Here is a 121,896-nt window from a genome sequence, read left to right on the forward strand (position 1 = left end):
CCAGAAATACAGTAGATTTACCTGCAGGCAATAAAAATGGTCCACACCACTGAAATAAACCCAAAGTCAGAATGTCTCAAAGGAAATACAAGACCTGCCCATTGGACTCCTGAAAGTTGCACCTTTAACTTAGTTAAGACAGGAGCAGTACGAGATTTGCCAAACACCCAACATCATCTCCTCAATGCAAAGAACAAAGTTGCTCAGAGAATATAAGTTTCAATTCACATGTCTGTGCCCATTAAAATCACTGTATTCATTGACACAGGTCTTCTGAAAATTTCTCCAGTGAATGTCAACTCGTGCAAATAGGGAACACTAATCTGGTCTATGTAACAATTTTACACTAATTATGAGAAAGGTCTCTTCACAAGAGTCAGCACTGACAGTAACCCAGTTATCCACTTAGATTATCTGTTGATAGACACAGCCACCACTCCCTTCAACAAGATCCAAATAATTTTAACAAAGGTATCGATAAAAGTGGGGAAGTGAGAATAACATTTTCCTTAGTGTTCCTTTGCTACAAATTTGTACTAAAATCTTAGTGCATAATGGTGAAGTTTTTTGGGGGGGCAGGGGAAGGAGGATGGAAGGGGTGAAGAGGAATTGAATCTTATCCAAAATAAAACATCTTTCCAAACGTCAATGCCCACTCTGCCATTCACAATCTAGAAGTGTTGAAATAAAGCATGGCCATGACCTCTAGAGTTATGATGGTCAATAGTGATGGGAAGTAAATGGGGTTCATTAGAGGTACACAAGTGTAGCAAAGGCAATGTCAAAAGCAACATGCACTGCTTGTGTGATTGAGAATCCATTACAAGGTGAATTTCATTCACATTCAACAAAACCCCATAATAAGAGGACTAGAAATAAAGATTCAATCAGTTCTGAATCTCAGACACCAAAGTTTGTGAATTGCAGCTGAAGCCAGCTCCCAATGTGGCATAATTCCATTTGATGAACTAGCTCAGAGGTTCAAGTTTTTCAGTGTAATGGCACCTAGCGCATTCCTCCATGTCGCCCGTCGTTACCAATCCCTCCTTGCATTCCCTCCTGCTCTACAGACTTCAGGAGCTCCCCAACCCACTTCAATTCTGCAGTTAATGCATCATAACGATTTTCTAGTTTGGTATATTTCCGCTTTAAGATGTTGGTGGACAACATGGTTGACTTGACTTCATCCTGTGCCTGTTTCCTCAGGGTTTCTGTCTTGCGCAACTCATTTTTAATGTGCCCAAGATCTTGGCTGATGCTTTCATTCTCTTCCTTATACCAAGATTCCTTCTCATCGTAAATGGAAACGAGAGCATCAATGTCCTCCTTGAAGGATTTCTTGTTTCGCACCAGCTCCTGAATGCTTTCTTCGACGGCAGTGATTTCTTCAAGGACTTTGGAGAATCTTTCAAAGTTGACATAGGTATTGTTTGGAGGCATGCTGGAATGTGATTTGATTGTGTACTCCTTGAGTCGAGTCGTCTTCAGTCTACGGCGCTCTGGTTTCTTGCTATTATCCTCCCGCCTCACATTCCTTCTCTTGATCACCTTTAGCGGGATGAAGAGGAATAAGTTGTTAGGTTGTCCATTTCTGAATTAATTAAGCCCAGTCTGTGCTGTAGGCAAAGCAGCTGAATGCAGCTTGCATGCACTGGGTACACACACACATTTGTAAACTTGACAATGTTGGCCAACCCCCAATCTTGCATCCATTGTAAACAATCTCTATACCTACATCAATTTAGTTTGTTCTGCTAATCAACTCTGGCCTCAAGTTCCACAGTACCCATTTTAAACTTCTATCTATATTGTCAAATCCCTTTTGTCCCATTTCTAGGGCTTGTGCTAGGACTTCAAACGTTCAAGATTGCATTCCTACATTTTAAGTTTTTGTGACGCTCAGATACCTGGTCATTAAATTCTGGAATTCACCCTTCAGCAGTTAACGTTTGACACTGCTCCTTTAAAACAGAACATTTTGGCTAACTATCTTGATATCCGTGGCATCAGAAATCATATTTTCAAAAACAGTAGGAAGAAGATTTACCATATTAAATGGGTAAAATAGTACAAATGTTTGCTCTGTTATAGTACTTAACTGGCCCCAGTAGATGGAGATAATGGTGCTCCAGGGTGAATCTCACTGCTTGAACTCTTAACACATTTGCTATTTAGCAGCACTTTTCAATATCTACTTCGCAACAGCACAACCAAGTGCCTTTCTCACAAAATGCCAACAGAAGTTGATTTCTTCCGCGACTTCTGTAACTCAGCTGCATAAAAAGGATTACCTTAATCCATGGATGCTCAAGGCTATCACCAATGGTCATTCTTTTTCTGAAAGAAAAGTGAGAAATATGAAATCACATAAGCATTGCTGGATGGCAAGTCCCTGTATTCCATCACCGCTGACCTCACATCACTCACTGGCTGCCATCTTTCATGGTTTCTTCTACCAGTCAGATGGAGGTTATCAGACTATGAGGTTAGAAGTATCACCGTTTCTGATCATCTGATTGCCTACATCAGCCTGAACCTCAAACCACTAACCTATTTTACAAGCAATAAATGTCATGAAAATTAAGCATCTAGTAATTGCAAATATCAACTGCTTGTGCACCCGATTCATGAAATGAGCAGTTGATGGGTGGTGGCAATGTTTAATTTGGGTAGACACGCAGAATATAATTTTCAATAAAATAATTAACTAAAATCGTCAAGTGGGAAATAAAATATGAACGATAAATCAGTGTTCACTCTATTCAGTACAAGCAGGTTTTACTTTTCCAATTTCCTATCATTAATCACTAATTTGACAAAAAGCATTTCTTACTTGGGGTCTTTCACCAGAAGCCTGCGGATGAAATCCTTCGCCAGTTCACTGGTGTTACTGAAGTACTCTTCATCAAAGTCGTAGTTCACAGCAGAAATGTTTGTTAGGGTTTCTTGTTTAGTTTCACCAAGGAATGGAGAGGCACCACTCAAACTGGAAATTTGGGAGAAAAAATTACTTATTATCAGCACATCACTCCATCAAACATCTCTTTTGAAGACATATTTCTAAAGGAAAGTACACCTTTGAATCATAATAAATGCAACTAATTTAAACGTAGTGCAGAAATGTTTCGGATTAATTGCTAATTTTCAGGGAATTGAACTGGGAATTACATGTCTGGTAAAGTTGGCAGATATCTGAATCATATGTCAGCTTAAAGGTAAGCAGAACAAATACAAATTGACTGCATTAGTTTACCTCATTGACAGAAGACACAAGGAAATACTTTAACCACAATAATTCCCAGCAGTAAAAATAATACATTTACAAGCAGGACATTGATAAATTATTTGGAAATTACTTTGAGATTCAATTACATAGGGTGATGAGAGAATCCAAGATAGTTTATGAAAGGACAGATATGATTTAAGGAGAAATATACAGACACTCCCAATGGAAGGTCACATTCTGTAAATCCTAACACGTCAGATTTTTACATAATTCGGAATCACCTTAAAACTAGGTATAAACAAAAGACCTGATTAGTACATAAAATGACAAAGTTCTGGAGTATCTCAGCAGGTCAGGCAACATCTCTGGAGAGCATGGATAGGTGATGTTTTAGGTCGGGGCCTTTCTTCAGACATTGTTGAAGGGGGTGGGGGGGGGGGGGGGTGTGGTGGTGTGAGGTGAGAAAGCTAGAAGAGAAGAGGGGCAGGACAAAGCCTGGCCGGCAATAGGTGAGTACAGGTGAGGGCAGGTGGTGGGGGTTGACAGACAAATAGTTGGTTAAAGGCCAGAGATGAATAAGACCAAAGTTGTATGACAAAAATATTGAAGAGTTGAAAATTGTGAAGCTGGAGAAAGGAATGTAGGTGGTATACTTACAGAATATAAGTGATAACACCAATGCTCCTGCATCAAAGTAAAAAGATATTGGTTAGTTTTACAATATTCTGAATAAATCTCAATATATGTATAATCAACAATAGGTTGCATGACATGCAAGGTTAATTTAGTCAGAAAAATCATGGCAAATGTAAACGTGTACTCAGTAAAGATAGCATTAAAAAAAAAAGACTATCTATTTAGAAGCAGAGCAGCAAAATGAGACAAAAGGGTTAACTTATTGGGAGAAAGGATGTTTAAACTGGCACAGTTTAAACACCCAGTTTGAGAATATAGGTTATTACAGTGCCATGTAGAGCGTCTTCAGAAGTGCCCATTCTTCTTGTAAACTATTAGAGAATGGCACAGTTGAAAGTAAGCCAAGGTCATGGCTTGACCTAGTAATGAGGCTGTGGAGTTGGATACCCAGCTGAAACACTGCTCCCATCGCACGCACACTAGTTGCAAGAGCCATTACTTTTAATCAGTACCCAATAGAACTGTATTGCAGCATATATTGACACATTTAAGAGCAGAGGAGTAAACGATACATCTTTATTAATATAAACTAAGTTGCTGAACTTACCACATGTCTGCTTCCAAAGCCAATGGTTCATAATTAACTATTTCAGGGGCTAAAAAGAAAGATAATACTCAATAAGCTGTTATTTATCAACAAACTATCCATGTACTGCAATGACTGGAAAGGGAGAGGAAAAGGAGGAAATGTGAATCGTATGATGAATAATCACATGAATGCTTCTTTAGGGTCTCAAATACAGCCCCTCACACATGCCTGGACTGCTGTATCTTTGGAGGCCTGGTTCAGTCTCTCTTAACGTCCAGACCTCAATCATTACAGGCCGAGGCTGTTGACCTAGGCCAGATCTCAGAATCTGTTGCTTGCAGTGCACGAGAGGAGATCCATACTCCATACTCAGAGAAAAGATAACACCCAAAAGCCAACATAAAATTGTTATGAATTTGTAGCTAAAGGACCAGCTTACATAGACTGCACTGGACACAACTGGCTTATTACACAAGGTTCTCTACCCAGTCCATCCTCTGAACCCTCAAGAAAATACTCTCACTTTATTGTTTGCATTCTTAAGCCCCTGTCCCACTTAGGAGACCTAAACAGCAACCTCTGGTGACCTTGCCCGCCACCCAAAGTTTCCATGAGGTTACCGGAGGTTTTGGTCACTCTCCCTAATGGTTGAGGCTTCATCCAGGTTGCTGCTATCTTTTCATCATGTTTAAAACCGGCCTCGGCTAAAAATAGGTTTCAGTTTTAAAAATCAACAATTCTTTAGCCGCAGGTCTAGTCAAAGCCGGTTTTCTTCATAGTCGAGGAAGGTTTTCATCATATGCATGGGAGGTGGTAGGAGGTTGCAGGTCACCTCGACCTTGATTGTTTTTTTTGGATGGCGGGCAAGGTTACCAGAGGTTGCTTTTTAGGTCTAAGTGGGACAGGGGCTATAAAACAGCAGTCTCTAGTGGTCAGCGCTGAAATTACAGTTACACGTGGCTCTGGAAACCTTGCAAAATAAATGTGATTTTTATAAGACTTAAACACACTATTGAAATTATATAAATTACTTGTTTCAAATAGACAATGGGTTTTTTAGGAACCATATTAAAAAATAGTACCAAATTTTAAGTGGAAACATACAATTGTGCAAAATCGGGGAATTAAAAAATTTGGACAAAATATAAAAGAATTACTGAAAGGAAAATTAAGGGCACAAAATAGAAGTGCAACAGCAGTCAAAAGTTTCTGCAGCCATTTAGTGTTAACAAGAGGATTTTGGTCCTATAGAAAATGAATCTGAGAATTAATAATGGAAAGTAAAGAGATGGGAGATGAATCAAACAAGTTATTTGCATTAGAGAGCGGACTAGTAACCAGAAATTAGCTGTAAATTCAGAATCTGGAAGAACTAACTTAGGAAAATACAATTACAAATACTGAGCAAACTGTTTGCGCTACTGGCTGATAACTCCCTGGGACCTTACGACCTTCAAAGTAGCAACTCACCACCATCTCAATCAACCCCCCTGCCATCAGTGTCACTAACACCTGAATTATAAAGTTTTCTCCTCAGAAATAGTGTGGCTAAATTTGAGAATTTAAACTATGATTGCATTACAATCATTTCAATAGCTAAAGGACTCTCAGATAACAAATAAATGTACTGACCAACAAACTCAGGGGTTCCAAAGATGTTTTTAAATTCATTCCCATCCTCAATTTTATGGGCAATACCAAAATCGATCAGCTTGATACGGGGATTGGGAACGTTTTTATCCAGAAGCATAATATTTTCAGGCTGGAAAAGATATTAAAAGATCGATTAGGATAAAGATTTATGTTGTACATAGAGAATATAATGCCTTGAAAGCAAACTTTTACCTGATAACAAGTAAACTTGAAAGTTAATCTAAATACAATCCAGGTTAATGTATACATCAAAATAAAATTTCCTATTCATCTCTCTGAAACTCTCCTGGGAAATCCAGATTCTTCAGGTAATTCCAAAACCTTAAAAGCTCTTGTCTTAACAAATACAGTAGGACCAACACAATAACACAGTTAGGTTTAAGTAGGTTGCTAACCATACAGAAAATTTAAGATGTTTGAGTTCATTTGAAAGGTGTGTTCATTTGGCAATGTGTTCTTTATCCGAATTTAATGCTCCAATCTCATCATTAACAATTGTTTCATCATGTATCCCTCGTTTTCAATGCTCTTAAGCACAGAACCCTCATAATAAATTTGCATTTGGCACTGATTAATGTACAATTAATTTTCTTAGGGAATCCTCTTAAAGAAAGTGAATTATAAAAAATCATAGCTAGGCTAAACAGTCTCTTAAAGTGCAAGATCACAAATGATCAACCTTTGGTCTCATCTCTGTTTACGATAACCCCATTTGCCTCACCTCCAAACAAAGATCCTTCCCTACGACAGACCTACTGCTATCCTGTAGTTTTATAGCTACCTTCTCAACGACAAATTTCCCTCCCTGATTTCCCGTCAACATTTTCCCATTCTGCCCTTTATCAAATACTCAGTTTGCGGCCTTGAATTACCATCAAACTATTTCTGGAATGCCGTAGATTGAATCCATTATATATATTTGCACTCCAATTCACCATTCTTGTTGCAAATTTTATCGTGTTCAGTTACAAGCTTAATATTCTTTTGACCTAAACTCCTGTGGCTTATCATTTTGTGTACAGTCCCTTGTGTTTATCATTATTTATATTGCAGCTGTGCTGTTATCTTTTCCTTGCTGTATTTCAACATATTCCTCAAGCTGAAAGTGCACCACCCACCCCACTTTTATTTTTAAATCCTTACTTAGAGCTTGAAATTTTGTAATGTCAAATACTCAGTTTGCGGCCTTGAATTACCATCAAACTATTTCTGGAATGCTGTAGATTGAATCCATTATATATATTTGCACTCCAATTCACCATTCTTGTTGCAAATTTTATCGTGTTCAGTTACAAGCTTAATATTCTCTTTGACCTAAACTCCTGTGGCTTATCATTTTGTGTACAGTCCCTTGTGTTTATCATTATTTATATTGCAGCTGTGCTGTTATCTTTTCCTTGCTGTATTTCAACATATTCCTCAAGCTGAAAGTGCACCACCCACCCCACTTTTATTTTTAAATCCTTATTTAGAGCTTGAAATTTTGTAATGTCAGGATATTCTACTCGGACTGAACGGAAATCTGTGCTGCCATTCTTCAAGCCTGCTCCACCATTCAAGTTCATGGCTGATCTTCTACCTCAACCTCTTTTTTCTTGCCTCATGTCCCTTGATTCATGCTTTGAACGCAACCCATGCTCGATCATACAGAGTTTGAAGAATTTTAAATATTCACCACCTTATCTCCCTCATTTTGGTCCTACATGGCTTACCCCAGATTGAGAATAATTCTACACTCCTCAGCCAAGAGAAACCATCCTCCAATATTCACTTAGGTGAATCTCTAGTAAATGGCAAGTGATATTTAATCTCTCTAAACTCTAGGAAACAGAGGCGTAACCCAGTCCCCCCTCTTACAGCACGCTCATCACCCAGGAATTAGTCTGATGAAAGCATGGTGCCTTCCAGCAAGTGTAACCTTTGATAAGGAAGGTGAAAAACATATACAAAACTCCAGTAATGCTGCAAGGTCTTATATAATGATAGAAATAATCATTACTTGCACTCAAATTCTTACAGAAAAGGCAATATACAATCTTTCCTTGTTGCCCACAGTATCTGCCACCTTGACACTCCTTTACACTCGAATCATTTCCTACATCACGATGCTTTAATCAGTTCTCACATCCCCTTTACATGCTTTGCACACAGGCAGCCCACAATCAATTGCTGCATTCAGGATTCCCACACTTGCCCAACTCCAGCTATCCATTACAATTGCTCAAATTAAGGCTGCTATTAGAATTGGCTGCCTGTAATGTGGGTCTTGAACTTGGCTTTCTCATGATGCAAACACGATGCAGGGAATTTCAGCAAATTCCGTACATTGCAGATACAATACCACCAATTTATTTTTCCATACCATGTTAATTACACTCAATGTAAAAGCACAAACCCTTCCACTAAACGTTGTGCACTGCAGAACAAGGCCAGAAGGACAAATGGTGGAATCAATTTTGTGTAATTAACAATGCATTGACTAACACAATATTCTGCAATCTTATACCACTGACAGAACTGGAGACAGTGGGGACTGGGACTGGAAGACAACTAATTGCTTAAACGAGTAAGGGCAAGAGCAAACCACTGCAAGTCAGTGGGCATATGGAATATGTTGTCAGAGACAGGAAGGGAAGCACGAGAGGGCAAATCGGCTTAACTGCATTTATTGGAAGACCCTCAGGTAAAACACAGGAGCTTAGAGCATGGATTATGATATTGTTGCAACATTATTGAGAAAAGGCACAACTCAGTGTTCTGAGGTATAGAAGTTTCAGGCAAGACAGAGGGGTGTGCTAAAAATAGGGACATGTTGCATAGCTCAGAGAGTGTGTTTCAGCAGTACTTAAGATTTCCTAGAGGGATCAGCCAGAGGCAGCATGGGTTAAACACAGAAATAAGGGGTAGTCACTAATGGGTTATAATAAAGGCCGCATGATAAACGGGCAGAAATTTGAACAGATAAGTAGGCAGATTGCAGAAGGGTGTAAAGACAATAGGGCTGCAAAATCCTTCAGGAAAACAACTGATATTGCAAGTCTGAAATTCTAAACTAACCCCACCAATTGTTTTTATAATGCAATTTTCTATCACATGGTTCCTTATGAATGCAACTATCGCATTATAACAGAACTACCTGCATGCAGATCATAATTTCAAACGTGTTTAGATATCCATGTGTATCATCTATATTACATGGTGGGACAAACCAAAATGGAACAAAGGGTATGGTTAAAAGCAAAATACAACAGATGCTGGAAATCGAAAAACAAAATAGAAAATGCTTCAAATACATATTAGATTAAGGGGCATCAGTAGAGAGATAACATCCCTGGTTGATGACTATTCTGGGACATCTTAGAAATGAATAAAGTTTAAAAATAGCAGAGAAAGAGTGCAGTGGAAATAAAAAGAAAAGGTCAAGATGGGATGGACACTATAAGAGATTGAATGACACAAACTGGGGCTGCTACAATTTAAATAGGCAGTTAAAGTTAGCAAATAATCAGAGCTTGCATGAATAAATAAATGAAATTGAAATTAGAGAGAATAAACAATACAAGCTGGAAATTAGACACAAGACGAGATTGGTTGCTAATATAACATTGTAGAATTGGTGCCCTGAAGGCTATAACATGCCACGTCAGGAAATTTGGCTCATTGAGTTTGCCTTAAGCTTTGTTGGAAGGCAAGGCCAGATGTGGAGAGGTCTGGATCAGATTGAGATTTTGTCACAGGCAACTCAGGATCATCCTTGCAGAAATGGTCAGCGGAGAAGCAAATAGCAGATTGTAAGATGTTACCTTAAAATAACATTGATTATAGTTCAATTATTTATGTAGAACGATTCACGGAAACTGTACCTTCAGATCAAAATGAGCAATCTTCTTTGAGTGTAGATAGTGCACACCATCCAAAATCTGTTTGAGAAATTCAGTTGCCTCCTCCTCAGTCAATGATTCTTTCTCAGCCAAGAAATCAAAAAGCTCGCCTCCTGACACCAGCTCAAGGATCAGAATAACATCAGTCTTGTTCTCAAATATATCGTGCAAAGTGATGATGTTTGGGTGCTGGATTTCCCTCAGAATGTTCACTTCCCGCTCGATTTCCTCAAGGCTCACCCCTCGGCGACTGGAAGACAGGCGCCGCTTCTTGATGAACTTGGCCGCATACTCAATACCGGTGCTTTTCGCGCGGCATTTCCTCACAATGGCAAACTGGCCGCTATGGGAATAAACAGAATGGTGGTGATTAAGCTGCAAAGAACAGTGATATCACAGGGGATCACAGTATTCAACGAGCAGAAAATAGTAATAATTCACAACCTGCCTATCAACAGAGCCTTTAATTGTGTAAGAGCAAGATGGAGACAGGTATAACCTGTATCCAATTAACTAATTTCTAGGGTGTGGTTGTTACTGATATGTATGTATTGCCCATTCCTAGTTGTTCCTGAGTAGCCAGTGGTGAGTCACTTCAAAGATACAGCCTTATGGTAAAAATAACCCAGTGGTGATATGCAAAACATCTTAAACCTTGTAGACCCAGCAACACTGAAAGAATTGTGATCTTTCCAAGTCAGGATAGTTTGCTATTTGAAGGAGAAAATTGTCAGCAATGGTGCTCTTGAGTGCTAGCATCTCTTGTTCTTTTTGGTGGTGGAGTACCAACAGCACCACCAAAACCCGTGAACAGTGCAGGGGCAGGGTTGCAGCATATTTTGTAAGTAGCACACATTCCAGTCACAGAGCACCAGGAAGTAAGTGAGCATTAAGACTGCTAGACAAGGTGGCGATCACTAGATGCCTAGATGGGATTCAGCTTCCGAATATGATATGCCTAAACTCAAGTAGGCAAGTGCCCAGTATTCCATCATGGTCCTGACTAGAAGGACAGTGGTTTTGTAAGTGTCAGGACTCAAATAACTAATCACAGGGCAGTCAGCCTCCAACCTGTCTCAGTCTCAGTAATAACATGACTCATCCAATGGTAACATGCTGGCTGCTTCGTGGCAAGGCCCATGTCAAGTACATTTATCCCCACAATAGGATTTTATTATGTGCCACAAATACAACTTGACAGCATTACATCCATCAGAGCCTCACTCGCTTGGCCAGTAGGTATCGGTTTATGTCATGTGTCAGATGGTGTAAAAATTGTTTTATGTTCTATCTAGGCAAATCATTCTGCATACAAGTACATCAGATAGGATACAAGAAAAAGAAAAATTTAAACAGAGTGCAATATGGCATTTCCATTAAAGAGGGAGTGCAAATTTAAGAAAGTGCAAGACTGCGACAAGGTATATTGGAAGATCTGGAATTCATCCTTCACACAAGCGGTCTGTTTAAAAGTCTGATGACAGTAGGGGAAGAAGTAGTTCAATTTAAGATCTGAGGTTTAAAAATGCAATTTGGAAGTGTTTTGATATTCCAGAAAACATTCACCTTATGCCCTCCGCTGGACTGGAGGGCGGCAGCTTCGACCACCCCCGGGCCGCGGAGTTTGAACTGGCCCGTTCGCGGAGCTTGGTTAGTCGCGGGACTGACTTACCATCGCCTGGTGGGGTATCGCCTCAGCGCAGAGGGAAAAGAGGAGGGAAGAGACAGCAGCCCTAAGATTTTTGCCTCCATCACAGTGAGGAGGTGTTTGGTGGACTCACTGTGGTGGATGTTAATTTGTGTTTACTGTCTGTTCTGTTGTTTATTATTGTATGTATGGCTGCAGGTAACGACATTTCGTTCAGACCGTAAGGTCTGAATGACAAATAAAGGATCTAATTCTAATTCTAATTATGTAATGATCCCTTTATGCAGATCTGTAATGTAAATAAGGAATGAGAAACTAAGTGCAACAGAAAATATATCCTTATAAAGGCAAAGGTCTACACTTTAGCCTAAATTACAATGACTCGCTGACCAAGAATGATTCAAACACTTAAATAATCTTAGTCAGTTTGCATGTGAGATTCTTTGGTTGCATATAGTTGCACTTGATTTACTAATCATTTCTACTTTCTAAGACCTTCACAGGAATGTTAGACACCAACATTGAAACCAAACCACTGAGATTAGGACAAAAGGAATTGTGTCTTTATGTCACTTAAGTATTCACTTAATATTAATTTTAATACAAGTAAAAATAATTGCTGTGTTTATAAACACAGAACTCATCAACACTCAAGATGCACATGTACAATTTGAGGCCATGCAACCAGGTGTATTAAGACCAGTTGGCACACTTACAAAACAGGAAAAGTGGGAACAGATACAGAAATAGATCCTACTGATTTCATCAATTGCACAATTTCTCTCTTCATCTGGTTTGTTTGATGTTCAGTGAAAAATATGGGACTATTTCAGAAAAATGCATAATAGCTACAAAAGTTAAGGCCAGAAAAAACAAACAAACCTAGCACAATCAACAGACCACGATATCTCACCTCCCTAGCTCTTCGCCCATCTCATAGTACTTCTCCACATTGTCTTGTTTGAAAATTGCCATTGTGCATGTCAGACCCAATGTCATTATCCACGAGAATTATCAGTCGAAGGAGATGTCGCCTGAGTAAATCCTTCAAATTTCAAAAGTCTAGAATGCAAAAGTGTATTAAAAAATTAAAGTAAAATAAATATGCATCTTCATAGTTCTAATGTTGGCTTTTATTCAAAGTTAAATCCTTTCATCAATTGTACTCATTAGTCCGTCTTATAAACCTTTTCAATTATCTATCTTTCTCCCATTCTTTCCTCTGAGATTACCCTTAAATATATTATTCCAGTCAGTGAAGTTTGAATGTTCTATTGGCTCAGTATGAAACTTTTTAAATGCACCCATCAGGTAACCCAAGGCTCTTATATAACACAAACATGAATGAAATCCAGAGAAGACTATTATACATTATTTCACTCTATAATGCATCAGCAGCAAAAATCGGACCATAGAGATTAATACAATGTTAGTAAACCACAATTTAACTATAGCAAAGCAAGAACCAAGAAAAAACAGAAGAACATTAATCAAATATAAATGGTTGGGATAATTTGCTTGGAATCGTGAAAGAAAAAAATGATAATGCAATTGGATGATGTGTTGGTCAAGGTCAAATGCTCTTCTATAGACTGAATTGGAATGTTCTAAAGAAAATCCTATACAGCACACCCTTGACACCCTATCAATTAAGATTGTTCACCCTCTATATAATAGGGTTGCCACAACAATCAGTGAGGCAACTCAATGATCAGATACTTCTCTAAGTAGGTACACTTCACTCATATTTGTAAAAGAGTAAATGTTATTTGCAAAGGCAAGCCATTTCAGTCAGTCCCTTTATTAACTAACAACATCAAATATCCCTGCATTTGTGGAGTGTGTCAAGTACCACTGCAGGTTTCACTTCCCACTGCTTTGTGTCGGAAAGGTAAATACAAATTTAATTATATTCCTGAACCACTAAACTATTTCTAGTCTCTTATCAAACTTACTGTTGTTCCAGCAGCTTTGAAAGGAAGTTAAAGCTGTTTACATTAACCACGCCAAGTGATAAGTTTTAGCAATGCCATTTGCTGCTTTCACCCACTCTAGCATCTGGAAGAAATTCTGCAGTTTATATCATCCTAACTGAATCTAAGCTTACCATCCTAATATGCAGTGAAACATGTAAAGAACTGTAGGAGATGTGCTATTTATAGATTATGGCCACTTCTCTGATCTGACATCACATTCCAACTAATTCTGGAACCAATTTTCCTCCAACAACTCATTTGTAGAGAATGTTCAAAGTAAACACATTCCACAGTAGAATCACAATACCACAGTCCATTAACAAGCCAATACCAGGAAGGAAGACCAACTTCTAACCCCATTATCCTTTACATTTTAAGCTGAATATGTACTCAACAGTACACTGCCAATTTTCAGTTCCAATATCTTCGAAACCAGAGATTACAACCTTATTTATACAAAAGTTTTTGAACTACATATTTGCTACATATGTAGAGGCAGACCAGGAAATGTTATGCTCCATAGTGCTGAACCAGAATGCCCATGAAAATGGTGTGTGCAAGTGTATCATCTTTAAGCCAATTATCAACTAAATTTTGTATTAAAAATAGGTGTTTCAAATCCTAATCTATGTTGCACAGATTTATCTTGGCCAGGCAGCAGTGGAGGGCTAGTATAGGTGGATATCCCTACACCCAGGTAGGTGGATAAATTAGCCCAGAAAAAAAAATCTCCATCTTGAAACTCAAGCCACTACTGGAACCTTAGTAGTTATTAAGTGACGTCTCAAACTGTAATCTTCCCAGTAAGAAACTAGCAAAACATTTCTCTAGCACAGTGCTGTGGAGCTTCGGAAGGAAACATGCTAAATCGTGTTTTATTTTATTGTCAAGCTCCTGAGAAAAAAACATTCTTACTCAGAAGAGCTAATTTAACAATCTTTTCACCATTCTACTGGTTTACATTCAATTGTTCCATTTATTGTTAAGCTTATTGTTTACTTTCTGAGCTTCATTGCACTCTGGTGTACATTACAATAATTTAATCTGAATACATGCTGCATCGCCGTTTTTATAAAAAGCATTCAACGGATCCAACACCACCTGTGGCAAAAAAAGCCTATCATATTATGAACGGCAAGCATCACAGTAATTTAAAGCACTGCAAGATCTAACAGAAATGACCAACTGAGGGATGATTCCTGAGATAGATACCCATACAGCTGTAGAGGATGGGGCAAGAAGGGTGGTGGGGACAGAGGATGGGTTGGGGAGGGACGATGGTGGGGCGGGAGGTACAGATAAGGATGGTAGAAATAGATGAGGGGTGGAGAGGGTGGGCGGGGGACAGACGACGGGTGGGAGTGCTATTGAGGGTGTGCAGCGTAGGTTTACAAGGTTAACTCCCGGGATGGCGGGACTGTCATATGCTGAGAGAATGGAGCAGCTGGGCTTGTACACTCTGGAGTTTAGAAGGATGAGAGGGCTTCTCATTGAAACATATAAGATTGTTAAGGGTTTGGACATACTAGAGGCAGCAAACATGTTCCCGATGTTGGGGGAGTCCAGAACCAGGGTCCACAGTTTAAGAATAAGGAGTAAGCCATTTAGAACAGAGACGAGGAAACACTTTTTCCCCCACAGAGAGTGGTGAGTCTGTGGAATTCTCTGCCTCAGAGGGCGGTGGAGGCAGGTTCTTTGGATGCTTTCAAGAGAGAGCTAGATAGGGCTCTTAAAAATAGCGGGGATATGGGGAATAGGCAGGAACGGGGTACTGATTGGGAATGATCAGCCATTGAATGGCGGTGCTGGCTCGAAGGGCCGAATGGGCTACTGTCTATTGTAGGCACCTATTGTCTATTGGGAAGGGGACGGGGTGGGGAGGGAGGACAGAGTGGGAGGGAGGAGGAACGGAATGGGGAGGAAGAACGGGGGACAGACAATGAAATGGGGGACGAAGGACAGGGTAGGGAGCCGGCAACCCCAGTCCTCCCCGCCACCTTTTTCTTCGTCGTCTCCACTTTATTTGCTCGCCTAAAGAAGAAGCCTACTACTTTACCGGCGGTCGCCGTCGCTCAGAACTCCCGTCCCGTCCCCCGCAGCTTGTGCCAAGAGCGAGTTAAAGGCCGCACCGCTCACTCACCGTTGCCAGAGGCGGCCGCGCCGAGATAACCGGCCGGAACTGACGCCATGCCCGCTGGTCCCGCCTTCCCATTCAATCAGTGTTATTACTGACTGCCCAGTATGTCAATCAACCGAAACCGTCACGGTAGCATGACGTAATGCGGGGGAGGGGCTTACCCTCTTTTGATTGGTTTCGATTCCGCGTCATTCCTAGAGTGAGATCCATGATAGAGTTGAGGGTCTACCCTTCCTCCCTTCTAATTGGCCGCATTGGAGGATGATACCGCTCACTGATTGGCCGGCTATGATGTCACGCGTTTGCTCCGGGCCCGGGCCTGAGATGTCAATCAAACCTACCCCGCGGCTGCAGGAAGAGGCTTGTTTGAAGATAAGACACAAAATACTGGAGTAACTCTGCGGGACAGGCAGCATCTCTGGAGAGAAGGAATGGGTGACTTTTCGGGTCGAGACCATTCATTGGCTGAGAGTTAGGGGAGAGGGAAACTATAGATATGGAAGTGCAAGGTGTGATCATAGGAGATGTGGAATCAATCACAATAATACTTTATTAGCCAAGTATGTTTTGCAACATACGAGGAATTCAATTTGCTAAGTCAGTCATACAAATAAAAAGCAACGGAACACACAAAACATATTTTAACATAAGCATCCACCACAGTGACTCCTCCACATTCCTCACTGTGATGGGTGAAACTAGATCGGCAGCTGACCTACAGGCAACACCTTGAAGCTCTCTGTGCCAGTCTCGGCGCGGAACAACCCCCTGATTGTTCCGCACCCCCTGCGTTGCTTGGCTGGATCGTCATGGAGCGCCAGGGCATCTACTCTCCCAACCAGTGCTCCTGCACTCGTGTACAGCACCGCTGAGTACACTGCCCCAGGATGGGGGCGCAGCGCTCATACTAGCAAGCAAAGATTATAGCTCTGCTATAAGATCTTTGTTAGCAATCTAGACGCCATCCTCAACGACACCATGCGGATAATCACAAGCTGCCTACGTCCTACTCCGACGGATCACCTGCTGGTGCTCACAGGCGCCGGACCCCCCAAGCTTCGCAGAGTACTTCACCCACAGGCTGGTGTGCAAGGCCCCATGGGACGCCAAACATCATTTGCACCAAAGATCCGCTATAGGATCTTTGATTTGCACCACCTCGCCCAGGACTCACAGCAACTGGGACCTCTGCGCCTGTCATCTCGTCGCCCCTTCTCCCGTCACACAGCGACAGCGACCCTACGTGGCTTCGGTTTCAACACATTAGGAGCATGGAGAACCAGTTGGGAACAGACTTTGTGACATCCTCATTTCACTGTTGCACCGAACACCACAGCCCCACCCGGCTCGGACCTGCCCCGCAGAGTGGGTCACCCGGAACCGGCTCCGTACAGGGGTCGGCTGGTTCAACGCCAAAAGGCATCGCTGGGGGCTGCGTTTATCAGCCTACATGTGTGGAGCAGACCAGCAAACAGCGCAGCACGTCATTTTCGACTGCACTGTCCTCTGCTGCTGCCCCCCCCCCCCCAGTGGAGGGCTAGACCTCATGGCCCTCGACAACAGCACATTGAACTGGCTACAGCGCCTAGAGGACTTTACATAACCTCTACTGCCTCAAACGCAAGACTGTGATGGAAGGCAAGAAAAAGTTCAAATCTCTTCCCTTAGCTCTCCCAGTCGGGGGCCTCGAGCCCTCCGTTGATGGGGCGATCTTGACTCCCGTAGCCAGCGGAGTTTGGGCCTGCATCGGGGGGATGGCAGCTGCCCCGCGCCGGCAATCGGACCCCACTTCGGGGCTGATCGAACCTTCCGCGATGTTGGAGCTCCCGAATAGGCCTCTCCCGAGACTATGAGCTAGCGATGGTAGGCTGCGGTTGGAGCGATCCCAGGTAAGGGATCGACTCTGATATTAAGAGAAAATAGATACATGAAGTTTCGAGACGAGACCCTTCTTCAAACTAGTTCTTACCTCCACAGATGCTGCCCAACCCAGCGAGTGGTTTAAACTGCTTGATTTTCACTTAAGGTTTCAGCATCTGCAACCTCTTGGGGAGAAGCTGTTTTCACGATCAGGTCAAAGAGCGTTCAAAGTGACCCAATGATATATTGTGCAACATTTTCCATTTATTTTTAAGATTCTTATCAATATTTTGCTTTGTGTAGAGGTTGGCAACATGAAAATGCACACATTTTATATAGTAGTGCATCTGGCAGTTTTTTGTTCAAGCCTTTCGGAATGTTTGTTATGGTTTTGCTTTTCTAAAAAAAAAAATGGAGGTAAATGGATAGGGAATGTTTAAAGGGGCATGTGTCAAACATGGGCAGGTAGGACCAGCTTAGTTGGGCTGAAGGGCCTGCTTCTGTAGTGTAGGAAGAGGACTCTGACATCTTGTTGCATTACACCAAATTGGAAATCATTACAAAAGTGCCTCATCTGGAAGTTAAGAGTGGATGCCTGGATGACAGGAGAGATCTGAGGGAAGATGTTGCACCTCCTGATATTGCACAATAAAGTGCCACAAGAACAAGAATGGGTGAATGGCTTCCAACGGCTGAGACCACCAGTACATTTTATTTACTCTTGCCTTATTTTTTATTCTCTCCTCCACCAGCTCTGTAATTGAAAACATTTTATCTCTTTCACTTTTCCCCATTCTGATCCTCTTTCGTGTCCATCTTCCATGTTTCAAACGTTGACATCGCTGTCATCGTCCATCCTGAAAAGGACGCAAGCTTCCGGCGACAATTAGTGGGAGCCATTGCTTGTTGCAATAGATGATGGTCATTGATGTGCCTTTCCCTCTAAGGATCACAAACCTATCTTAATCGAATGGGCGGTGGTGAGTTAAACACTGAATTCCTGGTTGTGCATATCACTGAAAATCTAAACTGAACCTAGCACATTGATGCAATCACAAAGAAAGCCCATCAACACTTCTACTTCCTTCGAAGACGTTATCAAATACTCTATTGAACCTCTGGCAGGTGCACAGTAGAGTCCATATCAACTGGTTGTATCGTGGCCTCGTTTAGCAAATCCAATGCCCAGGAACAAAGATTGCAAAAAGTGATGAGCACTGCCCAGTCCATCACAGGTACTGGCCTCTTATCTATCAAGGGATCTAGTTTAAGTATGATGAGGGGGGGGGGGGGGGACCTCATTGAAACTTACCAAATATCAAAAGGCCTAGATGGAGTGGATGTGGAGATGATGCTTCCACAAGTGGGAGTGTCTAGGACCAGAGGTCATAGCCTCAAAATAAAACATTCCTTTAGTAATGAGGAGGAATTTCTAGAGTCAAAGGGTGATGGTACAGTGAATTCGAGTTTCACTACCTTAATTGGTACACATGAGAATAAACAGACCTTTGAACCTTTAGCGTATCCGTAGAATTAATTGCCACAGAAGGCTGGGAAGGCCAAGTCAATTAATGTTTTTCTTGACTAGTAGAGGTGTCAGGGGTCAGGGGTTATGGGGAGAAGGCAGGCAAATGGGGTTGAGAAGAGAGATCAGCCATAATTGAATGGCAGAATAGACTTGATGGGCCAAATGGCCTGATTCTGCTCCCATTACTTATGAACTCAAAAAGACAGCCAGCATCATGAGACCCACACTACCCTGGCCATTCTCATTTCACTCCTGCCACGAGGAAGATGGTATTGGAGCCCAAAACATCCATGTTCAGGAGCAGCTTCTTCCCAACATGTTCTGAACTACATGGACTCTGGGACATTGTTTTTGTACTATTTTTGATGTTTATCATAGTGTTTACAGAGTACTGTTTTTTATATATCTGTTGTGCTGCTGCCGGTGAGAATTTCATTGCATTGTTTCAGGACATATGACAATAAAGCACTTGACTCTTGTTCACATTACTTATTTCTCTATAGATGTTGCTGGAACTCCCGAGTATTTTAATCTCATTTCCAGCATCTGGATTTTTGTTTTGCTTTTAGGCTAACCAGACATGATTTGCCTCTGACAAATCCTTACTGACTGTCCTTTATTAGTGATTCATGGCATCGCAAACTTTGGCGATGTAATATGCACCCACTTGCCATGGCTTGCTGGAGGTTCCTGACAGTACGCCATCACTCTTGCACCTGCAGTACACAGTGGAAGCACTGTGCACATCTCCAAAATGGCACTGCAGTTACTGATCCAGGTTACCCCTCCAGCATCTCTGAAACCTGTGACATCTAGCACCAAGCACAAAGACAGCAGACACATGGGAACTGACATGGTCACCTTCTCAATGAAGATTTGACTGATAATGAGCTTTGGCCTAGCCAGTGGCAATTGCATCTTGAAAAATGTTAATTGCCGAATTATTGACTTTTTCCACCAACCATGCACCACCTCATTCATTCCTCTGTAAACTTGTCATCAGGCAAAACTCTACTGCCCATTTCCCACCATTCATTCAATATCCTTGTTTGTTGATCTAATAAAGTCATTCAGCTATTCTACAGAGATTATTATAATCTCATGGGTGTTATTAAAGAGAAACAGACGCAGGTAGGTGAGACTAGTGTCGATGTGGCATGTTAGTCAGCGTGGGAACGTAGGGCCTGTCACAACACTATATGGCTATATTAAGAACAGTGAGCAGAGGGCCAGAGTTACACTAATCAGACTATGAGAGCACCCATATTCCATTTGAGATATGTTTTAACAGATATCAAAATATTTTCTACTTAAGAACTGATCAACTTTAAACTTCATATGGCCGACTTCCAATAATAAGCAAATATCAGACATAATTAGAAACAGTATCTGAAGTTTAAGGCATGTCTGTTAAATAGAATTACATAGAAATCACCAAAATGAAATGAGCTGTTCATCCCAATCTTTATTCTCAAACATTATTTATCTTTGCAATACATTTAACCACCCAGCTATCTTAATGTTAATGTTAAACTTAATCTTAATGTTAAACATTGACATAATTTCTGTAACGTTGACATGATCCCCGCTTCATTCTGGTAAAATCTTTTGTGGGCTACAATTCATTCACTTCACCCCCAGCAGTCACCTCCACGTGAACACAATACAGCAAATGCACCTACCACTTCTTCCTATTTCAAGAAATTTCCCTCCAACTGTTCAGTTTTAAAACACCTTCCCATCCTACACTTAATTGCAAACCTCTTGAAACCTTTCCAAATCTCCATCTATTATCCTGTCAAAATTATTTCCTCAAAAATTGTAAGGTTGCTTTGTGTTAAAGTTCATCAGCATCTTGCTACCTTCAAATATTCACATCCTGTGGCTATTGGACATCATCCTCTTTAATCCTAGCACTTAATCTTGACTGGCCAAAACCATGCCGCTCTTAAAATGTAACAGAAAATTCTTCACTTGCCTCAACTCAATCAAGCACCAAGCCTCCTGCTTAATTGACACCCCCATCCTTCACCTTAAACAACCACTCCTAACATTTGAGCACCATGTACAGCATTCCAGTTTCAGTACCACCAACAAATCCCATGCTTAAAGCCAGCAGACAAAGGGAACCATCACCCTTGCAGGTCATCATTCTCAACATTGCCATGCAATGGAATCAAGCCCCAACACATTTTTATAATGCTTCTGCCACGAGAATGCAGTTCAAAACAATGCCTCACATCTTCCCTCAAGGTAATGAGTAATAATCAGTAAATGATGTATTTACTGATATACATTCATGAAAGAACAAACCCTCTCCCCCAAAAAAAGATCTAAAACAGGTTCATAATACCTCCAATTACCTTTGTTCAAGGCAAATTAAATCACAAAAAGATGGTCATGTGGAAGAGGGGAGGAGAGAAGAGGGGGTGCAAACATAAGAAACCAAATGCTACCACCAGGTAAGACAGAAATGTTGGACTTAATTGAGTTCAGCAAGTCTGTCTCTTAAGTCCAGACGTGTACATTGCAAACAGCAAATGCTGTTAATACTCAGTTGCTTCTGATGAAGGGAACCATCATCCTAGCAAGTACCGAATTGTGACTGGTAAATTATTAAAAACAGAACATACTTTTGCAGCACTTAGTTTAGTTTCACTTTTCAGGGTACAATGTGCCTAGAAGTTTATTAAGCTTTATCAGAAGGGTGCAAGAGATTAGAGAAACTATTGATATCAATAATCAGCAGTTACACATTGTTTTTCCCAGATAGTAACAGTGCTGCAATTATTGCCCAAAATTACAAATTTCTGTTTATGTGGAGCGGGTAATAGGGAAAAGGAAAGGCAAGACAATTCCTGCAAGGCAGCGATTGTGGAAGTGGGCGTTAGCAAGGATTGATAAGTAAACCAGAGCAAACAGGGAATAATCTCCTTGGAATGTCATAAAAGAATGCTTGTGTAATGATGTTGATAACACTGAGGGCTGAAGAGTGGACTCCATTCTGAAAGGCAAGAAGTTGGAAACAGCTGAATTTGCTTTGTCTAGTTTATATCTATGTTGTGAATTATCTAAATTAAGATTTGATTGGAATCGCACTGGTAATCCTCTTGCACTCCATCCACAAATGTTCTACATTCACACCCAGTAACAACATGTAATTTGAGAGTTTGAATGATTGCACACTCGTTAGAGACTGGGATCCGGATAGGAGCCCACCTGGTTAATTGCAAAAACCCAGCCTACTGACTTCAATACAAGTAAATCTTACTGAAAGAAAAATTAAGACTTTCCATAAATATAAATGCCATAAATGTTTTAATTTTCTTTAGAACTTCCATTTATATAATTTCTCATCTCCACATAGGTCAAAAGGATTTAGCCAATGAAACACTAATTTAGGAAACATGGTAGCCAATTTATACACAGCAAGTTCCCACTAACAGTGATAGACAATTCATTGAAGTAAAAGTCCCCCAATTTCCACAGCGTCACTCATTAATGCCTTGTCCAACAGTGCAGCAACCCTTGAATCACTTATGATTTGTTGTTAGGCACTTGAACTCATCTGGTTTAAAGATTGAACGTAGACAGTATTGCCAACTAAAAGAAAATCTATTGCCCTGGAGTTGAAAGCACCCCATTAAAATTAAACTCAAATTTCATACTTGGAAACTCGAGAATAACGCAAGCTTAAAGTGAAAAGAAAATTGCAACACATGCTGAGAACAGTAAAAGCAGGACTAGTAAACTAATCCAAAATATTAAACGTAGGGGTGAGTTTTGAGGAAGGAAACAAAACAGAAATGAACAGCAGTAGAATAAGTGTTACATCAAAATAAATTGTATAGATATTAGCAGCACATTTAAATGGTTCACAAGCTAAATGGGAAAACTAGATAGAACAGCTGGACAATGTAGATATGAAAGTTGGTCAAAGCTGACTATTAAGTAGGCCACTGAAATTATATCAAAGTTTATTGTTTACATACCACCAATACAATGTATTGCATCTTTATCTTCCACAATGTTAATGACAGTCAAACTCACTTCCATGGTGCTACAAACACTAGCCTCCAGCCTGTAAACTGATGAGAATGACCTTCAATTTTGTGTAGTCCACTGCTGTATAAACTTGCTGTGCATACCATACACACTGGCATAGTGTTTCGTGTTCAAAATGTAGACTGAATTGGAACACTCCAACTGAAAGCACTGAGTTTAATATTCCAAGCACTGAATAAATATCAGACCAGGCAACAAGCTGTTACCGTCTGAAAAGAAGAGTAATAAACAAGTATATAGCTAGCATGGCACAAGATGATTTTTGACACAGCAATGCAATGAAGAACCCAAATACGAGGTAAACATTCTTTTAATTTATACCATTATGATGTCCATTTTTTTTGTTTAAAGTGAATCTCATTGCAAGAGTACAATACAATACCATATCTAATCTGGCAATGTTAACTTCACTAATTAGTTCAAAAAGCCACCCAATGGCGTGTGTTGGTCAGATTTTCAATGATGTGTAGTTGAAATTTACAATTTATCCAAGAAGTTGTCCAGAGCTGGGATGCCTTCTTTCAAACCTTTGCGCTTACGTGTTTCAGCCACAACCTGGAATGGGCGGGTGGTGGCATCAAATGGATCACCAGGTAGGACTTGCCAGTGGTCAAAGACACATTGTGGAAATGCCTGCCCCCCTGTGTTGGATCTCAGGTCAGCGGTGAAACCTGTGCAGGAAACAAGCACAAGTTAATTTGTTTTAGAAACTCAGCATTCAAAATTTTATGCATCGTTAAAGCAGAAACCAGTACCGCCATACTCAGTTTAATTTCTTTTATCAGATCTAGTGCAGCATATTATACAATTATCCATTCGTCATTATTAGCAAACAGCTCCCAAAAATTGAGCAAACCTCAACAAGTGACACAGAAGGGGCCCAGAGGACAGTGATGCAGCTAGGAACAATGACAAATGACCATGGAAAAAGAAAAATGTTCAAGTAGATCACAAAATGTGAGGCTCCCACAGGCATCCCATTATCGATTTTACAATGCCTTCAGGTCGACAAAAAAACTTACCAAATGATTCATTTACAGGAAGGTAGGCCTTAACAATAAACATGGGTGTGCCAGCAACATGGGATTCTTCAAACACGTGACCACGTTTCCTGTTCAGTACACCATAGATACCACCGACCACCTGCTCAGGACACTGCAAAGAAAGGAATCAATACTTAGAATTTCACTATACTGTACAATAAATATTGAAAATACAAATGGAGATAATCTCAACAGCTAGACGAGGAACATGCAGTTTTCATGTAGGATGAGGGAGATGATGATATCAGTCTAGATGATATTAACAAATTTAACACTGTAATAGGCATAATTTCCTATTGAGTATCAAGCCCACCGTTGCAATTCCCAGGGAATCATGAATATTAAAAAAGTGATCTCCAAGTCACAATGATCTCCAATTGCACCGCACTTGATTCATCATCCTCAACACAAGATTGTCAAACCTACCTGAATCTCAACCAGATAGACAGGCTCCATGAGTCTTGGCTGGGCAGTCAGTACACAGGCATACAGACACCTCCTGGCAGTGGGGATGATCTGACCACCACCACGGTGGATAGCATCAGCATGTAGGGTCACATCGTGAATGTCAAATCGTACTCCTCGCATGTTTTCATCACAAAGTGCACCCTAAGAATGGAAAACGTTACTTTAGCTTGCTTGCACAAACCAAAAGCACAACTAGTTAAATAGGGTTAGAACTCATACCCTTACATTTTGTTAAAACCCATGAAGTTCAAAACATGCCATTCACATAACTCCCACCATTCATTTCCCCCCTCATCCCAAAGAAGAGCAAAGTTCTGCTTGCCCAATGTAAAGAAATTTACAACTTTGCACATACAAGTCTGAAATAAGCTCACCTCTTTGGTTGCCCACTGAAATCCAGCAACAACGCTGTCCTTTATTTCATTTAGATACTGGACTCCCTTAGTCACATCAACCAGCATATTTGGACCAGTGCCATCAGGTCCAAAACACCAGATCTTACGAGCCTCGGTGACATCCCATTCAAATTTCTCAACAAGATACCTGGCTCGCTGTTTGAGCTCTTGGCGGGAAGCGACATCACCCTTATCTATGTCTTCTGGTAGGCCCTCAGATAATGGCCGTGCCTTCATATACAGTCGATTGTGCTTGTTGGGAGACTTTGATAAACACGTCACGTGGGACTCCTCAGTAACTGTCTCACGGTAAGAAACAACGGGATCAGATTTCTATTGGAAAATGAAAGTATATTTTACAGGGAGGCCAGAATAAGCAAATCAGGATCACCTGCTACAACTTTAACCCACAAGTCTTACCTTAATGGGAATGCAAGCATGGTCTTCTTCAAGATCTTTTAGGCAGATTTCTAAATGAAGTTCACCAGCGCCAGCAATGATGTGTTCACCAGATTCTTCAATGATACACTGAAGAGACAGGGAAAGGCTTAGTATATTGAGATTATTTCTGAACAAAAACTAAATCATGCAAAGGACCTACCTGCACCATTGGATCAGACTTGGCAAGACGTTTCAAACCTTCAACCAATTTGGGCAGATCAGCTGGGTTCTTGGCTTCAACAGCAACACGCACAACAGGACTGACGCTGAATTTCATCACTCTCAAGTTGTGAGCTTGGTCGTAAGTGGTAATGGTACCAGTCTTCACTAGGTATTGATCAACACCAACAAGCCCAACAATGTTTCCACAAGGCACATCCTCAATAGGTTCCACATAACGACCCATCATCAGTATGGTTCTTTCAGAAATATGAAATAAAATTATTATACACTGGAATAGCTACATTTCCAGACTCAAATGTGTCTGTTACCCTAGTTAAACCCAACCTCTTACAGCAAGTTTTAAAGAGTCTTATCTAATGATAGGTTGCCTTTAACATCGGCAATTAATATAAGCCAGCTTTAGAAGCAAAAAAATAGTGAACCGTACAGTTTCATCACAAACAGGAGACCTGAAATCACCAACCTTTGGATTGGCTTCAAGTAAAGGTCTTCCTTCTTGCCTGGAGTGTAGTTAGGTCCCATGATTCTGACCTTCAGACCAGTAGAGACAACACCAGAGAAGACACGACCAAAGGCATAGAATCTACCCTTGTCAGTTGTGGGCACCATCTTGGAGATGTACATCATCAGGGGGGCCTTTGCATCACAGTTCTTGATACCTTCAAAGAGAAAGTTCAATTCCTCCATCATCTAAACAATCAAAAATGCCAACTTCAAACTTTCCTCCTTGACACCCACTGCAGAGAGCTTTTATAATATAGAACTGAATGATGACACCAGGTTATCTTTTACATACAAATTCACAGGTAACCCCCCCCCCCCCCCCCCAAGATAGATACCCAATAGACTAGGCTTCAACTCCTGGAAACCCATGGTCCTGGTGTAATTTGGATTCTTAGCATAGAGTTTCAGAATTGGACAGCACACCACTTAAAATATTAATTAGTTCCCATATGACCATAAAACCACACTCACAGGCAATTTACATATGACCACTTGGTAATGGACAACGCCGGGACAGCTTTGGCAACTATATTTGTCTTACCCATGGCAGCCTCATCATCAGGAGGTCCCTCATACAGAAGGTCGCAACGATATCTCTGTGCAGTGACAGGTGATGGAAGGTGAATGGTGATCATCTGCAGGAGAGCCTCTCCTGCGGGCAACCAGCGACGCATCACAGCCTGCACAAGATAACACTTTAAAATCCAGCAGGCAATAAACATGTTCCAATTTTTAAGAAGATGAAACCGATTTCATCACTAAACTAAATCCAAGCACCCAAAGATAGGAAGACACCGCCCAAAGTTAATAACTTTTGCTATGGGCACAAATTATAAGATCACACTAAAATTGAAACTAAATAAGAGTGCCATAAACTTCAGTCTGCCATCAAAAATCCCTTCACAGGAAGAGCTACTTGCCTTTAATAGAGGTTTCCCCTCTTTGGTCTTATCTTCATTGTCCAGCTTAATGTCAAGCTTCTGAATCAATTTTTCAGTTTCTTCCTTCTTGAAATTCATAATTGCATCGAAGACCTAGAAGAAAACACCCATTGTTACTTGAAATTGGTATTATGCTCTTAAAAAGAACCAGCGCAGTGTCAGCTTCAATACTTATAGATTCAATCTGCTTTATTGTGTTGGCTACAAAACTTCTGAAGAATAAAATTGAGCTTCAGACATTTGTTATCATCACTGAACAGTCAGGTCAAAGTGAAGAAAAAGCAAGTCATCACACACAGCTCAATGCAAGCTTCGTTTGTCCAATGCTCTGGTTTCCAATCTTACCTTGAAGATGGGATCCAAGATAAGCTGACAGAATGTTCTGGGCAACTTCTTGCCATCAGCATTGTTAGCAGATTTGCTAAATTTACCAGCAGCTGGATCAAAATATCTGGAATATAAAGAAAATGCAATCTGTAGTACAGCCCATCCAGAACAGATGCCCATACAGCTTTCAGAAATAATTCCCCTACCAAAGGAATGCATTCAGTTTTAAAAACCAATAAGTGTTTTTTTCCTTTAGTTTTATTGAGCTGACCAGATAACAGCCATAGCATTGAAGTCTCTCTAATGAATGACCTTGGCTAAAAGGTGGAAATGGAAAACAGAAACTGCGGCATCTCAGCCAAGGCTTTACATAGGTTTCTGTGAGACAAACAACCAAAAAAAATCCGGATGTAAAATGCAGACAAGAACCCAAAATGAACAGAGACAGCATCGGAAATACGAATAAGCGTGGCCCTTATGTATTATGAAATGTGTCTGTTTGTATGTATATCTACGTTACGAGTTGAATGTTTGATGAAATGTTGGAACCTGTATCGAGCTGTACTGAGAACAAATTCCACCAGCCTGGCTGTGTGGTCATTAAAAAAAAAAATACAATACAATCTAAAGTATTCAACTGGATAAGTAAGCAACAGGACCCTTCAGTTCCAACATCATGACACCATCAAGACACTAAGCTTTGCACTGTGCTTTTAACATTCAATAATAATTGCACAAGCTCACCTGTCACCCCACAGTTTTTTCATCATGTCTTCTACTTTCCTGGCATACTCATCTGGAGAGAGGACAGCCTCACCCTTGGCAGAAAATTTGACAACATACATTTCTGCAAACTGCTTTAGGGTGAAGGCCCATCCATGAAGACCAGAACCAAAACCAACTGTTCCACAAATTGGTTCCACCTAGAAAATATGGGATATGTCAGAATAATTTAGTGACAAATGAGGCACTGATAGGACAGTTATCATGTTGATGACAAAGTCATCAAAGGGCAAGAGAACATTGGTATGAAGAAGTTTTTTAAATGGATTTGAGAAGACAGATTTTATTTTTAACCAGAGTGGAACGCTGCCATAGACCAGAGACAATCATTGTGATAAATAGATATTTAGCTAACACTGAAATAGGCATGGGGTAGAAAGATATTGACCCAGTGCATGACAAATGTGATTAGTGCAGATGGGAAAAGATTACATGGACGTGCGCTGGAAGAATTGCAATACAAATTGCAGTGGTAGAATGTACTTGCCTATCACAAGTCAGATGATGAGAATGGTACTATGGTGTAGGAACTATGTACAACTCTGCAAAACTACAACAGGCACAAAAAAGTGCCAACTCCCAACCCAGAGCAATGCTACAATTTATTTTGCCCCCAGCTAGGAAGGAGAATGTAGACAAGACTACAATATTCAGCAGCTAAGCTCTTCAAAATTTTACATTTGTAGAACAAACAGCGAGAACAGGAGTGGAAGATTGATGTGAAAGGTTCAAACCAGCTCAATTGACTATCCATTACATAATAGCTTTTGTAAGAAAAATTCAGGGTAGAGCACCTACGCTGCTTTTCTGCAGAATACAGGAATACAAAATGTCCCCTGAACACCAATAATGGCAGTAGCAAGCTCACAGATGAAGCAATTGATATAGATACGATAGGGGAGTTTCAGAGGCTTTTGGAGAGACTTATTAATATGCAGGGATTAGAGGGACATGGATAAGAGATGGCCCTGCCATCATGGTTGGCACAAAGGTTGTAGGCCTGTTCTGGTATTGTACTCTTCGATAGATTTATTGGACAACAAGGGAATGATTAGGTAAAAACTACAATGAATTGGATGCTTTAAAGAGGAATGGATTAAAGGCCATCACATGTTAGCTGTTAATTATAGTCCTTTTATCCCATTTATGCATGCAGAACTGGAATAGTGCATGATTACATTTGTCTTTTATGAATGGCGATAACCACGAGGCAGTCATTATAGATGAGTAAAAATCTCACAATACCATCTAAATTACTCTTACCATGATGTTACCCATGGGACCACTCTCATCTTCACCATAGGTGGAGATGATGACATTGACATTTTCCACAATGCGCTGGAAGGTCTGGTAAAGCTCCTCAGGGATAAGCTGTAGCTCCAGCAAGGCACGGTCCATTTTGTTCATCATCAGCACAGGCCTGATACGTTCAGCGATTGCTTGACGGAGCACAGTTTCAGTCTGAACACAAACCCCTGGGGAACAAGAAGCAATGGCAACTTAATCACAGGCTTAAATTCTTACCCGCTGAAGGTTGGCTTTGAAATCAGCTACACTATCGCAAGTTTGAAATTATTCCATTGCAATTAACACTAAAGGATGAGTGCACCTACATTTCAAATTCAATTGTGGATTTCAGCTACCAGAGAATCATCAGAAGTCACGGTCATATTGCATCCCATGCTCACAGAAGATAAATGCTCAAACATAACCATAAACATACTTGAGAAAGAAGGGTTTCGGCCCAAAACGTTGCCTATTTCCTTCGCTCCATAGATGCTGCCTCACCCGCTGAGTTTCTCCAGCATTTTTGTCTATCTTTGATTTTCCAGCATCTGCAGTTCCTTCTTAAACATACTTGACAAGCTTACTTTTTACTTATTTCTTGTCTGAATGCCTCAACCCCACAGATGTTCAAAGTAACAAAATGTCACATGCAGCACTTACCAGAAACACAGTCCACCACAACCAAAGCACCATCAGTTACACGCAGAGCAGCCGTCACTTCAGAGGAGAAGTCAACATGTCCAGGAGAGTCAATCAGGTTGATAAGAAAGCCACTGCCATCCTTGCTCTGCTTAATGAAAGCCAAATCTTGTTCTTTGAGCTCGTAAAATAGGGAGATAGCACTGAACAAGACAAAATCACAATTGTTAGATTCTCTATTAACACAGCAATGTTGTCATCTATTTTGCAAAATGACAGCAGCAATTATGCAGCAAAATGGAGACAAAGAGGCCTGTGGCTTGATCCCCATCTGAATCAATTTTGATGATTACTACAAATTCTTTGTGGAGTAGAATTGGCAAGTGCACTGCCACAAGGATAAAACAGGAGAACAATGTTCCCCCAGAGATTGCAAGGTCATGACCTGATGATCCAGCTTCCAGGATCTGACGCACAAAAAACTGGAAAGGGGAATGCAACTGAAAAAGGGCTTCAGCTTCAGTTTTTGGTCATAAACTACGAGTTTAAGAAAAAACAAATAACCAAAATCCAAATTACTTACGTGGACTTAATGGTGATGCATCTTTCTTGTTCATCCTTGCGCGTGTCCGTGAATCTGGTTTCACCAGCACGCGAGGAGGCAATGATTCCAGCCTTTGATACCAGGGAGTCGGTGAGGGTAGACTTGCCATGATCAACGTGTGCAATCACAGACATGTTACGGATGTTGGACTTTTTGTCCATGATCGCACGGATCTGGTCTACTGTGAAGTTCACCTGAAGGATGAGAAAATAAACACTCAGAATTGTACTAGCTGCATTCCCAAAGACAGAGACCAAAATACAAATTCCGGCAAGATTATCAACCCTTCAGCAGATTGTGTCTAACCATACTCTAAGGATGGTTAGACACAATCCAAATCAGATTCCTAAACCCTTATTCATTTTCCCAATACGTCGTCCAATCGGAAATTTGCAATGGCTCTCGCGTACATTGTGTTTTATCCACAATCGGAATCAGAATTGCTGAAAGTTCATATTATAAAAAACATCAAACACAATATTCTGAGAGCCTCTCCGAAACAATCAATACAGGTCCATGGCAAAACGCACTATAATTTGTCCTTTTTGTGTTTTATCCACAATCGGAATCAGAATTGCTCAGACTTCACATCTTAAAAAGGTCAAACACAATATTCTGCGAGCCTCTCTGATAATAAACATTACAGGTTCATGGTAAAACGCACCATAATTGATCTTTAGGATTAAATCCGGGACTGCCGGTCAATATATATTTCACACGCGATCGACTGCAGGTTTACATAACCCGGCCCGGTTACTGGCATTAGATGCTGCAATCAATCCTACGAGCGGAAGGGAGGGAGGGTGACTCAGACTATAAGCAAAGTCAAAGTGGGTGTCGCAGCCGGAACCCGTGGGCAGCCTGAAGCATCAGGCGGCCGCAGTGCGGGGAGGGCGGGGAAACGCCGGTCGTTCCCCCCCCCCCACGTGTCACAAGGGAACAAACACTGCGAGATTTGCGCCGACTGCGGCACGGGGGCGCGCTCCACGTGGCGAGCGGCGCCGTTACCGACACCGAGCGCGCTCCCGCGACCCCCCCCCCCCACACAACCTGCGGCTGCGTCAGAGGAAGAGGCCTCCCAGTGACGCACGACCGCACCCACCGGCCCCGCTCCGCTCCTCCAGCCGGCACCGCAGCCGCAGCCGGCGACAACACGGAACGGGAAAGCGGGCCGGCGGCGCAGGGTAGGCCGCCAGCCCCGTCCTGGCGCCCATTGTCCCGCGCCGGTGGCCCGTGTCGGCGGGCGGGCGGACGTGGCAACCGCAAGTGCATCGACCGTCAATATCCCGGTGGAAAGACTGAAGGTGACGAGGCGAGTTCATCCCAAGTCTGGACGGCCGACATCAACTCACCATCTTGCCGGATGGAGGTGGATTGTTTCGCGCTGAGACTCCGGCTTCTATCCGCCTCGCAGGACGGGCGGATGAAGAAAGGACTTCTGACAGCAACTTCCGGCTTTTTACCAGCCGCAGCTGCGTCACGTGATCCGCCCTCAGCGCTGAACTCCCGGACATATCGCCAACTAGCGCCGGGGAGGGCATGCTGCGCCCCACCGACAACGGAACAATAACATTCTTACTGAAGATAGACACAAAATTCTGTATTAACTCAGCGGGACAGGCAGCATCTCTGGAGAATGTTGTGTCTATCTTCGGTTTAAACCAGCATTTGCAGTTCCTTCCTACACACAATGACATTCTTACTTGCCGCATCATAATAGGCCCTTGTATCACAATACACCTAGATAATATATAATAAATACATTAATAACTCCCAATATGACTCCAATACCAGGGCATTTAAACCCTCTAAGTTTAAAATGTTAAAAAATATTGAAAATTAGAAAAGATAGGGAGTTAGATGTGGCCCTTGTGGCTAAAGGGATCAGGGGGTATGGAGAGAAGGCAGGTACAGGATACTGATTTGGATGATCAGCCATGATCATATTGAATGGCGGTGCAGGCTCAAGGGCCGAATGGCCTACTCCTGCACCTATTTTCTATGTTTCTATAGGACATCTTAAATTAAACTTGAAAGACTTTTATTCACGACTTACGATTCATAAGAACATGTAAAAATAGAACAGCCTCTTTTACCATTCAATATGATGAATATCTGCATTGGTCCTAACTCCGCTTCTACGCAGTTCCCCACTTTTCCAATTTAAAAAAAAATGATCTACCCCCTCTTTAAATATGGCCAATAATTTTCAAAGCTAAGGCATGGTGGCACAATAGCATAGCTAGTAGAGCTGTGCCTCACGGTAACAGCGACCCAGGTTTGATCCTGACCGGGTGGTGTCTATTGCGGAGTCTGCACACTTCAGTTTCTTTCCATATACCAAATTGGCCCTTGTAAATTGCCTCTGGTCTCAATGGGTGGTAAAATTTAGAGGAAGTTGATAGGAGTACGAGGAGAAGAGTGCATGGAGAATAAAGAGAGATTAGAGTAAGATGAGTACAAGGGGTTGCTTGGAAATCCAGCATGGAGAGTGGGCCGACAGGGCCTATTTCCTTGCTATGTGACTCTGTCCCTCTGGAACTGAAAGTTTCCGTGATTCCCCACCCTCTGCAAGAAGAAATTCCTATGCACAGTTTAAATAACCACTTTTTATCTTGTAACTATTCAGTGTTTGGGAACTAACAATTCTTTCTTTCAGTGATAATCAAAACAAAGATGTAGAAATGTTTAACAGGTGAGAAAAATTAGTGGATAGGGAAATGGTGTTGAACTTTCATCAGAGCTGGAAAAAGTTTAGACATAATGATTCAAGAGTTGAGGAAGGGGAGAACAAAAGGGAAATCTATGGAGAAGTCTGTGGTGGATGTTGAAGAGATGATACAAGGCAAAATAAGACTTAAGATGGAGTTAGATAACCTAACGACCAGATTGTTGAAGTCTGAAAGGTGCAGAGCATGGATGTGCAATGGACTATTAAAATGCTCTTGGTCACGCTTGTAGAACAAACAGAGTTGATCCATGAGACTGTTATCTAAACTGCATTTGGCCTTCGAAATGCAGTGAATACAAGCAAATGACATTTGGAATGGATAAGAGGAAATCTTATCTTATTTCCTCTGAATAAGAGGTGGTTCGAAGTGGCAACTCATGGGAAATGCCAGAAATTCCCAGACATTCAGTGCAGTGAGGAGGGATACAAGGGAAATCCCCATGGATTATGTCATTAAGTACAGACTAGCCCCAGTATCATTACTCTATATATACTGTTTACTTTGTGAACTTCATGTGAACAAGGAATTTTGTTGCACCTTTGCATATATGACAATAAATAATATGTGATCTATATATTGACCCAAAATCTAGAATAGGATACTTGCAGATCAAGATTATGTGATGTCACATCAGGTGGCGAAAGAATTAAAAAATTCACCAGGAAAATGTACAGCCTCAGTGATCTGTCACAGTTATGGTCGCCAACTTTCTCATTCCCAAATAAGGGACACTAGGACAAAATAAGGGACAAATTCCCGACGGCAATTCGTTGACCAACTCAGCCGTGGCTGGGTGAATGATGAGTTGGCCCGGGTGCTGGACTGCACACAAAACCCAGCCAGCGGGCGAGCTGAGGAGTTTTGGCCCAGGCGCCGGACTTTGCACGCAACGTCATGCACAAAATCCGGCACTCCATCCAACTCATGAACCAATGATCGGCCATGAGAAGGAGGGGTGGTGCTTTCGGCGGTAAGCGAAGGTCCGAAGATCGGACAGCTTGCTGATCGACGGAGCCCCGGGCGAGGCACTGCTACTGCACTCCATGGGCTGCACTACATCGGGACGGGTGAGGCCAGGCCAGGTCAGGCCCGTTTAAAAAAAGACTTGGCCTCCATGGCCATGTGTGGCAAACTGCTACATTTTCTTTGAGCTGCGTCCTCTTTGATGTCTCGTTTTCACACCTTAACGTTCCTTATTTACGTGTGTTCCACTCCCGATTCAGTCTGAAGGGTGTCGACCCGAAACGTCGGCCATTCCTTCTCTCCAGAAATGCTGCCTGTCCCGCTGAGTTACTCCAGCATTTTGTGCCTATCTTCTGCGCAGCAAGAACTAGTCCCCATGATGCCCCCATCCTGACTACATTACTACATTACCCACAGTGCAGCGGGCACGAAGCACGGCTTCAGTTGCCGAGGCTGCGGTCGGGACAATGGCCCAGAGTAGGCCATGGCCATCAGTCAGCTGGAGCCGGCGCCATCGCCGAGCAGCCATTGCACGGCTCCCTGGTCACCTCTAACCTGAGTGTCCCTTCTGGCGGTCCCCGCGTCTGTAAGAATGGCGCCCTGATGGGCAACTTCAGCATTTTCAAATACGGGACAAGGGCGGTCCCGTATGGGACAAACCAATTTAGCCCAATATACTGAATGTCCCGGCTAATATGGGACAGTTGGCAACCCTAGTCACAGTGTAAGTTTGAAAAGAATATGTTTATTTCTGGCTTCCACTGCATCATTTTTTAGTGGCAACATTTCTGCCACACAACCATTGGTGATTCAAAAAGTGGCGAGTGATATTTGGGAAACAGCTTACTTCAGATCATAGAGTGATGTCAAATTTGGCCCACCCAAGTTTCCATGGAAATCTTTCCCGTTGAGTCTTCATGTGTAATTTACCAATTTCTTAATTTGAGTAAATTCAAGTAAACTCACAGTATCATTTCCTGGCTTTGTACTTTAATCAGTATTGATTAAACCCAGAAGTGTGTTTATCTTATTAAAACACTTTCTCCAAAGTTGTGCCCCTTTCAATTTGTGTATCCATATAGAACAATGACTATGATAACAAAACGCACTTGACGCTTGATGAAAAATATTTTATAAAAGTGGTCACATGCAATTTGCCCTTAATAGATCTGTGCTGGCTGGCCTTATTTAATACTTTCTTCCAGTTGACTATTTACCCTCCTCTTGATCAATACTTGGGGAGTCTAACACATCTGATGTTAAATTGACTGGACACCAACGAACATTAAAAGAATATGGTCAGTGTTACAACACTTTTCTTCTGAACTTCTTTCAGAATCCTACGCCAAATCTGAGTCCTCATGTTTTACCTACTTTTAACTTCAGACTCGTATTCCCCTTTATGCTGGCAGCTCATTTTTACTCATCTCTCGTTACCAATTTTATATTTAACTAGACCAAGTGCTCCCCCAACGGTGTGCTTCCCCAATGCAATATTCCACCACTCACCCGCTCCCCCAACGCAATTGAACTCGATCCCGAACATAAGATTCCAGCACTCCCCTGCCTCCCTCAGCACTGGACTTTAAAAAAAAATCAAATTGCACTTCCACTGCATGCTGCAGCACTTCCAATTGCAATACCAATTGGCCCTCCCCGTCCTGTTGAAGTACTTACTGTGATATCCCATTGAGGTGAAGAGTTCAGAGTGTTCCTGTCGTACAACTTTGTATCGAAGTGTGTTGGTAGTTGGCAGGAAGGATTTTAACAGTAAAAAATCTTGTTAAAGTTGGCATTGTTAAAGCTTTGAAATATAGCATCATCACTGGAAGCTGCTAGAAAAAGGCTCTCTGTGAGAAGCTGAGATTATCGTTGGCAACGTCCCATTGTGATGTCATTTGTAAATTATATCCATTGTGATTGGACATCTGCTTTTGCTTCCATTTGCAACCCAACACTTGTCATAGATCACCTTTATGTTCATCAGTATGTAATTTCTCATTCAGTTTAGTTTATTGTCACGAATACTGAGGTACAGTAATTAGTTTTTTGTTGCATGGTAACCAGTCAGCAGAAAGACAATACATGATTACAATCAATTCATTTAGTGTATGATAAGGGAATTACATTTTGTGTAAAGCCAGCAAAATCTGGTCAAGGATAGTCCGAGGGAAATCGGAGGTAGATAGTAGTTCAGCACTGCTCTCTGGTTGTGGTAGGGAGCATTCAGGGAGTTCAGCATATGTTTTTCCATTCTGTGTGCTTCAACCACTCCTTTCCTAAAGGCAAACATCATTCTACTGTGATTTATACTATGATTTTTGCCTGTTATCTTTTAGTTTCAGTGTACCTGGGCCACTTATTTGATATAATTTATTCAATGCTAACCGCACAGGGAGCAGTTTGGCCAGTGTTTCTTCTTTTATGTTGTACAACTGAGTTCATAGCCTGCTCACGACAGATCCGTTCAACAATCTTCACCCATAAATGATGGAATCTAGAGATCTTTACTCAACTTGAATGCAAGGTATATTTGTGTGATGCGCACATTAAACTGATTTATTGTGAGGTAGAAGCATTCAAATTTGAAGGTCATATTTGCTCAATCAACATTTTGCCTGCAATTTTCCAAAGACCTTCTAGAAATAAAGAAAACATCTTTACCATTCCCTTCCAATGCTTTCAGTTACAATTGTTCAAAATCACCTTTGTTATAATTTTCCTGGGACATAACGTCCTCTCTGGGACAGAGGCCTGGTTGAGTAAGGTGCGGGGTTGTCTGAAGGATAAATAGCAGGTTTGGGAGTTAGTTTAGTAAGGAGGTGCACAACAAGACAATGTTGTTCTGAGGTACACAAAAATACTGGAGAAACTCAGCGGGTGCAGCAGAATCTATGGAGCGAAGGAAATAGGTGACGTTTCGGGCCGAAACCCTTCTCCAATGTTGTTCTGAGAATGCTCAATTAAGGTTAAGCCTAATTTTCCTTGAACTGTATAGACAATAGTGTAATTTGATCCATGAATGATCACATTCCACTCATTTGCAAGTACATTGTCAAATGCATAGCACTAACCGGAATAGTTATGTAATCTAAACTCTAGGCCGCAGGAGAACAAGTTAGGGCTTGAATATAATGTCACAATGCAACCTAACCCCACTGTGTAGAATCACACAAAGTAATGAAAAGCCAGTTGTTCTTATAGATGTGTTTTTATTTGGTTGTAGATGCAAGTGTTGGCAGCAAATACAGGGAGATACAAGAAACTGCAGATGTTGGAATCTTGAGCAATAGAGTGGAATGTACTCACCTTTCGCAGTGGGTCACCATTACGGAAGTTAGGTATACAGTACATTGGACATTTGAAGCCATTTTTAAAAATCTCCTCTCTGCTGATGAACACTGCTCTGGGTCAGGTGCAGCTCAGATGTGTGGAGCTGAATGACCGGATAGGTAACATACAGTGCCCTCCATAATGTTTGGAACAAGACCCATAATTTGTTGATTTGCCTCTGTACTCCACAATTTGAGATTTGTGACAAATGTCCTTTTCATAAAATCTGACAATGTGCACTTTAACCACGTGATTTTTTCTATTACAAATCTCAAATTTGTAGGGGGCGCTGCTCTGTGCAGCAGCCATGTCAGCAGCGCGTCAGTTTTTTCAACCTTTTTTTATTTTTTTCGTGTTTTAAAGTGTGTATTTAATGTTTCTTTGTGCGTTTTGTGTGGGGGGTGGTGTGGGGGGGTGAGGGGGAAACCGCTTTGGTCGCCTCCTCCATGGAGAGGCGACGTTTTCCAGGTCGCCTCCCCCGTGGCCTAACATCAAGGATCGACGCGGCCTCTCCCGGAGACGCGCCCGGGGCTTCAGCAGCGGGCGCAGCGTGGACTCTCGTCGTGGAGCGGGTTAGCCCTCGTTGGGGCTCGCTGGAGGGGAGCGCTCCGTTTCGCTGACCCGGGGCAGCCGACAGCCTGAAGCCGCGGTCTGCAGAGCTCCATCTGGTGCGGCGTCTACAGCTCGCGGGGGAAGAAGAAGCCATCACCGCCGGCCCGCGGCCAACTTCTACCGCGGGCCCGGCATGGACTTACCATCACCCCTGGAGGGGAGCTTCGACCGCCGGCCCTGCAGTCTACGGTGCTTCTGGCTGCGGCGGGGACTTTAAATCTCGACCGCCGGCCTGCGGCCTACACCATCTTAAAGCCACGGTCTCCGGTGAGGAAGAGCCGATCCTGGACTGACTCTGGTCCTGTACACGGGGGGGGAAATGGAGGAGGACTGGCCAAATTTTTGTGCCTTCCACCACAGTGATGAATGCTGTGGTGGATGTTTGTGTTAGTTTTATTGTGTGTTCTTTATTATTGTACTGCTGCTGACAACCCAAATTTCCACCGACCCTGGTTGTGTGGCAATAAATTATATCTATCTATCTATCTAAATTGTTAAGTACAGAGGCAAATAAATAAATGATGGGTCTTTGTCCCAAACATTACGGAGATCACTGCATTCAGCCACTCAATATAAGTCACGTGACTCCATTCATTTCAATAGGGCACTGAGTTGCATGGAAAAGGTAGCTATAGTAATCGTTTCCCTCCCCCCACAATATTTTACTTTATTTTGAAATATATATATATAGTTTAAATGAATGTATTAAAAATAAAAATTCAAACTCATAAATACTTAAGATATTTTGAAAAGTAGTTTGAATAGCATGGGCTAGAGACAGTACATCAGGATCCCTTACCTAAAGTTTAGTCACAGACTGCTGCATCCACCAGGACATCTGCAGTGCATTCAGACCCCTTCACCTTTTCCACATTTGTTCCAGCCTTATTTTAAGATGGATTAAATTATATTTTTATCATCAATCTACACACAAAGCCCAGAAGCAAAAACAGGCATTTAAATTTTTTTACAAAGTAATTAAAAATAAATAACTGAAATATCACATTTACATAAGTATTCAGACCCTTTGCTATGACACTCAAAATTGAGCTTAGGTTCACCCTGTTTCCATTGATTATCCTTGAGATGATTCTACTTCAATCAAGTAGAGTCCACCAGTGGTAAATTAAAATGATTGGACATGATTTGGTAAGGCACAAATATAGACCTGTCTATATAAGGTCTCACAGTTGACCGTGCATGTCAGAGCTAAAACCAAGCCATGAAGACAAAGGAATGGTCCATAATCCTCTGTGATAGGATTGTGACGAGACACAGATCTGGGGAAGGGTATAAAACAATTTCTGCAGCATTGCAGAAAAGCAGTGGCCTCCGTTATTCTTAAATGGAAGAACTTTGGAACCACCCCAGGACTCTTCATAGAGCTGGCTGCCCAGTCAAACTAAACAATCGGGGAAGGGCCTGGGTCAGGGAGGTGACCAAGAACCTGATGGTCACTCTGACAGAACTCCAGAGTTCCTCTGTGGAGATGGGAGAACCTTCCAGAAGGACAACTATATATGCAGCACTCCACCAATCAGGCCTTTACAGTAGAGTGGCCAGATGGAAGCCACCTCTCAGTAAAAGGCACATGACAGCCCGCTTGGAGTTTGCCAAAAGACACCTAAAGGAATCTCAGACCATGAGAAGCAAGATTCTCTGGTCTGATAAAACCAAGATTGAGCTCTTTGGCCTGAATGCCAAGCATTACGTCTGGCGGAAAATCAGGCACCGCTCATCACCTGGCTAATACCATACCTATGGTGAAGCATGGTGGTGGAAGCATCATGCTGTGGGGATGTTATTCAGAAGCAGGAACTGGGAGACTAGTCAGGATCGAGGGAAAGATGAACGGAGCAAAGTACAGAGAGATCCTTGATGAAAACCTGCTCCAGAGCTTTCTAGACCTCTGACTGGGGCGGAGGTTCACCTTCCAAAAGGACAACAACCTTAAGCACATAGCCAAGACAACGCACGAGGGGCTTCTCGACAAGTCTGTGATTGTCCTTGAGTGGCCCAGCCTGAGCCCGGACTTGAACCTGATTGAACATTCTGGAGGGACCTGAAAATAGCTGCGCATCTAAACTCCCCATCCAACCTGACAGAGCTTGAGAGGATCTGCAGTGAAGAATGGGAGAAATTACCCAAATACAGGTGTGCTAAGCTTGTAGCGTCATACCCAAGAAGACTTGAGGCTGTAATCGCTGCCTCAAAAAAGTACTGAGAAAAGGGTCTGAATACTTATGTAAATGTGATATTTCAGTTATTTCTTTTTAATTATCTTGCAAAAATTTCTAAACACCTGTTTTCACTTTTTTCAAATTGTGCATAGATTGATGATTAAAAAAATCAATTTTAGAATAAAGTTGTAACGTAACAAAATGTGGAAAAAGTAAAGGGGTCTGAATATCATCTCAGTGGGGTAAGTGTGCGCAGCAGTCTGGACAAAGCACAATCCGGTCCATAGTCCATCCATAAACAGAGACATTAGAGACTGCAGATGCTGGAATTTTGAGGAAAAACACAAAATGCTAGAAGAACTCTGTGGGTAAGGCAGCATTTGTTTAATTTGGAGATCAAAGTGCATTTGGTTGATGTAACCCATTAAAAAGTGCACAATGTTCTATTAAATTTAAAAAAAAAAAGATCTACAGTAAAACTCCATTGATCCAACACACTCAGGACTAGCAGATTTTCCACACTATTCGATGTTATTTGAATTAATTCTCTATCACACTAGAAATTCACTATTTTCAAAAAGTATGTTACAGAGCAGTATAATAAATGTAAAAGGAGTGCGGTAACCGTAGCCTTGGGCGTGAAAGGAAGCGCAGGAACTGTGGTCTTGGTAAACCAGTTCCCCAACTACTGGGGTTTCAGAACAATCAGATTGCAGAGTGTTGAAGTTCAGCTGTAGTTGTTTTTCCAAATAATTATTTGAGCAGAATGTTAAAAAGTCCACAAGAATTGGTAGAAGATTTCAGGTTTTGCAATGTTGCTTGGTCTCATTGTATGTTGTATGCAGTTGAAAAGTACATGTAACAGGTAAACGACAACCTCCAGAACTTTCTTTACTCAATGTCGCAACAAACTTTCAAATTTTCAATTGTGGAATTTCTTGGAAGTGTTGATTATGAAACGTGTTTTAATTTGCTGTACTTTGGATTTACCTTGATAACTTCTCTAGAGTAATTTTGTTTTGCAGCAGGGATTTCAATAAAAGTACATTGGCTAATTAAAAAATAATGCTTTGATTAGCTGTCTAGTTTCAACATTCACAAACGTTCATTAGTTCTTTTTAATTCAGCCTACTTTCCACCCAGACTGTCCAATTTTTCTAAGCAAAAGAAAAACTTTAGCCAGTGGTGTTAGTGATGCAAATCTTTAATTTAATGTCAGAGACCATAGCAGAGACACTGATATCACATGGAAATCATGGTACAATACCATGGTTATTGCAAACTAAATTTGCTCATCAATATTGTCATTTTAATAATCAGATGACATGAAACCTTTTTCTGTGAAAGTAAAAAACGCATCTAAAGTGATTTATGCTTCCACCAGAAAAAGTGTCATATGTAGAATCTGGGACAAGCAAAAAATAATTTGAATGTATATAATTTATCTTAAATCTTTATGCAGTAAATCTAAATTTGCCAGGATCATTTTTCAGCAGTTAGGGAAATTTATTAATTGTTAAAAATGTTCAACCATTTCACATCACAGTAATTGCAAACTATTGGAATCAGTGATGCGCCTGAAACATCAAAGATCCTCAAGATCGACTAGTGCTCAAATACATCTGATTTTGGTAAGTTGGAAACCTGAATTGTAACATAATGACTAACTTAAGCATTAAAAATAAACTAAATAAACTATGTAATATGTACAACTTTATACAGCAATAAATTCATATTAATGTAAAGGAATAATAACCATAAACCATTGGTACATCAGTAGCTAGTACCACGCTCTATTAGGTTCAAGCCAATCTTGGATTAGAATGTATATTTGGATTCCAAAAATCAGGAATTTTCCCTGTCCAAGGGAGAAAAGAAGAAATGGGTTGTTTTCCCATTTAACTATATAATGATTCATGGTGGTAGGGTAAAGGAAATGCACTGGTAAATTCTAAATGTTGAGACACTTAACTCGACAGGTGGTAATGGGGGGGCGTGTGTGACCACAGGTCTAAAAAAAATAAGAAAGACAGAAGATAGGAAAACAAAATAAATCAGGGCACAGTATAGTTGCTAAGGAATACCACTCTGGAAAAAACAAAACAATTAAGGGTCTTTCCCACTTACGCGACTTTTTTGGCGACTGCCGGCACCCGTCATAGGTCGTTGCAGGTCGCCGAAAATTTTCAACATGTTGAAAATTCAACAGCGACCAGAACAAGGTACGACTCTTTGGGCGACCGAGAAGACTACTCACGACCATGCAGGTGACACCCTGGCGACATGTCGTGGGGTGAAGCCTGTATCGTCGTGAGTAGTCGCCCGAAGAGTCGTATCTTGTTCTGGTCACTGCTGAATTTACAACACGGTGAAAATTTTCGGCGACCCGCAACGCCCTATGACGGGTGCCGGCAGTCGCCGACAAAGTCACGTACATGGGACAAGCTCATAGAACATCTGTGTTGGCACCTCAATCAGGAAAAGTTAAATGGATTGAACAGCCAATCTTTGAATTTGGATATTCTTTGTAGCATTTATTTTTATATTACTATCTTTCTAGCATTAGCAATAGAGGAAGCAGCCATATTCCAGTCCTTCCATTTTCTTAACTGCTTGGAGATGTACAAATGCAAAACATTACTCTCTCTCGAGAATTTTCCCACCTTGAGAACGGGGCTTATAGCTATTTCATATTTTACTGGAGACCTACCATATTTCTTAGTGTGTTATTCTACAACTCAGCCAATCTACTTATCCAAGCCACCTCCTTAAACTTATTCACATAAAAGAGAATTGTGATTAACACTGTTTGCCTACAGGTACTTCAGCTTCAAGCAGTACTAACAATATACTTGCTAGGTGTTTTGAATCAAACAGTAAGATGAAGAACTCCAAGATGTTTTACTCCTAAAATCAGCGTATAAACTCTGACTTGCTTGACAATGGGCGCTCGCTTAGAAATCAAAAAGTAAAAGCAATAAACAAGAGGCCAGTTTTATTTTACAATTTTTACTTGCTTTGATTTGTTTCTATACGCTGCACTCCAAGAACAAGGATGTGGTTAGGTATCTATACCCATTCAGGAGTCATGAGCAGAGTTTAAAAACAACTCTACTACGATGTGTTGTCCTTACTTCTCCACACAGTTTAAAACTAATCCATTGTTTCTTCACATCGATAAGAATGCACTCTTGAAGAGCAGCATTTCTCCAAACAGATTATCTGTCTTCTTTTACTGTGCCAATCCTTTCAAGAGGTAGACGTGGCTGGAGAGCCAAGAGGAATTAATGCCTACAATGCGAGAGGTAGACTTCTTTCGATGGATATTTCCACAATGTGTCCTGCACGCTTGGTGCACTCTCTCCAACATCCACAGCAACATTTGTTTTTGGAAAGCCAATCCTCCCCATTAACAGTCTACAGTCAGGTCAATAACGTCCATGTCACTCTTGCCATTCGCAGGATTACCAAACTGATTATTGGAGTCTGTAAAATTCACAATTGAAAACTAGTCAGCCACATACAAAATAATGTGAATAAAGAATTCAATTTCCAGAGTAAATCGTTCAAATTAGCATAGAGGGTGAAAGGTGGCAAACTGGTGAGCTTCCACTCGACTTAACACATATGCAATATGAGGGCCATTAAGCCTTGAAATTCTCACAAGGGAACATTGTAATATGTATACACATGGATCTGAAACATTAGCTTTAACAAATTATTTCCCTTTCCTGCTTTGTGATTTCTCAAAATCACCATTACACATGTGGCAGTAGAGTTGCAGCCTCAGCGCGCCACAGACCCAGGTTAGATCCTGACTACGGGTGCTGACTGTATGGAGTTTGTACATTCTCCCTATGACCACGTGGCCTTCCTCCGGATGCTCTACTTTTTTCCCAGATCCTAAGGACATACAGGGTTTTAGGTTAATTGGCTTCTGTAAATTGCCCCTCGTGTGTAGGATGTAAAAAGTGGGAGAACATGGAACCAGTGATAGATGGAGTGGGTAGAAGGTCCTGTTCCTACGTTGTATCTCTAAACTAAACTAAGAAGAGGATTGCAGCACTGTCAATGCAGCCTAGAGACTTTCTTCAATTGGATTCCCAAGGAATGTCATTCCAACCCAGGTTTCTGACAGTATCAATTGTGAATCTTGCTCAACAACTTGGATTTCAATTTCAGACTGAGTTCAGCCTTACCAATGCTGCTTCTTGTAATATGCATTGTATCTTGCAGTGTTTTAGATACATCTTTATTTTTAATAATTAAATAGAACAGATAGGATCTGATGAATAACAATATTATACAATTCTACCACAAGGGCACTTCAGTGAACCAAAGTCAAAGTATAATCGAAATAAAATCAAAAGAGGAAACATTTAAAACTGGTACTCAAAATCTTGATTAGAGAAGTTGGTAAGAAGAATCTTAGGCAGTTCAAGGCAGCTACCAATGGTGAGGAATATTTTGGATCAACTAATGACTATAATTGGAAGAATGTTGGGTTCTTAGAATAAAAAAGTTACAAATAAAGCAAGGCCATGTGGAGTTTTGCAGACATGTCTCTGCAAGGTCTTCCTTAAAGAAATCATGATATAAATATTTAACAGGAGAAATATCTTTATTCTAGTATCCTATATAAAGTGGAAGCCCAGCAACCAACAAAAAGGTTTTTAGTTTGGAGATACAGCGCGGAAACAGGCCCTTCAGCCCACCGAGTCCGCACGGACTAGCGATCGCCGCACATTAACTACACACATTAGGGACAATTTACACTTATACCAAGCCAATTACACTACAAACCTGTACGTCTTTGGAATGGGAGAGGAAACCGAAGATCTCTGGGTAAATCCACGAGGTCACAAGGACTCCGTACAGACAGCACCTGTAGTCGGGAACGAACCCGGGTCTCTGGCGCTGTAAGGCGGCAACACTGCTGCTGTGCCTCCATGCTGCCCTTATTTCCAGACATGATCAATTATCAATTTTGGTATAGCGTTAAAACTATTAATCACTCATTTAACAGTTTAATGTCAGAAGGCACAAATGCAAGATTAGCTAATGTGGCATGATATTGAGAAATTGTACCTTTAAAAACGTCATGAATGGTTAGAATTTGGGATTCATTGCCAGAAAGGGTGCTGGATGAAGATTCAATAATAGTCTTTGAACATTTGTTGATAATGCTCCTGTGAAGTGCCTTTTGAAACTTTGTGACATGAAAGGTGGTTGTTATAATGTTCAGTGCTGATCCTTTTTAGAATGTGAGTGAATTTACCAAATTCTAAAAATGAAACCATCAACTGAAAATCCTTATGTTCACTTTACATGTTCAATTTACTTTCTGAACTGGTTGATTCTGCAGCACGGGTCACAACTCCTTGTCCTAGTGTGAAGATCTTGCTTATAATAGAGAAACAAAAACAAAAAAACCTTGGATTCATGAGGATGACAAAGATTGGCTTCCGTGTCAAAATCAAAACTTTTCATTTTGGAATGTCATTAGGTCCTACACATTAGGCATGCTTTCAAAGTAGCTGAACGAGATAACCGAAGCATACTCAGTGTGTGCTCATTTGTTTAAAAAAAAACCCAAACAAACCTTCTAATTCCACTATTGAATATTTGTGTCCAAAATTCTTCTGTGGCTGCTTATCTGGCTTTATTGGAGACCAGCTACCATCATCCTTAAACTGAACCTCGGTAGCATCTTCACACTCTTTCAATATATCTAAAAACAGCCTGAGAAATAAAAACATATTAAAGCTATCATTGCCATCATCTCAATTCTACTTTGACGAGAGAGTAAAGTGGTTAAAAAAAAATCATGACAGGGCACATAACAAGGTGCACAATTTTTAGAATGATGCCAGGTACAGGTGCTGCCATTCTGAGGATGCAATTAGAAAAGTAAAAAGCATATGCAGACTCATCTCTTTACGACATAGATCACTCCATACCCTGGGCAAGGCAGGGCAAGTCAAATGAAATAGTGACATTTTCAACAGAATTTTTAAATTAAAAACTGTTTTGAACGATTACATGTAATATCAAAACAGATGGAAGAACATAGTGGTCCAGATAGCATGTGTGTAGAAAAATAGACACATGACATTTCTAGTCAGGACGCTTCTTCGGAATGCTGCCCGATCTTCTGAATCCCTCCTGTAGTTTTTTTACTCAAGATTCCAGCATCTGTGGTCTTTTTTGTCTTCAAACAATTACTACTTAGTTTTGCACTATGTAAAATTTTGCTCTTTCCTCAATTATATAAAATTGTAACTGATCATCACCAAGTCATATTCTATATTGACTTCCATCTTTTGAAATGCTCAGATCGGAGTTACAAAAGTCAAATGAAAACCATCATCATCACCATCAATCAGAATAAAAATAATGCTTCAATTATCAAATATATTGGTAGCAACCTGGAAGGCTGGGCTGGCAATCCAGAGACAAAATGACAAGATTGGGATGAGAGAGATGAGAGAGGGTTGGAATGAAAGCTGGAAGAGAGTCGAGCCAGGACAAAGCGTTTCAGGTAATAGATCCACGTACTATCTGGCAGGCTTTGCCCTGCCCTTCACTTTCTTCCAGCTTTCTTTCCCACCTCCTACATTCTGTCTGACGAAGGGTAACGACAGACCAGAAAAATCAACTATCCATGTTCTCCAGAGATGCTGCCTGAACCACTGAGTTACTTCAGCACTTTGTGATTTTTTTTGTAAATCAGCAGCTGCATTTCTTTATTTCTAAAGATTACTGGAAGTTATTTCAAAGTCTGAATGGGAGGGGGTCAAAAGAAATTTGTCTGCTTTCTCCACCACATCACCAGAATAGGGCTTAAGTTTTAGCTACTTTTTTCCTCTTCTTGGAGATCACATAGGTTTCTGGTGAGCTATAACATCTACATTTTATGATACAATTGACACTGAAATGAGTAGGAAGGGTCTCGACCCGAAACGTCACTCATTCCTTCTCTCCAGAGATGCTGCATGTCCCGCTGAGTTACGCCAGCATTTGTGTCTACCTTTGACACTGAAATGATGTGGGACTGGTGAGAAAGACGAGGGTCTCCTCCCCCATCACCATTTTTGTGCAATGTACAATTGAACAAATCAGAAATAAAAAAATAAAAAATCAGTAACCATGAACATAAAATCCATGTACTGTTATAAAAAGTAATCAAGTGCACTAATGTGTTTCATATAAAGAAATTGACATCCTTAGTTGGCCAGCTAGGATGCAACTCCAGACCCAACACAATCCAGTGTTCTCTAAAATTGATTCACTTACCTATATCAAACCACTACAACAACAACAAGGATAACAAGGGTGGCTGACCAGGTTCAATTTAATGACGATACATGTCTGGTGAATATTGTACCTATTCAACCCTCCAATGACCTCCTTACCTTTACCTGGATCCTATGTATACCGTTCAGGCTAGTCAGGCATATGCCCAATATACATGGAAAATTGCACTTTACAGATAAAAAACAAATCTTCAATCATTATTCTTGGTAATGACTCGTTTCAATAAGAAAATAGAACCACCCTAGATGGTGGCACAATGGCAAATAAATCAATGATATAGTAAGACAATAGCTAGGAAAGCACAATCGAACTGAGCACAAAGATAAATCACATTTGATCAATCTGCAGGGGTTTTGAGAGGAAGAACAGATAAAGGGGAGCAAGTGAATGTGTTTTTTTGGACTTTTGGAAGTTACACAATATGGTCACAAAAATGAGTTTGTTGAGCCAAGTTAGACCACTTGGAATTGATGGTAATAATCTGTTTGAGTTCTGGCTATTAGACAAAAAACAAAGGATGGGAATAAATGACATTTTCCGAGTTTGGCAAGCTATAATTAATCTCAGCTTTCAATATCAATGATTCGACTGAGAGGAACAAAACATTATATTTCCAAATTGGCTGACAATATGAAACCAGTTTAATTTAGTGACAGACGAGATTGTAAAGATGCTTCAAGGGGTTGTGGACAAGTAGAGTTGGTGGATCAGAACATGGCAGATGGAATACATTGTGAAAATTACGAGCTTACCTATTTTGGTACAATAGCAATATTATTACAAGAGTATTTTAATACAAGAATAAAGTTGTATAACAATGAAGACTCTATGCTTGTTGAAACCACACAAGGAGTATTGTGTACAGCTTTAGTCTCCTTACCTAAGAAAGGATACTTGGCAAAAATAAAGAGGAGAACATTCACTAAACTGATTTCAGCAGGTTTACACGAGGAAAGAATCAGTATTCTCGAGTTTAGTAGAGGCAATTGCATCGAAACATTAAAAAATATTAGATGGCTTGAAAGGGTGGATGCAAGGGGACAGTTTCTCGTGGTTTATAAATTTAGGCCAGGTGAGCTCAGTTTTAGAAAAAGGGCCAATAAGAAATATGATGAGGTTACTTTGCTCAGAGGGTTACGAAGCTTTAGAATACCTCTTTCGGGTAAGATGCATCATTCAGTTTCTGCATTGGTAGTATTCATTATTTATACAACAATATTCTTCGGGTTTTTTTATTCAGCCCTGATGTAGTTGCAGACAAGTGTTTGTTTGAACTAAGCAGCTCGGGAGATCAAGAGATCAAATCTAAAATCGTTAGACACATGGAAGTGGTTCTTTTCAGATAATGGATATCCAGAGATAAAATCTAAAATCATGTTAAATGCCTGGAAGTGGTTCTTTTCTCAGATAATGGTGGAACTCTGGAACAAGCTACAGTCATTCTTCCCAAGTTAAACAGGGCTCTGAATTCATAGTCATTGTTTCAAAATCTCCAAAACTTCTTTGTTTACCTAGTAAACAACATTGGAAGAATAATATCATTGTACGAAAGCAGAGATGATTCATAATTTTTTCAGGAGCAACAACTTTATAATTAATCAATTCTGCCAGCCATCCAAACACTGTATTAATTAATAAAGTAAAAAGGTTTAGCCCTATAAAATACAATTTTCAGTTTATCCAGCATAGACAATAAGCAGCAAGTTTGCAGGTGACTCACAAGGATTTCAATATTCTGGAGAAGGACATAGATGAAATATTTTTTCACACTCATGCACAAAACAGATGAATATTTAAAAAACTGACAAAAAAATCATGGTAAAATGATTAATCCCTGGATGAATACATCTTAAGTGAAAGAAAGGAAAATTAAACAATGCTGCAATTAATGGATATACATTTCGGTATTCCTTTTACCCCATGAGCCACGAGTATGTTAGTTACGTTCGCAGCAATGCTCCATAAATTATAGGTTCAAGCGATGCAGAGTTAAAAATGTTAGGAATTCGTCAAACTGGATACCTTGGTGGAATGAATCAGAGGGAGAAAAATTGGCAGACCCTTAAAGGATCGTGTCCAATTTCCATTAATAATGTACTTTGGTCTTTTCTTTTTTCTAGTATTTCTGTTGGGTTTTCAATGAGGATGCAGTGAGATAGATCATGATAAACGGATGACCACATACAGCAGAAGCTTCACTTCAACTGAGTTGAATGTAATGCAGCTTGAACCACTGCTTCCCAGATTTCCACTGATTCGCTCTTCCTGACAAGTCCCCACTAAATCAGTGCTTGTGGAAAATAAAGCCACAAAAGTCCCACCTGGTGCTGTTGGGTTAGAGATGCTTTGTCCAACTGCCTCCCGACCTGAAGCTGGTCACGCAAGAGGTACAGTCTGTTTGGACAATGAGAAGATGCACATAGAAGTGTTAACATATTCTTTTTTTGCGGAGGGGAGGTGGAGGGAAAACTTGGTTTATCCATTTCATCAGCTAGTCCAATCAAATAACCAGTGTGAAACCATAGTCACATCAACAATAGCATTAAAAACAGCACTATAAATCTGCAAACAATACTCACTGATCTACAAATAACAGTTCATAAGGAGCTGGCTTGTCACACACAGGACACATCCAAGTGGGTTTTTTTTCATTCATCTGAATATAAAGGGCTGCATCAAAACACTGCAAATGTGTGCAGGTAATACCACGGCAGGGCACCGAAAGGCGTATCTTGCCAAGCTGTTAGCAACAAAATTAACAAGATTAGAAACTGGGTTCTTTTTCAAAACACATGTAAGATTCAATAAAACATTATTGAACCACTACATCCACTTCCCTAGGAATAGGTCTAGCACTGCTGTTAATTGTTACAAATGTTGTTTATATAATGAGAAAATATTTAGATTTTAATTAGAAAAATCTAATTGTTTAATATTTTGTCTCCAGTGTTTAAAATTATAAGAATGATTTTAATGTGTAGAAATCTTTTACTAGTTTTAAAAGATGTTATCACAGGAAGGAATACTTACGCTACACATAAGAGAGACACGAAGGCCAGTTGTGGTCACATCATTATCAGGTTCCAATCGAAGCTTTTTGCGAACTTTAATGAAAAACAGGATAATTTATTTTTACCAAAACCACAATCCAAACTGTAATTATCCTGGCTTAAACTAACAAACTGATAATTTATTGCAGCAGTACTCCCAGTTAAAAAAAAACCTTCTAACACAATCAAGTTTCAATATAACTTAAATCAACAATTTGTAAACCTGGTATATTGTGACTTACTTAAGTACTTACTTAATTCCCTGGAAATTTCAGAGGCTCTAGTCTCATTTGCTTGAAGTTTGTGCAGTAATTCTGCTACTCTGTGCTGCCTTACAAGGTGTAATACCATAGAATATCGCTAAAAGAAATAAAGGATGGAATTAGTCCCTAACTGTTACAAACCTCCTTCAATCAAATGCAAATGTTGTTCCTACATTTAAAAAGGGAGGGAGAGAGAAAACGGAATTACAGACCAGTTAGTCCAACATCGGTAGTGGGGAAACTGCTAGAGTCAGTTATTAAAGATGGGATAGCAGCATATTTGGAAAGTGGTGAAATCATTGGACAAAGTCAGCATGGATTTACGAAAGGTAAATCATGTCTGACGAATCTTATAGAATTTTTCGAGGATGTAACTAGTAGAGTGGATAAGGGAGAACCAGTGGATGTGTTATATCTGGACTTTCAGAAGGCTTTCGACAAGGTTCCACATAAGAGATTAGTATACAAACTTAAAGCACACGGTATAGGGGGTTCAGTATTGATGTGGATAGAGAACTGGCTGCCAAACAGGAAGCAAAGAGTAGGAGTGAACGGGTCCTTTTCAGAATGACAGGCAATGACTAGTGGGGTACCGCAAGGCTCAGTGTTGGGACCCCAGCTATTTACAATATATATTAATGATTTGGACGAGGGAATTAAATGCAACATCTCCAAGTTTGCGGATGACATGAAGCTGGGGGGCAGTGTTAGCTGTGAGGAGGATGCTAGGAGGTTGCAAGGTGACTTCGATAGGCTGGGTGAGTGGGCAAATGCATGGCAGATGCAGTATAATGTGGATAAATGTGAGGTTATCCACTTTGGTGGCAAAAAAAGGAAAGTAGATTATTATCTAAATGGTGGCCGATTAGGAAAAGGGGAGATGCAACGAGACCTGGGTGTCATGGTACACCAGTCATTGAAAGTGGGCATGCAGGTGCAGCAGGCAGTGAAGAAAGCGAATGGTATGTTAGCATTCATAGCAAAAGGATTTGAGTATAGGAGCAGGGAGGTTCTACTGCAGTTGTACAGGGTCTTGGTGAGACCACACCTGGAGTATTGCGTGCAGTTTTGAATAGAATAGAATAGTTTCTTTATTGTCATTGTAACATGAACCATGTACAACAAAATTTAAAAATGTCAGCCAGTCAGTGCACCATTCAAACATTTCTAAAAGCTAACGATACATACAAGGTAAAATATTTAAAAAAAGATAAACAACTAAAATAAATATCATGAAAATAGCACGCATAAACACCCAACCCTACATCCTTCTGTCGATTTCACAGTGTACCACAGTCCCTTAGTATGTATCGCCCCTGCGTTCCTTGGCGGCTACATTTAGTGCCTTTATAGCAGTGGGGTAAAAACTGTTTTTAAGTCTGTTTGTCCTTGTCCTTGTAGATCTGTACCGTCTGCCTGACGGCAACAGTTCAAACAGGGAGTGTCCGGGGTGGGAAATGTCCTTTATAATACTCTGGGATTTTTTGATGCAGCGGGAACTGTGTAAGTCCTCCAAGGTAAGGAGAGGGCAGCCGACAATCCTCTGGGCATTGCCAATGGCCCTCTGGAGCGCTTTCCGAATGGCCTACTCCTGCACCTATTTTCTATGAATCTATGAATAAGGCAAAGTATCACTTATAGTACTAAGGGTTTGATAGTACTATAAGCAAAGTACTAATTCTAAATGGATAGTGTGTAATCATACCGTAGTAAAATGGCCCCAAAACACATTTAAGTAGTTAGCTCCACGAGATGTCAAATTGAGAAGAGGTGTAACATCAATGGGCCGACATGGTCTTTTTGGTTCTACTCCAGGCTTATTTGATGAAAAGTAACTCTTAAATGAAAAATACAGAGGATTAAATATCTGGCAATAAAATTCAAAGCCAATCAAAATTATTAAACAATTGACATTCAAATTGCTTCTAGGTTTTGAAGCCAGACTGTATGTCATGTAATACTTTCTCAAATTATTGAGACAGTATCTTATACGTTTGTTCCTAAGGATGAAGGGGAGGGAGAAGGGGGAAAATCTAAACTAAAATGGATCATCCTATTTTCTAATTCAACAATATAAACAATCCTTCAAGAAGACGTCATTAATGATCAGAGACCTGGACAGGAGAGAACTAACTTAATAAAATGAATAGCGTGGGAAAAAAGTGTTTGCTCCTCAAAAAGATAGCTGCACACTTTCAGCTAACGAGCATGCACAGTAGTCGGCTCCTCTCGGTCATGACTGTGGTACAGCTCCTTCTTGCCAGCACTGGCAGAGGACTTCATACAAAGGAAGCAGTTAGGTAGTCTTGCAATGCTTGATCAGGTCAGGGGGAATCTCATCGCTGCTTGGGGCCTAGCCTGATGCCAGGCTGTCAATGGCCTTGCTGAGCTCGTCTACCGTCGGCTCTGTGTCTAACTCATCCAACGTCGACAGGCACTTGATGGCATCAAGGGCTGATGGGGATACAGTGTTCTCTCTCGAGTAGACGTCAGAGTAGTGTTACACCCATCTCTCCATCTGCTGGCATTCGTCAGTGATTACTTCCCCAGTGGAGGATTTGAGGGGGGCTGGACTGATCCTAGTACCTTCTTAATGCCATCGTACATTCCCCTGATGTTCCCTATTATGGCGGCCGTATGGATGTCCTCACTAAGCTGTGTCCAGTAGTCATTGGCGCAACGCCTGGCAGTCTGCTGAACCTTGCTCCTGCAGACCTGAGGCTCTGCAGGTTCTTCTCGTTAGCTGACTGCTTGCACTCGGCTAGGACGGTCGATGACGGGAGTCATCTCTATCGACTTGTCCTCAAACCAGTCGTGTGTCTTCGAGGTCTTCTTCTCAAAGCTAGCCAAGGCTGTGCGGTGCGTGGTGTTCCGCAGAATTTCCCATTTCTCTGTTGCAGAGTCTCCAGGACAAGAGGTGCCAAGTTCTCTCTCAAATGCCTCTGCAAACTGTTGCACGAGGTCAGGACGGGGCATCTTGCTGACATCGATGCAGGGTTCCTGCTTCTTGGGATGGTAGAACCTCGTTGGTTGTTGTAAAGAGCTCAAACTCACACAGGTTGAAACACAAGCATCTTTATTGTTCAGGTCATTAACTACTAAGCAGGTCATCACACGTTCACACTGCTACTCGTACTGGTAGACAGTGGGTAGGATCTTACGCTATGAATGTTATAATTACTAAGCATTCTAATTGGCTAACATGCTATAGCCAATCTACATCTCTTCTTCTATAAATGAAAAGTAGATAAAGCGTTATCACTACATTGAGTAAATAAATTGTTAAATGCAAATTGCCACATCTAATAATAATGGGGTTAAACATAATCGCCATATCTAACAGGCGGCTTGCACGGTAAGGAGCTGCCTCATCAACCTTTTCTTCTGAAAAGTGAGGGCGCGTTTCGGTGAGCCCAGGGGGCTTTGGGGAGACACCGTCGGGGAAGACCGTCACGGGGGCAACGGTGAACCGGTTACAAAAAGGGAAGGGGGAGCAGACCGATGCGGGGAGAGCGCGGGAGTAGCAGCTGCAGGTGCTGGAACGGCTGGAATAGCGATCACTTTAAAATTGAGTGGAGATGCGTCAGGACCCTGGTGCGCCGGGCGTCGTTCCTTCACTGGAAGGAGATGTTGACGGTTGCGTCTGTAGATGGTACCACCGACATCGACCAGTAGGAACGTGGTTCCTTTGCGGGGCCATGGACGTACCCCAGTTTGGTATGTCCTTTGTCTGTCTGTAGTCGGACCACTTGGCCTTGGATGAGTGGCTTAAGTGGTTTGCTGGTTTTATCGTAAGCATGTTTCTGCTCATCTCGACTGGATTGCACGCGTTTTTGAACTACAACAGGGCTGAAAACTTTGGGCTTCAAGTGATCCTGTGTCACGGGCAGTGGAGGTCGCGTTCAGCGGGACATCAGGAGCTGGGCTGGAGAGCCTAAAACATTGTCTCTCGCAATATTTCTCAAGTTCAACAGGTCTAGGTAGACATCAGATTTCGCCAGATAGGAGCATTCCATGAGTTGTTTGGCGCTCCGAACAGCGCGTTCGGCAAGTCCGTTGGACTTTGGGTATTCTGGGCTGCTGGTAACATGTTGAAAGTTCCACCGTTTGGCAAAGTCTTTAAACTTTTGGCTGGTGAATTGTGTTCCGTTGTCGGTCTGAAGGCGAGCTGGAATGCCATGTACGGAAAAGTATTGTTGGAGCTTCTGAACGACTATTTATGAGGAGATGGGTGGCAGAAAATCGAATTCAAACCAATTCAAGTACGAGTCCACTAACACGAGATAGTGCTTCCCGTGACAGTCGAAGATATCGGCAGCCACTGACGACCATGGTAGAGAAGGAGCAGGTTGGGACAGCAGAGACTGGTGCCTGTCTGTTACAGATAGCGCATGATTCTGTTTTTTCCCCGAATGTACTTGGTCATTCCGGGCCAATAGATCATTTCTTTTGCATGCTGTAGGGTGGCTTCCATGCCTGGGTGGCCACCGTGGATCTCCTCGTAGAACTCGTTTCGCAAATAAGGGGGCATGACCGTCTTGTGACCCTTTACTATCACTCCGTCCTGTAGTACAAGTTCGTCACGTACAAGGAAGTAGGCTCATAGTTCAAAAGGAGTGTTGGACTGTTTGTTTGGCCACCTGCCTTTGATGATTGAAGTTAGCAGCTGGGAGGTTTTGTCAGCAGCGGTGTGTTCGGCGAGGCGGCGCAAGCGGTCAGTTGGAACGAACAAAACTTTGAGAACGGAGAATTCGTCTTGTACGAATGGGTGTTGTTCGTGGTGCTCGAGATAGAGTGTCTGCGATGTGCATGTCTTTACCTTTTTTGTAGACAATGCGAAAATCGAACCATTGTAGCTGCATCATCATGCGTTGAAGTCTTGCTGGGGCAGCATGGATCGGTTTGCTCAGGATGGTGACCAACGGCGGCTGATGATCAGTCTTTACCGTAAAAGTTTTGCCGAAACTTTGAATTTATAGCAGGCATAAACTATGGTAAGCAGTTCTTTCTCTATCTGTGCATAACGCTGCTCAGTATCCGTTAGTGTGTGCGAGGCGTAGGCGTAGGATACCGGCATGACATCGCCATTGAAAGAGGTCTGGAGGCATGCTGCGCCAAGTCCATACTGGGATGTATAGCAAGTAATCCCACTTCTGACACACAGGTTGAAGCACAAGCATCTTTATTGTTCAGGTCATTAACTACTAAGCACACGTTCACACTGCTACTCGTACTGGTAGACAGTGGGTAGGATCTTACACCATGAATGTTATAATTAGGCGGGGTTATAATTACTAAGCATTCTAATTGGCTAACATGCTATAGCCAATCTACAGTTGCAGCCTGATCTTTTAACACACCAAGGAGTGGTCTGTGTCGCAGTCCGCACTGAGGTAGGAACGTGTGTGGAGAACGTTCTTGATGGCGGCACATCTGACTAGTATCAGATCCAGTTGATCAGATCAGCATTCACCAATCATAGATAAAATGGCAGTTTTGTCTGACTGCATTGGCTTCCCTTTTCTAAGCACTTGCAAAACAAAACCAAGTACCATAACTATTTGCATGTTTGGGGGAGGGAGGGTGGTGGGGTCTGGCACCAGGATTATGATTCTCATTAGCTGTGGCAATGTAAACCTTATTTGTCACCAGAGAAAAGAGTTTCTCTTTCTCATACCCATAACATAGATCAATAAGCAGCATCTGTTTACAAACCCAGCAAGTTCAATTCTACTGTCAAACTTAGAATATAATCATCAGTAGCCGAGAATCAATGATTTCATCTCCTATACCATCATTTCCAGTAATTGTATCTTTTCTCCCTACCATAAAAACTCTACAATATACTACATACTGAAAATAACAATAGTTTATAGCAAATAACATCAGAAAGTTAAAACCGTCTGATAACTTGTTATCATGACAATTATGATTACAATCCTAGTTGCTAGAAATAACCCCAATGACTTACTTTTATTTAATTGTGTATAATAACCCTCTAAAGCAATATTTTAAGGAAGTAGCATATAGTTACAAAATTAAACAGTCCAGCCACTATTTGCAAATTATTGTCTGGATAACATACTCATGCATTTTAATTACAACTTCTACTGTTTCATTTTTACTACTTCTCTCTTCGCCAGGCACTGATTCTTGCTCGGTCAGAGTTCCACAATGTAGGCATTCACTTGATATCTCACCGACTCCATAATTTTTCATGCATGAGCCTACAGGTTTTGATGGTTTAAAGATTCACCTGCGTTGTTTCTCAGTAATACAACCCTGATTCCTTTCATAACGATGAAAGAACATGCAAATTATCCATTGAATTTTCTAAATTCCATTTCCAATTCTCTTTCCTTCCTCAGCTTTCCTTCTGTACTTCTTCTTTTGATTCACATTTGTCTTATTGTCTTTCAGTCTGCAATACATGTTTATGACATTTTAACAGACTTTTCATCCCTCATCTCAATTATGCCTAACACTGAGCTTTGAGTTATCAAGTTGCTTCAGCAGATTTATTTTGATGAATAATAGTCCATAAGCACTTTTTATTGTAATATTAGAATTCATCCATTCGCACTCCATTGATGGTAAACATTAATGGAAAACTCGAGAGGTTCCTTACCAAGACCATCGATTTCTATTCAATTTTGATACATTGGAAGATTAATAAAACATGACTTATGCACGTTCAATGTCACTATACAATCAAATGTCGTTTTAAACAAAAGGTCCCTCCTTCTTCTCAGCAGCCCCCCTACCCCAGGTCCCGCTTTGTTCTCGACAGGTCCCCCTTTGTTCTTGGCAACTCCCCCAGGCCAAGCCCCCCTTTGTTCTCCACTGCGCATCCTCAACCGACCTCCGGCACCCTCCGCGGGGCCCATCCAATTTCTGGCACCCTCACCGGGGTTCGTCCTCAGCCACCCACCGCCATGTCCTCTCTGGGACGTTCCCATGGAGCTCGTCGGGAGCTTCGATGAGGTGGTGGGCTTCCCAGGCACCCACTGCTCTTGCTCTTCCAGGTGTTTGAGGATGCAAGTTTGGAAAGTGCTTGGAGCCTTCAGATGTAGTTGCAGTGCATTTTGTTGATGGTACATATTGCACAATCCTTTGGTGGCAGAGGAGGGAGTGAAAGTGTGTAAAATTGCCTGGCTACATACTGAAGAAAACCAGGGGATAAATATGAACTAAAAAAGTAGAGGGAAGATAGCATCTTAAGGTACAGTTATAACCTAGCTATGACTTTATTTCAGAATCTGTTAGATTTCATTCCAGTTAGTGGAAGAATGTTTTTTATTTGATTACTTATATAAAGTAAACAGACTTGCAATGTCAAACAATATTACTTTGTTAAACTTCCACTGCCATTTGTGAAATTCTCTTTTCTCCCGTGCAAGAAGATGACAATAGCTTACCGTGAAAGGACACACTCTTGAGTTTACTTTTACTGACAGATAGGGAGGATACTGGTCTTCCTGCATAAATTCTGTATCTGTGTGACATATCCTTAAAAACAAAGTAATATATTTTCATTGTTACTTAAGAAAAAACCTTACAACTGATTTTACTATCATGCCTTTGTTCAAGAACATTAATTATTAACTTTACCCTTCAGCACACTTTGACGCAGCTGTCAGGTGACACATGGTGCTGTTTCAATTAGTTCCATCTTTGCTAGGATTCTAATTACCATATTTCCCGGCAATGAAGACGCTATTTTTTGCCCAAAAATAAGGCACGAAAATTTACCTGCGTCTTGGAGGCCGAAGGTTAGATTGTTAGCCAGGAAAGATAGACTTGGCTATCCCTCAGTACAGCAACTTCGAGAACGATGTTGCTGTATTGAGGGATGGCCAAGTCTATCCCTCATTGCTGGCAGTTGATGGGAAGCGGCTGTAAGAGGACAGTACTCCTGGGGGGGGGGGGGGGGGGGGGGGGGGGGGGGGGGGGGGGGGGGGGAGGGAGGGGAGAAGTGATCCTTTCACAGCGTGTGGGAAGTCTGGCCCAGGTCAGCACGGCCCGGGCTGCACAAATTGGCTGGACCGCCAGGGGTAAAGTTGCGGTGAGGGCAGGAGTGTTGAGAAGGAGGGGGTCGGGGATCATGCCAGCAACTCACTCACCGCTGCCGCGGTGCTCCGGGCACGGAGCCACCACTTTGTGGCCAGAGATCGAAATAGCTCGGGTGCCAGGACCGGACAGCGGAACCGATCGTCACCTCAGCGCCTTCTGCCGGTCCGCCAGCCAGCCACGGTGTCCTTCGGCACAGGCGCAACCAGTGGAGGTGGTTGTTGGTGGGTAGCTACTAGGCAGAAGGCTGGCGTCGCTCTCTCTCTCTCTCTCTCCTAGTCCCGGGGCAGGCGACCTGGGAACTGTAGCTAGTGCCGGGGCTCGCCGGGGACATGGGAGCTGCAGCTAGTGCCAGGGCTCGCTGCCGACCTGGGAACTGCAGCTAGACCCGGGGTTCGCAGGCGACCTGGGCGCTACAGCCAGTCCCCGGGCAGGTGACTTGGGAACTGTAGCTAGTCCCGGGGCTCGCACGAGACCTGAAAACTGCAGCTAGACCCGGGGATCGCAGGCGACATGGGCGCTACAGCCAGTCCCGGGGCACGCAGGCGACCTGGGAACTGCAGCTGGTCCCGGGGACGCTAGGAATCTGGGAACTGAAGCCAGTCCCGGGGACGCGAGGGATCTGGGAACTGCAGCCAGTCCCGGGGCACGCAGGCGCTGTTTCCGCCCCCTGGACTAAACCAAACCCTTGATCCTGTCCCGACATCCTTTTTACAAAATATACCAACTTAAATTGGGGGTGCGTCTTCGACGCAGGTGCGTCTTCATTGCCGGGAAATACGGTATGTTACTATGATGACCCGTTTTCTCCGGAATCATAATCAACAAGATAATTATATCCATTAGAAGACAAAACTGCAAGCACATTTTATACTTGACAAGCCCATGCCTTACCACTGGTTACCAAGTAACATTTTTTTTGGGGGGGAGGGGGAGCAAGAGCGGAGCTACGGGATACCGAGGACACAAGTGTGAGGGCCACATCTATGGTAGAAGAGGGGAAGCCCCATTCCCTGAAGAATGCAGACATCTTGGATGTCCTGGTATGGAACACCTCATCTTGGGCGCAGATCAAATAGTTATCTTTGTTCTATTTCAAACAATACTCCAAATATGGTCTCACCGACGTCTTTTACAGTTGTACCATGATAATTTCTAACAATTGAAACATTATTACAACAAATTGAGTTGATTCCACCGTTTTAGTTCTATTGGAGATGGAACGTTGACTCATCTGTGAATTTATAGCACAAATCTGAGACCAATTTAAAACTACCCCCAAAAAATGGTAGCATATTTTCAGTCCAAGAAGAGTTTCCCTCTATCGGCCTGGAAGCCTAATAATGTAATGTTGCTGGCTAACCATACAAACAAATCTTTATCAATTGGTCTGAAACAGAGACAGAAAGGAAAGAAATCCCAGTGATGGTGCTGAAGTTATATGCTCAGCCCACAATATTTTACTTCTCCGTTTACTTAACACAAAATTTACCAAGTTAAATATATTATTTGCATTTAAATGAATTCTTGTTTCTACCATTGCCCTTGGAATCGTGGTTCTACAGTTTGACAATTTATTCACTCAAATATTTCTGAAGATGAATTATGAATTCAACCTATTCAAAAAATCCTAGTTCTGTACACAAGGGGATACGCAGTTCATCATGCTTTAGATGATCTAATTCTTAGAATTAATCTCTCAATCATTTTGAAAATTATCTTGGCTGAAATACACAACTGCCCTCCAAAATTAAATCATTCTATTCTTATGTCAAGGTGTTATGCAAACTTACAAATGCTGGAAATCTTAAATGCAAACAGAAAAGTGCAGAAAATGCTTAGATGAAAGATTTTTGAAATGTCAAATCTGTTTCTTTCCACAAATGCTATTTGACCAGAGAACCTGCTGCTATTCCTGCCTTAATATCAAAACCCAAAGCTAATCCAAATTTCAAAAGATTTTAGACAGGTGTTTTGCATTTAAAAGTAACATTAAATGAAACAAAATATATGCTCAAAGGCCATCATCATTCCAATTGTCGAGATACCTTAAGATGTCATGTGCGCCTTAAAAAAGAGAGCAGGGCTCCTATATCTAGTATTATTTTTTGCTATATTTTGGATTTCCTTGCAATTCCAAGCTATGTTCCGGAAATTGTGTATTACTTACCTTAACTGAAGTTGCACTGACTGCACACCATTCTTAGAGCACCTGGAGAGAGAAAAAAAATTAAGTTTGTGGTAAAGTGTTTTTTTAAATAAATTGCACTCATTATTGCAAAAAACAGCCTATTTATTTCTGCATGCAGAGTTCATCTCAAAGAAGCAAATAATATACAAGGCAATAGTTTAAGTTACCAACTGTGTATGATTCACTCACTTGCATTCATTTTATACAAGCTATAATCAGCAGAGGTGTCTGTCGCAGGTCTCTCAGACTTTCTGCTGGCTGGATAGCACGCAACAAAAGTGTTTCACTGTACCTTCGTACACATGACAATAAACTAAATGTTGCCAGAGCAATTGTGCAATTCGTTTAAGATTATGACCTTGAACATGGCTGCATTAAACCAGTGCAGATAAAACTAGTGCAGATGAAGCAATATTTTATTTTATATCATGGCAACAGCTGCAAGTTCATTGCTTTACCTTAACTGTAAAATAAATTGATAATTAAAGTACACTCCATAGCAAGAGACAAGTTCTTTGCAAAATTCAAATTTGCCAATAGAAAGCAACATTTGGAAAGAAAGATTGATTCCAAGTTGGGACAGATAATACCCATACCCAAGGTAGACAGAAATGCTGGAGAAACTCAGCGGGTGAGGCAGCATCTATGGAGCGAAGGAATAGGTGACGTTTCGGATCGACACACTTCTTCAGACTGATGTGGGGATGGGGGCAGGAAGAAGAAAGGAAGAGGCGGAGACAGTGGGCTGATGAAAGAGCTGGGAAGGGGAGGGGAAGGAGGGAGAAAGCAAGGACTACCTGAAATTGGAGAAGTCAATGTTCATACCGCTGGGGTGTAAACTACCCAAGCGAAATATGAGGTGCTGCTCCTCCAATTTGCGGTGGGACTCACTCTGGCCATGGAGGAGGCCCAGGACAGAAAGGTCAGATTTGGAATGGGAGGGGGAGTTGAACTGCTGACCCACCGGGAGATCAGGTTGGTTATTGCGAACTGTGCGGAGGTAATGGGCGAACCGATCACCCAGCCTACGCTTGGTCTCACCGATGTAGAGCAATTGACACCTGGAGCAGCGGATGCAATAGATGAGGTTGGAGGAGGTGCAGGTGAAACTCTGCCTCACCTGGAAAGACTGCTTAGGTCCTTGGATGGAGTCAAAGGGTGAGGTAAAGCGGCAAGTGTAGCATTTCCTGCGGTTGCAAGGGAAAGTACCAGGGGAGGGGGTGGTTTGGGTGGGAAGGGACGAATTGACCAGGGAGTTACGGAGGGAGCGGTCTCTGCGGAAAGCCGAAAGGGGAGATGGGAAGATGTGGCCAGTGGTGGGATCCCGTTGGATGTGGCGAAAATATCGGAGGATTATCTGTTAAATGTGACGGCTGGTAGGGTGGAAGGTGAAGACAAGGAAGACTCTGCCCTTGTTGCGAGTGGGGAGGAGATGGGGAGTGAGAGTGGAGTTACAGGATATAGAAGAGACCTGCTGAGAGCCTCATCTATAGTCGAAGAGGGGAATCCCCGTTCCCTATTGAATGAGGACATCGTCCTGGGTGCAGATGTGGCGTATCGGAGGAATTGGGAGTAGGGGATAGAGTCCTTAAAGGAAGCAGGGTGGGAAGAAGTGTAGTCCAGATAGCCATGGGAGTCAGTGAGTTTGTAGTAGATGTCGGTCAGTAGTCTGTTACCTGCGATGGAGATAGTGAGGTCTAGAAATGGTCCGGTGAATTTGAGTGCCGGATGGAAGTTAGTGGTGAAATGGATGAAGTCAGTGAGTTCTGCATAGGTGCAGGAGGTAGCACCAATGCAGTCGTCAATGTAGCGGAGGTTCACCTGTACCTCCTCCAACCTCATCTATTGCATCTGCTGCTCTAGCTGTCAACTGCTCTACATCGGTGAGACCAAGCGCAGGCTTGGCGAATCGTTCGCCCAACACCTCCGCACAGTTCGCATTAACCAACCTGATCTCCCGGTGGGTCAGCACTTCAACTCCCCCTCCCATTCCGAATCTGACCTTTCTGTCTTGGGCCTCCTCCATGGCCAGAGTGAGTCCTACCACAAATTGGAGGAGCAGCACCTCATATTTCGCATGGGTAGTTTACACCCCAGTGGTATGAACATTGACTTCTACAATTTCAGGTAGTCCTTGCTTTCTCCCTCCTTCCCCTCCCCAGCTCTCCCACAGTCCAATGTCTCTGCCTTTTCCTTTCTTCTTCCTGCCCCCCCCAACCCCACATCAGTCTGAAGAAGGGTCTCGACCCGAAACGTCACCTATTCATTCACTCCATAGATGCTGCCTCACCCGCTGAATTTCTCCAGCATTTTTGTCTACACTCGATTTTTCCAGCATCTGCAGTTCTTTCTTAAACATACCTATACCTAAGAGTCTTAACAATGAGTAGTGAGTCACTGTAACTATATTATCTTAATTATGATTCATTACTTCGCAAGTCACCATAATTTGATTGATTTCCAGATTCCTTTTTTTATTAATGGAGGTCAACTAGGATGGAGCTCAACAGCTGAAGGGGGGGGGGATTAGGGGACAATTGGCAGTCAGGCAGAGAATGAATGTGAATGCAGTGTGGGAGAGAGGAGCCCAGATAGGAAGGAGGAGCAGGACCAAGAGGGAGGGGGTCACGGGGCGTTCTGGGAGGGGGAGAGGGATGCAGAATTAAGAGAGGAGAGGGGGTAAGGGAAAGAATCAGTGAGAGAGACAGACTGGGAGAAGGTATCAGAAAGAGAGAGAGGGGCTGTGGAAAGGGGTTAGAGATTCTGAGAGAATGGATTAGTATGGAAGGGAGTCATAGCAAGAGGAAGGGGCAGAAGGGGCAGAAGGGGAAGGCTGGTGAAAGGGTCAAAGAGAGAGGCTGTGTAAGTGGGGGAGGTGAAGAGGACAGAGGGTGACACATGAAGGGGTCAGAGGAACAGAGAGAAAGGAGGAGGATGTGGAAAGAGGTCAGAATGAGAGGGGCATCAGGAGAAAGAGGTCAGAGAGGAGTGAAGTGGCTGATGCCAGAGAGAGAATTCATTTTGAAAATATATTTAGGGATAAGGGCCAAATGCAGGCAGGTAAGACTAGCGTAGATGGGTCCCATCCGCCCGCCCTCGGGCTCCTCCTCCTCCCCTTTTCCTTCCTTCTCCCCCCCACCCCCCATCAGTCTGAAGAAGGTTTTCAGCCCGAAACGTCGCCTATTTCCTTCGCTCCATAGATGCTGCTGCACCCGCTGAGTTTCTCCAGCAATTTTGTGTACCGTAGATGGGACATGTTAGTCAGTGTGGGAAAGTTGGGCCGAAGGGCTTGTTTCCGCACCATATGACTCTATACTTGCACATGGTAACAAGAGGCAATTTGAAAAATATACAGATCTAGAAACTTTTCTACTTACCCAGCAATAATCTGTTCTCTCTGCTTCTCAGTTAATGTAAAACTGAACTGATTCTCCTGAATTCTCTCACTGCTAGTTGGGACTTAAGAAAAATAAACAGTAATTAAATTATTTCACACAGCAATCAAAGCTAAAAAAAGGGCATGATTGGATGGATTATCTAGCATTCATTTGTATATACATTGTTAGCCAAAATGGATTCTAATTATTTTCAAAAGAAACAACAGAATACCAATTTCCTCAAGTTTTATCAAAATTTGGTTTCGGTAAAATTATAAATTGTCGCTAGTGTGTAGGATAGTGCTAGTGCACGGGGTGATCACTGATCAGTGGGCATCACGGCCCGCTTCAATGCTGTATCCTTAAAGTCTAAAGATCTAAAGTAAAGATGCATGCACCATTTCAGACATCCTATAAATTATACAAGGACATAAAATTATATTTTAAAATAGGCCACCTATAGTTATTACAATTAGAATTGAGGCTGTTAAAAAGCACTTCATTGTTAAAATTAATCAAATTTGTTCAGAGATATTGTTTAAATATGTGTACGATTTGAAATAAAATACATTGTAATCAATCAGAAATGCCAATAAATGTTATTGTGCCATCAGCGAGTGGATCACTGGAGATGGAACTGCATTAAATCATTCTTATAATCCATCACACTTTTAACTTACCAAATAAAAGATGGGGATTCACAGGAGATGCTGCCAAATGTATTCATACCAATGTATTTTCAAAGGGATATTGAGATCAGTGAATTTAAAAATACAACATTCATGCGAGTGCAGAGGTTTCAAACTCCATGAGCAGTCTCCGCAGCTGTCAATCCCACTAGGCTTAAACTTTGGATTCATCAAAGTCCTAGTATGAAGCATCCATTTCCAACAAAATGTGTAGGAAAGAACTGCAGATGCTGGTTTAAATCAAAGGTAGACACAAAATGCTGGAGTAACTCAGCGGTGCAGGCAGCATCTGTCTTCCTTGTTTCAGACTGATCAGTCTGAAGAAGGGTCTCGACTCGAAACGTCACCCATTCCTTCTCTCCAGAGATGCTGCCTGTCCCGCTGAGTTACTCCAGCATTTTGTGTCTACCATCCATTTCCTACAACTGAAGTTACGCTAGATTAAACCTGATTTGGATCCAGTGCACAATTTGTTAATTTAATTAACTCAAAAAAATCTACGTTTTAAATTTTACAAAACACTCTAGACATAGGGAAGATTCTATGAGATTTCAAAATTGTAAATGTAAATATATTCAAAATGGGAGACAGAAAACAGAAAGTGCATGGCAGTTAGCTTAACATTTGTCACTGAGAAAAATTTACAAAGTCATTATGCTAATGTTCACCATTTTTGTTACAAAGTAAAATCAGAGAAAATCAACGATTGTTTGATCAAAATGTCGGAATTCGCTGAAAAAGTAAGGTGCAGTGATAAAGGGAAACCTGTTATTTATTATTATTTTTATTATTTATAGATTTCCAGAACGTATTTGATAAGGTTCAATATGAAGGATGATTGTAGAAAATAAAAATGCATGGTACAGGAAGTGACAGTGGAGGGATGGAAGATGAATTGGCTAACAGGAAATAGAAATAGGTCTTTTTTCTGGTTGGCAAAATGTAAAAAGTGACAAAAATATATGTAATTGAGTTGGATAAAGTACCTAATTTGTATCATCAGCAAAAGGAGATTGTTATAAATAGATCACAAGACCACAGGACAAAGAAATAGCAATGGGATAACTGAGGGAGCAAAGATATTGCTAATGAACCATGAGAGAAAATATGAGATTGTCCATTTTGCCAAAAAAATATCCTTTCTAAATGAAGTATGACTGTCTACCAGACAGAGGAATCTGGGTATCCTAGTGCATGATTCATAAAAGTCTGATAAAATGTTACAGCAAGTAATTATAACGGCTAAATAGAATGTCATGATTTATTGCTAGCGGAATTGAATACAAAACGTTGTACCTCAGATATATAGAACATTGATGAGATTACATCTAGTTAGACACATAATTACACAAGGTTTCAATTCCTGAGAACTGTTTGTGAGTCAATTTCTCCACAACTTATTTTCTACAATAACCCATATTGTATGTTTTTATGTACATTTAATGTTTCTTTCACTTTCAAATAATCACTACATCTACTCAAAATTAACTAATGCTATATATTATATCCCATCATTAATGAATAACATTATTACTATTTAAAAATGTATAGGCAAATTTATGTAAAATCAAATTTCCAAATGTCAGGTTATTCATAACCTCAGAAGTTCCTATAATCAACAGTTTTTTTTTCATTTTTAATGGACTGCATCAACAAAGTTAGGGTTACAAGACTAATACCAGGAATGTGCAGGTTATCTCATGGCAAAAAATTAAACACTCAGCATATATTTGCCAGAGTTTAGATAATACCACCAGGGGCGCCGGGGCGATGGCTGCCCTGTCGGCAGTCTGTTAGTTTTTTCATTCTTTTTGTTATTTTTAGTGTTAAAAGTTTGTTTTAATGTTGTTCAGTTTGTTTTATGGGGAAGGGGGGAGGGGATCGGGGGAAACTTTTGTTTCAGGTTCTTACCTCGCCGGATATGTAGGTATGTTGCAAAGCCTACCTGAAGCGTCTTTGAAAATCTGCCGCTGCGGGTGTGCGCGATTTTGGCGCCGTTTAGAGGGGGGCGGGTTTAAAACGCGATTTTCTCTAGGCTGTTCAAATCGAAGATGTTCAGCCTAGTTAATTATTAACGAAAAATCGCTGGAAGACCCCGTCGCAAAAGCTATTATTAGGTTTAAAGGCCTTGAATAATAGTTATAGTAGTTTAAAAATCAATCTCTAAACCCGCGACCGCCAGCAACCGCAGGGTCTTATAAAGCAGACAGCTGAAGGTAGGTTGTATATTTTTACATTAAAAAGGGCTTCTAAAGATCCCTTTATACAAAGTTTAATATTGCGAGTAGCTCATTTTGGGCCCATTATATCGCGCAGTATTTTTCTGGGCATTTGGGGCACAAATCTACCGCAATGTGAACGTTCTAAACCAGCGCGTTCCACAGGAACCCACTGGAAAGCTGATTTAAATGGGCATTTATTTACAGCAATTGAACACTGAATTCCTTCCATTTGGCCTATAAATTAATGTAAATGAGATTTAAAAATCATGTTTTATTGTGAATTATTTGTGAATATTATTTGGACATTTAGGCTATTTAAAAATGTTAATCATTTATTAAGAAATGGATAGATGTTTAGATCTAGTAATTGAAGTCTGAAATTAGCTACAATTAGGTAACTAACTAATTATATGCTTTAATTTCAGGTCATCCAAGTAAGATTATTTTATATTTGTTTCAGAATGCTTCAATCTATGATAACTGAAAATTTCATTCAGTTCTCTTAATTTTTAAGAAAGTTATGGGCTTTTGACTGTTCACGATCACAACTTTTTTGTTATGTCCATAGAAAATCAATAGGGAACAAGGTGCTCATTTCCGAGTATGAAAATGGCCATAACTTTTTAAATACTTGAGATATGAAAGTGAATTAGGTGTCAAATTAAACTTATTTTTATGCTTTATCTGATGGGATAAATTACAGACTTGATTTTTAAAATCTCAAAATTTTGTAACATTGCTAGGATATGTGATTAATTTTCGGATCACATTCTCCGGGCGCTCTGCGGACTTCCATCGACGGAGCTGGAAGCCTCCTCGGACTGACTTTGCCCTATTGCGGGGTGCGGACTTAACATCGGAGCTGATCTCTTGCCTGGGATCGCTCCCACCGCGACCATCGCGGACTTTACCATCAAGCTGGCAGTCTCAGGAGAGGCTAGTCGGGAAGCTCCAACCCCGCGGAAGGTTCGACCAGCCCCGACACGAGGTTCGATCGCCCGGCGCGGGGGAGCTGATCGCCTCGACGCGGAGGGCCCGAATGCGACGGGAGTCAAGATCATCCCGTCAATGGGGGCTCGATGTCCACGACCGAGGAAGAACTAAGGGAAGGGACTTGAACTTTATTTCGCCTTCCATCACAGTGAGGAATGTGTCGGAGTCACTGTGGTGGATGTTCATGTTAAAATGTGTTTTTAGGTGATCTGTTTCTTTTTATTTGTATGACTGACCTGGCAAATGAAATTCCTCATATGTTGCAAAACATACTTGGCGAATACAGTGTGATTCTGATAAGTAGGAGGGATTTGATTTAAATGCATAGGTTCCTGAAGGAGTCTTAACATGTGATGTGGAAATATATTGTGGGAGAATTACTATTAAAAAATAAGAGGGTGCTTATTTAAATTAAACAAGGAGAAATGTTTTCTTCTAGAAGACCGTGGGCCATTGGAACTCTGCTAACATTGTTCTTTGAAGAAGAAAGCCTTTGAGGAAAGTTAACCACGTAGATGGGAAGGAAGTTATTTTCAGATCAATCAAATCTTACGTAGAACACTACAGCACAACAACAGGCCTTTCCGCCCAAAATGCTGTGCAGAACATGATACCAAAATCATCTCTTATCTACATGAGCGTAATCAATTACCCTTTATTGCCTGCCTATCTATATGTCTATCCAAAAGCTTCTTAAATGCCACAATCATATCTGACTCAACCACTAAACCAGGCAGTGCATTCCAGGCAATCACCACTCTCTGTGTAAAATAATTGCCCCTCTTACCTTAACTTAATGCCTTCTAGTATTTGCTTTTCCCATATTAGAAAAAGGTTTCTGACTGTCTACCCTATCTGTAAATTTCATAATTTTATCAGATCTCCCCCACAGTCGCTGACATTCTAGAGAAAATAATCTAAGTTTGTCCAACTTCTCCTGTACCTAATACCCCCTGAACCAGGCAATATTATGGTAAATTTCTTCTGCACCCTTTCCAAAGCCTCCATATCCTTCCTGTAAGGGGGCAATCAGAACTGCACGCAATATTGGCCTAACCAAATTCCTATAAAGCTGCATCATGACATCCTGACTCAAACACTCAATGCTACAGCCAATTAAAGCTTTCTTTACCACTCTATCAAGCCGTGTTGCCACTTTCAGGGAGATGTGGACTTGAATCTCAAGATCCCTCTGTGTATCAATGCTATTGAGTGAGGGTCATGCCATTAATAGTATATTTTCCCTTACATTTGACCTCCCAAAGTGCAACATCTCACACTTGCTTGGATTAAATGCCATCTCCCATTTCTCTGCCCACTTTTGCATCAAATATTATTGAATGTTAGGACAGGCTTGAAGGTCTGAATGCCTATTCACATTTCTATGTATTCACAGTGCCCTCCATAATGTTTGGGACAAAGACCCATCATTTATTTATTTGCCTCTGTACTCCACAATTTGAGATTTGTAATAGAAAAAAAATCACATGTGGTTAAAGTGCACATGGTCAGATTTTAATAAAGGCCATTTTTAATGTATTTTGGTTTCACCATGTAGTTTTTGCATCCGTGTTTGCAAACAGCGGTGTTTATACATAGTTCCCCCCCCCCCCCCCCCCCCCCCCCCCCCCCATTTTCAGGGCACCATAATGTTTGGGACACATGGCTTCATAGGTGTTTGTAATTGCTCAGGTGTGTTTGATTGCCTCCTTAATGCAGGTATAAGAGAGCTCCCAGCACCTAGTCTTTCCATCACCTTTGGAAACATTTATTGCTGTTTGTCAACACGAGGACCAAAGTTGTGCCAATGAAAGTTAAAGAAGTCATTATGAGACTGAGAAACAAGAATAAAACTGTTAGAGACATCAGCCAAACCTTAGGCTTACCAAAATCAACTGTATGGAACATCATTAAGAAGAAAGAGAGCACGGGTGAGCTTACTAATCGCAAAGGGACTGGCAGGCCAAGGAAGACCTCCACAGCTGATGACAGAAAAATTCTCTCTATAATAAAGAAAAAACCCCAAACACCTGTCTGACAGATCAGAAACATTCTTCAGGAGTCAGGTGTGGATTTGTCAATGACCACAGTCCGCAGAAGACTTCATGAACAGAAATTCAGAGGTTACACTGCAAGATGCAAACCACTGGTTAGCTGCAAAAATAGGATGGCCAGGTTACAGTTTGCCAAGGAGTACTTAAAAGAGCAACCACAGTTCTGGAAAATGGTCTTGTGGACAGATAAGACAAAGATTAATTTATATCAGAGTGATGGCAAGAGCAAAGAATGGAGGACAGAAGGAACTGCCCAAGATCCAAAGCAATATACAGGGGTCGGCAACCTGCGGCGCCCGGGCCGAATGAGGCCCATAACCCGAAATCATCCGGCCCGCAGGCGGATTTTCCCCCCGCAATTATCCAACCTGCAGACTTCCGTAATCTCCGGTACCACCCGGGCCTGAGGCGCGGTGACGCAAGGACGCATGCGTTGACGGCCGCAATGGCGGAGCTGCTGAGCAGCCCTGAGCGCCGACCTCCGTGCTCCTACTGTACCACATCCTGCATAAAGCCGCCGGCACAGCCGCGCACCTTCTGTGTCTGGGCTTCACTGTTAGGATCGGGGTTGTCAATAGGCCGGGGACGAGTGAGTGTGAATATTTGAGCCACCGTCTTCAGGAACAGAGCCAAGGCAATGGTCCGTAGGTGCGCCATGTTCGTGAGCGCCTGTAACAAGGGGCTAGTGCTCCGGGTGGTGTCCCCGATGGGGTAGGATCTCTGTGAACACGTGATTTGATGCCTGCCATCTGGGGCGGGATCCATGTGTACACGTGATAGATGTGGCCCGCCATCTGCTCACAAACATGTGTCCTTGGCCCCAATGCAGAACAAGGTTGCCGACCCCTGGCATACCACCTCATCTGTGAAACACGGTGGTGGGGGTGTTATGGCTTGGGCATGTATGGCTGCTGAAGGTACCGGCTCATTTATCTTCATTGATGATACAACTGTTGATGGTAGCATAATTAATTCTGAAGTGTATAGACACATCCTATCCGCTCAAGTTCAAACAAATGCCTCAAAACTCATTGGCCGGCAGTTAATTCCACAGGAAGACAATGATCCCAAACATACTGTTAAAGCAACAAAGGAATTTTTCAAAGCTAAAAAATGGTAATTTCTTGAGTGGCTAAGTCAATCACCCGATCTAAACCCAATTGAGCATGCCTTTTATATGCTGAAGAGAAAACTGAAGGGGGCTAACCCCCAAAACAAGCATAAGCTGAAGATGGCTGCAATACAGGCTGGCAGAGCATCACCAGGGACGACACCCAGCTACTGGTGATGTCCACGAATCGCAGACTTCAAGCAGTGATTGTATGCAAAGGATATGTAACAAAATACTAAACAGGCAGGCACGGGTTATTGATTGGGGACGATCAGCCATGATCACAATGAATTGCGGTGCTGGCTCGAAGGGTCGAATGGCCACTTCCTGCCTATTTTCTATGTTTCTATGACTACTTTCATTTACATGACATTGCTGTGCCCCAAACATTATGGTGCCCTGAAATGGGGGGAGGGGGGGGACTATGTATAAACACTGCTGTAATTTCTACATGGTGAAAACAAAATTAATCAAAATTGCCTTTATTAAAATCTGACAATGTGCACTTTAACCACATGTTATTTTTTTCTATTACAAATCTCAAATTGTGGAGTTGAGGCAAATACATAAATGATGGGTCTTTGTCCCAAACATTATGGAGGGCACTGTAGAACATAGAAACCTACAGCGTAGGTGCAGGATCTACAGCCCACAATGACTGTGCCAAACACTATGCCAAGATAAACTAATCTGATCTCCCTGCACATATCCCTCCATACCCTGCATCTACATGTGCCTATCTAAAAGCCTCCTAAATGCCATTATCAGATCAGCCTCCACTCTGGACATTCCAGGCACCCACCATCCTCTGTGTAAAATTTTAAAAAACCTGCCCCACACATCTCCTTTAAACTTCCAGAACTTTATATAATTCTACCAGATTTCATGTCAGCCTCCAGTGATCTGGAGAAAACAATCCAAGTCTGTTCAATCTCTCCTTATAGCTAATACCCCTGAACACTTTTCTCAAAATTAAAATCAATGAATGTAAAATCATGCCTGCTAAGTGCCGAAGCTCTCTGTTGCTGTTACTTTCCTGTACTTGATGTAAATACAAGAGGATGGTACTAAACGGACATGCTGAACATTGATAACCTGCATGAATTTAGAATCATTTTTTAATTTGGAGATGGACAGGAAATAATTGATGACATGTCTTTCAAAAGAATGCTTTTCAACAGCAGTGTCTCGTGTCATTTTTCAAACTATTACTGCTCCCTATACACATGGTTCAGGAAGGTTAAAGACGGCTGGGACAGTGTACGGTAAGTCCTTCAGAGAGGGCGGGGGCGGGGGGGGGGAAGAGAGAGAGGGAGAGAAAAAGTTTAGCGGGCATTTAACATTACCAGTCGGTTTCCTTGGTTCTGAAAACTGCAATAAGCCAATTAAAATGGCCAGTCAGCAAAGGAAATTGCCTACGGCTACCTCGACTGCCTAGCGACCCCACTCCACTGCACTACGAGTTCAAAAGAACCATGCCGACCAATTTTTACTCGCGGAATATTTTTCAGCATGCTGAAATTTTTTTTCTCAACCATACTGAGACCGCGAGTAGGCAGGAACTTCCCTCAAGCATGAAGGAGAGTTACAGTGACCTCCTAGGACCACGTGTTGACCATGCTGCGAGTTTGAGTCAAGCGCAAACTCTTCTAAACTCGCAAATTAGGTCACCGCAGTGGGACAGGCCCTATAGTCCTGCCTGCAGAACCATGATCTTGCTGGCTATGGCGGCAACCACTGAGATTATACTTTGGTGACTGCTACATATAACCATATAACAATTACAGCACGGAAACAGGCCATCTCGACCCTTCTAGTCCGTGCCGAACACATATTCTCCCCTAGTCCCATATACCTGCGCTCAGACCATAACCCTCCATTCCTTTCCCGTCCATATAACTATCCAATTTATTTTTAAATTATAAAAACGAACCTGCCTCCATCACCTTCACTGGAAGCTCATTCCACACAGCCACCACTCTCTGAGTAAAGAAGTTCCCCCTCATGTTACCCCTAAACTTCTGTCCCTTAATTCTCAAGTCATGTCCCCTTGTTTGAATCTTCCCTACTCTCAGTGGGAAAAGCTTATCCACGTCAACTCTGTCTATCCCTCTCATCATTTTAAAGACCTCTATCAAGTCCCCCCTTAACCTTCTGCGCTCCAAATAAAGCCCTAACTTGTTCAACCTTTCTCTGTAACTTAGTTGCTGAAACGCAGGCAACATTCTAGTAAATCTCCTCTGTACTCTCTCTATTTTGTTGACATCCTTCCTATAATTAGGTGACCAAAGTTGTACACCATACTCCAGAATTGGCCTCACCAATGCCTTGTACAATTTTAACATTACATCCCAACTTCTATACTCAATGCTCTGATTTATAAAGGCCAGCACACCAAAAGCTTTCTTTACCACCCTATCTACATGAGATTCCACTTTCAGGGAACTGTGCACAGTTATTCCCAGATCCCTCTGTTCACCTGCATTCTTCAATTCCCTACCATTTACCATGTACGTCCTATTTTGATTTGTCCTGCCAAGATGTAGCACCTCACACTTATCAGCATTAAACTCCATCTGCCATCTTTCAGCCCACTCTTCCAACTGGCATAAATCTCTCTGTAGACTTTGAAAATCTACTTCATTATCCACAACCCCACCTATCTTAGTATCATCTGCATACTTACTAATCCAATTTACCACACCATCATCCAGATCATTGATGTACATGACAAACAACAGTGGACCCAACACAGATCCCTGTTGCACCCCACTAGTCACTGGCCTCCAACCTGACAAACAACCATCCACCATTACTCTCTGGCATCTCCCATTCAGCCACTGTTGAATCCATCTTGCTACTCCACCATTAATACCCAACAATTGAACCTTCTTAACCAACCTTCCGTGAGGAACCTTGTCAAAGGCCTTACTGAAGTCCATATATACAACATCTACTGCTTTACCCTCATCAATTTCCCGAGTAACCTCTTCAAAAAATTCAAGAAGATTAGTCAAACATGACCTTCCAGGCACAAATCCATGTTGACTGTTCCTAATCAGACCGTTTATCCAGATGCTTATATATATTATCTCCAAGTATCCTTTCCATTAATTTGCCCACCACTGACGTCAAACTAATTGCTAGGTTTACTCTTAGATCCCTTTTTAAATAATGGAACAACATGCGCAGTACGCCAATCCTCCGGCACTATTCTCGTTTCTAATGACATTTGAAATATTTCTGTCATAGCCCCTGCTATTTCTACACTAACTTCCCTCAATGTCCTAGGGAATATCCTGTCTTCTTTTAGCTTTTCCAATTTCTTTCTTAAGATTCTTTTTACATTCTTTGTACTCCTCAAGCACCTCATTTACTCCATGCTGCCTATAATTATTGTAGATCTCTCTGTTTTTCCGAACCAAGTGTCCAATTTCCCTTGAAAACCATGGCTCTTTCCAATTTTTACTATTTCCTTTCAACCGAACAGGGACATAAAGATTCTGTACTCTTAAAATGTCACCTTTAAATGTACTCCATTTCTCTTCCACATCTTTCCCATAAAACAAACTGTCCCAATTTACTCCTTTTAAATCCTTTCGCATCTCCTCAAAGTTAGCCTTTCTCCAATCAAAAATCTCAACCCTAGGTCCAGTTCTGACCCTCTCCATAATTATATTGAAACTAATGGTATTGTGATCACTGGTCCCGAACTGTTCCCCAACGCATACCTCTGCCACCTGACCTGTCTCATTTCCTAACAGGAGGTCCAGCACCGCCCCTTCTCTAGTAGGTACTTCTATGTATTGCTGCAAAAAACTATCCTGCACACATTTTACAAACTCCAACCCATCCAGCCCATTTACAGAATGTGTTTCCCAGTCTATGTGTGGAAAATTGAAATCTCCCACAATCACTACCTTGTGCTTACTACTAATATCTGCAATCTCCTTACATATTTGCTCTTCCAATTCTCGCTCCCCATTTGGCGGTCTATAATACACCCCTATAAGTGTTGCTACCCCTTTCCCATTTCTCAGTTCCACCCAAATAGCCTCCCTAGACGAGCCCTCCAATCTATCCTGCCAAAGCACTGCTGTAATATCTTCCCTGATAAGCAATGCAACACCTCCACCTCTTGCCCCTCCAATTCTATCACACCTGAAGCAACGAAATCCTGGAATATTTAGTTTCCAATCACAGCCCTCCTGCAACCATATTTCACTGATCGCCACAACATCATACTTCCAGGCGTCAATCCAGGCTCTAAGTTCATCCACCTTTCTTACAATGCTCCTAGCATTAAAATATACACATTTAAGAAACCCACCCTCTCTTATTCTCTGTTTATTGTCTTTTTCTTCTCTCTCCCCTACATTTTGGGTCAGAGTGCTACCATTCTCTGCCTCCTGCCTCACACACTGACTGCCAGCTTTCCCAATTTGAGTCCCTCCTCCCAACCATACTAGTTTAAAGTCTCCCCAGTAGCCTTTGCAAATCTCCCCGCCAGGATATTGGTCCCCCTCGAGTTCAAGTGCAACCCGTCCTTTCTGTACAGGTCGCACCTTCCCCAAAAGAGGTCCCAATGATCCAGAAACTTGAATCCATACCCACTGCACCATCCCTCATCCACTCATTTATCCTCCACCTCGCTCCATTCCTACTCTCACTGTCGCGTGGCACAGGCAGTAATCCTGAGATTGTTACCTTTGCAGTCCTTCTCCTTAACTCTCTACCTAACTCCCTAAATTCTTCTTTCAGGACCTCTTCTCTTTTTTTACCTATGTCGTTGGTACCTATATGTACCACAACCTCAGGCTCCTCTCCCTCCCATTTCAGGATTTCTTGGACACGTTCAGACACATCCCTGACCCTGGCATCAGGGAGGCAAACTACCATCCGGGTCTCCTGTCTGCGTCCACAGAATCGCCTATCCGACCCCCTGACTATAGAGTCCCCTATTACAATTGCCCTCCTCTTCTTTTCCTTACCCTTCTGAGCAACAGGACCGGTCTTTGTGCCAGAGGCCCGGCCGCTGTCGCTGCCCCCAGGTAGGCTGTCTCCCCCACCCTTACTCAAACATGAGTACTTATTTTCAAGGTGTACAGCCACCGGGGTACTCACCAGTCCCTGCCTCTGCCCGTTGCCTCTCCTAACTGTGACCCAGTTTTCTGTCTCCCGTGGTCTTGGAGTAACCACCTCCCTGTAACTCCTTTCTATGACCTCCTCGCTCTCCCTGAGCAGACAGAGGTCATCGAGTTGCTGTTCCAGGTTCCTAACACGGTCCCTTAGGAGCCCCATCTCGACGCACCTGGCGCAGATGTGGACGTCTGGAGGGCACTCAGACTCCATGACCTCCCACATCTGACATCCAGAACAGTAAACTTCCCTGGCCCTCATTCTCCCCCTTATCCGAATACAATAAAGCCTTACCCGGGATACAAGCCAATCAGCTGCTTCCTCTAGTCCGTTCGACCACAGTTGCCAATAATTGTAAAAAACAAACCCATTTAAGTTATTTCTGCACTGTTGCAAAACTCCTTACATAAAATCAGAATTTACATAAATCCAACCTCTACTAATATTTTAGATGATTACTTGAAAATGATTGAAACAAAACCTCTGTACAAAAACCTCAAAAAAGCTTAAACTGTAACCAGCATATCCTGGATTGTGAATTGTGACCTAACAAATTTAAATGGAGATGTTCAAACAGATGACTAAATGTACAGATCAGCTGATAAATTACAACCAACTCTGGAAATAACAATCTGTGGTTCAGGAGCTGCATGTGGCCTTATGAAGTTTCATGCAGTTACAAAACCCTGACGAACAGATACCCCTTTGAACAGTAACCTACAACGCACCACCTGCCACATGATGTTCAATTCTGCCCTGTTCAGCCACTTGCTACACACGGTGCATTGAGCATAGCATTGCTGACATAGTGTTATGTTCCCATGAATTCTAAGGAAACCCCAAATCTTAAAATAAAAGAAGCAGCCTCAATGACATGTAAAAGTAGAGAGGTGTATGTTGGCAGCCAAAGAAAGGAAGCAGGGTGCATCTTTCTTACCAATTTCTACTGTCAATATAGGTCAATCAGGCTGACCCTGACTGTTTTCCAGATCTTCCGTTAGACTATTTTCTAAATGGGGTGAGAATCCAGAAATCGGAGGTGCAAAGGCATGGGAGTGCAGGTACAGGATTCCCAAAAAGGCAATTGGTAAGTCGAATCGGTAGTAAAGAAAGCAAACTCAATTTAAGACGGCTTATATACAAAAACAGAGATACAGGTGCACAACCTTTTATCCGGAGTTCCGGAAACCGAAAAGCTACGAAAACCGGACATTTTTTCCAGGATGTCGTCTGCACACCAAAGCTCGCGTTTGGCGCCAAACTTGACCAGAAACGACCCACGGTCAACCCAGGTCTGTACTACTGTAGCAGCTGCCTCCTCCCCGGAGACCGGGGAGACACTTAAACATCTGTAAATCATTGCTTAAATGTTAGTCAGTTAGTTTGGAGGGCTTTTATGTGAAGGGGGAAACTTTAATTCTTAGTCCCCTACCTGGTCGGAGAAGCGGGGAGCAGGCAATGCCTTACCGGGTCGCCATGCAGTAAGCTCCGGAGCGCTGTGGCTGCCGACTCCCAACATCGCGGAGCTGGGGGCTGCGGGCGGCGCCGGTTGTAGCTCCGACCCCAGCAACTCTACCCCTGGCTGCGCGGCGCTCCAAATCCAGCTTACCGCACGGCGACCCGGTAAGGCATTGCCCGCTCCCCGCTGGTATCCCAGCACTGCAACGCCGCCGACTCCCAACATCGCGGAGCTGGGGCTGCGGCGTCCGGCCGCGGGCGGCGCTGGATTTGGAGCGCCGCGCAGCCAGGGGTAGAGTTGCCGGGGTCGGAGCTCCAACCGGCGCCGCCCGCGGCCGGACGCCCACACACCCCGGCTCCGCGATGTTGGGAGTCGGCGGCCACAGCGCTCCGGAGCTTACTGCACGGCGACCCGGTAAGGCATTGCCCGCTCCCCGTCTCTCCGACCAGGTAGGGCTCTAAGAATTAAAGTTTCCCCCTTCACCCCCCCCACCACATAAAATCCCTCCAAACTAACTGACTAACATTTAAGCAATGATTTACAATGATTCCCCGGTCTCCGGGGAGGAGGCAGCCGCTCCAGACTTTTCAAGCCGCCCGCGCTACCTACCTAATCTACGCTAAAAATCTTCCATTCGGAAATCCGAAAAATTCCGAAATCCGAGAAGTGTCTGGTCCCAAGGCTTTCGGATAAAAGGTTGTGCACCTGTATAATGTTGAGGCTTAATAAGGCGCTGGTAAGGCCACATTTGGAATAATGTGAGCAATTTTGGGCACCATATCTGAAGAAGGATGAGCTGGCTCTAGAGAGGTTTACAAGAATGATCCCAGGAATGAATAATAATAATAATAATAATAATAATAATAATAATAATATCTTTTATTGTCATTGCACGTCAGTGCAACGAGATTTAGTATGCAGCTTCTAACCGATATAAAAGAAAAGTAAAATAAATAAATAAGCTGTGTGACATGACCATCCGAGGGACAGTCCAGGGGGGATGGGGGGCACTCAGCAGGGCCGGTTCAGAGCCGCTATAGCTCTGGGAATAAAGCTGTTTCTGAGTCTGGAGGTTCGGGCGTAGAAGGCCTTGTAACGTCTGCCGGAGGGAAGTACTTCAAACAGTCCGTTACAAGGGTGTGAGGAGTCTTTATGGATGCTGACGGCCTTCCTGAGGCACCGTGTGTGGTAGATGCCCTCCAAGGCTGGTAGCTGTGTCCCAATGATCCTCTGCGCTCTGTGGACAACGCGCTGAAGAGCTCTCCTCTCCGCCTCCGTGCAGCTGAGATACCACACAGAGATGCCATACGTTAATATGCTCTCTGTGGTGCAGCGGTAGAACGTTGTCAGCAGCTGTTAGGGCAGACCAGTCTTTTTTAATGTCCTCAGGAAGAACAGTCGTTGCTGTGCCTTTCTGACCAGCGCAGCGGTGTTGGTGGACCATGTGAGGTCCTCAGAAATGTGAGTGCCCAGAAACTTAAAGCTGGACACTCTCTCCACACTTTCCCCGTAAATGGAGATTGGGGCGTATTCTCCATTATGGGACCTCCTGAAGTCAATAATCAGCTCCTTGGTCTTGGAGGTGTTTAGTGACAAGTTGTTACGTGCGCACCAGTCCGCCAGGTTCTGCACCTCCGCACTGTATTTTGTTTCATCACCGTTGGTGATCAGCCCAATCACTGTTGTGTCGTCTGCAAACTTCACGATGGTGTTGGTGTCGAATGCAGGAACACAGTCGTGAGTGAAGAGGGAGTAGAGCATGGGGCTTAGTACACAGCCCTGTGGTGTGCCGGTGCTTAGGGTGATAGTGGAGGACAGGTGCGGGGCCCAGTCTCACTGCCTGCGGTCGCTCCGTCAGAAAGTTCAGGATCCAATCGCATATCGGCGAGCTAAGGCCTAGCTGGTGGAGTTTGGTGGTGAGCTTGGTGGGGATGACCGTATTGAATGCAGAGCTATAGTCAATGAAGAGCATCCTCACGTACGTGCCCTGTCTGTCCAGGTGAGTCAGGACAGTGTGAAGAACCAGAGAGATGGCATCTTCTGTTGATCTATTTGCCCTGTATGCAAATTGATGAGAGCCCAGTGAGGCAGGGATGCTGGGTTTGATGTGGGAGAGGACCAGCCTTTCGAAGCACTTCATTGGGATTGGAGTTAGGGCAACCGGGCAGTAGTCGTTCAGGTTGGTGACTTTAGACTTTTTCGGCACCGGCACTATGGTGGTTGTTTTCAGGCACTTGGAGACCGTTGCCAGAGATAGAGACAGATTGAAGATTCTCGTGAATACCTCCGCCAGCTGTACAGCACAGTCCTTTAGTACCCTTCCCTGGACTCCATCCGGGCCTGCAGCCTTGCGTGGATTGATCCTACGCAGAGCGCACTGTACCTCCTGAGTGCTCAGTGTTAAGGCCTGTCCCTCCGCCATGGCCGGGGTTATTCCACTCCTGGTGGTGTTGCCAGTTTCGAAGCGGGCAAAGAAGGTGTTTAGTTCGTTGGCCTGTGTGATATCACCGTGGGGGCAGGCGGGGCTGCTCTTGTATTCAGTGATGTCCCTGACACCCTGCCACATGCTTCTGGTGTCTGCGGTATTGAAGTGGTCTTCCACCCTTTGCCTGTGGATGTCTTTGGCCTTTTTTATGCCTTTGTTCAGGTTCGACCTGGCCGCACTGTAGGCAGAAGTGTCCCTGGATTTAAAGGCGTTGTTGCGTGCCCTTAGCAGATCCTGAACCTCCTTGTTCATCCAGGGTTTCCGGTTAACCTATGATGAGCATTTGTCGGCACTGGGCCTGTACTCGCTGGAGTTTAGAAGAATGAGGAGGGACCTCATTGAAACACACAGAATAATGAAAGGCTTGGATGTGGAGAGGATGTTTCCACTAGTGGGAGTCTGGGACTAGAGGTCATAGCCTCAGAATTAAAGACATTCTTTTAGTAAGGAGATGAGGAGAAATTTATTTAGTCATAGGGTGGTGAATCTGTGGAATTGTTTGCCACAGAAGGCTGTGGAGGCCATCAGTGAATATTGTTAAGGCAGATATATAGATTCTTGATTAGTACAAATGTCAGAGGTTCTGGGGAGAAGGCAGGAGAATGGTGAGAGGAGGGAGAGATAGATCAGCCACGAATGAATGGCGGAGTAGATTTGATGGGCCGAATAGCCTAATTCTACTCCTATCCCTTATGACAGTTCTATAGTGACACGCCTGTGCTCGTTGGTGTATTTGAGTAAAAAAACTGCTGGAGGAACTCAGTGGGTGAGACAGCATCCGTGCTCAGGATTCTAAATGTTACCTGTCTGTTTCTCTTCACAAATTATGCTGAAGCACTGACTTCCTGCAGCAGATTATTTTTTGCTGCTAATTCCAACGCCTGCAGTCTCTTATCTCCATTGAAGTACTTGTGCATGCAGGTCTTCCCCTGGCATTAACTGCAATTTCACACGGCTTAAAATGACCAGCATGGGTTGTATTTTTTATTTTTTAAATACCATCCCTGTCATGGTTTGCCTCTCAGATTTTATTCTTATTAAAAAAACATGAACATGAACTTGAGAGATTTCAAGATAAAGCCAAATATGAAATATGGCAGTTGATATGTCAAATAGAAAAGAAATACATTCAGCATCTTATTTAAGGGAATTAGATTTTTATACATATTTTAAAAATTGACTCGTTATTTCGGCTACAGCCCTAATCTAAATTGCACAATTGGCATAACATTCCATTTCTTTCCACCCAAGATGGATAGTAGAAACAAGGAAGTGTAGATGCCGGCTTACACAAAAGGTCAAAGTGCTGGTGTCATTCAGCTGGCCAGGCAGCATCTCTGGAGAGCAATGATAGGTGACATTTCAGGTTGGAAACCTTTTTTCAGTCTGAGTAACTCAGCTGCTCAGAAATGCTGCCCGACCTGCTGAGTTACTCTGGCACATTGCATCTAAGATGGCTTTCCTGAAATGCAATGTGGGGAAAAAAAAGACTGGTCCATGGTGGAGTAGTGAATGGCTAATTTGTGGGGTTGTATATTCCTTCTGATGTTTACATAGAGCTTCTTTGTATTCCTAATGCATGAACTTGAGTTTATCAATACCATCCGAAATGCTCCTTCACCAGACAGAATGGTCATGGACCAGGGATTCTTAAGAGTCAGCAAGAATTAATCTCAGTTTGGAGAACTATGCTGGAATTATTCACACCATTCAGAGAAGTAACTACACTTTGAATACAAACTTGCTGCTAGGCGTGCTTGGTCGAACATCTTGAATTGTTATTTTAAAGTTTCCCCAACAGGTTTATGCTCTTCACCAACAAGATAATGATGCACACAGAATCTGAGGAGACGTGACAGATGGATTCAGAGAATGTTTTATCTGGTGGGAGAATTTACAAGACAGCATTGCCTCAGGAGATGTTGCCCATTTTAAGACTGTGGTGAGGAGGAATATCTTCTCTAAATGACTGTATGAGCTTGGAACCAGAGTCATTATAGCATCTTGCACCACTATTTATCGTGCATTATTCATTCACCAGTCAAAGTATTAACTAGCTGAGACTTAGCTGATGACCACATTGAAGTTTCCTACACCATTATGGACTTGACAATAACTAGTAATTAGGAAATATATGCAGCCTAAAAAAAATTAAGACACAGTATTGATTAAATCTCAAAGTTCTGATAAGAATCAACACCTTTAGTAAGGAGCAAAAGAATGAAAATGTAAAATTGCAAACTGTTTTGATAGAGGGAAACATTTATTTAAACCACTAATTAAATTAACAGGTTCACAGTATGAAAATAAAATTTGACATTTTAAAATGAATCATTTTTATGTACCGACACAACTCAGATATTTTGTTAAGAGTTAATTTTGAAAATAATCAGTCATCTCCCAGTTAACCCAAGCACTCTTTTGGGCACTCCTAAAGCAAATTTAGAAATACAACCCAAAAAAAGTTTATAAGATCAAAAAGATCAAAAATTTAATACAACATTCCGATTTTGTGGCAGTTTATTTTTTAATCAAATGCAAGTTGGCATGCAGAATGTCATACTTGCAAATCACAGAAAATGTAAAACACCGGAAGTCATCCACCCATCATGTGCCTGTTCAAAATCTAATAAAACATTAACCTACCTAGATCTGTAGGTTTCATGAGATCATCTAATATTTCGTAGAAAGGCAATTTTGTTAATCTCACTTTAGATTTTGTATCATCTTTTCCTGTGTGGCAAATTGGAACTGATGTTCTTGCATTTAGGGCTGCTTCTGAAGAATGCAAAGGAAACGTTGGTGCAGATAGAAGCTGTTGACTCTGTGCATTTGTTGGCGTTAAACCGTTCCGCTGAGCATGTAAATCTTGGATCTTCTTTAAAATCTCTGCTGAGCAGCTAGTCCTTAAGAGCTGTAATGCCCGTGATACCAATTCATGTTTCAGCCCACTTTTGTTACGTCCTGCAAACCTTAGAAGTGCTTGAAGCTCAGATATCCTAAAGCCCAGGATCATGTTCTTTTTTGCAGGCAGGGACAAAAAGAATAAACAAGATTATTAATATGGCTATTTAAGATGTTCTGATTATTAGCACATTGAAATTGCAAAATAAAATATACAAACAAGAGATGGCAGGTAAGTAAATGGTTTCAACCAAAGGCTTAGATAGCATTAATTTAAAAAAATCCCCAAACATTTGATGATTTGCAAAAGGCATCAAAACCTAACAAGATACCCGTGATTTTGAGGTTGATTATCTTTAGTTAATTACTACACCAAGGTCCTCATAATTTTAGATTTATCTATTAAGTGCTTTTAAGCCTGCACTGCTCAGGAGCAAACCGACGAAGATGCGAGTGGACGCCCCATCGGTACCTCACTGGACGAACACAATATGTCAGGCTACAGAACTATGTCTCGGACATGGTAGTGAGCAACTACCTTCCTGTTCACCATCTACACCTCGGACTTCACATATAACGCGGACTCCTGCCACCTGCAGAAGTTTCCAGATGACTGCAATCGTGAGCTGTATCGGTGAGGGAAGGGAAGCTGAATACAGAGGTGTAGTCAACGACTTTGTTGAGTGGTGTGGGCTGAATCACCTGCAGCTGAACACTGACAAGTCTAACGAGTTAGTGGTAGGCTTTAGGAGAGGAACACCCCTGTCACGTCTCCATCAATGGTGTGGATGTGCAGTTTACCAGGGAGTACATATACCTTGGAGTGTAAACTGGACTGGTCCAGGAACGCTGAGGCCCTGTACAAGAAGGGACAGAGCCAGCTGTACTTTTTGAGAAGACACCGCTCCTTCAACATCTACAGTATGATGCTGCAGATGTTCTGCAGGTAGAAAGTGCCATCTTCTTCGCTGTCGTGTTCTGGGGCAACAGTGTGAAGACCGCAGACGGCAATAGGATTAACAAATTCATCAAGAAGGCTGGCTCCGTCCGGGGGTGGAGTTGGATTCATGGGACTTGGTCTTGGAGGGGAGGATGCTCCTCAAACTGCAGAGCATCTTGGACAATAAATCTCACCCCTTCCATGACACAGTGGTCAACCTGAGGTGTACCTTTAGCAACAGACTGGGTCCACCAAGATGCAGTACAGAACATCACAGGAGATCCTTCTTCCCTGTGGCTATCAAACCGTACAACTCCTCACCCTTCTGTCGTGGGGTAGACTGACTCCCTTCCCCAATCTTTGCACATCCCCAATCCTTTCCACTCATCACTTTACTTTCATGTTTCATGTATTTTGTGCTTTATGACTGTTGGTAGATCAATTTCCCTCCTGGGATAAATAAAGTTCTATCGTATCGTATCATGGCCCTCAAACCTCTTGAAGGAAAAATAAAACAACCCTAGCTTATCTAATCTTACCTAAAGCTTTTTTTCCTGCTCTGGCAACATCTCATAAATCTCCTCTGCCTAACATCTCCTCTCCTCTGCTTATCCAAAGCAAAGAAATATTTCCGGAAGTGACCAGAATGTTACATTGTATTCGAGCTGTGGTCTATCTGCTACTCTAGCTTAACTCCTTCCATATATCTACATTACACAAAAGAGGCCAATCAGCCTACTGATTTTGTGCTAGCTCTTGCTATCTAAGCTAATGGCTGAAAGCATCCCATACATATAATATTTTAATCATTTTACTGCCACTTTAAGGATCTGTAGATATTCAAGTTACATCTGCTCTTCCATATTGGTCAATATTTATTGCAAATTCTCCCCTCTTTGCACCTTCCCAAATGCATTAGCTCATTCCTATGGGACATCACATCTATGGGTGATTGAGATGATAGTAGATAGTGAGAGGTATGCGCACACCTAAGGGGGAATGGGAGAAAATAAGGATTAAAGATATGGGGTGTGGGGGAATTACTTGAAATTGGAAAATTCAATGTTCATAATGTTGGGTGGTAAGTTTCCAGGCTGAATATGAAGTGCGGTTCTTCCAGTTTGCGTGTGGCATCACTCTGGCAATGGAGGAAACTCACGACAGAGGAGTGGGTATGGGAATGTGCTAAAATGGTTTGCAACAGGGAGTTTCAGTCTACTTTATGGACAGAGTGCAAGTGTTTTGTGAAACAGTTGCCTAGACTACACTTCTTCTCGCTAATGTAAAGAAGGCCACATTAGGAGCACTGAATGCAGCAGGCACAGTTAGAAGTGCACGTAAACCTTTGTCTCATCTGGAAAGGCCACTGGGGTCTCTGGAAGCGAGTTGTGGTGAAGACGAGAATTCACAATTGGTTTCAAAATTAAATGTGGATGGAGTCAGAGGGTGCTTGTGGAGTGTTGTTTTCCTGATTGGAGGCTTGTCACCAATGGTGTGCCACAGTGATCTGTGCTGGGTCCAATGTTGTTTGATATTTGTATACTAACATGGTTAGTACATTTGCAGATGACTCCAAAATTGGTGGTATAGAAAACAACAGGGAAGGCCATCAAAATTAACACGAGGATCTGGATCAACTGGAGCAACAGGCCAAGGAATCAGATGGAATTTTAACTCTGACAAGAGTGAGGTAGGACTGGCAGAATAAATGGTAGGTGCCTGGAGAATGTTGTACAATAGTGAGAACAGGAAGTACAGGTCCACTGTTTCTTGAAAATGGCCTTTGTTAGCAAGAGTATTGAGTGAAGGATTGTGGATTTTATAATACAGCTGCACAAGACCACATTTGGAGTCTTGTCTGCATTTCTGATTGCCCTGTGTTAAGAAGGGTGTCATCAAGCTGAAAAGGGTAAAAATAAAATTCACCAGGACTCATGGACTTGCGTTGTAAGGAGAGGCTGGACTCTCCCCTGGAACACAGGAAGCTGAGTGATGACCTTTAAAGTTTACAAAATTATGAAGGGCATAGATAAGGACAATCTTTCTCCCAGAGTGGAGACCAAAACTAGAGGGCATAGTTTTAAGGTGAAAGGGGAGAGATTTAAAAGAGACTTGAGGGGTAATCTCTTCATACAAAGGCTGGTGCGTAATAGAACAAGGTGCCAGAGGCAACTACAATGGCAATCTTTAAAAAATATTTAGACAAGTACATTGATCGGAATTGTTTAGAGGGACATTGGCAAAATGCACGCAGATTGGACTACTTCAGTTATAAAACCAGGTCAGCAAGGATTGTATTGTATGACGCTAATGTAAAATATTTAATGAAATACATATTTTTACAAACTTTTGACATTTACACTAGGTGTTCGCTTGTGGTACTATAGCTTCGAAACTAACGCAGTCACAATTGCTCCATTTTTCCACAACAGTCATTTTAGGCTATTCCCTGAGTGTACAGTTTACAATGAGTTTGAAGGACCGCAACTTAAACGTTGTTTGAATAAAACTTTACATTAAGATTCATCAAATGGATGCAAAATAACGTTTAAAATTATTAAGCGACATGGTAAAGTCACGCTCAATTAATGTTTTATTTCTCAACTATAATTATGTTTGGAACTTACTCTGATACTGAACATAAAACAGTGTCTGATATTTTCAGAAAAATCTCAGAGCTGTATTCGAAAACTCGGAGAATATCCTACCCAACCGTTCAGAATTCCCAACAGCATCCGGTTCACTAGATGTTTGCCGTACTCTTCGCCCCGACCCGACTTGCCGGAGCATCAATTCCCACGGGCTCTCATTTAATGTACCGGGTGTCAGGTGCCCACGCCCCCTTTAAACTTACGGAATTCACAGATAAATTGTGATGCTCTTGTGAATTAAAAACGTTTTGGGGTAATGATATCGAATAACACCCAATATTGCGGATGAGCGTGTGCCGGATTTCCGGAGTTTTGCTGTTGGCGAACGGATTGTCGTGTTTCCAACATTGCAATACCCCATTGTGCACTGCATTGACACATAGGTAATTCTCCCCCTCAGGAAGACGACGGCCTCTTTCTTTTTTTCACCCCTCCCCAAAACAACTGGGGAAGAGACTTTGGCGGGAAATTTAAGAACAGAAAAAGAACCGGTTCTGAGCATGCTCAGTAACGGGATGAGGGACGCTCAGCCCGAAGCACCTTCAGGTAGAATACTATATATTTTTTTTTAAATGAAAACCGGAACTCATTCAAATCCCTGCTACCCTCAAGATGTGACCGCTGGCTCTGCTCCGACACCGACAACTGCGTGAGCACGCTGACCCTGTTACCTTGGCCGCGCTTTGTTCCGCCATTTTTGGTTCCCGTCTCTTCCCTGAGAACCTGCTCCCCCAGTGAGCCCCGCGCAGACTCATTCCCCGCCGGCCGAGGAGCCAATCAGGTGGTGGCGGCGGCGCTCGTGCACGTGCACCGGTTGCCAACGATCGCGGCGGTTTAAAGGAGAACCGCGAGACGGGGTTGTGAGGTCACGCGCACGGTTTCGGTGCACCCATCGGACAAGGACCGTGTGGCGACACAAAAAACTACAGTTGCTGGTTTACTACAACAACAAAAAATAGGCAAGAGTGATGGTGAGTGGAGAAAGTCAGCGGGTCAGGCAACATCCCACCCTCGAAGGGATCTATTAGAGGCGCTCTCTCAAAAAAAGGCAGCCAATGTCATCGTGGACCCATACCACGCTCTTTTCATTCCTGTCATTGGGAAGAAGGTATAGGAGTCTGAAAATGGTAACGTCCACGTTCAGGAACAGCTTCTTCCCAATATCGAGCAGGCTATGAATGCCAATTCACTATGAACTTAAATTAAACTGAACTAAACTGCCTGGGTTGCAGTTTTTTTTGTTTTTGCACACTATTGGGTTTTTTATCATCATAGTTTTTTTTTTGTTAGTTTATTATGTTACCTATTGAGTACTGTTGTGCTGCTGCAAGTAAGAACTTTATTGTTCTGTTTTGGTTCAGGACCCTTCATCAGACAGCATGGTCGTCCTTTACTGGTATTTCTGGTACGTCGGTTCTCAATGTAAACTTGAACTTCCAACTAATGATATTGGATCCCTCAGAACTTAACCACAAATTCAATAAAATCAGAAGATAAAACTAGGGTAGGATGTATGACTTTGAAAGAGGATTTAATTGGTCAATCTGATTTCATTAACCCAGAATCTAATTACACTTAATCTGAAATTGATATTTAAATTTGACTAAACTAAAGATTGCTTTGAATTAACTATTCATTTCAGTATAAAATTATATGATGTATTTGCTATAAAAGTTTCCTACGTATTTACCATCGCAGTAGCATTATAATGATAACGTCTTACATCAACTCCACCTACCACCCCAACTTTCTTGTCTGTACTCACGATTCTAATCTACTTTACATTGGGCCAATATTTTATTTTTTAAATATTCAGTGGAATATAAAATTACTTTTAATATGTGTTTTCCCAATTTATCCTTAAATTTTCTATTTTACTGACAATGAGTGATTTTCATTATGTGAATGAGAATTTGATTTTAAAATGGGATATAAACTACTGTAGCTGCACACAAATAAGTTTGTTTCTATCAAAATCCAAGGGTTGACTTGGCCTGTTTCTGTGCTCTATGACTGAGTGTACATATCAGATGAGCCATTAATTACAGTATTTGTACCATAATAATTTGGTTTCTCCATGACTCACAAGATAAATAAAATCATTTTGTACAATACAGTTAATTCACCATCTGTTAGATTGCAGAAAAACGTGTTTCTTGTTTTGGCATAGGAAGCTATTCACTAAATTCTTAAGTGTCTATGCTATTACACAATTTTTTAACCTAAAAAGTGGATCACTATTCTTGATGAGCCCTATAAAATGTCCAATTTTTCAATAGACAATAGGTGCAGGAGTAGGCCATTCGGCCCTTCGAGCACATTCAATGTGATCATGGTTGATCATCCCCAATCAGTACCCCGTTCCTGCCTTCTCCCCATATCCCCTGACTCCGCTATCTTTAAGAGCCCTATTTAGCTCTCTATTGAAAGTATCCAGAGAACCGGCCTCCACTGCCCTCTGAGGCAGAGAATTCCACAGACTCACAACTCTGTGAGAAAAAGTGTTTCCTCGTCTCAGTTCTAAATGGCTTACCCCTTATTCTTAAACTGTGGCCCCTAGTTCTGGACTTCCCCAACATCGGGAACATGTTTCCTGCCTCTAGCGTCTCCAAACCCTTAACAATCTTATATGTTTCAATAAGATCCCCTCTCATCCTTCTAAACTCCAGAGTGTACAAGCCCAGCCGCTCCATTCTCTCAGCATATGACAGTCCCGCCATCCTGGGAATTAACCTTGTAAACCTACACTGCACTCCCTCAATAGCAAGAATGTCCTTCCTCAAATTAGGGGACCAAAACTGCACACAATACTCCAGGTGTGGTCTCACTAGGGCCCTGTACAACTGCAGAAGGACCTCTTTGCTCCTATACTCGACTCCTCTTGTTATAAAGGCCAACATGCCATTCGCTTTCTTCACTGCCCTGCATGCTTACTGAAGAAGGGTTTCAGCCCGAAACGTTACCTATTTCCTTTGCTCCATAGATGCTGCTGCACCCGCTGAGTTTCTCCAGCATGTTTGTGTACCTGCTTACTTTCATAGACTGATGAACAAGGACCCCCAGGTCCCGTTGTACTTCCCCTTTTCCCAACTTGACGCCATTTAGATAGTAATCTGCCTTCCTGTTTTCATTATCAAAAGGATTGATATGCAAATCCAAACCAAGGAAACCTGAAGGTACTGAAAGACAGTTTAGCACCAACTTCTAAAATCAATCAATTCTGTGCCATCAGTATAAAGAAAAGTTCAATCAATGAGAAATGAACCACTTTTTAAAATAATTTGCTTATTTTTAAAATATTTTAAGCAAGGTTATTGACAATAAAAAAAAATTTAAATAGCCTCTGAATTATCTAGTATTTATACTGTAAAACCTATAGGTTGTTACTATAATTACGGCAATTGCAGCATTCACAATTTACAAGTTTACTAAGACAATATAGTCAGATTGATGCCGAATTGTGTTCAGCATTCAACATGACCCTCTTAATTATTTTAAATGATTGTGACTAGTGAACAAAATCATTATTTTACATAAGTGTTTCATTTGTACAACCTGTTAAAATTTTACCAACAGCACTCATACCTTCAATATCACCTTCCCAGTCCCCCCCCCCCCCCCTCTCCTGATTCCAATTATTTTTAAGGATCTCCTAATCCTCTGGCCACTCACCTGGCTAGCCATCCTGACCCAATTCTCCAGGCATTGATCTACATCTGCCAGTCTTCCTTCACCTCATCAAACTCATCCTTTGATCTTCGGTAACTTACTTTCAACCATAAAAACATGCAAATGCTTTCAGTATTGGCTAAGCTATTATAGCCTCAACCTTGCAGCAAGGTACCACTATGGAAATGCCCATTGACACCTGGATGCAAACATTATTTAGTGCACCATTTGTATACATTAGAATTTGAAAGAACAATAGCACCAGGTAAATAGGTCTCTGGCAGGTAACTATCAACCAACACTCGTCTACATTGTTCACAGCTGGAAAAATTGACAGTAAATCTCTCATGTCTATTATGATAAGTGCAAGTCTCTGACTCCCAGGTAGCAGTTGTCTTGGATTAAGCTGTGGCATACAAGTCACATCTCTTGTCTCATTGGTCATTCGTTCAATTAATCATTTTTTATGTAAGGCAGTAGTGCAGCTCATCTGGACAAATTACATAAGATTTCAAACCAAAGAATCCCCTGAGGAGAGTGCTATCTCTTCATTCCAAAGGTGAGCTTTGGGAACATACATCATGGCACATATCAAAGCTGATAACTGTGCCTTTTAAGACCCCAAGTTATGGGTTTTGCAGATATTCACACTTGGAAACAACCAGTTACATGTCAGAGTCTTAGCTGTAATGCCCCCTGAAAGCAGCTTCAGGATCATCTCAAAGCTATGCAATCTCCATACTGTGACTGAATATTATTACCTCTCAATCAACCAAACAGTAAATCTCTCAAGTGTTGGACTTACCATTGTATGGATGTATATTAATAATTCCCATTACCAGGAACCCAACTTCCATAGTTGACAGAAATTCCTCCTTTTAAAATAGCTAGAGTTCTATTGGCTTCACTTTGAGTTCATCTTTCAATCCACTGTGTTAATTAGTTGCAGAAATTTGTGCATGTATGTGTTCCTGGTTTGGCAGTTTAATCTCATCAAAAAGTGAAACAATCCACATCTGAATGTAGCTCAACCTCGACACCATGAAGATATGAGCTGGTAATTGGCAAATAACATTTTTATAACATCAGTTTTAGATAACGACGGTCTCCAACAAGAGAATCTACCTTTGACATATGTTTAAATTACCAGATCTCTCACCATCAATACCCTATATGTTCACAATTGACATGGAATTCATCTTATCTATAGAAACACTGGCTCAGAAGATCACAGAAGTTGAGCATCCTACTGCAAGTGACCCACCTCCTGACATTCTAAAGCCTTTTCATCAACAAAGCACAAGTCAGGAGTGTGACAGAATACTCCCCACTGATGGATGTGTGCAGCTCCAGCACTCAAGCAGCTCAACACTATTCTGGACAAAGCAGTCCACTTATTGATATCCCATCCACCGTCCTAAATGTTAATTCCTTTCTCCATCAGTTAACAGTGGTTGCCATTATATCCTAGTGGTATAATAAAAAAACATTGTAATACTCACTCACCTGGGTTTCTCCAATTGCATCTACCTGACTTGAAGGGACTTGCATTAGGATGCAAGTCCATGCAAAAGGAACAAGGATTCAAGTGCTTGGCAACAAACTCAACATTGCACACTATCCTGACTTGGAAACATAATCAGTTACTTCATCGTCGCTAGCTCCAAATATTGGAATTTCTTATCCATCAACACAAAAGAGTAACTTCACCAGAGGGAATTGTGGTAGTTCAAGGCGGGGCTTACCAACTATTCCAGGGACATTTAGAGATAGGCAATAAATGCTTGCCTTGTTAATTATGTTTTGATCCCAAAAAAATGTGCATACCACAATGCTATTAGTGATAGATATATGTCACAGAAATCCATTTCCCTGGGTTAAGAGTTCAGCAACCTGCCTCCCCAAAAATAATATAGCATACCTACTGACCCTGCAGCTTAAATCAGCAGTTGATAATCTTGTGCGCATTAATCAATTTGGGGTCACAAGGATGCTTGACAGATGCTGTAACGTATATTTTTGATGTGTTGACTGCATCTTTTTGACGTAAAACTTTGTGTTTAAATGGCTTAATCGAAGGAAAATATAGTGAAACAGTTCCTCAGGGATTCAATGAAGCCGGAGCACTGAAAAATCATTAACCATGCAGGGATAGACAGGAAGGATATCTATGCAGTGCTGATTTAACACTTTTTATTTAGGTCAGGAGAATGTGTAACCCAGTATGTGTACAGAGGGATTGAAACAGCCCTTTTACCCATTTGACCCTCTTGGTCATAAGATTTTATAGCATTTGTTTTTAAATTACATACATTCTATTATTTATTTTGTTGATATGCCGTTTATATCATATTTACAACTAGAAGAGTTCATGTTTTTGAACGGGATCTGAATAGTTGTTCATTTGGGTCGGAGTAAAAAAATCAATCCCATGTAATGTCAAAGACTTCAAACATTTGAGGAATATGAAGGATGCAGGAATGCTATTTTATCCTGACACAATATCAATATAAGAAAAAATAATAAAGAGTGATTATTTAAAATCTGCTATTAACCAGGCATTGTGGTCGTATTGGTAATGGTGGCTTGGGACAAAGATATTTTGCAACTACATCTGGTGACACAGATGGACTCAGTAACTGATTAACTAATTGTTCCTGAGCTACATATGTACCACACGAAGCTACTTACCCCGATCATTTTTCAACTGTAGGTTGAATAGGACTTCAATGTTTTGAAATGTGATATTTATATAGGCTTTTAGTTACCCATTTCAGAAGATTCAGGGTTTAAACGGGCTAACAGGAATCAATGCATTACTGAGAAAGTGATGCAGATTACACATTTTCCTTCTTTAAGCTAAACCAAAGCCATAAATCACAATGGATGCCCTATTCACAGGAACATGTCTGCAATATATGCATACAAGGCAGACAAAGTTAGCTAACGGTGAAGCGTTCAATGCTGACTTAAAGCGAAAGCTAACCTTTTGCAGTTCAACATTAACCTCACAACTAAAAAGTTCAGCATCAAGAACAAAATCTCAATCGCCATTTAAAAGTAATCAATAATTTTTATAGGTTGCTGTTGATTGATTTACAATTCTATGTATGTGCTTTCAATGGTTACTTCAATTAAAAGGGAATATTGTGATGAGTACTCAAGATTCAGCTCTAATCAGGTGCTTTCAGGCAAGGGTGCATTTGGAGACACTCTAAAATACAGCATGACTGAGAAGATAAGCCAAGGCTACATAAAGTAAGACAAAGAGTGAGAAATAGAGAGAGGGGCTGTCAAAAGGAAATTACATCTATGTACAATGTTTGGGGAGCAATTTTCTACTCTATAATCATTGATCTTCTTGCGTATGGCGTGCACAGCCTAAAGTTGTAGGACAACTTGTACTATTTGATCTTATTTGACTGTGCACACCGGGTTGATTGCATTTGTTGAAACAGGGCGGACCACGTGAAGGTTGCAATCTCCCACCCCATAATCATTGATTAACAAGAATCATTACAGTCTTCTAGATGTCTGTATTGATCTATTTCTCGATGAAACCCGCCCCCAGTAGAAGTTGCAGGGGCCGCGGAGCATTTTTGAAAATGCGGGGGCAGAGCAATCACTGATCACCGGCCTCGGGGGTACCCGGCGAGGGAGCGAAGCGACCCAGCGGGGGGAGGGTGTGGGAGAGGAATTTTTGAAATTTGATGTATTAAAATTATGTTTTATTGCATTGTAGAAGTATGATTTAAATGTTTTTTGTTTGAAGTATTTTTAAGATAATGTAGAGCTTACATGAGAGATAGGTGCTGGTGATTATTATTTTGTTATTGCTCGACCTCCAAAAACTAGGGGATAATAAAACAGGCTATCCCCCACCTCAAAAAATGGGGGAATATATCCCCCACAAAAGTGGGAGGGGATATATCCCCCACCTACCTGGGACACCGGGTACCAGATATCAGGGGAACCGGTTACCGGGTGATCCGGGCGACAGGTCACTGAGGTACTGGTTATCGGGCACCTGAGCCCGCTCCGTTTATCGCTGTGTTTCCGGGCGTTTATATGGACGGGGTGACGGCGGGACTGCCCCAGGAGCGGAGCTCAGGGTCAGTGAGACAGGGTACTACGAGTGCCACTACAGTGGCACTCATAGTATCCCATGACCCGAGGGTGGGCAGAACGCCCCGGGCGGGTGGGGTACTCCGTGGTGGGGGGGGGGGGGGTGGGGAGAGGGGTATTGGGGCGGGAGGGTGGTGTTGGGTAAGAGGGGTTGTGTTGCGCAGGAGATGTTGACATGCAGGGAGGTGTGGTTGGCACTAATATTGCTGCTGGAGTTGATGGGTGCAGTGGATGGCGGCCATTTGGCCCATTGAGCCTAGCCCGTCTCTTTTACCTTGTGTAGGGACTGCAGATGCTGGTTTAATACCGAAAATAGAAACCAAATGCTTGAGTAACTCAGTGGATCAGGCAGCATCTCTGAAGAAGGGTCCCGACTCGAAACGATACGTCACCCATTCATTTTCTCCAGAGATACTGCCTTACTGAGTTACTCCAGCATTTTGTGTCTATCTTCCCTCTTGCCTTGCCCTTCCTCACATACTTTTACAAAGTTTTCCCTTCAGTGCAAGGCCCAGCCCTCTTTGTGAAGGGTCTCCTGAAGTGCTGTCTCTCCACTCTCTGCCAATTGCCTCTGGTGTGATCACCGAGGTTCATGTTGTACGTCTCTTGGAACTTCTCCTTGTTTGTTCCACCACAGGATTGTGAACATGCTGTCAGTCTCCTACTCTCTCCTCTCCCCCCCCCCCCCCCGCAATATAAATGGCCCGAGAGTCTACGCATGACTGAGACCTTTCATTGCTCACCCATTCTGGCTTCCCATTCTTGACATCCTTCCTGGTGTGAGACCAGAGCTGACCCTGGAATATATCCGGGGTTAGCCAGTGTTTGACATGGCAGCTCTCTGTGTTTTTGTCCCTGATCCTCTATAAATAGGAGCAGGAAGGTTGGGTTGTTCAGCAGCGTTCTCCATTAGTCCGACCCCTTGACCTCGTGCCTTCAGACCCTGGGCCCCTCCCGTCGCTCGCTTCCACACGGCTCCGTGTGTGAGTGTGGGAAGCCTCCTCTCCTCTCCTCTTAAGCTGTTGGGACAAACCCAAGATCGCCAGCGTCATCACATGTGCACTCTGATGGTGAGGGACAGCGCCCCTATGTATTCCTGGACTTTCTTACCTTTGTAAATAAATATCACGCAAGTTCACCCTACCGCGAGTGTTCGTGTGGTCACTGCCGAACCCACGTTCCACCCTCTATAACCCCACCTTGAACATAATGCGTAGACATTGATGTTGGCGAAGATGCCTGGCTGTGTAAAACCCGAGGATCTTCGTCGTAACAAGGAATTGGACCTTGTATGTGTGGAAGCCAGATCTGCAGGACCCACCGTGTTCTGAGAACAGTGAGTACTCAACGGGGCCAGGGGTACATGGATACTGGACGCTGTCATCGTCAAAGATGGAGCAGATGCAGTTGTGGATGTCTCCGTTCATTTCGAGAACAACTTCAATTGGGGGCGGGTTTCATCGTGAAATCGAACAAATGCAGACATCTAGAAGAGACTGTTAAGGACACGTGCAGTGGCCACAGTCTCATTTATCAAATTTGTTGTTCTTTGCTGTTCAAGTTCTTGGGAATCCGGAATTATAAACATTTTATAGCACGAGCCTCAAAGACTGCCTTGGTAGAAACTTAATATTTTAACATTTTCTTATGGATCAATAGTTGATTTTTATAAATATATTAAAAGATTTGTGGACATCCAGTTTATATGTTTAATCATTTTTGTCCAGTATGCAACTCTTAATTTTTTTTAACATGTTTAAATCCATTTTTTGATGGTATAATTTGGGGAAATGATTGAGAAAATTGCTGAGAGAACTGGGTCCAGTGGCAGATGAAAGTGGGATTTCCTGTTTGCGTGATGATACTCGTAGAGGTAAGGCCCACAATAATATTCAAGAGAGAAAATCATTATAGTAAAATGTGAAACAAAAATTCGATCATATTTATGGGAGAGAATAAATTTGCATTTGAGTAACACTGTACAAGGCCCCTCAGTTCAGCTGTTCATTGCACATTTCGTACAATCATCACCCAATGTCAAAATTACCTGCAAGATGTGCTGGAAACAAGTTGTATTACATATTTTACACAAACTGAACCTAAATCAGCACTGTATGATTACAGATTTAAATTTTTTGCTCCATTGTTCACATAACTTTACACTCACTCGACATCTTGCAAGTGGATCAGAAGATTCAAGACTATGACTCAAGTTACGAAGACGTTCTCGCCGCCTTCTCTGGCTCAAGCGTATACTCTCTCGACGCCTCAGAATTCGCTCAAAATCATGTAAATCGATAGTCTCCCTATTTTCTTCCAGTTGATCAGCTGTATCCTCAACAGTGGAAGAATCAGCATTGTTACTGTTAGGAAGGCTTTCGAGTTGTCCCCCTTGGTTCAACTGCAAAATCTCTGAATTAGTTTCACGCTGTTCCATTTCATTTGCAGTATCCTGTAATGGACATTGATTTTGTGATGGTTCCACTCTCTCTGCTTCACTTCTAGAAGCACGAAGACGCTGACGACGTCTTCGTTGTCGTAAACGATTACCCAGTCTAATTCGTATGATTGTATCCTCTGGTTCTTCTCTTTCTATCTGGAAAACAGATACTTCAACTTCCACATGTTCTTCTGCACCAGATGGAATCTCTTGATCTGAAGACATTGAGGCATCCATTCTGAAAACTTTATTGAAAGAGATATTAGGAGCTCTGAACAAAATCAAGATTGAGTTTACAAAATAACCTGCACAGCAGAAATTCTCAAAGTCCACAGGCAGTACAAAAATATGCAAATAGCAATAGAAGCAAACATTAACATCCTGGACTGAATATTATGCAGGACAGTGCCAGAGATATAATTAAACATATAAAGTTGACCCAGAATTTTATAATAAAAAAAGTTGACAGAGAAATTAGAGCCTGATAACTAAAGTTAATATGGCCCCATAGCAGAAGCGTCCATGTCGTGGGGCTGGAAACTGAAAGTATCCTGAGCTAATTCTGCTACCACCATCATCTACTGGGACAAGTGATGGCTTCCACTGATTGTCGCCAGAAGCTTGCGTCCTATGTTTCTATGTTTCTATGTCCTTTTTAGGACGAACGATGACAGCGAGGTCAACATTTGTAGCAAGATGGACACGAAAGAAGACTAAAGTTAATATGATCAAGATGAAGTAAATGGATCAGATGTACCATAGGTTACACCATAGTTTTTGAGAATGTATTCATTAGCTTTTATCTTATTTCATAAAAATCAATGACTCTTCCAGTAAGTCACCCGTAATCACATGGAAGATATTTTAAAAAGCAACACACAGACATTTGAGAATCTAGCAAAGAAGAATAAGTAGCATACTTTATCTAACAAACTAAGGTAAATGCATCGAACACAAAACACATTTGAAAAGTGTTTTATAAGGCACCATTAGAAGCTTTTGGGGTAAACAAAATATGACAATATTAATAGAAAATTAATTAATGGCTGATAAACAGAACAAGAATAAATTACAATTTTAACCAGGAAATACAAACCTACAGGTATCTCATTGGGATCGGCGTTGGGGACTGGTACATAAAAGACAAAATCAAAATTTGTATAATAAAATTAGTGTCAAAATGTAAGAGGACAATTACTTCGTAGAAATAAGTTGAAATTTAATGCAGAAAATATTTTGGTAAGAATCATGGGATTTACACTAAAGAGGAGAACAGATGCCAAAGCATTAAGATTCAGTCAAATAATTCAAAAATTGGAAAACTAGTAGTAGAATAAATGAAATATTAGCTTCAATAAATTAGTAAGTCAACTACAAAAGCAAAATTATATTTGTTTAAACGATGCAAAGATAATTTAATATTGATATTTACAGGAATCTGGGTGTTTTTGGCAAGAAACTAAGAAAGTTAACATGCAGGTAAAGCAAGCAAATAAAAAGGCATATGGAATGTTGGCCTTTATTGCAATTGGTCTTGAGTATGAGTAATGAAGTCTTGCTATAATTACAAGGCTTTGGTGAGAACACACCCAAAATATCAACACAATATACTAGTCTTAATGGGCACACAATAAAAGCTCAGTAGATTGATCCACAGGATGAGGAAATTGAATGGTTACGCATAATGGTCCTTTAACTCTTAACTTTAGAGGAATGCGAGGTGACTTTTTGAAACTTAGAATTTGCTTCGGGGCTGACAGGTTGAATGCTTTGTTATTTTTTTCCTGTGAGAGGTAACTTGGCATTCAATATGTTTTATGACTAATTCTTTGTAATTCTCATTGGAAAGAATTAGTCATCAAGCATATTGAATGCTGAAATAGATTTATGAACATGACTATTTATATTTTGGATTGAGCAGGACATTGGAGGTAAACTCACAGATCGCATCAGCCATGATCTTTGAGGCTTGAGTAGCCATATGGCAACACCTGCTCCTAAATCTGATGCAGGCTAATTTTGAACTAATCGCAATTTGAATATTATATCCATTTTGGATACACAGCTTTGGAAATAATGTCTGAGCTATAGGAAAGTTGAAAAAGAGATTCACTGCTATCTCAATAGGGTGTTGAGACATATATCATGAGAAATTATAGTTCCTTTTAAATACATCAATGAGCTAGAAGAGTCTGAAAGTTTTTCAAGTTACTGAATATCCCGTACCGGAATCATTCAATCTATTATGGAATTTTGAGTAAAAGTAATTAGAATAGAGACAAGGTTTGATAAATCACAACTTCTTCACAAACTTACAAAAGTTATCATCACTTACAACAAACTATATACTCCCTTGGCATGAGCATTTCTCTTCATCTAATTTTTTACTCACATTACAAAATAAACTGTGCATGATTGAGTCATCACATAGAAACATAGAAAATAAGTGCAGGAGTAGGCCATTCGGCCCTTCGAGCCTGCACCGCCATTCAATATGATCATGGCTGATTGTCCAACTCAGTATCCCATACCTGCCTTCTCTCCATACCCCCTGATCCCTTTAGCCATAAGGGCCACATCTAACTCCCTCTTAAATATAGCCAATGAACTGGCCTCAACTACCTTCTGTGGTAGAGAATTCCACAGATTCACCACTCTCTGTGTAAAAAATGATTTTCTCATCTCGGTCCTAAAAGACTTCCCTCTTATCCTTAAACTGTGATCCCTTGTTCTGGATCACACTTCATCCCTAGCTATATTAACTCTATTTCAAGACTACTTGTATCCTCCTCTGTTCCAACAACAACCCTTTCATTACAGAAATATTAATTGCCAGCTACATTGTTATCAATTTTCTTGGGTTATTATGTCACACACTATTGAAAAAACATGTTCCAAAATTGTGGGAAATAAGCAGGTCTTGTACAAGCATATTTTCCTTTTAGATATTTTTCCAATTAATTAAATTCAAAATCCTTGTCCTTCTCTTCAAATCTCTTCAATAGTTTGATCTATTCTAGGTCTGCAACTTCTTCCAGACTTATCACAATAGCCAGAACACTTTTCAGCCGCTTTAGACAATGCTGTCTGAAATTTCCTCTCAAAAGTATTCCAGTGTGTTATTATTCTTTTCACTTTCTATCTATAACTCCTCAACTCTCTCTTTCTCTTGCCTTGTGTTGCACTGACTCTTCTTTATAGTTTGGTACTTCCATTCGTCTCATTCCTCAATCTCTCATGAATACCTAGTTTAGAGCTACAGTATCCATCCTTAATCTATTCCATTTAGCTCAGTAATGATGGCACACAAAAGCCTGTCCACTCGCAGGTATTATAGATAATTTTCTCCACTGTAAAGTGACTGCACTTTCGAAGTACTACAATGGCTGTAAAGTGTTTTGATGCATTTAAAGATTTTAAATGGCACAATAATAATATATCTTTTTAATGCACAAATATCAAGGACTATCAGTGTGTTTTACTCCAAGAGCATGATTACTTGTTCAGATAGATGTAAGTAGGCACATGTTGCCATCTAGAATACTCAGTGAAAACACACAGAGTCACTACATCCAGTGAATAAATGTAAGCGATTCGGGATAGTCAGCTAGAGAACAGTTTTGATTGTCAAATGCACCAGCAGAGTTAATGGAAAAGAGCAAACCATGTCAACATTGAAGAACAAATCAAAAGGCAGTAAGGGACGAGTAAAAAAGATTAAAATGGTATAATCATACAGAAAGACACAAAGGATTAATCCACCATTGAAATCAACACCACCCAAACCTGCTCTGGAGTACACAAATCTAGGCTAATACTTCAGGAGGGAATGAGACATCAATTGAAAAAGTTCACTTAGAAACAGACAAAGACAACAGTTAAGACCATTCAAAGCATTAATTCTAACGTCGGACGGGTGTGGTTTTAGAGACCCAGAGGCAACAGTGTGCGTCTGAGTTCTCCAGCAACACACAAAGAAATACCAGAAAACCGTGGTTAATATACCCCCAGACTCAGTATCAATTGCATGAGGTAATGTCCCAGGAAACATCAGCCACCTCCAAATATGGAGTTGTTTTTCAATCTCTGCCAAAAGCTAGCCATTCCAATGGCCTTAGCTGTACCCCACCGGCCCCTTCTTATCTGATTAAACAATTCAACTCAGCTAAAAAAAACCTTACCATGATATTTGGCCAAGTGTCCCACAATGCAATAGCAATTGCCTTTTTACAATAGGAAAGCTTAAATATGACAGCAACCGATAATAGTAATTAACTCTTTCACAAACGGAGCTCGCACTCTGCCTAATGGTACTTATGTGAAAGTGAAAGACTCAATGGCATTATTTTAAAGAGCAGGTGATCATCTCTCATATCATTGCTAACATTTATTTCTTAATTAGGATCATGAAAACAGGTTATCTAGTCAGAATTTTAATATTTACGGACAAGCTGTGAGCAAATTAGCTGTGACAGTTCTTACAATATTAACACTTCAATAAATGGCAACTTGGCTAGAAGTACCTTGGGAAGTTCTGAAAGGCACCGCTTGAGATTGCAGTACTGTTTATGCAGCACACCATTGCATTAAGGTAGCTCAATATTTCACACAATCGTATCACTGGATGTGATATTATGCAAGTTAATTAACACTTCAATATTTTTGGAGGGATAAATTGTCATAGCTGCTGCCTTCATGATGATAATGAGCTGATAATTGCCCATTCAGACAAGTACTAAAAATCTCTTAGCACTATTGGAAAATGGGCTGGGGATAATTCAGGGTTCAACAAATATCACCATTAGAAAATAAAGCTTGAAATGTTTTGAGAAGTTTCGAAAGGCACCACTTGACTTAAAGCACTTTTGGTTTTTTTTAATTGGAGATCTGTGTATTCTTACATAATGTTAGCATGGATATACCTTGAAAGCAGATAGAGAAAATGCTCCACAATTTATGTTAAGATGCGCAAAATATTAAAATGAACTAAAAACTACCAGAATCAAATGTGTAATGTGTGTGCACATATTGTCTTTCAAAATAATAACTGCACAATTATTTCATGGAAATTTTAACAGCAACTGCCAACCAGCGTGGAAATTATAGGATAATTACTGCCATACATGAATCCATTCTCTGCTCTTAACATTTGTGTTTACACAATAGACTGTTAAGCATACTTTCAAATAATTGGCAGACACCTTGTTGTCAATATAGAGTTAATTCATATTTAAATGGCCTCATTTACAGGGAAACATATGAATGATACCACAAATCAGCAATAAAATTAACTAGTAGTTAATCGTTTCACTGTAGTTGGCTGAAACACAAGGAGAACTATTACCATGTACTTCCAACAATGCTAAGCAGTTTTTTTCTGTTCAGCTATTTCATTCAGCTGTCAGCTGAGATTTTGTGTTCAAGTCCTAGGGTAGACCTTCAACCCATGAACTTCCAACATGGGTTTAGTGCTATTCTTTGATCACGACTGATATTAATGTATACTACATTGTCACAGGTGCTATCTCAGGTTAGCCAAAATTCTGAAGCGGAGGAGCTGACTGACATCAACAAAGACTGACTTCTGTGCAGAAATAATTAATTTAGTGTGAAATGCTTTAGGGAATCCTGTATATGTGAAATGCGATGTATTTCAGAATTCAGATGCTTTGTGCGAAATGTTATTGATTGATTGGAATTTGAAGAACTGCAGTTCTTGGCACCAGATTGGCCCTGCTGCAAAGTATAACTGATGGAATACGATTATGGCCCACCACAATCATGTTTTCATCACAAAAAAAAAATTATTAAACCTTTTCACCAAATCAAACTGAGTTGCACAAATGTATAAACATCAAACAATCTGAAATTTAATATAAAAGCCAAATATTAAAAAGTCAATCAACAGGTCAGACATCATTCCTGGAAATAGACACATAAAGCTGGAGTAACTCAGCAGGACAGGCAGCATCTCTGGAGAGAAGGAATGGGTTGTAGCGGCACCTAGTGGTGAAGCTGGGTATTCAGAACCCTCGTCATTGGTCGGGACTGTCACGTGACCGGGGGTTTGTTCGCGGGCTTTACAGTATGTTCAGTAGCTAGTGCTCCTCATGACGACAGGATCTTAGATCGTTTATTCCTGACCAAGTACACATGTAGTTCGGGTGTTGTTTCGTTACTAAAGAACATTTTGCTCTACCTGCCTGGTGTCGCTACATTGGTGACTCCATCGATCACTCCATCGATCCGAAAGTTTCTCAAATTCATTATTATGAACACCGCCGAGAAACACGACACCAACCCGGCCCAGCAAAATGCCGTTTGGCTAAAACTACCCGTTTTCTGGGCAGTGCAACCTCATGTGCGTTTCAACACATCGAGGCCCAATTCGGCAAATTGTCGCGGATTCGACTAAATACTTCTACGTGGCCGGTGCGCTGAACCAAGAAACCGCCGCCCGATTGCTTCCTTACCTTCAACATCCACCAGCTGACAATAAGTATGAGGGCCTCAAGGCACTGCTGCTGCGTACTTTCGGGCTCAGCTGCCGCGATCCCGCCACATGGACGGCCTTGGTGACCGCAAGCCGTCTGTACCGCTCGCTCGGCGAGTTGCAGGGAGTCGGCGAAGTCACTACCGGCGAGGACCAGGCAGATATCGTCGGGCATCTGTTCGAGGAATGCCTGCTCGAAAATCAGACAAGGCTGGTGACCGTCCATCAGCGAAATAATTTTCGCTCATCAGTACAGACGACTTATGGTCACCAGCCTTGTCAGACGCGGACGATGCGTACGCTCAAATTCTGGACGAATTCCCTGAAATCCTGACTCCCCGGTTTAAATCGGCCAACCCCAGACACGGTGTCATGCACCACATCCCCACCACCGGCCCTCAGCTCCATGCACGGGCGCCAGGCTCCCGCCTGACAAGCTGCGGCTTGCCAAGGAGGAATTCCAGTGCATGGAGATGAGTATTGTGCGGCGCTCCGACAGCCCATGGGCCTCCCCACTCCAAATGGTCCCCAAGTCGTCCGGCGGGCGGAGACCGTGCGGGGACTACCGCCGCCTCAACAACGCCACAACTGCTGACTGCTACCCCGTCCCTGGGAGAAGGCAGGAACGGGGTACTGATTGGGGATGATCAGCCATGATCACATTGTATGGCAGTGCTGGCTCGAAGGGCCAAATGGCCTACTCCTGCACATATTGTCTATTGTCTATTGTCCCGCACATACAGGATTTCACAGCCCATTTGGACGGGGCTAAATATTTTTCTAAAATTGATCTGGTGCGAGGATACCACCAGATCCCTGTCCACCCCGATGATGTGCCTAAGACCGCCATTATTACTCCTTTTGGACTGTACGAATGGTTGCTGATGCCATTTGGCCTCCAAAATGCCGTCCAAGCCTTTCAGCGGCTTATGGACATGGTCGTCCGGGGATTCGTATTTTTGTTCATCTATCTCGATAACATTCTGGTCGCCAGTCGCTCCCGCCAGGATCACCTCAGGGACCATGGCCTTGCTATTAATCCCGCCAAATGCCAGTTCGACCTTGACTCCATTTCATTTCTCGGCCATCATTTTACCCAACAGGGCGCAACCGGGTGGAGGCTACTCGGCAGTTTCCCCGGCCAGCCACAGTGAAAGGGTTTCAAGAGTTCATGGGCATGATTAATGTTTATCATCGTTTTGTCCCAGCGGCGGCCCAGGTTATGTGACCTTTGTTCCAGTGTCTGGCAAGCAAACAGCGGGACCTGGTGTCGGATGCGGAAACCACGGCCGTGTTTGACGGGGCCAAGGAGGCACTGGCCAATGCCACTATGCTCGTTCATCCGCGGGCCACTGTCCCTACTGCCCTCACCGTAGACGCTTCTGACACCACCATCGGGGGGGTCCTCGAACAGTTCATTGACGGTCGCTGGAAGCCACTCGCCTTTTTCAGCCGGCACCTGCACCCCCCCAAGCTGAATTACAGAGCTTTTGACCGCGAGCTCCTGGCCTTCAACTTGGCTGTCCGGCATTTCCGGTATTTCCTGGAGGGCAGACCCTTCACGGCCTTCACCGACTACAAGCCCCTCACTTTCGCCTTTGCGAAAGTGTCTGATCCCCGGTCAGCACGCCAACAACGGCATTTGGCTATCCTATTGGAGTTCACCACCTGTATCCAGCACGTGGGGGGTAAGCATAACCAGGTCGCTGACGCCTTATCTCGTCCTGCCATTAATGCTGTTCTGACTTTAGCTCCGGGGATTGACTATTCTGTCCTGGCCGCTGCGCAACAGGACGGAGACGAGATGATTCCCTATCGCACCGCCGTTTCGGGTTTGAAACTGGAGGATGTCGCACTAGGGCCCTCGGGTGTTATTGTCCTCTGTGATGTCTCCATGGGGCAACCCTGACCTATCGTCCCTACTGTTTGGCGACGTCGCATTTTCGATTCAGTCCACGGCTTAGCCCACCCTTCTATCCGTGCAACTACTGCGTTGGTGGCGGCCAAGTTCGTCTGGCATGGCCTCCACAAGCAGGTCGGTGCCTGGGCCAGGGCCTGCATCCCCTGCCAGACTTCGAAGGTCCAGCGCCACGTGCGCGCGCCTCTGCAGGATTTTGTCGACCCTCGGTACCGATTCGACCACATCCACGTCGACATTGTGGGTCCCCTACCGCCGTCCCGAGGTGTCACCCACCTGCTCACCATTGTGGACCATTTCACGCGGTGCCCCGAGGCCATTCCACTTCCTGACACCTCTGCCGCGACATGCACGAGCTCTCACTGCCCACTGGGATGCTCGTTTCGGCGTTCCCGCCGACATCTCCTCAGTGCCCAGTGGTCGGCCATGGCCCAGCTGCTCGGCGCTCAGCTGCACCACACTATGGTGCGTCATCCTCAGGCCAACGGCATGGTAAAGCGTTTCCACTGGCACCTGAAGTCCTCCTTGAAGGCACGGCTCACGGGGTCTGATTGGTTGGACGAATTGCCATGGGTTTTGCTGGGACTCCGCACGGCCCAGAAGGAAGATTTGGCCAAGAGTTGATTTATGGCTCCCCGCTTAAAGTACCCGGTGATTTTATCCCAGCGGGACGGGAGCAGCAGGAACCCCCTTCGCCTGTGCTGGCGCACCTCCGTGAGCAAGTGGGCAATCTGGCTCCTGCCCCGACCTCTCGCCATGAGGTTGCCCCTCCCTATGTCCCACCTGCCCTCAAAGACTACCAATTAGTTTTTCTTTGCAGGGACTCGCACTGGTCTCAGCTGCAGCGCCCTTACAAGGGTCCATTCCGGGTGTTGCAACCTGGCGCCGTGATTTTCGTTCTGGATGTTGGGGGCCGACAGGAGGTTGTTTCGGTGGCCCGCCTTAAGCCAGCCCACCTCGATGTCGACCGTTGGTGGCCCAGCCCAGTCGTAGAGGTCGACTGCCGGCCCTCCCGCCTTTGCCTGTTGCAACTGTTGTGCCTGTTCTCCCTGTGTCCACGCGGTCTGGCCCCCGTATTCAGACTCCCGCTCGTTTTCTTCATCTAGTGGTGAAGCTGGGTATTCAGAACCCTTATCATTGGTCGGGACTGTCATGTGACTGGGGGTTCTTTCGCGGGCTTTTCAGTATGTTCAGTAGCTAGTGCTCCTCACGACGACAGGAACTTAGATCGTTTATTGCTGACCAAGTACATGTGTAGTTCGTGTGTTGTTTCGTTAATAAAAATCATTTCGCTCTACCTGCCTGGTCTCGCAACAGGGTGACGTTTCGGGTCGAGACCCTTCTTCAGACTGGAGAATGAATTGGAATTTACCTTTTATGACCGCCTTGATGTGAACAGATAAATGTCATCAACCTTAAACATCTGAAGAAGGGTTTTGGCCCGAAACGTTGCCTATTTCCTTCGCTCCATAGATGCTGCTGCACCCGCTGAGTTTCTCCAGCTTTTTTGTGAACCTTAAATATTAATTCTGTGTTTGACTCCACACATATCTGACGAATACCTCCACTATTTTCATTTAGTTTTAATTTAATGTCCAGCATCTGCAAGGTTTATTTTACTTTTTGATAAATTATTGCCTGATACATTTATAGTACAAATATTCAAACCTATTAACTCACAAATTTGTCCTCAAAATAATACTTTACTGAGGTCAATTATTTTACAGGTGCTGTCTTTCGCGTCACTTTTTTGAAGGTGTCAGCACAACTGTCCACTAACCATGGTAGCCAGACAAGACCATTTAAGGTAGACAAAAGTGCTGGAGAAACTCAGCGGGTGCAGCAGCATCTATGGAGCGAAGGCAATAGGCAACGTTTCAGGCCGAAACCCTTCTTCAGACGACCACCCCCCATCAGTCTGAAGAAGGGTTGCCTATTTCCTTCGCCCCATAGATGCTGCTGCACCCGCTGAGTTTCTCCAGCACATTTGTCTACCTTCGATTTTCCAGCATCTGCAGTTCCTTCTTAAAGACCATTTAACTTGACTGCCCACTTCTCTTCAAGCTCGGTGCACAAGAGCTCACACACGATTCAATACATTAGTCAATAGGTACCCGAGAAAAAGTTTGATTTGACCTTTTTCTCAGTAAGGTACCGACCCGTATTCCCGCCGACATTGTCCAGGTGGAACCTGGAGAAATCTATCCACTTAGTTTCACATCCGTTCTGTAAAATTGCTCATGGGCAGTCATCTGAGTATCAGGCGATGGAAGTTACACCAAAACTCCAATATCATAATGAAATATGCACACGATGTGACTGGAGAATGATAATTTCAATAAAAACTAAAAAAAATGTGAGGATGGCGAAAAGACAGACATTTTTTATTACGGTAGAAGTGGAACGGGTTGGCGGGCGGAGTTGTTTTCCGGAGGCCTTTTATATCAGACAATGTTTACAAGCCAATTAACCTACAAACCTGTACGTCTTTGGAATGTGGGAGGGAACCGAAGGTCTCGGGTAGAAGGTACAAACTCCGTACAGGCAGCACCCGTAGTCGGGATCGAACCCGGGTCTCCAGTGCTGCATTTTGCTGTAAGGCAGCAACTCTACCGTGACTGCGATATTATAAGCCCTTGCTGGCCCTCTGGAACCATCAGCAGAATTTACACTGACGTCGGAGCAGCAAAAGCAGTCGGAGTTCCGAGAACCTCGCACCTCCTGTCAGGAGCGGCGCTAGGACGCTGGCAGGCCCCACAGTGACCTAGGCGCCCGAACCTTCTGAGCGCGGGATGGGGAGCTTTAATTTTGGGGAACATTGCGGATGAGCGAGAGCAGGGAGCGGATTTAAATGTTAAATCGTTCTCTTACGGTTTTTTCATGTGCAGGTTGCTGGCCAGCCAGCCGCTATGCCCGGGGAGTCTATCCGTAGTCGCAGCGCCGCCTAGTAACGGGGAGGGGAGGGGAGCGTCCCCGAGCGGCCGGAGGCCTGCAACTACAGCGTACCACGCTGATGTTGACATAGGGGCTGAACATGACCGACTAACATGATGCGCCTTCTCCCCAGTGGCTTCATGAGGGGGAGGGATGGCGCTAACTGGGGAGCACCGTGCGGTTAAAGATTCTCACATTGGACAGAAAGTGCTCCAACTGTCAGGTGACTGGCAAAAGGTATGCCTGATGAAAGACTAAATCAACATGACACTCGGGAGAGCGAATAGAAGATAAGAGCATTAAATAGATGGGACCCTGTATCACTTGTGCATACATTTTGGGGATAGACAGGTAATAATGACAATTTTGGTCTCCTTTCCCAAGGAAGTTTATAAAATGGGTTCAGTATTATTAGTTCACCATCATAGTTCTTTGGATGACAAGCTTGTTATATGAAGAGGAATTTAGTAGCCCAAGCCTTAATAGTAAAATTAAGGGTGGCTTCATTGAAGCACACAACATTCTTAGAGGCATTGGCAGGTAGATGTGGGGATGATCTTTCCCTGTTAAATAATCTAATACCAGAACAGGTTCAAGACATGCAAGATCGAAATGAGAAATTTCCCTCAGAGTGTCATGAATCTTTGGAATTCTCTACCTTGCAGTTTGGTGGAGACTGTATTTTGAATTCATTCAATGACTAAAATCAAATTCAGGATGTTAAAGGAGGTTTGCGTACAGGGCAGGAAAACGTTTTAAGGTAGGAGATCAACCATGATCCTATTCAATGGCAGAGCAGGTTATAGGGACTGATAGACAATAGACAATAGGTGCAGGAGTAGACCATTCGGCCCTTCGAGCCAGCACCGCCATTCAATGTGATCATGGCTGATCATCTCCAATCAGTACCCCATTCCTGCCTTCTGCCCATATCCCCTGACGCCGCTATCTTTAAGAGCCCTATGTTGCTCTCTCTTGAAAGTATCCAGAGAACCGGCCTCCACCGCTAGGCTGTGGGCCGAGCATCAAAAATGTGTCTAGAAATCAACTTTCGTGACCCATGTCTCAGAACTACATGAGATTTTACACAGATTTAGATAAAATATAATTGAGAAGGATGTCATAACTCGTCAGTGCCAAAAGTTTCACATTAATTAATTAAACTAGTTAGAAAATGAGATCGAAAAAATAAGCGCCATCTGGTGTCCAATGCCCATATTACACCATTGGGAGCCTATTTCCGTGTTATATTTCCTATGCTCGCAGATGTCCAATCGGAATGGCCGATGCTCGCAGATGTCCAATCGGAATCTGCCGGCTGCATTTCTTCCTTTGATTCATTGCCACGCCGAATCCAGACGCTCAATCTCCGACATCATTTCCATTTCGCTAGAGATTTCGCTTTTCTTTCTAAGTATCCGCTCCTCATTACATTTCGTCGTCTTTAAGTACACATTTTTAATCAAATCCTTCTCCCCCCCCCCCCCACTCACTCATGTTGTCGCCTCCTGCTGGCCAGCGACCATAAAGGCTGCTGGCGCCCGCATCTCAACCTCAAGAGACGCCATTTAAAAACGGCCTTTCGGGAACGGCTTTACTTCGACGACCACGTCTCCCGTGGGGGCTACGGGTAGGGAACGGCTGCGTTGGGGGAGCAGACCCAACGGGTCTGCCATTGGTCTAGTACCATATATATATATATATATATATATATATGTATAATATAATATATGTATACGTATGACTTGTGAATATGACTGTAATCATATATAATGACGTATAATTATATTATATAAAAATAATATAATGAATATAATTGTGAGTGTGTGCTTTGAATGAGACTGCCGCAGAGGTCCGGCTCCTGAACCAGCCTAATTAATGGGTGAGGGCAGTTCCTCTGTGTTCCCCCATTTACTGAACCCCACTGACTGCCAGTGTGCAGAGTGGGGGGTCATAGCCATAGTGGGACTGGGGCAGTGCCAGGCTGGGGGAAGGCTAAGGCACCTTCCACTGACAGCAAAATGCCTAACTCATCCCCCTTCCAGAGCTGCCCACGGCTGGAACTGGAGCCGTTTTGGGACCGGCTGCGGGTTCCATACGTGTGGCCCCACAGCGCGTCCACCTCGGCCAGCATGCCCTTCTGGAACATCGTGGTGATGATGGTGGGGAGCAGAACTGCCCTGCACGCCGCCCGGGCCGCCTTCAGACTGAAGAAGGTCCATCTGGCTCCTCAGATCCTGGTGAACTTCTACCGCTGCACCATCGAGAGCATCCTTACCAACTGTATCACAGTATGGTATGGCAACTGCTCTGTCTCCGACCGGAAGGCATTGCAGAGGGTGGTGAAAATTGCCCAACGCATCACCGGTTCCTCGCTCCCCTCCATTGAGTCTGTCCAAAGCAAGCGTTGTCTGCGGAGGGCGCTCAGCATCGCCAAGGACTGCTCTCACCCCAACCATGGACTGTTTATCCTCCTACCATCCGGGAGGCGCTACAGGTCTCTCCGTTGCCGGACCAGCAGGTCCAGGAACAGCTTCTTCCCGGCGGCTGTCACTCTACTCAACAACGTACCCCGGTGACTGCCAATCACCCCCCCCCCCGGACACTCCTCCCACAGGAAAAACACTATGTCTGTATATATGTTAATGTAAATATTTATTCAAATCATATGCTATGTCGCTCTTCCAGGGAGAAGCTAAATGCATTTTGTTGTCTCTGTACTGTACACGGACAATAACAATTAAAGTTGAATCTGAATCTGAATCTGAATCTGAAACTTCAGCATCCCCATAGCGCCGGCTCCGTCAGTCCGCCCGCTCACTCGCTGCAACACCGGTCTACCGACAACCCGACTGACCACTCGCAGCACCCACCGTCCATCCGACCACTTGCAGCATCCACTGGCGGCTCGGCCCGGCCAACCACTCTCACCACCCACCGGCGGACCGACAACTCTCACCACCCACTGGCGGACCAGCCACTCTCACCACCCACTGGCGGACCGGCCACTCTCACCACCCACCGGCGGCCCAGCCCAACCGACCGCTCTCACCTCCCACCAGCGGCCCGGCCCAAATCTCACCACCCACCGGCGGCCCGACGACCAGACCGATCCTCCACAGCATCCATCGGCCTACCGACAAGCCCGACCTACTGACTGAATAACCGACTGACCCTAACCCCAATCGTAACCCTAGGTCTACATTTGTAATTTATCATTTTTATTTAACAGTTCACATAATAACTTTATAAAGATAAATCAATTGTAAAACAAAATTATCAACAAGGTTAGCATTACCTTTATTCCTTCGAAACCCTGTTATTGTTTTGATGTAATGAGAAGGCAGCCATGATCCCAGGGTCCTAGCTGTCTAGTGACCATAAAACAAAGTGCGGGATTGGTCAATTTGCATCCGACCTCAATGTCAAACGGGCATTGATTGAACAATTACTACTCGGAAAATTGGAAGTTTTTCCCATGTTTAAAAGAAATGTGCAGGTTTTGGTCTTGATGAGTTTCAGGTATGATTTATATATCTTTACACAACATGTTAAAAATTCAGGTAGTTCCGTGAGTTGGGTCACAAACTTGTACGAAAAAGCTTCTCAGCCCACAGCCTACGCTCTCTGAGGCAGAGAATGCCACAGACTCACAACTCTCTGTGTGAAAAAGTATTTCCTCATCTCCGTTTTAAATGGCTTACCCGTTATTCTTAAACAGTGGCCCCTGGTTCTGGACTCCCCCAACATCGGGAACATATTTCCTGCCTCTAGCGTGTCCAAACCCTTAATAATCTTATGTTTCAATAAGATTCCCTCTCATCCTTCTAAATTCCAGAGTATATGAACCCAGCCGTTCCATTCTCTCAGCATATGACAGTCTCGCCATACATGTACCTTGTACAATTAACCTTGTAAACTCCCTCTATAACAATAATGTCTTTCCTCAAATTAGGGGACCAAAACTGCACACAATACTTCAGGTGTGGTCAGGTGTGGTTTATTGTTGTTTTTATTGTATTATATGTATGACTGCTGCAATTTCGTTCAGACTTCGGTCTGAATGACAATAAAGGCTATCTATCTATCTATCTATCTATCTATCTATCTATCTATCTATCTATCTATCTATCTATCTATCTATCTATCTATCTATCTATCTATCTATCTATCTATCTATCTATCTATCTATCTATCTATCTATCTATCTATCTATCTATCTATCTATCTATCTATCTATCTATCTATCTATCTATCTATCTATCTATCTATCTATCTATCTATCTATCTATCTATCTATCTATCTATCTATCTATCTATCTATCTATCTATCTATCTATCTATCTATCTATCTATCTATCTATCTATCTATCTATCTATCTATCTATCTATCTATCTATCTATCTATCTATCTATCTATCTATCTATCTATCTATCTATCTATCTATCTATCTATCTATCTATCTATCTATCTATCTATCTATCTATCTATCTATCTATCTATCTATCTATCTATCTATCTATCTATCTATCTATCTATCTATCTATCTATCTATCTATCTATCTATCTATCTATCTATCTATCTATCTATCTATCTATCTATCTATCTATCTATCTATCTATCTATCTATCTATCTATCTATCTATCTATCTATCTATCTATCTATCTATCTATCTATCTATCTATCTATCTATCTATCTATCTATCTATCTATCTATCTATCTATCTATCTATCTATCTATCTATCTATCTATCTATCTATCTATCTATCTATCTATCTATCTATCTATCTATCTATCTATCTATCTATCTATCTATCTATCTATCTATCTATCTATCTATCTATCTATCTATCTATCTATCTATCTATCTATCTATCTATCTATCTATCTATCTATCTATCTATCTATCTATCTATCTATCTATCTATCTATCTATCTATCTATCTATCTATCTATCTATCTATCTATCTATCTATCTATCTATCTATCTATCTATCTATCTATCTATCTATCTATCTATCTATCTATCTATCTATCTATCTATCTATCTATCTATCTATCTATCTATCTATCTATCTATCTATCTATCTATCTATCTATCTATCTATCTATCTATCTATCTATCTATCTATCTATCTATCTATCTATCTATCTATCTATCTATCTATCTATCTATCTATCTATCTATCTATCTATCTATCTATCTATCTATCTATCTATCTATCTATCTATCTATCTATCTATCTATCTATCTATCTATCTATCTATCTATCTATCTATCTATCTATCTATCTATCTATCTATCTATCTATCTATCTATCTATCTATCTATCTATCTATCTATCTATCTATCTATCTATCTATCTATCTATCTATCTATCTATCTATCTATCTATCTATCTATCTATCTATCTATCTATCTATCTATCTATCTATCTATCTATCTATCTATCTATCTATCTATCTATCTATCTATCTATCTATCTATCTATCTATCTATCTATCTATCTATCTATCTATCTATCTATCTATCTATCTATCTATCTATCTATCTATCTATCTATCTATCTATCTATCTATCTATCTATCTATCTATCTATCTATCTATCTATCTATCTATCTATTCTTATTTCCTGTATTTATAATGGAGGATATGCGAGGGAGAAGAGAATGGAGTATTTGAAAGACAGGAGATTGTTGGTTTTAGCTCCTTTCCAGAGATTTGAGCTCAATGAGACTGGCAAATGCACAGAACCAGTGATGGTTTGATGAGATGTCATACTGAAGGCGCATCAGTAAAGTGGGATTATTAAATCCGTTCAAACTGTTAAAACCTTGTCCATCAGCCATGTACTGCTCAATCCAGAAACATTGTACATTACAGTATATATGTACTGCATCCAGCCAAAACTAGGTGACCTGGAAGAAGGAAACTAGATAAATCCCACCATCATTGATGAAGATGCTTAAGTTGCTTGGTACATGTACCTTAGGAACTCCTATTGTTGCTCAGGGACATATACTGATGGACTAAGATCAGAATGAGATCTGCACCTAACTTGGTGAAATCCAATTTAGTTTTTGTCTGCAGATTATTGGCAAGTAAATTTAGAAAAAAGTAATTGGACAATTTGTATCCCAGAAGTAAACCAAGTGAATCGAAGGCTGTTCTAACACCAAGGCTAGTATATTTCAGTATTGGTACAGAGATCCTTTATGGACAAAGGTTTCGCACAATGGAAAAATTATGGAATCAAAAATATAGGACATCTTTATGGGAAAGGTACTTTTCTTTCATTTCAAGAGTTACAACAGAATTATGGACTGCACTCAAATAATTTCTTCAGATATCTACAAATTAGAGATTATGTTAAATCTAATACACAAGTCTACAGGAATAGGGAATCAGAAATTATTGATGAATGTTTGAACAAGCATCCTAATACTGAAAAACTAATAGCTTATATTTATAACACCCTACTAAACAACGAGGTACCACCGACCGAACCATATAGATACAAATGGGAAAATTTGTATCACCCTATCACGAAAGATATGTGGGACGAAAGTTTACAACAAATACATCAATGTTCATTAAATGCCAGACATACTTTAATACAATTCAAGGTCTTACATAGACTACACTACTCTAAAATAAAACTAAATAGAATCTTCCCACAAATCTCTCCTATTTGTGATAAATGTCTACATCTAGAGGCTAATTTAACACATACGTTTGCAAACTGTATAAAACTTAAACATTTCTGGACTGATATTTTTGAAATAACTTCAGAAGTTATTAATACAAAACTGGACCCAGACACAAAATTAATAATACTTGGAATATCAGAACAAAGCTTAACACTCACAACAAACCAAAGAAATTTACTCAACTACAGTATAACCGGGAAAAAATTTATATTAAAATTTTGGAAAGGCCCTACAACCCCCACAATTAAAATGTGGATTACGGAAATGTCGGAGACCCTATACTTAGAAAGAATTAGACTTGTCTTAATGGACAAACAAGATCTTTTCCATAAAATTTGGGCTCCATTCATTAACTATCTGAAGGGATAGATTGGCACAGCACGAGGACCCAACTGAAACTTGAACTCAGGAACAGATGAAAAGCTATACTTTATAACCTACGAACCTATCTCCATTGACGTATTACAGGTAACCCATTCCACCTCCCTTGTTTTTCTGTTGTGTTTTTTTTTCTTTTTTCTTTGTAACTTTCTACCCTCTCTTTCTCTCTCTTTCTATAAAAAATAAAAACACTAGAAGCAGAAGTAATTGATAATGGAAAATTTTAATAATGTATGACTGATGTATATGAAAAGTTTTTTTACTATAATATGTAACTACATTTTATAATATGTCTACTTCTAATAAATAAATTTAAAAAAAAATAAAAAACTCCACCCCATGATCCTGTTCCCTCGGACCTGTAGTCAATATCAAATATTCTAAAGGCTTTTAGGAAATCTAAATCTATTATTCCTTTATCATGTATCTGTACACTCTGAATGGCTCGATTGTAATCATGTTTTGTCCTATCGCTGGCTGGTTAGCACGCAACAAATGCTTTTAACTGTACCTCAGTACACATGACAATAAACTAAACTAAAGATATTATATCTACATCCTTACCCTCGTCTTAGCTTTGATTCTTCTACAATTTGGTTCATTGTTTATTTTCCCCAAATGTTTTTCTATTATATTTTAAAGTAAAGATTACCTTATCCTTTCCACCAGTGTTGTTCTTCTTATTGAGTCTACATCTTGAGTTCTACAAGATTAGAAATTGTTCAGCCAGAGCTGAACACACTTCTCAGCATCCGCATACAATGGCGTCTTGCGGTTCTTGTGTGTAGTGGTGTAAAGATTGGTGGAAACAGGGCGGCGATGTGAATGTTCTTTCCTTGACCCCACCAGTGTTGTTGAATTAACATATGTAGTTCTCTGGGTTGTTCTAGTACCTATTTTAATAATAGGAACAACATCAGCTGTCTGTATGTCCTCTAGTTTGATTTATTTTCCTGATACGCTTCTGTGCCTATGTGCTACACTTCCCCAACATTTCAATGGGCACAGTTGCAATCCATCCAATTCTATTCTCTTGAGGTAATTTACCAATTATCTACCTCTTTGCTTAGTGATTGTATTTATAACTTTATTGGTTTCTTCTTCCAAAGTCACAACAATCTTGCCAGTCTCCCTGGCTTCATTAGAATATACTTTCCCAGTTATAGGGTGTCTTTTGTAAACCTGGGATGCTGCAAAAATGTGATATAAGAACATAACAATGTGATATAAAAAACACAACAACCAACTTGTATGGAGCATGTTTGACAAACAGAAATAAAACAATGAGCATATAATTGGTTTTGATGTTGATTGAAAGATAAATATTCTAGACGGCATCGTAGCGCAGCTGGGGGAGCTGCTGCCTCACGGCGCCAGAGACCCGGGTAAGCAATTATGGCCTGGTGACTCCAAGAAAGAGGGAAATAAGGGCTTGTGAGAACTGTCACCTTCTCTGGGGAGAGTTACAGCCATAAACATAAACTTGGAGAGTTCTACTGCAACCCAGAACTTCTCAGCCTCCAAATTATTCCAAGCAGTGTAGACTTTGATCAATGCCTCATCTCATAATTTGTTGTGCACCACAGCAATCGGCAGACTGCTAATGTTCTCTCATCTCCGAATATGACAAGAAGTGGAAATAGAAATAGGAAGAGATCATTCAGTCTTTCGTGGCTGTCTCGCCATTCAATAAATTCATGACTGACCTTTTCGCTCAGCACCACTTTACTGCACTAACCCCATATCCATTGATTCCCTTAATATCTAAAGAGCTCTTTATTACTATTTTAAAAATACTGAGTAACTGAGCCTCCACAGTTCTCTTGGGGAGAGAATTTCACATAAGATGGAATGCTTCGAGAGGATGATTATGACACATATTAATTAGTAGGACTGGATGTTACAATCCCTAAGGTTCTTCACCACAACTGACACCCGGTATTCTTGGGGGTGACCAATAGGTGATTTTGCTACCAATCAGACACATCTTCAGTTGTGTACCTCAACATCTCTGGGTGTTTCGGCCTTTTATCACAAGACACCCTCAGTCGAGGCAGGCCCACCGCAGGGTGATCAGCCCTGGGTGTGTGTCTTATGGTTAGCCTCTAGATGGTCACGTGGCAGCCCAGACAGCATCTTTTCTCTTCAGCCACAGCCAGTGACTGCTCCATTCTGCTTTTTTCCTTCCATCTTCCTCTCTACCACTGACTGGGACAGTACTTGGTAGAGCTTCGCCTGTCGTGCTGAAACCCTGTGGACTGTGGTGGTTAACCTGCCACTGGGCTTCACCCTGGCCTGATTTGGCCTACCTCTTAGAAGGTAATGGTCAATGCGAGGCCCCACACCAAGCTCTCCCAGGCACTTTTCCCTGCCCTGGTGGATCTTGAGTCCCTTCTCTGATGTTATCTTTTCCCAGCCGCAGATGCAGCTTCGTAGCTTATGTCCTGCCAGGGCTGCTGCTCTGTCAATTGCTGTGCTAGTTCTCTTATTCATAGTCGATTCCTTCCGTAGCAATATAAGGGTGGATCCAAAACGCTGATTAGCGATGGATCCTGCTGGTATGAGGAGCTAGCCCATGCTAGCCCCGGTGGGGTCTATTCCCTCCGGTTAGCAGTCTCTCCAGACCGTCACTAGGTCTTTCCCTGGTTGTCAGCTGCCCTTTCGTAGCGGTCACTGGTTTGATTTTGATTTTGCTACCAATCAGACACGTCTTCAGTTGTGTACCTCAACATCACAAATAAACTCCAGCCTACCAAGCAGCCTTGATCCACTGCAGTTTGCCCACCGCTACAACAGGTCCATGGCTGATACCATCTCTGGTCCTATAATAATCTCAGGAACACCGAGATAAGGACACATAAGTCAGACTCCTGTTCATCGACTATAGTGCTGCTTTCAATGCTATTATCCCCGTGTGCGGCGGATGTGGCGCTGATGGACGAGAAGCCGAAGCAAAGAAGTGGAAGCCAAATAACCAAATGGAAACGAAGCCGATACGCCAAATAACCGAAAGGGTGGGACGCCTAAATGCAGACTAATTGAAAGGGCGGGACGCCTAACACCCAGCTAACCGAAAGGCCGCGTCGCCTAAAAGCAAACTCACCGAATGGCCGCTCTGCCGAAACGCAACCTACCCGAAAGGCGGCGTCGCCTACAAACCAACGAACCGAATGCCGCTCAACCGAAAAGTCAAATAACGGACATGACGTTGCCGGGGGGTGGAACTTGTCAGCGATTGGTCCAGACCCCCATGTCGATCACATCGCTGTGGAGGGATGAACATTGCCACACACCTCCGCTCCACCCGACCCACAACCCGTCACAACGGCGTCCCGACGGCTCCATGGGTAAGTTTCCTATTTTCATTTCTGCCCCCCCCCCCCCCCCCCGGGCCCTGGGCTGGGGTCGGAGACGGTGCTTGGACCGGGGGCGGGGAGAGGCCATGCCAGGTACACTCGGCCTCTCCCTCCCCCTCCCCTGGCTCCAGGACACCCGCGCCCCCCCCCCCCCCCCCCCCACAGCCCCCGTCTCAAGCCCTCTGCCTTCCCCGGCTCCAGGACACTCGCCCCCCCCCCCTACTGCCCCCGACTCAAGCCCTCCCCCGCTCCAGGATGCTCACCCACCAAGACAGCCCCCACCTCAAGCCCTCCCCCTTCCCCAGGACGTTTGCCCCCCCCCATGACAGCCCCTGCCTCAAGTAGAACTTCATCGCCGCCCTGCTGGAGAAAAAAGGGTCGGTGGTGGTTTACATCGAGATCCTAGGGAGGTGAGGAGGGAGGCTGGGGGTATCGAGGGAGAAGAGGGGAGAGGGAGGGGAAAGTGGGGGAGGTGAGGAGGGAGAGTGGGGGAATAGAAGGAGAGAAGGGGGTAGGGAAGGGTTACGGGGAGGGGGGAATAACTGAGGGTAGGGTAAAAGAGAGGAGGGGAGAGGTGAGGGAGGGGGAGGGGAGGAGGACAGGGGAAAGTAGACGGAGGGTGAAGAGGAAGGGGAGGGAGTGCTGGGGGATGAGGGGGAATGGACGAGGATGGGGTAGGAAGAGAGAATGGCGAGGCACAGTTGGGGGAGGGTTGCCGTGATGGCGAGGCTCAGTTGGGGAGGGTTGCCATGACATGTCAGAACGGGGATCTCTGACGTCACAACGAGAACCTCTCAGCCGCGCCTGCGCAGTTGGGGACTGTGGGTGAGTGGCGGAATATTGCGTTGGGGGAACGGGACCCGCTTGTATATTACTAAAAAACTCTCATCTTGTTTGTTTCTATGCGTGTGCGTGCGTGTGTGTACCTGTCTCCCTATGTTATCCCGGAACTACGCCATAACGGTGCACGATAGCGCTCCAATTTTTGGACCACCTTACTCAATTGTCCTGTGGTGTGGTGCATCATGTTTCATTCAGATTGATGTTATATTTTACAAGTTATTCACATTTTTAACTTTACAAAATCCCACTTTGAGAAATATTCTTCCATCTGCACTGGCACTTACAGCTATGACGTCACAATGGGATCCAAATCCTTGCTGGCTCTGCCTGCAACAATGTTGCAGTCACAGAACACTGAATCCTGTCAGCAAGTTTTTAAAGTTTAAAAACAGGGAGACTGAACAGGAGGGGGAGGGAGTGTTGGTGGAGGCAGGGGAAGTGCGATTGGATTCTTTCTTAAAGTCCTGGCAGCAAGTGCAATTGGAAGGTTGAAGAGGAGGGGGAGGGAGTGCTGGGATATAAGGGGAAATGAGCCGCCCCAGCGCAGTTGGGGGCTATGGGTGAGTGGTGGAATATTGCGTTGGGGAATTGGGTTGCGTTGGGGGAAGGGGGAGTGGTGGAATATTGTGTTGGGGGAACGGGTTGCATTGGTGTCCAGGCCTCCCATGTGACAGGGACCCAACGGGTCCCACTTGGTCTAGTTATATGATAAAGACATAACCATGCCATTCTTTGAAACATTTCACCTTCTTATTACAAAATCACATCACCATTTGAATGCAAAATGAACAGTTAATCTTTAACTGAGAAGAAAGTTCCAATATTTGTGTTCAGCAAATAATTGACCTACTCAAATAATTGAATTCTGGTTGAGTTATGGTTCCTCACCTGATCTTTAGAGTGTCTTCACATCTCAATCTCCTTATAATTATTGTCCACAAGCCACTTTCCAAGAAAAGTGGTGGGTCGGGGACAATGCAGAATGCAATCCCATGGCGGGATAATAGAGAAATTTGCCACAGATTGAGTAAAGGAATGCAAAAAATTACAGACTTAGAAAGCCAAATGATTTAGATAACTGCCACTGGTCCTGCTTCCTGACACTGATCACTCTTCACAGATATTCTGCTACCTTGTAACAATTTCATCATTGATAAAGAATGCCTGGGAACTTTTGGAAGGATTTTTTGAATCGTGAAAGGATTACCTTTCAAGCACATTCAAAAAATGAATGAGTGATGAAAGATCACACAAATGAAAATCATACATGTCAAGCACTTGAGTGGCTGAGGCATAACGGCTTTGGGCCAAGTGTTCGAGGATGGGATTAACATGGATGGGTGCCCACTAATCAGCCTAGATGTGGTGGCCAAATGGCATGTTGCCGGGATGGCGGGACTGTCATATGGTGAGAGAATGAAGCAGCTGGGCTTGTACACTCTGGAGTTTAGAAGGATGAGAGGGTACCTTATT

The 121,896-nt window shown here is 42.4% G+C and overlaps 3 protein-coding genes and 1 non-coding gene across 9 annotated transcripts in view; all 4 read right to left on the reverse strand.

Annotated features, from left to right (window-relative positions):
* Nucleotides 1-15,855, reverse strand: part of dapk3 (death associated protein kinase 3) — a 19,962-nt gene extending 4,107 nt beyond the window's left edge. Inside the window, exons 1-9 of one of the 2 annotated variants that reach the window (XM_033046689.1) lie at nt 15,750-15,855; nt 12,547-12,695; nt 9,968-10,328; nt 6,084-6,213; nt 4,470-4,518; nt 3,884-3,910; nt 2,834-2,986; nt 2,292-2,337; nt 1-1,548 (exon numbers count right to left, since the gene is read on the reverse strand). The exon at nt 1-1,548 is cut by the window's left edge and continues 4,107 nt beyond it. In XM_033046689.1, coding sequence (XP_032902580.1) covers nt 1,006-1,548; nt 2,292-2,337; nt 2,834-2,986; nt 3,884-3,910; nt 4,470-4,518; nt 6,084-6,213; nt 9,968-10,328; nt 12,547-12,632 — 1,395 coding nt within the window. In that variant the 5' untranslated portion in view covers nt 12,633-12,695; nt 15,750-15,855 and the 3' untranslated portion in view covers nt 1-1,005. Of the gene's footprint in view, nt 1,549-2,291; nt 2,338-2,833; nt 2,987-3,883; nt 3,911-4,469; nt 4,519-6,083; nt 6,214-9,967; nt 10,329-12,546; nt 12,696-15,665 lie in introns of both variants that reach the window. The other variant, XM_033046688.1, reaches the window with a different exon arrangement.
* Nucleotides 15,856-22,435: 6,580 nt separating this feature from the next.
* On the reverse strand, nt 22,436-32,314 carry eef2 (eukaryotic translation elongation factor 2). The gene is made up of 15 exons (XM_033046690.1): nt 32,167-32,314; nt 30,794-31,008; nt 30,232-30,413; nt 29,548-29,759; nt 28,246-28,424; nt 27,520-27,625; nt 27,154-27,267; nt 26,775-26,913; nt 26,193-26,388; nt 25,707-25,965; nt 25,526-25,633; nt 25,085-25,438; nt 24,669-24,851; nt 24,222-24,354; nt 22,436-23,870 (listed from the first exon to the last, which is right to left on the reverse strand). Exons 1-15 carry the CDS (start codon nt 32,167-32,169, stop codon nt 23,677-23,679), a joined length of 2,577 nt encoding a protein of 858 aa, XP_032902581.1. The 5' UTR covers nt 32,170-32,314; the 3' UTR covers nt 22,436-23,676.
* On the reverse strand, nt 27,405-27,471 carry LOC116989771. The gene has a single exon (XR_004416320.1). It is a non-coding gene; the product is annotated as a small nucleolar RNA SNORD37 (small nucleolar RNA).
* Nucleotides 32,315-41,820: 9,506 nt separating the features above from the next.
* On the reverse strand, nt 41,821-109,172 carry pias4 (protein inhibitor of activated STAT 4). Of its 5 annotated transcripts, XR_004416227.1 has the most exons (13): nt 109,066-109,172; nt 97,511-98,028; nt 83,701-84,073; nt 64,903-64,984; nt 61,505-61,546; nt 58,683-58,773; nt 52,970-53,101; nt 51,256-51,361; nt 50,982-51,055; nt 50,531-50,691; nt 50,273-50,345; nt 46,237-46,376; nt 43,633-44,120 (listed from the first exon to the last, which is right to left on the reverse strand). XR_004416227.1 is itself a non-coding variant. In XM_033046691.1 (12 exons), the coding sequence occupies exons 2-12, from the start codon at nt 98,018-98,020 to the stop codon at nt 44,044-44,046; spliced, it is 1,788 nt and encodes a 595-aa protein (XP_032902582.1). In that variant the 5' UTR covers nt 98,021-98,028; nt 109,066-109,165; the 3' UTR covers nt 43,633-44,043. The 5 variants fall into 5 exon arrangements, 4 of the variants coding, with proteins under 4 accessions (XP_032902583.1, XP_032902582.1, XP_032902584.1 ...); XM_033046691.1 differs by lacking the exon at nt 50,273-50,345 and having other exon boundaries at nt 109,066-109,165; XM_033046692.1 differs by lacking the exons at nt 50,273-50,345; nt 97,511-98,028; nt 109,066-109,172 and adding an exon at nt 88,221-88,490 and having other exon boundaries at nt 41,821-44,120.
* Nucleotides 109,173-121,896: the final 12,724 nt, after the last annotated feature.

The sequence above is a fragment of the Amblyraja radiata genome, chromosome 29 (genome assembly GCF_010909765.2).
Source record: "Amblyraja radiata isolate CabotCenter1 chromosome 29, sAmbRad1.1.pri, whole genome shotgun sequence".
Classification (NCBI taxonomy): Eukaryota; Metazoa; Chordata; class Chondrichthyes; order Rajiformes; family Rajidae; genus Amblyraja; species Amblyraja radiata.

Excerpts from the sequence above, each read along its gene's own strand:
- pias4 (XM_033046691.1), bottom strand. The coding sequence starts at position 98,020 with ATGGATGCCTCAATGTCTTCAGATCAAGAGATTCCATCTGGTGCAGAA. Across the intron at positions 58,774-61,504 it reads TCAGTGCAACTTCAGTTAAG|GATATGTCACACAGATACAG; the intron begins GTAAGTAATACA and ends TTTGTTTTTAAG. Across the intron at positions 50,692-50,981 it reads GTGTCTCTCTTATGTGTAGC|CTTGGCAAGATACGCCTTTC; the intron begins GTAAGTATTCCT and ends TGTTGCTAACAG.
- eef2 (XM_033046690.1), bottom strand. Across the intron at positions 27,268-27,519 it reads TCTTGGATCCCATCTTCAAG|GTCTTCGATGCAATTATGAA; the intron begins GTAAGATTGGAA and ends GTTTTCTTCTAG. Across the intron at positions 26,389-26,774 it reads TGATGATGAGGCTGCCATGG|GTATCAAGAACTGTGATGCA; the intron begins GTAAGACAAATA and ends TTCTCTTTGAAG.